Below are 132,218 nucleotides of genomic sequence, written 5' to 3'. Positions count from 1 at the left end.
GGAGGGTGGCAGGTTCAAACCCGGCCCCGGCCAAACTGCAACAAAAAATAGCAGGGCATTGTGGCGGGCTCCTGTAGTCCCAGCTACTTGGGAGGCTGAGGCAAGAGAATTGCCTAAGCCCAGGAACTGGAGGTTGCTGTGAGCTGTGTAACGCCATGGCACTCTACTGAGGGCAATAAAATGAGACTCTGTCTCTACAAAAAAAAAAAAAAAATAGGCATAGGCTAATGTTTGCCCTTGATACAAGCAAGTTGTCCAGAGAGAATCATTGCCAAAGTCACACAATTTATTTAGATGAGAAAATACCAGAAGTGAGGATTGGAAAAGGTATAGGGAAATCAAGGACTGTTTCAATGAGGTCTTAGGGGAAGTCCTTCATAATGTGGAAGCAAAACATTTACCTAAATTTAGCTTTTGAATTAATGAGCTCTTATGCTGGCTGGCTTTGTAAGGTTAATGAAAAACCTCAAAGCAATACAGTTTTGCAGAGGCTGCCATTATTGCTCTCATCTATGAAGATGGACCTGAACTGTTTACTCCTATTGTCTACATTAAGGCCTTTTTGCTTTAGGGTTGAATATTTTGTAAATTACATCACATCCAATAGTTAAAGTGAAAATTAATAAATTGTTGGGTTTTGTTTTTTTTTTTTTTGAGACAAGGTCTCACTATGTCGCTCTCTGTAGAGTGCTGTGGCATCACAGTTCACAGCAACCTCAAACTCTTTTGGGCTTAAGTGATTCTCCGCCTTTGCCTCCCAAGTAGCTGGGACTACAGGCACCCATCACATCACGAGGTTATTGTTCGGCTGTAGTTGTCATTGCTGTTTGGCAGGCCCGGGCTGGGCTTGAACCCACCACCTCCAGTGTATGTGGTGGCGCCCTAGCTGCTTGAGTTACAGGCACTGAGCCTAATAAATATTTTTAAACGGTGTTTTAGTTGATGAAACAACTAATTAGCAGTAAGCATACTATGCATTCTGACAGATGCTTGGCATTCAAAGACTAAAATGTTGAATGTGTGAATATGGTGCTAAGATTGCTTTCTAGTGAAGCAGATTTCTTTCTTTTTTGTCTGAGGCAGAGTCTTACTCTATCACCCTAGACAGAGTGCCCTGGCATCTTCCTAGCTCACAGCAACCTCAAACTCTTGGGCTCAAACAATCCTCTTGCCTCTGCCTCCCAAGCAGCTGGGATTGCAGGCATGTGCCACCCACACCCAGGTAGTTTTTCTATTTTTAGTAGACACAGGGGTCTCCTGGCTCTTGCTCAGGCTTGTCTCCAACTCCTGAGTTCAAGCGATCCACCAGCCTTGGCCTCCCAGAGTGCTAGGATTACAGGCACAAGCCAGCACACCCACATTTAAAAGTAAAGTACTTCCTGGCAGTTTTCTTGAAATCTAAACATAATACAACACTTTTTGGTTTGTTAATGGTTTTCCAAACTAAGCATGACACAAAAGATCTCATAAGGAAAAGGCTGACAGATTTGACTACATAAAAATTCCTTAATATTCCATTGATGGAAAAAAAATGTGATTGCTGTACAGAAAATATACCAACATTAAAAGAAATTGTCTAAGTAGAGAAAATATTTGCAACATATTTAATGACCAAAGATTATTTAATAAGCTTCTATAGAGCAAGCTCTTAAAATTCAACAAGAAAAAGATGATGACCCTGAAGGAAAATAGGGATAAGGTTTATATCAAATGTTTGCCCAACTGGACAAAAAAAAAATATATATAAAGTTCAGTCTTGACAACTGCAACAAAAAATAGCCTGGCATTGTGGTGGGCACCTGTAGTCCCAGCTACTTGGGAGGCTGAGACAAGAGAATTGCTAAGCCCAAGAGTTTGAGGTTGCTGTGAGCTGTGATGCCACAGCACTCTACCGAGGGCGAAATAATAAAACTCTGTCTCAAAAAAAAAAGTTCAGCCTTGCTAATAATCAAGGAAATGCAATGAAATGTTATTTATCACTTTGCCAAATTGGATTCAAAAGCCAAAGGAAAAAAAAATCCCCAAAGTAAAAATCAAACTCATTAATAAGCAAAGAAATGGGCTTGGCAACTGTAGCTCAGCAGCTAGGGCACCAACCATATATACCAGGGCTGGCAGGTTCAAATCAGCCGGGGCCTGCCCAACAACAATGACAACTACAACAAAAAATAGCTGGGCATTGTGGCAGGCACCTATAGTCCCAGCTACTTGGGAGACTGAGGCAAGAGAATCACTTAAGAATAGCTTAAGAGTTTGAGGTAGCAGTGAGCTGTGACTCCATAGCACTCTACCAAGAGCGACATAATGAGACTCTATCTAAAAAAAAAAAGCAAAGAAATGAAACAAGATGCCATTTATCACTTCCCAAATTGGCAAATAATTTAAAAAATAGTTAACCCAAGCGGTGCCTGTGGCTCAAGGAGTAGGGTGCTGGCCCCATGTACTAGGGGTGGCTGGTTTGAATCCAGTCCCAGCCAAAACCGAAAAAAAAAAAAAAAAAAAAGAGTAAACCCAGAGTACTGAGGAAGGGAGGGAGCAGAGAAAAGATACAAATCTATATATGAGGTCTGACAAATAGGTTCCAGAACGCCTCCCAGAAAAATTGCTACCCTGTTTCCCCGAAAATAAGACATCCTCTGAAAATAAGACCTCCTTACAGGAAAGATAAGACGTCCCCTGAAAATAAGACCTAGCGCATCTTTGGGAGCACACCTTAAAATAAGACACTGTCTTATTTTTGGGGAAACAGGGTACATACCTTATTGCTGAACATCACCACAGTCATGTTTGAGGTACTTCCTTTGGGAAGCTATGCACTGACACCAGTGACTAATTTACCCTTGAAAGCAATTTTGAAACTCTTTTTCTGGAATGACCATCAGAACTATCATCTTAAGAAGTCTGACAATTGGGCGGTGCCTGTGGCTCAAGGAGTGGGGCAAAGGCCCCATATACCAGAGGTGGCGGGTTCAAACCCAGCCCCGGCCAAAAACTGCAAAAAAAAAGAAGTCTGACAATTAAGTTTGTGAACTTGCCACCATGCGCTTACACTGGCAGCTCTATTCAAACACTTTGGTAGAATATCATAATCTTATTGTATAAATGTCTCAAAGCTGTGTTCGTGTCAACGTCTGGCAGTGTCTTGCTGCATGGCATTCATTTTTGTTGTTTGTTTTGTGTGCCGTATAACAATTCTGATAGTCATTCCAGAAAAAGAGTTCCAAAATTGCTTTGCTTTTTTTCTTTCTTTTTTGAGACAGAGTCTTACTATGTCACCCTTTGGCAGAGTGCTGTGGCGTCACAGCTCACAGCAACTTCAAACTCTTGGGCTTAAGTGATTCTCTTGCCTCAGCCTCCCAAGTAGTTGGGACTATAGGCGCCTGCCACAAAGCCAGGCATTTTTTTTTTTTTTGTAGTTATCATGGTTGTAGCAGGCCCGGGCCAAGTTCGAACCCACCAGCCCCGGTGTATGTGGCCGGCTCCCTAACTTCAGAGCTATGGACGCTGAGCCTCCAAAATTACTTCGAAGGGTGGACTAGGTGCTGGTGTCAGTGCATAGCTTCCCAAGGGGAGTACTTCAAAGGTGACCATAGTGATAGTCAGCAATGAGTTGTGTAACATTTTTTCTAGGATGACTTAGACAACTTGTCAGACCTCATATGTATAGCACTAATGGGAATTGCAAGCAGAGAAACAGCAGAACTCTGGCTCAAGACAAGTGCCCAGGAAAGAGTGAAGCATAGAGAGAGCTGGGGCAGGGAATGCTCTTTTTCTGGGCTATTTCTAATGGTATTTACTTCCATATTTCTAAATAGCGTATTTAATTAGCATTCCTTGAATTTTTCAGATCCATCAGATATTTACCCATATATATATATATATATTTTAAGATTTATTTATTTATTTTTGCAGTTTTTGGCCAGGGTCGGGTTTGAACCTGCCACCTCCGGTACATGGGGCTGGTGCCCTACTCCGTTGAGCCACAGGAGCCGCCCTTACCCAGTTATATTGTTTTCCCTGGGATATTCCTCCTGATCATCTCTTCTTCAGGCTAGACTGGTGGCTCTTCAGCCCCAGAGTGCAGCTATTGCCCTGGGACTATCTTTCACTGTCACCTTCAAAATCCTCTTGTCTGTCTCATGTGTTGGACACTGCTTCTCAGATTCCATGTCTTCCTCCTCCTTGATTTACAATTTACTCTTGCATGTTGGTAGAACATAGTTTTCAGTAGCTTTCTGAATTTTTTTTTTTTTTTTTTTTTTTGAGACAGAGTCTCACTATGTTGCCCTGGGTCCAGTGCCGTGGCATCGCAGCTCACAGCAACCCCAAATTCTTGGGTTCAAGCAATTCTCTTGTCTCAGCCTCCTGAGTAGCTAAGACTACAGGTGCCCGCCACAATGCTTGGCTGTTTTTTGCTTGCAGTTGTCATTGTTGTTTAGCAGGCTCGGGCTGGGCTCAAACCTGCCGGCCTCAGTGTATGTGGCTGGCACCCTACTCCCTGAGCTACAGGCACCGAGCCAGCTTTCTGAATTTTTTGAGCATTTGCATGTCCATACATGTCTTTTTTCTGCTGTCGATGTTGATTAATAGTCTGGCTAGATATATCAGTCAAGATGGGGTACGTTATAATGAGTAACAACTCCAAAATCTCAGTGCCTCAAAGCAATAAAGGTTTTTTTTGAGATAGAATCTCAAGCTGTCGCCCTGGGTAGAGTGCTATGGCATCACAGCTCACAGCAACCTCCAACTCTTGGGCTTTTTTTTTTTTTTTTTTTGTAGAGACAGAGTCTTACTTTATGGCCCTCGGTAGAGTGCCGTGGCCTCACACAGCTCACAGCAACCTCCAACTCCTGGGCTTAAGCGATTCTCTTGCCTCAGCCTCCCGAGACAACTCTTGGGCTTAAGTGATACTCTTGCCTCAGCCTTCCAAGAAGCTGGGACTATAGGTGCCCACCACAATGCCTGGCTAAGCTATTTTTGAAACAGGGTCTTGCTTTATCACTTAAGTTGCAATGCAGTGGCACCATGGCTTTATATAACTCAATGCAACTTCCAACCCCTGAGCTCAAGTGATCCTCCTGCCTCACTCTCCCCAGTAGTTGGGACTACAGCACCCACCACCACACCTGGCTAATTTTTCTTTTTCTTTATTTTTTTTTTAGAGACAGAGTCTCACTTTATTGCCCTTGGTAGAGTGACGTGGCATCACATAGCTCACAGCAACCTCCAACTCTTGGGCTTAAGTGATTCTCTTGCCTCAGCCTCCTGAGTACCTGGGACTACAGGCACCTGGCGCAATGCTCAGTTATTCCTTTATTTCTTTTTATGGATGAATAAATTCACTGTATACATAAACCACATTTTGTTTATCCATCAGTTAAAGAACATTTGGGGTGCTTCCATATTTTGGCTATCGTGAATAAGGCTGCTCTGAACATTCATTTACTTGTTTGTGTGTGTGTATACATATATATATATATATATACACATATACATATGTTATATGTTTCTGTTCTCTTGGGTATAAATTTAGGAATGGAATTGCTGCAGGGTGAGGTGGCTCATGCCTGTAATCTAGCACTCTGGGAGGCCAAGGCAGGTGGATTGCTTGAGCTCAGGAGTTTGAGACCAGCCTGAGTAAGAGTAAAACCTTGTCTCTACTGAAAATACTGAAAACTGGGGCGGCACCTGTGACTCAGTTAGTAGGGCGCCAGTCCCATATACCATACCTTCCACTGGCCAAACTGCAACAAAAAAACAGCTGGGGGTTGTGGCGGGCGCCTGTAGTTCCAGCTACGTGGGAGGCTGAGGCAAAAGAATCGCCTAAGCCCAGGAACTGGAGGTTGCTGTGAGCTGTTTGATGCCATGGCACTCTACTGAGGGTGATAAAGTGAGACTCTGTTTCTAAAAAAAAAAAAATTAGTGAAAACTAGCTGGGCATTGTGGTGGGCGACTGACTTAGGCCCAAGAATTTGAGGTTGGTATGAGCTATGCTGCCATGGCACTCCATCCACAGGGCACTCTACTCTGTCTCAAAAAAAAGAAAAAAAAAAGAAAGAATGGAATCACAACTTTATAAGGAACTGCCACACTGTTTTGTAAAGGCCATGCACCATTTTTCAATCCCACTATAATGGTGAGGGCTTGAATTTCTCCACATACTTGCTATTCACACTTTTTAGCATTTGCTTTCTTATTGTCATTGTTGGTTTTTTAGCTATCCTAGTGGATGTGAAGTGATAGAGATTTATTTTTCAACTTGAACTGTGTCTCTTTCTCTCTTATCTTAGGTCTCCTGGTGTCCTGCTCCAGTCAGTCAACAAAATAATGGATCGTCCATCAGGCAACAGTTGAACAATCACCTGTATCTTGAGCTATGTTCTCTGGATGATACAAAAATTAATGTCCTTGACTTTAAGGATACATTCTCTCCTCACAAAACACATAGGAAAGTTAACAACGCAATCTATGGTCAGTACCAAAATTATTTTTTCTTTTTGAGAAATAGTCTTGTTCTATGGCCTGGGCTAGAGTGCCACAGATTCAGCCTAGTTCATAGCAACCTTTAACTCTTGGCTCAAGTGAGCCTGCTGCCTCAGCATCCTGAGCAGCTGTGACTACAGGTGCCTGCCACCATGACTGGCAAATTTTTCTATTTTTAGTAGAGACAGAGTCTTCCTTTGCTCAGGCTGGTCTCAAACTCTTGGTCTCAAAAGATTCTCCTGCCTCAGGCTCCCAGAATGCTAGGATTACAGGTGTGATCCTAGGCCTATGCCTGGCCCCCAAATTCATTCTTTTTTTTTTTTTGAGACAGAATCTCACTATGTAACTGTTGGTAGAGTGCCATGGCATCACAGCTCATGCAACCTCCAACTCTCCCGCTTAAGTGCTTCTCTTGCCTCAGCTTCTCAAGTAGCTGGGACTACCAGCGCCTGCCACAATGCCCCGCTATTTTTTTTTTTTCTGTTTGGTTGCAATTGTCATTGTTGTTAAGCAGGTCTGGGCTGGCTTGAACTCACCACCTTCGGTGTACGTGACTGGTGCCCTACTTGCTTAACTATGGGCGCTGAAGCCAGCCCCTAAATTCTTTTTTTTTTTTTTTTTAGTTTTTGGCCAGGGCTGGGTTTGAACCCGCTACCTCTGGCATAAGGGGCCGGCGCCCCATTCCTTTGAGCCACAGGCGCCACCCGGCCCCCAAATTCTCAATGGAAGATATCCAAAGCTTTGCAGGCTTTGGCTTCTTCCTATCTCTCCAACTTTGTATCTCCCCACTCAACTGCCTGAATTCCAGCTCTGTCTTTGCTATTTACTGGCTGTGTAACCTTGAGCAAAAATACTTTACATCTCTGATAGAACCTAGCATATAGAGTCTTTGAGAGGATTAAATGAAGTATGTCATTTAGAACTTGTTTGGCATCCTCTAAATGCTAATCTTTATCATCAAAATTATAAATTGAACAATTACTTATGTACATTAAAAAGTATATCTTGGGTAGCACCTGTGGCTCAGTGTGTAGGGCACTGGCCCCATATACCAAGGGTGGCGTGTTCAAACCTGGCCCCGGCCAAACTGCAACAAAAAAATAGCTGGGCATTGTGGCGGGCGCCTGTCGTTGCAGCTACTCAGGAAGTTGAGGCAAGGGAATTGCCTAAGCCCAGGAGTTGGAGTTTGCTATGAGCTGTGTGATGCCACAGCACTCTACCAAGGGCCATAAAGTGAAACTCTGTCTCTACAAAAAAAAAAAGTGTATCTTGTCAGTGCTGTATGTTCAGCACCTACTATATTGCTTATCACATAGTAGGAATTTAAGACAGATTTGTGAATGAATGAATGAAGTGTGCACTATAGGATAGGCATTATAGAGAAGAGACAACCAACTGCCATCAATTGAAGGTGACAGCCTGGAGTGCTGTGTGGAGAAAATGATTTTGAAGTTGTAGCTGGGTTCGGAGGTAGTGGGTTCAGAGGTAGAGTGCACTGTGGGAATACTGCAGCATAAACTCTAAGGCAGTGCTTTTCAACCGGTGTGCCCCAGCACACTCATGCGCCATGAGAGGATCTTAGATGTACTGTGAAAATTTTTAAAGATCATGAATTAAATTATTATTATTAAATTAAAGCACAGTAAGTATATTCTTTTTTTTTTTTTTTTTTAGACATAGATTCTCACTTTATCACCCTTGGTAGAGTGTCCTGGCATCACAGCTCACAGCAACCTCCAGCTCTTGGGCTTAGGTGATTCTCTTGCCTCAGCCTCCAGAGTAGCTGGGACTATAGGCGCTGGCCACAATATCTGGCTACTTTTTTTCTTTTTGTTGCGGTTTGGCAGGGGCCAGGTTCAAACCCGGTACCCTCAGTATATGGGGCTGGCACCCTACTCACTGAGCCACAGGCGCCACCCACTGTACCCTATTTCCATCAGCATCAGTCCTTTGTCTCACTCCTGCTTGATAGGACAACCCAAATCTACATTTTTACATGAAATTTCCCAACTTTAAAATGTTTGTAACTACTAAATACAATTTTGAGAAACTAATTTGCTGGTCAAAAAAAAAATGGTGTTTGGAGGCTGGGTAGAGTGGCACATGCCTGTAATCCCAGAATTTTGGGAGGGTGAGGTGAGAGGATCACTTGAGCCCAGGAGTTCAAGGTTGCAGTGAGCTATAATGATGCCACTGCCAGGGTAAGAGAGCAAGATCCAGTCTCAAAAAACAGAACCCCCCCCCCAAAACCAAAAAAACTCCATGCCTGTATTTCAGCGGCTAGGGCTCTAGCCACATACACCAGAGCCGGCGGGTTCAAATCCAGCCCAGGCCTGCCAAACAAGAATGGCAACTACAACCAAAAAATAGCTGAATGTTGTGGTGGGCGCCTGCAGTCCCAGCTTTGTGGGAGGCTGAGGCAAGATAATCACTTAAGCCCAAGACAAGAGTTTGAGGTTGCTGTGAGCTGTGACGCCATATCACTCTACTGAGGGTGACATAGTGAGACTCTGTCTAAAAAAACAAAAAGAGAGTGGGTAGCGCCTGTGGCTCAGTGGGTAGAATTGGAACCCGGCCCTGGCCAAACTGCAACAAAAAATAGCTGGGCATTGTGGCAGGCACCTGTAGTCCCAGCTTCTTGGGAGGCTGAGGCAAGAGAATTGCTTAAGCCCAAGAGTTTGAGGTTGCTGTGAGCTGTGACACTATGGTACTCCACGGAGGGCAACATAGTGAGACTCTGTCTCCAAAAAGAAATAAATAAATAAATTAGAGAGAGAGAGAGAGAAAAGAAAACAGTATTGAGGGGCGGCGCCTGTGGCTCAAGGAGTAGGGCGCCAGTCCCATATGCCGGAGGTGGCGAGTTCAAACCTAGCCCTGGCCAAAAAAAATAAAAGCTCCTTTGTAAAAAAAAAAAAAAAAGAAAGAAAACAGTATTGGGCCAGGCATGGTGGCTTGCGCCTATAATTTTAGCACTCTGGGAGGCAGAATTGGGTGGATTGCTTGAGTTCTGGAGTTTAAGACCAGCCTGAGCAAGAATGAGACTCCACGTCTACTAAAAATAAAAATAACCAGCCAGGCATGGTGGCTCATGCCTGTAATCTTAGCACTGTGGGAGGCAGAGTTGGGTGGATTGCTTGAATTCTAGAGTTCAAGACTAGCCTGAGCAAGAATGAGACCCCATCTCTACTAAAAATGGAAAAAACTAGCCAGGCATGGTGGCATGCACCTGTAGTCCCAGCTATTCGGGAGGCTGAGACAAGAGGATCACTTGAGCCTGAGAGTTTGAGGTTGCTGTGAGCTAGGCTGCGCCACAGCACTTTACCCAGGGCAACAGAGTGAGGCTCTGTTTCACACACAAAAAAATACAGAAAAGAAAAAAAAAATTTTTTTTTTTTGAGACAGAGCCTCAAACTGTCGCCCTGGGTGGAGTGCTGTGGCATCATAGCTCACAGCAACCTCCAACTCCTGGGCTTAAGCCATTCTCTTGCCTCAGCCTCCCTAGTAGCTGGGATTACAGGTGCCGGCCACAACGCCTGGTTATTTTTTGGTTGCAGCCATCATTGTTGTTTGGCGGGCCTAGGTTGGATTCGAACCAGCCAGCTCAGGTGTATGTGGCTGGCACCTTAGCCACTTGAGCCACAATCGCCAAGGCAAAAAAAAAAAGAAAACTTTTATTGTGGCTGCTTCTTCTCTTTTGGCTGAGCGTGGTGCTCACACCTGTAATCCTAGCACTTTGGGAGGCCAAGGCCTTTGAGCCCCACCCTTAAAAGGCAGGAGTTTAAGATCAGCCTGAGCAAGAAAGAGACACTGCGGCCCCTCCCCTCTATAAAAAAATTAGAACAAGAGATTAGCCAGGGTGGTGGCATGTGCTTATAGTCCTAGCTACTTGGGCTGGTGAGGTAGGAGGACTCTTGAGCCCTGGAGTTTAAGGATACAGTGAGCTATGATCTCACCACTGCACTCCAACCTGGGCTACAAAATGAGACTTTTAGCTCTAAAAAAAAATTTTTTTAAAAAGGAGCAAGATTTTAACTTATAAATCTTTATAAAAACTAAGAAAAGAAATCTTTATAAAAACTAAGAAAAGTTCCAGGAGCCGATTTAAGGGAAAGTACAAACAGAAGATGGTGGGAAAAAAAAAAAAAACCCAAAAAACAAAAAAAACAAACAAAAAAAACTAAGAAAAGTTTTTGCAGTGATTTGAAAAGTAAAAATTTTTTTTTGAGACAGTCTCACTATGTCCCCCTGGGTAGAATGCTGCGGCATCACAGCTCACAGCAACCTCCAACTCTTGAGTTTAAGCGATTCTCTTGCCTCAGCCTCCCAAGTAGTAGTGGGACTACAGGCGCAGCCATAACGCCCGGCTGTTGTTTTTTGTGTTTTTTTTTTTGCAGTTGTCATTGTTGTTAGCAGTCCCGGGCCGGGTTCGAACCCGTCTGCCCCTGTGTGTGTGGCCAGCGCCCTAACCACTGAGCTCAGGCGCCAAGCCTGTAAAGTAAATTCTCAGTAAGTGAACGCAGGGGCCCTACAATGGCGGAGGTTTTACGGGACAAAGGCTAAGGGGGGTGGGGCGACAAGAACTGGGGCGGCAGGAGCCAGTTGCGTCCTTCACCCTCGCTTTCCCTGCTGAAATGCAGGAGACGAAACCTCTTGGCTTCGGTGCTGACGTTCTGCCTCGAGACCGGCGTACGTTCCTTGGCCCTTCTTCCCCAGGAAATTGTTGGAGCTTTGTCCTTTCCGGACTTTACCGCTCACCTCCCTTCCCTTCCCAGGCGCTAATCCGCTTCCGGGTTCTACTCGGTGCCCAGAGGGCCCGCGCTTGGGGGCGGTAACGCGCACGCGCACAGAGAACTGGCCCGGGCCGAGCGCGTGACCGGAGTACTGCGGTGAGGGAAGGGTCGGCTTTGGTGAGGGGGTGGCGGGCCGTGGGGGGTCGAGGCCGCGGTTGGAGCGGGCGGAGGCCTCGGCGAAGACGTCGGGGCTCCCGGGACATGTGGGGACCGGGGACTGGAGCTGGCGGCCGGGGCCACCCGGGCATGTTGGGCCGGGGGCGGGCGGGGGCAGCGCTTGGGCCGCCGTGACGCGGACACCGAGCCCGGCCGGGTGGAGCGGGAGGCGGGGGCCAGGCGGCTCTACCTCGTCGCGAACTCTCGATGATCTTGGCCAAGTTCACTTCATTCCTCCTGAGCCAGCGTCTTCGTCAGTAAAGCGCGAATCACAACCCCTGCCTCCTAGATGGGCCGTTTTAAGGTTCAGTGGCGGGAACCCCTGAACATCCCTGGAGTGGGCAGTTTGCCCGGGACTCGGCCACTTAGGGTGAGGTGGAGAAGGCTTCCTGGGGTATATAATTTTATCACGGACTTTGCCGGGGGGGGGCGTGGGAGGCTCTCGTTTTTATAGCTTATAAACTGCTAAATATTGTGAGGCATATAGTTGCAAAACTTTTGTTTACCATGAAGGGAAACTTGAAAGGAATGGAGCCCTTGCCGTGATGAGCGTCCCCGAGGCACATGTTGCCTTGCTCCTTCAGAAAGGTTCGCTCTCTAGCTGCCGTGGCTCTGTTCCCATACTCTTCAGAAAATGGTGTGGAGCGAGAGCTTTCACTTTTAAAGAATTCACCTTAATGATTCCTGTTGTTTGCCAAAATCCTTCCCCCCCACCTAGAAAATTGTGGTGCTGGCCAAGCAAATTTAGTGTCTACACATAGGAGGTCCTTGTGAACCATTTAGTCAAATTTCCAGTTAGTGAATTTTATGGAGGTTGATTATGGAGTAGCTCATGACCTTTTTTTTTTTTTTTTTTTTTTTTTTGAGACAGTCTCACTATGTCGCCCTGGGTAGTGTGCTGTGGCATCACAGCTCACAGCAACCTCCAACTCTTGGGCTTAAGCGATTCTCTTGCCTCAGCCTCCCAAGTAGCTGGGACTACAGGCGCAGCCACAATGCCCGGTTATTTTTGGCTTGAACCGCCACCCTCAGTGTTTGTGGCCGTTGCCCTTACTCACTGAGCTATGGGTGCTGTGCTGGCTTTTTCTTCTCTTTCTTCTTTTTTTATTCTGTGGCCCTGGGTAGAATGCCTTGTTATCATAGCTCACAGCAATCTCAAACTTGTGAACTCAAGGGATCCTCTTGCCTCAGCCTCCCCAGTATCTGAGACTACAGGCACCTGCCACCACACCCAGCTAATTTTTTAATTTTTGCTAGAGACAAGAGTCTCACTCTTGCTCAGGCTGGTCTGGGATTCCTGAGCTCAAGTGATCCACCTGCCTCTGCCTCCCAGAGTGCTAGGCCCAGGATCTCCCCCCGCCCCCCAACCTGGCCTTTTTTTTTTTTTTTAATGGGATGCTTCACAAATTTGTGTGTCATTCCTGCTCAGGGGCCATGCTAATCTTCTCTGTATTGTTCCAATTTTAGTGTATGTGCTGCCAAAGCAAGCACCAGTGCGACCTTTTTTGATGGTAGTGTGGGATCTCAGGAACCTGCCCTCTATTGGCAAAAGTCTGCTGTATAATCTATACTTCATATGAATGATAGTAGGTCTTAAAGTAAGCATATTAGATAGTCTAGATGGGGAGAGAATTGAAATATCAGAATTGACTTACATTGAAATATTTCACTGCAGGTGATGAGCATGCACATACCCATCCTCTGACTTGCTGCCCCTCCACTGACATGGCCCACCGGGGTGGGGAGAGGGACTTCCAGACTTCAGCTCGGCGCATGGGCACGTCATTGCTTTTCCAGCTTTCAGTACACGAACGGGAGCTGGACCTGGTTTTTCTGGATCATAGCTATGCCAAGCCTTGGAGTGCCCACCCAGATGCCAGTAGTGCTCGCCCCACCCGCATGCTCTTTGTCACTCCGCGTCGGCAGCATGAAAGTACCATGTGAGTTTGGGCTTCTAAGGGCTGCTACTGCCCTGACTGGACAGTGATCAGATGGGATTAGAGAGGATTTTCTTGGGGATGATTGGGGGAGATTGTAGGAGGAGCGTGGAAGTTTAATTAGGCATCTTTTTCAAGCAGCATGAGGATATCAGGCCTGAATGTGGACATCTGCTCATGAGACATCTCCTAACAAGAGTTAGGAAAGCAAGATGTGCAAAGAAAGCAGACAACCTGTTCCACATAGATAATAGGACTTGTGTGGAAAGAGGAAATTGAAGAGGACTATTTTAACTGGTGAAGAAAAAGACTGAAAATTTTGTTTTAAGAACGTGCCACACAGGATAAGACTCCTTATAACTTTTTTTTTTGAGACATTGTCTCACTCTTTTGCCTGGGCTAGAGTGTAGTGGCATCATCATAGCTCACTGTAACCACAAACTCCTGGGCTCAAGTGATCCTCCTGCCTCAGCCTCCAGAGTAGCTGGGACATTAGGCATGCACCTCCACGCCTGGCCAACAATAGCTTTTTTAAATTTAAAAAGTTTTTTTTAACAATAGCTTTTCTATAGTAATGTGTTTTGCTTTTCCTGGCTTCACACCCAAAGGTTAGAAGTGAATTCTCAAGACATGGTTTTCTTTCTTTGCTTGCTTCAGAATTGCCACCCATGCATTAATCTAAACCTTCCTCGGGTCTAATATTTTTAGTTAGCCTACATGATAAGCTAAGAACATTTCCTAAATTTACTACCTGATACGTGATGTAGTTACATTGGGCCTAAATAAACCTATTTGGCCATTCTTTTGAGCATTCTAATTTCTTACATTTCAAGAGTTATTTGTTTTATTCTGATCAAATTATGTCCTTACTAATTTCGTAAACTCTTGGAGAGAGGTTTTTTGTTTTTAATCTCATCTAATGCTTAATCTTTCCTCAAGCACAGGCTTTAGTTTTGTTGGAGGTTAGAGATACTATATTTTGCTTCTGTAGATCCCTCCATGAATCCTTAATGTTGTAGAGTTACCACGATGTGTGTATTTTAAACACGTGAAATAGTGATTTTTATTTCGATTTCCCAATGATGTTGGTATTTTATTGTTTTTTTTTGGTTGTACAGGGCAATGGATCTGTGACTTTAGGAAATAATCTAGCATAATCCTTACACCTCTGGCCTAGGGTATAACTGAAAAGCTTCTTTAAATAGTAAGTTTTTTCCTGTTTGCTATGTAATAGCTTGCTGATATTGAAATTCCTGTGTCTCTATCTCATGACATTTTTGTTTTACATGACATTTTCTTAAAGTGAGATTCTGTTGACTTGTTTTGGTACTTAGAAAATTATTTCCTTTTCTAAGTCTTCTCTCGATACATACAGGCCCTGAAAGTGAGAATTTGGCGTGTTCTAAGAACTTTTTTAGGTCAGTGTGTCTGGAAGATGGTGGCAGTAGGATGTAAATAGGAGGTAGGGAGAAGTTGACAGAGGCTGCCTCATGTAGGACTTTGATTGTAAGAGTGGTAAGAAGTATGGGCGGCGCCTGTGGCTCAAGGAGTAGGGCGCCGGTCCCATATGCCGGAGGTGGTGGGTTCAAACCCAGCCCCGGCCAAAAAAAAAAAAAAAAGAGTGGTAAGAAGTCATTGAAGGATTTTAAACTAGAGATCCAATTCATTACTAAAAAGGGCACTTTGAGTTTCTGTTGAATAGATTATAGTGTAAGCTTAGAGTTTAGTAGATCAGCTAGGCAGCCATTGCAGTTGATTTAAGATTGGCCAGAAATTATGGTCACTTGGATAGGGATGGGAATAGTACAAATGGAGATAAATTTCCTAGGGAGAACCAATAAGACTTGCTCTGATGAATTGAAAAGAGGAGCCAGGGTTGAGGAGAACGGTAGAATTAGGATGACTCTTAGATTTCTGGCATAAGCAGCTAGGTTGTGGTGTGAGTTAGGGAATACAGGGAGGGTAGGTACGGGATAGTAGAATCAAGAGTTCTCTTTTAGGCATGCGTGTCCAGTGCCTAGCCCACTGTCTCGCCCAGAGAAGGCAGTTAGCTCTTTAGTCTACCATAACATCTAGCTGCACATTACTTCATTTCATTCCATAATGATACAATTATTGTAGTCATTGGGAATGGATGTAGTAAGGTCATTGAGGTCAGAAAGGTAGATAGACCAGCTTGTTTGGTGTAGTATTTTAGATTACAGTGTTGGTGCAATGTACCATAAAATGGGGAAGGACCTACAGGGAACTAGGATTTCATTAACATCATTTTAAAATAAGAAAGAACTACTTCAGGTGTTCATTTAGATTTGTTTCTGTTCTGGGCTCTGTACAAAGTGAGATAAATAAATAGCTATGGTGTCTGCATTCTGGGTGATCTGTCTCAGATAAGCACAGGCTTTTACAAGCATATAATTTACTACCAGTTGACTTGCTAACAAAAGGGAAAGTTCGTATGAATAATTGAAACCTCTAGACCAGTGCTTTTAAGCAGAACTTTACTATAATAGACACGTTCTATACCTGGTATGTCTAGTATGATGGTAATAGCCACAACACCTGTTGAGCACTTGATAATGTTGCTGATGTAACTGAGGAACTAAATGTTTAATTCTGTTTACTTATATTAATTTAGATTTAGTTAAGTAGTCACAGGTGACTTACAGCTACTGTATTGGACATCATGTCCAATAGGCAATCAACTATTTGCTTATGGAATATGTTTGTCTTCTAAAAAATAGCTGCTCACAAATAGAATATATTTGTCTTCTAAAAAAATGTTTCAGTTTCGTATAGATTCATTTTAAGATGACTTTATGCTGGTAGGTATTATGTCCTTAATAGCATTTTGGGTCAACATTCTTGTGAATATGATGTGTTTATGCATAATTTAAAGCTGATTATATTAAATAGTCATTTTTGACAACCAGATGATTGTTAAACACTTGTGTTGTGTGAAGTATTTGTGGCCTGGTCCCATTTCCTCACCTGTTTACAGTGAATCAGATGTCCCAATAGACGTGGAGACGGTCACATCAACCCCTATGCCACTCTATGACAATCAGAAGGCACGAAGCGTGATGAATGAATGTGAAAGGCATGTCATCTTTGCCAGGACTGATGCAGATGCTCCTCCCCCACCAGAGGACTGGGAGGAGCATGTCAACAGGTAGGCCATTCCTTGGGAGGATGGGTTACTGCAGGGTTTCATGGTCACCATCCTATAGTTATATTTTGTATCATCATCTTCAGTGAAACACATTTATTGGGTGCTTTTTTCATTTGCAGCCACTCAAGTCCAAATTATAATTCTTAGCTCATAATGCTGTGAACTCTGTGAGAGCAGGGCTTACATCTCAGCCATGTTTGGAATGTAGCACACAGTAGGCATATAATGTTTGTTGACTAAATAAATGAATTACATTTGATAGGTATTTCTAGTTCTGTAGCTTATATATTATACAAGTTATGCTATAGGGATCACCCAGACCATAAATAATTAAAGGTATATTTGTGCTTGTATGGTCTGTAACTTGCTTAATGAAAATGTTTTGGAGTTGCATGAAAAGCTAACAAATGTTTCAGTGGATTTTAAAACTAGATTTGTAATCTGTGGTTTTGAGGGCACACTTACGCTTGTTTCATGCATTTGCTTTTGCTGGCTAGTTTTGTTCCCATGCTTCCTGCCATCTCTGGAGAACTTGATAATTTGTTTTTTTTTGGAGACAGAGTCTCACTTTGTCGCCCTGCGTAGAGTGCTGTGCAATCACAGCTCACAGCAACCTCAAACTCTTGGGCTTAAGCGATTCTCTTGCCTGAGCCTCCCAAGTAGCTGGGACTATAGGCGCCTACCACAACGCCTGGCTATTTTTTGTTTCGAACCTCATGCTAGGTTCGAACCCACCAGCTCCACTGTATGTGGCTGGCGCCCTAGCCACTTGAGCTATAGGCACCGAGCCAGAACTTGATATTTCTTTCTAGGTCATTCATCTCTATTCGTTTGGCAAACATTTATTTATCTAATCACATAAAAGGTTTGTGGAGATATTATTTATATACCATATAATTCACCTATCTAATGTGTATACTCGTGGATTTTAGTATATTCAGAGTTTTACACCTGTCACTGCTATCAATTTGATGAACATTTTAGGTTACTCTGTTTCCCTCCACTCCTTAGGACCTACCAGTCTACTTTATGTCTTTATGGATTTGACTATTTTGGACATTTCATGTAAATAGTGTCATGTAATATGTGGTCTTTCACAATTGGCTTCTTTCACTTAGCACAATGGTTATAAGGTTCATCCATGCTGTAGCATGTATCAGTATTCCATTGTATGGATAGCTTACATTTTATTTATCTTTAATCAGTTGATGGACATTTAGGTTGTTTCTACTTTTTGGCTATTATGAATAAAACTGCTATGAACATTTACATGAAAGTTTTTGTGTGGAGCTATGTTTTCAAGTGTCTTAGCTATATTCCTAGGAGTAGAATTGCTAGATTATATGTTTAAATTTGCTGGATCTGTATTTAAATATGAAGAATTGCCATACTATTTTCCAAAGTGGCTATATACTTTCACATTCTTTTTTTTTTTTTTCTTTTGTGAGTCAGAGTGTCACTATGTCGTCCTTGGTAGAGTGCGGTGGCATCACAGCTCACAGCAACCTCCAACTCTTGGGCTTAAGTGATTCTCTTGCCTCAGCCTCCCACGTAGCCTGGGCTATAGGCACCCACTACAATGCCTGGCTATTTTTTTGTTGCAGTTGTCGTTGTTGTTTAACTGGCCTGGGCCAGGTTTGAACCTGCCACCCTTGGTGTATGTGGCCGGCGCCATAACCACTGTGCTTCAGGCACTGAGCCTTTTTTTTTTTTTTTTCTCGAGACAGAGTCTCACTTTGTCACCCTCAGTAGAGTGCTATGGTGTTGCAGCTCTTGGGCTTAGGCGATTCTCGTGCCTCAGCCTCCGGAGTAGTTGGGACTACAGGTGCCTGCCACAACACCCGGCTATTTTTTTGTTGCTGTTAGGCTGGGGCCAGGTTTGAACCTGCCACTGTCAGTATATGAAGGCTGGCGCCCTAACCACTGAGCCACAGGTGCTGCTCTAATTTTTCTGTTTTTATTGGAGGCAGGGTCGTGCTCTTGCCTAGGCTAGTCTTGAACTCCTGAGTTATTGTGATCCTACTACCTTGGGCTCCTGAAGTGCTAGGATTACAGGTATGAGCCACCATGCCTCGTCTAGAGACAGGGTCTTGCTATTGCCCAGGCTGGTCTTGAACTCTTGGCTTCAAGTAATCTTCCTTCTTTCACCTCCCAAAGTGCTAGGATTATAAGTGTGAGCTGTAATGCCTAGCCAAACACTCTTAATTTTTAGTAATGAAATGGAGAGAAGTTGGAAGAAGGGTAGGAAAGTTTGAGGTTATTGGCATGATTTATGAGGCTGACTAGAAGTTGGAAATGAAATTGAACAGGTTTGCTTGTGTGATCAAGTGAGTCACTATTGGAGGAAGGGCAGTTCAGTTCTGCATCTTGGTTGAAGAGCTTGGCTGAACATGGTACCATGTGCCTATATAGTCCTACCTACTCAAGAGGCTGAGGTAGAAGAATCCCTTAAACCCAGGAGTTTGAGGCCAGCCTGGGCAACATAGTAACACCCCATCTCTAAAAATAAACAAATAAACAAAAATTGTATAAAAAAATCCATAAGAGGTCTTGGCGCCTGTAGCACAGGGGTTATGGTGCCAGCCACATGCACCAAGGCTGGTGGGTTCGAACCTGGCCTGGGCCTGCTAAACAACAATGACAGCTGCAACAAAATATAGCTGAGCATTGTGCTGGGTGCTTGTAGTCTCAGCTACTAGGAGGCTGAGGCAAGAGAATCGCTTGAGTCCAAGAGTTTTTTTTTTTTTTTTTTTTGTAGAGACAGAGTCTCACTTTACCGTCTTCAGTAGAGTGCCATGATGTCACAGGACTCAAAGCAACCTCTAGCTCTTGGGCTTCAGCGATTCTCCTGCCTCAGCCTCCCGAGCAGCTGGGACTACAGGCACCCGCCACAACGCCCGGCTATTTTTTGGTTGCAGTTCAACCGGGGCTGGGTTTGAACCCGCCACCCTCGGTATATGGGGCCGGCGCCCTACTCTCTGAGCCACAGGCGCCACCTGAGTCCAAGAGTTGGAGGTTGCTGTGAACTGTGACACAACTGTGACACAACGTCTACTGAGGGTGACGTAGTGAGACTCTGTCTCAGTAAAGGAAAAAAAAAATCCATAAGAGCTTATGAAGAAGGTGTTTGACGTCTTGAACTAGAATTATTGTGGTGCCTTAAGAAGTTCTTTAGTGTGTCAGATAAAGAGGAAAATGGCTACGATTGGAGTTCAGTTATTAGAATATTGCTGGAATCAGTGTATTCAGCATATGAGTTTATTACTATTGTTACAATTAATAATAAAAAATATGAGCGGTATCTTTGGCTCAGTGAGTAGGGTGCGGGCCCCATATACCGAGGGTGGCGGGTTCAAACTTGGCCCCAGCCAAACTGCAACAAAAAAATAGCTGGGCGTTGTGGTGGGCGCCTGTAGTCCCAGCTACTTGGGAGGCTGAGTCAAGAGAATGGCTTTAGTCCAAGAGCTGGAGGTTGCTGTGAGCTGTGACGTCACCGCACTCTACCGTGGGCGATAAAGGGCGATTTTTGACTATCTCAAAAATATATATATAAATAAAAATAATAAAATATGTAACAATGGTGGTTAAAAAGAAAAGAGCTATTTGTTGAGTATTTTCCAGGTATCAGACATTGTGCCAAGCACTTGAATGCATTCTCTTAATTCTCCTAGTAATTCTTGAAGGTATAACTCTCCTTTATCTCTATTTTACAGGTTGAAGAATTTGAACTTAGGAAGATTAAGAAACATTAGTTAGAAAGTGATAGAACAGGGGGATTTGTTCAAACCAAGCAGTTTGACTCTGAAGCCCATGGCTTTGACTACCATACCCTGGGCCATAAGGGTGATAGATGAGTCGGTTGCTGAGGTGGCCTCATATGGTTATGTGTCCCTTTTTAGTGTTTTTTTACTGACTTGTCCTCAGTTCGCAGTGTCAGGAAGTGCACGGGAAAACTGCATGATGTTTTTTGTCAGTTTACCCATAGTTATGATGAAGAAGTTTTTGTAGATAATCATGCTTTTTCAGTCATTGGAAACCTAATAATGCATATGAATACTGGGTTCTTAATTTACAAGGAGAGATATAGCTGCAAAGCATAAGAGACACTGGGGTGTCCTGGCCAGAGTATCTGTTCTCAGTAGAAAAGTCTTGGAAGCCATTCTCTTCCAGAAATGGAAAAGCAAGTGGAGAGAGTTTGCACAGGAAACACAGCGGAATAGCTGTATGCACTTATTTTTTCTCTAGGCAAGATGAGCCCGCGCAATAGGCCAGGGTGCCCCCTCTTTTTAATTATGGAATCTGAAACTCCTTTAGAGAAACACTAGCAGATTCTTTGGCTGTGTTTCTCCAATCTCCCATATAGACCTCCTCCTTAGCCACAGATTGATATGATTCATTAGCACTCAGTTTATCTCAGATTATTCGTCTCTTTATTGTCTGATGAGATTTTGGAGGCATCCTCTTATTAGGAATAGGCTTATAAACCATCTCTTTTGGTAGGTAACTTTTACACATGACTAATTTCATTATTTGATGATACTTTGCTTGAGTTTGGGAAGTCATCATTTTATGACTCTGTCCCTAGATCTACATAGCCTGTTTTGAGCTTGCAATTCCCTCTTTTCTGATTATAATCATCTTGTTGCCATTCTTTCCCTTGACTTGATTGTTGTATTACTGCTTCCTTTCTTCTTGTATAAAGTCTTATAAAATTAGTTTCCTACTTTGGGAACTCCATAGACGATACAACAAGTCCCTAGAACTCTGGAGTTTTTCCCTAGGGGGCTTGCACTGCTCTTCAACCATGGAGTCAGAAACTCAGTTTCCTGGTTAGGGCTTTTTCCCCTCTTTTTGAATTATTTTCAGTAGCATCTGCCTTCAGATAACTTTATGTTTAGAAAGTAAAGCCCTCCCCCTGCGCCTAACTCCAGCTTTTTCTAGTAATAGCTGATATTTAGTGAAATGGTTTAAATGTCTCTGCCTGATTTAATTGTCTAGATCAGCAGTTGTCTGTGGCTTGTGGGCCAACTATGGCCTATTGCTTGTTTTTGTATGGAATGATTTTTACATTTTTAGTGGTTGGACAAAACTCAGAAGAAGAGTAGTATTTCATGACACATGAAATTCAAATGTCAGCATCCAGAAATAAAGTGTTAATGGAATATAGTCATGCCCACTTATTGGGTGTTATCCAGGGCTGCTTCTGTAGTACAGTTGCAGAATTGTAATTGTGTCAGAGACCATATGGCCCACAAACCCTGAAATACTTGCTATCCAGCCCCTTATGAAAGAAGTTAGCTGACCATGTCTGGATTGCGTTTTTTATGTCAGTGTGCCATGACCATGGGACTTAGAAGACCTTTGAAATTTGTTTTTACTGGCATAGAGATGTAGTGCAGAAGATGTTGGACAAGCTTTTTTTTTTCCTCCAGATGCTTGTCAAATGCCAAATTTCATTAGATGCATAGCTTTTGAAAGACAGCTAACAAAGTATTCCATATGGTACTTTTCAGCATGCTCAAATGGACTTTGGCTAGTCTCATTTAAGTAACAATGTAGCATGCAAAGCAAACTGTCTTATCTTAGAAAGCAGAACTTCTAACTTCCAGCCAAAAAAACCCCATTCTCTTTTTCTAAACTGTTTCTGATTGTGTACCTTGACATTGTATTTTCTATATATAAATCCTAGGCTGGGTGTTTGATATTCTACGTCCAGTATTTTTGAGCTGTTTATTTCCCCTCTCTCCCCTCCCACTACCTGCTTTCTTTTCCTTTTTTTCTTCTAGAGTTTAGGCAAAGAATTTTATAATCTGAAAAAGAAAAGTGTGACTTACTGAGTTTCTCTGATTTTCTTGTTTCTCCCTGTTTTGTGGATATTTTAATGTTGGTTTAATCTTCCTTGAAACAGCAGAGAAATTATTACCTTTGAAAATATTAGATTTTGGCTCGGCACCTGTGGCTCAAGCAGCTAAGGCGCCAGCCACATACATCTGAGCTGGCGGGTTCGAATCCAGCCCGGGCCTGCCAAACAACAATGACGGATGCAACAAAAAAAAAAAAAAACCGGGCGTTGTGGCGAGCTCCTGTAGTCCCACCTACTTGGGAGGTGGAGGCAGGAGACTTGCTTGAGCCCAGGAGTTGGAGGTTGCTGTGAGCTGTGATGCCATGGCACTCTACCCAGGACAACAGCTTGAGGGTCTGTCTCAAAAAAAAGAAAAAAAGAAAATATTAGATTTTTGTACGATCAGTGTGTTATTTTTGGCTACTTTGAATAGGATGAGCCAGAAGACAGCATATCATTCAGGTTCGTTCAGTTAGAACATGGAGAACAAAAGATTATATGATCTCATCTAAGAAATGAAGAAAGGCATTTTTGTACTCATTAAAATTGAATAGGTTTAGATGGAGAACTAGTTGACTCAACACAGTTCCCATCAATTCATTTGACTGTTTAGACTTGCATTTAAAATTCTGTCTCCTATTTTTAAAAATTTTCCTTAATTATATCTTTTGCATGAGCTTTATCTTAATCTTGGGTTAGATCACTCTTTTCTGCCCACTTAATTTTCCAGCCTCCCACGAAGCTGACAAAATATAAAGAACATGTTGCAATTTTTGGAATCACTTTCTTATATATCCAGTAGCAATCCTAAGAACTTTTTCTGGGATTTTAGACTCTCAACATTGTGGTTTTTAAATTTAAATTTCAACTGTCATTGTGTAGGGTAGCAATTTCAAAATAACTTTCTAACTCTCCTCCCCTTTTGTTCATGTAATTTTCCTTGCACCCATCATTTTGGGTTTCAGAATAAATATAAGGTAAGAACAACAAAAAGAGAAAGCATCCTATTATAAAGAACAAGATAATTTTGAAAATGTTGGTTTCTCATAAATAAATTATATTTCATTCTGTTCTTGGGATTAAAGTTTGCTATATGATCAGTAGGCTTTGAGAAAGTTCTAGGCATTGTTTTATTTTATTTTATTTATTTTTTTAAGAGACATAGTCTCACTTTGTCACCCTTGGTAGAGTGCTGTGGCGTCACAGTTTACAGCAACCTCCAGCTCTTGGGCTTAGGCAATTGATTCTCTTGCCTCAGCGTCCCAAGTAGCTGGGACTACAGGGGCCTGCCACAATGCCTGGCTTTTTTTTTTTTTTTTTTTTTTTTTCAGTTTCTGGCTGGGGCTGGGTTTGAACCCGCCACTTCTGGCATATGGGGCTGGCGCCCTACTCCTTTGAGCCACAGGCGCTGCCCTTCCCAGCTATTTTTGTTGTTGTAGTTTGGCTGGTTCTGGGTTCGAACCCACCACCCTTGGTATATGGGGCCAGCTCCCTACTCACTGAGCCACAGGCGCCGCCCTCCATACATAGTTGAATGTGAAGAAATTGTATTCATTGCTTAATCTGATTGATTATAAGTGAGCATTATTACCAGAGGTAAGGCTATAATAGAATATCACTTTCAAAATACTGTAAGTTCTTTGTATCTGTTATTTTCACAGAACTGGAAATTTAGAAATTTTAACACAGTTTTCGATCTTTCATTTCCACTTGAAATTTATCTTACGTGTATTGTTACACATGTATGCATGTATAATAATAAAGATAGATGTGTGTCTGTATTGCACGGAAAATGAGGGATGGTCCCTGCAACTGTTTATAAATAGCAATAAAAGATGTACAACTTAAATGCCCACAAATAGAGTAGAACCTAACCAGCTATTAAATACAAAGAGGTGTATTAATTAATATGAAGATATATCCATATATCTCCCAAGAGCTTTTTCAGACTACTTGTAAGCATCCTTTGTCACCGCCTGTCACTACCAAATCCTCAAGCCCATCTGAGAATGGCTGTACATAAGAGAAATGCTGATCATGTGAATATGTTGTGTGTTTAAATAATGTAAAGGAAAACAAGATTATGAACCAATGGGCTGGAGCTACTTTTCCCAACATGCCTTCTTGTTCCCAAGGCATTCTGAGTCCCAGTATTGGGTTGAATCCCTCTACCCTTTTCCCAAGTCCTGAATCTCCTCTCTGAATATCAAACCACACCAAAACTGACTGGATCCTGATGAAGTAGCAGGAATTAAGCTAAGAGAACTAGGGAAAAATAAGAAAAAGGACAATCCCAAGAAACCTAAGACTGCTTCTAGTACCTCTGCAAGGAAGTTATAAAAGGGTGGGAGGCTTTGGTAGTTAAGAAGGATTTATCAACGAAAGTGTCTGTAGATGAGGGTGCTTTTGAAGACAGTCATCTCATTCTTTCTCTGTTATTCATTTTGGCTGCCGTCAGTAATCATAGCTAACCTAAATTTTTTATTTATTGTTCAAAGGAACTTAAGAGTTCATCTAGTCCATGTCTGTTTTATGGACTAGGAGACCCAGAGCACATAACTCTTTATTGCAGAGCTGGGTAGAGTCTTAGCCCCTGGTTAGGGTTCTCCTGGACCATGTAACTGTGGTTAGTTGTAGAATTGGAGATGTGGTAGGTGGAGATTCTGTTTTACAGAAGGAAAAGAAGTCAGACTATTATTTTCCTCCTTTCTATACGGTATTTGCTCTACCCAGGGATATTGGGCTAGTTGTACAAAGTTAATACCAAAGGGTGACTTGTCTTCTGCGTACTCACTGAGTCATGTTATTGGTGTTTCTAGAGCCATGACAGGTAGAAATTGGGGTATCTGGTGGGATGGGATAATGGTAGACAGGATGCTACTCTATTGTAAAGCAAGGGAAATTGAGATTGTTGATAGTGTTTTAGGCAGCTTCCTTGCAGTTTGACAATCTTGGAATGGCGAAGGGCTCAGTTTACCATTGAGCATAAATCATGTTTCTTTGTTTTTCTTTGCTTCACAGAACTCACTAGCTTTCTGTGCTGTGGTGTGTGAGGACTTGAATATAGACCCAGCTGTTTAGAGAACTTAAAATGCATTGTGCACACAATTTATCTATTTACTTATTAAATGGATGTTTAACTCCCTGGTGTGTGTCAAGCTCTGTTTCATGCTGGGAATATAGCATTTAAATAAAACCAACAAAAATCTTGGCCATAGTGGCCTTTACATTCTAGCAGAAAGAAATAAACTAAATAAATACATAGAATGGATAGAACATGCAGTGGTGATATGGCTGGAAAGCGGGTTAGGGAATCCCAGGGTAGGTTTGAGGTGTTATACTTTTAAATAGGGATGGATCAGAGGAAGCCTCAGTAGAAGATGGTAATTGAATAGCAACCTGAAGGAGATGGGAGAGGGAACCATTGTTTTTTTTTTGTAGAGACAGAGTCTCACTTTATGGCCCTCGGTAGAGTGCCGTGGCCTCACACAGCTCACAGCAACCTCCAACTCCTGGGCTTAAGCGATTCTCTTGCCTCAGCCTCCCGAGTAGCTGGGACTACAGGCGCCCGCCACAACGCCCGGCTATTTTTTGGTTGCAGTTTGGCCGGGGCTGGGTTTGAACCCGCCACCCTCGGCATATGGGGCCGGCGCCTTACTGACTGAGCCACAGGCGCCGCCCGGGAGAGGGAACCATTGTTATAGGTCAGGGCAACAAATGGCAAGGGCCTGGTCTGTGATGGGGGAAGTAGGAGGGAGGGAAAGGTGTGGGAAACGTGGTTGAAAAGTAAGTGGGGGGGGCATTTGTTGATGGTGAGGTTGGAGAAGCAATGGAGTCCACACAGCTCAGCAAGGACTTAAGCTTTTAACTGATTGAAATGAGGCCCTGGAAGGATTTTCTGCAATGAGTGATGTGATCTGACTTAGGTTTTTTGCATAATTTACCAAATTGACTTGCCTCTGATTTTCTACATATAGTAGAGACTGGGGCTTGCTCTTGCTCAGGCTGGTCTTGAACCTAACCTGTGAGCTCAAGCAATCCACCCACCGTGGCCTCCCAGAGTGCTAGGATTATAGGCATGAGCCACTGCACCTGGCCCAGAGTATTGTTTTTTAAAATTTTTTTTTTTTTTTTTTTTTTTTGAGACAGAGCCTCAAGCTGTCACCCTGGGTAGAGTGCTATGGCATCACAGCTCACAGCAACCTCCAACTCCTGGGCTCAAGTGATTCTCCTGCATCCGCCTCCCAAGTAGCTGGGACTGCAGGCGCCCACCACAATGCCTGGCTATTTTTTGGTTGCAGCCGTCATTGTTGTTTGGTGGGCCCGGGCTGGATTTGAACCCACCAGCTCAGGTGTATGTGGCTGGTGCCTTAGCTGCTTGAGCCATAGGCACGGAGCCTATTTTTTAAATTTTTTGTTGTCTTTTATTGAGGGCACAAAGAATTAGGTTACAGTGTTTGCATTTGTTAGGTAAAGTCCCTCTTTATTTTTTAGAGACAGAGTCTGACTGTATCACCCTTGGTAGAGTGCCGTAGTGTCACAGCTCATAGCAACCTCCAATTCTTGGGCTTAGGCGATTGTCTTTTTTTTTTTTTTTTGAGAGACAGGGTCTCTGTCTCCCAGGCTAGAGTGCAGTGGCATCATCATAGGTCACCTCAAACTTCTGAGCTCGAGTGGTCCTCCTGCTTTAGCCTCTGGAAGTGCTAGTGCTAGGATTACAGCCACCACGCCTGGCCTAGACTTCTTACCATAGTCTGAGATTTTGGTACATTAAAATGCTTGCTGATCCAGCTTGCCTTTTTGTGTGAAATATACAACTTGTGAAATTTAAATACATCTGTGCAGTGGTGTAGTGCTTTTCTTTACTAATGAGATTTTCTTGGCCACTAAGTAAATAATTAGCTTTACTAGCCTAAAAGATTTCATTTACAGATGGTCTAAGCTTGTAGTGTGTATATTATTAATACAAATGTGTGCTGAGGCTATTCTTTGGCAGGATTAGTTCCAGAATCTAGGTCTCGTGTTTTAGCTTAGTGGTCTTAGATTAAGCTACTTTCACTTATGCTCTGTCATAGTGGGAATAAAAAAATGTGGCATAATCTTGTTAATATGGTGTACATACATAGGGAGCGTCCCAAGGGTTTGACTATAATTCCTCAGAGTTTCCCTTATAGGACTGGCTGGACAATGGCCCAGAACAAGCTGTTTAACAAGATCCTCAAAGCCCTGCAGTCTGACCGCCTTGCCCGCTTGGCCAATGAAGGGGTAAGACACCAGAAATCTGCCCATGGTGGGTTCTTCCTAATTCAGGCCTCACTGGCTGACTGACTTGTCCCCCCTATTTGCTAACCAGGTGGTCCTCATGTTTTATCACTTCCACTTACATCCTTCAGGCTTGTAATGAGCCAGTGCTGCGTCGTGTTGCTGTGGACAAGTGTGCGAGGAGAGTGCGGCAGGCTCTGGCAAGTGTGAGCTGGGACACCAAGCTGATCCAGTGGCTTCACACCACCCTTGTGGAGACGTTGAGTCTGCCCATGCTGGCAGCCTACCTGGATGCTTTGCAGACACTAAAAGGGAAGGTAAGGCTGTGATTGGTGTCTGCCCTGTCTTGGGACTAGCCAGCTTTTGTTGCGGATTCAGGATGTGGGATTGAACAAATCATTTACTGGTCAGCCTAGAGGGCATGACCAAAGTTAATGGGTGTACTGTTAATGTTAGTAGGAGATGAGGTAACATTTCATACTTGTATCTGGTGTAAATGATTTTGGCCCTGCTTTTTCCAGATGAGGTATGAGACATGAAAAACGGTACACATTTAGTTTCTGTAGCCTTGCAGCTTGTGGGTTGAGTCATCACTGAATTGAATTATTATGGGGGAGATGAAGGGTTTACTAGGGAAGGAGTTTGTTGAAAAGGATGTAAGACGCAGATTGTGGAGTGTTGGCGGGTTGCCATTCCTCAGTCACTCACGTGATGAACCTTCGATAGCATCACTGGACTTTGATAATTCTTACAAACATATCATGACATTTCCCTGGTTTCCTACTTAGACAGTATTGCACAAAATTAAAATAATTTTCAGGGTGACTACAGTTTGCCGTTCCTTTAGTGATTGCATCAGGCCATGCTCAGTGTGGTGGAGTGTGGGTTCTGGAGTCAGATTGCCTCACTGATCTCAGCTCTGTCACTGATTGGTTATGTTAACCTGGACATTTCCTTTCTCCATTTTCTTATCTCTAAAATGTGACTGATATTACTTATCTATAATTTTTGTGAAAGTTAATTATTTAGACAGAGTGCTTGGCACAAAATTGGACACAGTATGCACACAGTAACCATTAACGATGATTTAGGTTTTTGAAATATTTGGGATGTTTTGTCCCAAAATGCAAAATGGCCTCAGACTACTTAGATTAATTCCATTCTTGAATTTTTTTTAAAAATAGCTTTTCTTTTCTCCTTTGCAGGAAGCAAGCACATCTTGTTGTTATAAGTTGCCTGGCCAGCAGCTTTCCCAAGCTGTCACTCCAGAACTTTCAGACTTATTTCTAACCTATTTATAAGTTAAAGAATACTGAGTTTGTTAGAAGACTGACATAGTGCTGAAATAAAACAAAACTCAGGACTAGTTACATTAATGATTTGCATAGAGGAAATTTGACATTTTTTTCATGTAATATTTATTTTATGCCTACCATGTGCCAGACACTGGGATGAGAACAGAACTGATCCTTGCGGTGGAAATAATTTCCTAATGAAGAAAGACACATGGAGAGACAGTCCCAGACTTCCTTGTATACTGTTCCTTTGCAGTAGAAACCCTGGACCCGGGAGGTGAATGGTGGGGATGTGAGGTGTGGGACCAAGACAAGATCCTGGCAGAGGGTGGTGATCCGTGGGCATTGTAAACACTCCCATAAATATATATTTTCAACAATGTTCTCCACAGCATTCTACTTACAGTAAAAGCACATTGGTGAAGACACTTGCAGTGGTTCTCAGCCTTCCTAATGCCAGGACCTTTTAATACAGTTCCTCATGTTGTGGTGACCCCCAAATTTTGTTGTAATTTTATGGTTGGGGGTCACCACAACATGAGGAACTGTATTAAAGGGTTGCAGCATTAGGTAGGTTGAGAACCACAGCCTAGGGGATGAGGGTTGGTAGTGACCAGAGTCCCAGTTCTCTGGTGGCTCTGCCTCATTTAACATGGCTAGCATGATTCGGTAATTTCTCTAATAAGAAAGAGTTTGTATTGCTTCCCTATTTAAGTTACTGGCTGGAGATGTCCCATGTGAAGGAGGTGGCATTCAGATATTACGATCTTGACAGGTGTTTACATTTGGATGCTGTCTGGCCCTGCTGTCAGCTGGAATGGTGGAAGGCTCACAGCTATACCAGTCCTCAAGAGCCTCAGGTTTGAGGTGATGTCCACTCTGGGCTGTGCCCTCCACAGTACCTCATTATCAGACTTACTTTCTCATGACTATTTAGATTCATAACAAATACTAAGGTTGTTTTTCAAAGGATATAAATGACTATAGGATTGTTTTAAAGTGCTTGCTGAATGTTAAAAGCATGGGTGGATGGGGTCATGTTCTTGTACCAGTTGCTTTCACCATTATAAAGAGGGCAGAGAAGAGACCCTAGCCTCTTAACTTGGCTGTTGAGAGTGAATGCAATGCTGAAAAAGCCAGGGAAGCTTGGTCTTCCCAGCTCTAAGCAGGGAAGTCAGTTATTGGTTAATAACTGTGTTGACAGAAAGTGAGTTTCAAGGGTTTTCGGTTTCTTGGGCATACTCTACTGCCAGATAATGCTTTTAAGTTAACTCAGATCAGATCCTGTGCCTCAGAGTGTTGAGTGGCTCACAATTATAGAATAAATTTCAAAAAATGGCCAGTTGGGGCATTTGCAGTTTGGTTTTATCCCTTTGTTCTTTTACTTCTTTGCTTGAATTATTTACTTCAGTCTACCTGTTCCTGGAATAAGCTCTACACATTCTTGCCTCTTGCTGGTATCTGATTAGAAAGCTCTTCTATCACATTCTGTTGGAGCTCTTCCTGTTCTGAAGAAACTGTCTCACTTTACATGCTGTATCTTTAGGTGAAAATTGCCTGGCTCGGCACCAGCAATGTACACCAGAGGTGGCGGGTTCAAATCTGGCCTGGGCCTGCCAAACAATGACAATTATAACCAAAAAATAGCCGGGCGTTGTGGCGGGCACCTGTAGTCCCAGCTACTCGGGAGGCTGAGGCAAGAGAATTGCTTAAGCCCAGGCGTTGGAGGTTGCTGTGAGCTGTGATGCCATGGCACTCTACCCAAGGCGACAGCTTGAGGTTCTGTCTCAAAAAAATAAATAAATAAAAATTGCCTGACTTCTCCATTGAATGGTTTGAATTGTAGCAATGTGGGGCTTCTGTTTTTTTCATGCAGTTATCAGTCTCTGCTTTATTTGCATATTTGTCTTCGTTACCTCTTGTGGATTAAATTCCTTTGCAGAACTACTGGTCTGGTGCTTTGTAGCAGTAATTGTTGCTCAGACGTTTGCTTCCTGAGTTTAACTGAGAAGGTCTAATGTTTATAATCCTCAATTTCTCATGCAGAAACCTTTTTAGTTTCTATCTTTTAAAATTAGGAGCAGCTTATCTGCTCCTTCTATCTTTGAAGTTTTACAGCCTGCATCAAACCATAGTACTTTTTATTCTCCAATTTCTCAAAACCTTTATGTTTTTCTGAAAACTACATCTAACATCTAAAAATCTTTCCTTTCCCCTAGGTCACTTTGACCTTTTGTGGGTAGCATGGAATTCACACAGATATTTCTTCTCAGTGTAAGCATCAGCATGTCTGAAACCTATATTTGCACATCTATGAGATCATATTTTGGTGGATAGTGAAAAATAGCGTATAGTATATAGAAAATATACACACAGAGTAGAATATATTTCTTTGAACACAGTAACAGGTTTTTTTTTTAACATTCTGCAGCTTGAAGGCAGTACTCTAGGTGAAAATGGAGATTAAAAAAAATTAAAACATTAATTGATGTTCATTAAGGAAATTTAGCAAACACAGAAATCTATAAAAGAAAAAGTTACCTATAACTCCATAAAGATCGTTATTACTATTTTGGCATAATATAGTACCTGAGTAGAGATAAATTTTTATGTTTTGTTTTACCTGTAACATTTTAGCAAAATTATTTCTGTATGTAACTACAAATTCTTGTAAATATTTGAAAGTACAGGGTGGCACCTGTGGCTCAGTGAGTAGGGCGCCGTCACCTTATACTGAGGGTGGTGGGTTCAAACCTGGCCCTGGCCAAACTGCAACAACAACAACAACAACAAAAATTGAAAGTACAGACAGTCTTAATGAGATAGGTTCCATATGTTTGTTCTTTTATTTATTTTTTTATTTTTTATTAAATAATAGCTGTGTACATTAATGCGATCATGGGGCACCATACACTGGTTTCATAGACCGTTTGACACATTTTTTTTTTTTTTTTTTGGCCGGGGCTGGGTTTGAACCTGCCACCTCCGGCATATGGGACCGGCGTCCTACTCACTGAGCCACAGGCGCCGCCCGTTTGACACATTTTTATCACACTGGTTAACATAGCCTTCCTGGCATTTTCTTAGTTATTGTGTTAAGACATTTACATTCTACATTTACTAAGTTTCACATATACCCTTGTAAGATGCACCGCAGGTGTAATCCCACCAATCGCCCTCCCTCCGTTCACCTCCCCCCTCCCTCCCCTCCCTTCCCCCCCTTTACCCCTTCCCCCATTCTTAGGTTATAACTGGGTTATAGCTTTTATGTGACATATGTTTGTTCTTAAGTTGAATTTGTATGTTGAAACATGTAAGCTTACCTGTTACCTATAATAGTCCTCGTTCATAAGTGCGAGTTGTATGTCAGTAGAATATGTGTAACTTGGCCACTGCCTGTAATCCTTAATATCCAATTAGGTGGATAACTGGCTTAACTACTGCCATACATATATATATATATATTTTCTCACTTTTTTTTTTTGGTAGAGACAGAGTCTCACTTTATCACCCTCAGTGGAGCGCCATGGAGTTACATAGCTCACAGCAACCTTCAATAATTCCTGGGCTTAGGCGATTCTCTTGCCTCAGCCTCCCGAGTAGCTGGGACCACAGGCGCCCGCCACAACGCCCTGCTATTTTTTTGTTTCAGTTTGTCCGGGGACAGGTTTGAACCCGCCCCCCTTGGTATATGGGGCCAGCGCCTTATGGACTGAGCCACAGGCGCCGCCCCATATTCTCACTTTTTGATTCCTATTGACAGTGAATTTGTTTCTGTGTATAACCCTCCCCACCATTGTGTGTGTGTGTGTGTCTGACACGTGTGTATATTTTTTTAGGGAATGCTTTCAGAAATAGAATCATTTGGAAGAAGGATAGGAATAAATTTAGTCTCTTGATACATATCACCAGATTGCTTTCCCAAGGACTGTACCCATTTACCTCTCATGGCAAAAGCATGCTTTTCAGCTATTCGTTTGCTTTTGCTCCTGAGAAAGGTTTGGCAGGCTTAGTTGAAGTTTGACTATGGCTCATCGTGGGGCTGTGACCTCCTGCCTGATTTCTGGTGATGGGAAGGTTGTGTGTTCACACTGGATGTTTCTTTGTTCTTCTTCCTTTCTAGATCCCGACCTTGATTGACCGAATGCTTGTGTCATCTAACACTAAGACAGGGGCTGCAGGAGCTGAGGCCTTGTCTCTCCTACTGAAGAGGCCGTGGGACCCTGCTGTGGGGGTGCTTTCCCATAATAAACCAGTAAGTTAGATGGCTCAGGAGACTTAACTGGGGCATGTGAAATTTTTAGACTCAAGCCATAGAATCTTGGCAAGAGGATGATAAATGGCTTTGACTTTTTCATTAATAACTTGTTTTGTGTTTAACTATGGTTTCATAAGCGAAGGAGCATTGGTTGGGATGAGAAGAGTATTAAGATGCTTGGGATTTCATGGAAGAACACCTCTCACTGTTTTGGGGGTGGAATTCTTTTTCCTTAGAGTAAACTCCCTGGCTCTCCTTTGATTCTCATCGCCTCCTCTGGCCCCTCCAGCTCTGTGTTTCCCACCTCACGCCGTCACCGCTTCTGGCAGTCTCAGCTCTCCTGCTTAGGCAAGGTATGTGTGGAGACAAGAGGAACTCTCTTGTGGGCAGGAATATAATCTCAGAGGATTGAGGAGAGGAATATTTAGGAAGGGTTCAGAATGGATGACCTAAATGTGGAGCATCTCCTAACCCTTCATTTATATGGAGTTCCAAGGTTGAAATTTATTTAGAGTAGGTTGAGCAGAATTGAGAGAAGATTTGAAACTTAATCTCTGCTGGCATGGATGCCACTTTTTTTTTCCAGGTCATCCCTGTAGCCACTCATCTGCTGAACAATGGTAGTGGGGTAGGAGTTCTGCAGTGTCTCGAGCATATGATTGGGGCAGTGAGAAGCAAAGTGCTGGAGGTGAGAATGCCCCTATTTCAGTTCACTGTGGCTCACCTGGCATTTGGTGTTGTTCCACACCCATCTGTGATCTCCTGTCTTACTTTTTTCTTTTTCTTTCCACAAAGATTCACAGCCATTTCCCACACAAACCCATTGTCTTGATTGGCTGGAACACAGGAGCTTTGGTGGCCTGTCATGTAAGTAATTTCTGTCTTATTTGGAAATCTTGAGGAATTGGAGTTTGTTCTGGGATAGAATACTGGTACTAATGATTGCAGCTGTTGAGTCCTTTACTATGTTTCAGGCATTGTGCTAGATGCTTTACATAATTTCATATCAGATTGTAGAAGACAGACTTTTTAAAAAACCTTTATTGTGTGGCTCGGCACCTGTAGCTCAAGCGGCTAGGGTGCCAGCCACATACACCGGAGCTGGTGGATTCATATCCAGCCCAGGCCCGCCAAACAACAATGACAACTACAACCAAAAAATAGCTGGTGTTGTGGCAGGCGCCTGTAGTCCCAGCTATTTGGGAGGCTGAGGCAAGAGAATCGCTTAAGCCCAAGAGTTGGAGATTGTTATGAGCTATGATGCCATGGTACTCTACCCAGGGCGACAGCTTGAGACTCTGTCTCAAAAAAAAAACAAAACCTTTATTGTGGAAAATATTAAGCAGAAACAAAGTCAGGTATAGTGTAATAAACTGGCGTAATAAACCCCATGACCCTTCATCCAACTTTACCAGTGTTCCCCTCACAGCTGGGTTTGTTTCATCTTAGCCCTGCTTACTTCTTTGTCCCCAAGATTATTTTGAAGAAAGTCCCAAATGTTATAGCATTTCGTTTATAGAGCATGTATCTATAAATGACACATAATTCATTTAGAGAGCATGCATTTCTTTAAAAAAAAAAAAAAAGATTCCTTTTTTTCTCTAAATGCAAGTACCATACCATTCTCCCATCTTTTTCTTTCTTATTTTACATACATTTGTATGTTTGTCAGTTTATATAAATGTCCCTGACATATCCAAAGCCCTACTTAAGCTTCATGTTGTCTAATCAAGTATAATATCTATGGCCATGAGAGGTTCCTGCTTCCAGGGATGGTGGAACTCAGTCAGCAACTACTCCAAAAAATTTGGGATGTCTGGGGGCCATTCATTAAATTCAATACAGAGACATTTTCTTCATTTAAAGAATAATGGCAACATTTGTTTTCTCTTGATTATATTTACTGCTTGTGAAGAAAAACAGCGAGAGGGCTGTAGTTGAGAAGGTTGGCAGGGTAGGAGTATTGAACCTACTGTTTTATGATAGGGTCCTCTTGCTAGGGTCCTCTTGTGGCCCTAGTTCTCTAGGTATTTGCTGCTTTGTGTTTTACGTTCTTACTGTGGCCGTCATGGCTGATGAAGCTGGATAGGGAAGGAAGAGATGGGACTGTCTAGGGTGCCTACCTGGATTTTAGGTAGGCCGATGTGCAGTGAAGTTATTTGACTTTTAGACAAACTGTGCTGTTATTTACAGGTGTCAGTGATGGAGTATGTCACTGCAGTTGTCTGCCTTGGGTTTCCTCTGCTTACCGTGGACGGCCCCAGAGGGGTAAGAACAAACTGAGGCTGATTGCTGGGTAATTGGCAGTGGGAGTAAGGATGTGCATGCCTCGTCCAAGCTAGTGTTGAGGCAGACTGCAGTTGCACAGCTCTCTTCAGTAGAGTTTCCAGGTCAGTGCTTCATGAATATGAACTAGCTGATTCTAAAACCTTTACCTCTTTTAGGATGTAGATGATCCCCTCTTGGATATGAAGACTCCAGTCCTCTTTGTCATTGGTCAGAATTCCCTGCAGTGTCACCCTGAAGCCATGGAGGACTTCCGGGAGAAAATTCGGGCTGAGAATAGTTTGGTGGTGGTTGGGGGAGCTGATGATAATCTCAGGTGGGTACGTACTTCAGATTTGCGAGAGAGCCGTGCTGTAGTGTTAGAGAAATGCTTGTCAGATAGCAGTGTAGCTATGGTTGTTTAAAGTGAGCACTAAAAGACATTCTTCTTTATATCTTTAACTTCAGATTTATAGTACAAGTACAAAAATATTCCTATTACCTGTCACCCGAATTTTCCAAATGCTAATATCTTATATTAACAGAAGTTTAATTCTCAAAATCAGGAAATTAACATTGATATGATAGTGTTATCAAATCTGCAGGCTCAAATTCATTTATCTCCCTAATGTCGTTTTTTCTGGTCCAGGCGCCAATCCAGGATCATGTTACATTTAGTTGCCATGTCTTTTCAGTCTCCTTTTAATAGATTCCCTCAGTCAGTCTTAGCCTTCCATGACCTTGACATTTTTGAACACTACTGGCTAGTTATTTTGTATACTGTCCTTCAGTTTAGGTTTCTGACAATTTCCTGTATAACACTGAGAATATGCATTTTTGGCAGGAATGCCATGGAGATGATTATGTTCTTAGTGTATCCCATTAGAGGTTACATGATGGTGATTTCTTTTATCATTGCTGATAATAACCCTGATCACGTGGTTAAGATAGCTTCTGCTAGGTTCTCTACCACAAAGTAACTGTTTTCCCTTTGTAATTAGTTATTTTCTGGGGAGAAAATAGTTGGAGATTCTGTAAGTATAACTCTTTGTTGTTATACTTTCTCTGGGAAAGCCATTTTTATATTTATTTATTTTGAGACAGCCTCAAGCTGTCGCCCTGGGTAGAGAGCTGTGGCATCACAGCTCACAGCAACCTCCAACTCTTGGGCTCAAGCGATTCTCCTGTCTCCGCCTCCCAAGTAGCTGGGACTACAGGCGCCCACCACAATGCCGCTATTTTTTGGTTGTAGCAGTCATTGTTGTTTGGCGGGCCTGGGCTGGATTTGAACCCACCAGCTCAGGTGTATGTGGCTGGTGCCTTAGCCACTTGGGCCACAGGCGCTGAGCCTGTTTTTTTCATTTGTTTGTTTTGTTTTTTTAAGAGACAGTCTCATTTTGTCGCTCTGGTTAGGTGCTGTGATGTCACAGCTCACAGCAACCTCCAGCTCTTGGACTTAGGCGATTCTCTTGCCTCAGCCTCCCAAATAGCTGGGACTACAGGTGCCCGCCACGGTGCCTGGCTATTTTTTGTTGCAGTTTGTCTGGGGCTGGGTTTGAACCTGCCATCCTTGGTATATGGGGGCAGCACCCTACTCACTGAGCCACAAGGCCCAAGGGGTAGCCATTTTTAAAAATTGTATTTCTTACTTAGGATAATTGTGAACAAGGATTTTATTTGTGTTGAGCATCCTTTGATGTATTTAGGGAGTAATAAGCGCATCTAAAATTTGGAAGGGTGTGTAGGAAAATGATTGGGTCTTTGAAATAGTCACTCTTCCCTATAACATGGGGGCCTACGGGGCCTTTAGGTATGTTTTCATCGAATATACTGAAAAAGAGATAGTGTGATATATTTGCCCCCCTTTTAAAATATTTTCTTTTTTTTTTTATTAAATCATAGCTGTGTACATTGATATAATCATGGGGCATCATTCACTAGCTTCACAGACCGTTTGACACACTTTCATCACACTGGTTAACATAGCCTTCCTGGCATTCTCTCAGTTACCTTTTTAAAATATTTTCAATCTTAGAGATTAATTTCAGTTGTTTATTTTAATTAGGGAGTTTACACCAGGTACCTGCTCCCAACTGTCTTTCCAGTTTCCTACTCAGAAGTGTTCTGGAGAAGTCTGGCCTTCACTGCCAGCCTCTTGTGAATTTAGTGTCTAGTTAGTTGTTTGATAACCGAGGCAATGTTTTCATGTAAATATATTGTTTTCCTTGGTAATTTGAATATTCTTACCTACAAGAGAAATAGATTTTGCGTGTTGAGTTCTTCGAGGGAGTGTGGAGAGGTGGGAATGCACTTACTGAAAGATTGTGAGGCTGCTAATGAGACATTTGTGGGGTATAAAAGCTCTGGCCTAAGAATTGGGAGACCTTGGTTATTCTTGACCCTTTTGCTAAGAAGCTTAGGTAAATTGCTTACCTTAAACAACTCATCTCATCATCTTATAAAATAAATAGTGTTACATAGATCAGAGGGATGTTGGAATTTAGAGGCTCATAATGCTGTTCTCTGTCCTGTCCCCGTTTCTCTTTGCCAGCACCCCCAGTCAGAAGCCAAAGTTTTTTTTTTGTTGTTGTTGTTTTTTTTGAGACAGAGTCTCACTTTGTTGCCCTGGTATAGTGCTGTGGCGTTACTGCTCATAACAACCTCAAACTCTCGGGCTCAAGCAATTCTCTTACTTCAGTCTCCCAAGTAGCTGGACTACAGGCATCCTCCCACACACAAAGCCCATCCTTTTTCTTTTCTCTTTTTCTTTTTTTTGAGATAGAGTCTCACTGTGTCGCCTTTGGTAGAGTGCTGTGGCGTCACAGCTCACAACAACCTCCAACTCTTGGGCTTAAGCGATTCTCTTCCTTTAGCCTCCTAAGTAGCCGGGACTACAGGCACCCACTATAATGCCCGGCTGTTTTTTGGTTGCAGTTGTCATTGTTGTTTGGCAGGCTGGGGCTGGATTCGAACCTGCCAGTTCCGATGTATGTGGTTGGCGCCCTAGCCACTGAGCTACAGGCACTGAGTCAAAGTCCAGCTGTTTTTAGAGAGGAGGTCTCACTCTGGCTCAGGCTGGTCTTGAACTTGTGAGCTCGAGCTATCTACCTGCCTTGGCCTCCCAGAGTGCCAGGATTACAGGCATGAACCACCAGGCCTGGCCTCCAGAAGCCAAGGTTTTTAATGCTACCTTTCCAAGAAGGGAATGCAGTTGGCCTTGGTCATTTTCTCTTATTTCTTTAGAAGTAACCTGTGACCACTTTCCTCCTCTCCTATTGATTTAGTTCAGCAACACCCAGTAATCTCACAGTTTGGGGCTATGTTGAGGGACCTCTAGAGGTTTTAGCAATCTGAATAGGGTTAATCTATTAAGCCATAGGTATAGGACTTCTGGCATGGACAGTCCTGACCACCATGCTTGGTTTTTTTACATATGTTATTTTGTTTAATCCCCACAATTTCATGAATGAGGTATTATATGATTCCCCATTTTGCATGTGGAAACAGGTTCAGAGAGGTTGCATTACCTACTTGAGGGCTAACATAATTCTTTCTGGGCCTAGAAAATAACCAAACAGAGAGAAGAAATTTGTTTTCCATAGGATGCTGTAGAATTTTAAGAAGTAAATGTTTCCTTTTGTTCATCTCTTAGAATAAGCAAAGCAAAGAAGAAATCAGAAGGGTTGACTCAGAGCATGGTGGATAGATGTATCCAGGTAAATTGTTTTGTGTGTTTTTTTCAGCCAAGATTGCCTTTCTGTAGCTTTTTTGGTTTGGTCTTGTTGGTAGTAGCCTCTTTGGCTCTCATGGGTGCAGGGATACCCACTGGAGTCCCTGGTAGACCTCATCCATAAGCAAAGAAAAAGGAAAGAGGAAGAAAATGAGAAAAGGAAAGTGGTGAACATATCAGTGAAGCATCAGGAGAGAAAGGGTCTATTGGTGTAGTGGTGGAGTTTGACCACCCTAGAGTCCCATACTTTCACAGAGGCACTTGCTGGTCTTCTCAAACCATAGCTACTTGGAGGCCTGGTGTTTATGCCAGGCCTTGTGTGAGTGGGGAAGGACTGGCATATCTGGATCAAAAAAACAGGGTGGAATTGGTTTTAGTTTGAAACTGAGAAGTTCCTGTTCTTCAAACAAGGACTAATTGACCTTGACTCCATTTTACACTAGGATGAGATCGTGGACTTTCTCACTGGTGTGCTCACTCGCGCTGAGGGTCATGTAGGCTCAGAGCCTCGGGATCAGGATGCTGAAAAGAAGAAGAAGCCCCGTGACGCAGCCCGTAGAGACCTGGCCTTTGAAGTCCCGGAGCGGGGCAGTCGACCTGCCTCCCCAGCTGCCAAGCTGCCTGCCTCACCCTCAGGCTCAGAGGTAGTGCAAGTAGGGAAGGAGGCAGAGAGAGGGAGTATTTTACTGAGTTAGAACTGCAGAGTGGATTCTTAGCTTCCTGGGGATGCCTATCCGCTTTGTCAGTGCTGTAGGGCTGTGAGTTCCTGCTAGGGGAGTTCCAGGGCACATGCTAACTGTGTCAGATTCTTAAGGCATTGGCTCATCTCTTGGGCCTTCTCACCCTACTCAGGATCTCTCCAGTGTGTCCAGCAGCCCCACCTCCAGCCCCAAGACCAAAGTAACCACAGTGACCTCTGCCCAGAAGTCCAGTCAGATTGGGAGCTCTCAGCTGCTAAAGAGACATGTGCAGCGGACCGAAACTGTGCTGACCCACAAACAAGCCCAAGGTATAGGCACCTGGTTAGTGACCCCTCTTGGGTTCTGTCTTCTGCAGTTGATATCATGTGGCAGTTGGAAAGTTTTAGCATCTGTAGCTTTTTCCAGGGGAATGTGAGAGACACCTCTTCCTACATTTCTGTCCAGGCAAAATTAGGCTAAAATGAATACTAAGGGCTTGTGTTAGTAGGGTTTTGTGGTCAGTAGTCAGAGCTTTGTCTTGGTGTTCTGGGGAAGTTAGACTTTAAGTACATGTATTTTGGCCTAAACTTTTTTCTACCTTCTAATTAAGGAAGCTATGCCTTTGGTTCTGAGCCTCAGTGGCCACCTCTACAGTTAGGGAGTTCTCTAGTTGTGTACTGGAGGATTGATTTTATTCCTCAAGATTCTAGGACAACTTGGCTGCCATCATGCCTTTTTGTTTTGTCCTTGAAGAGGTAAAATTTCCACACAGGGTTCTCTGCAGATAGGTTTAAGATAATGCTGGAAAGTATCTGTCTGATTGAAATTTAAGTTTGGAGAATTGTGAGTGTTATGTAAAGAGCTATAGAAAAGTGAGGTGTCAGTGGATAGACAAAGAAGACGAAACAGTGGCTGTGTCCTCACATTGATCCACAAGACCACTCAAGGGGTGGTCTTGAGGTAAGGCCTCTTGGGCATTTGTGTTTGATGATGCATTCAGGAGCGTGTGTCATCTGCAGTTCTCAGGGACCTGGGAGTGTCTGGGAAGAGGCAGAAGCCAAAGCTGGCTGTCGAGCAGAGGGATATGAAAGGGGTAGGAGACTAATCTATCCTATACCCTATATTTCTTGTCGTGGAGCCAGAGGGTCAGAACTTAAACCTAGACCACTTGTAAGATTGCTCATTAGAGTCATGCTAACAAAGAGCAAAAATGTGAGTGGAAGGGTGAAGGAAAAAAAAGAGGCCAGGCCCGCAGTATCTGCATGGATGTTCTGGGCAAGTGCTAGGTGGGCAGTGTGCCCTTCGGCTTTTTTTTTTTTTTTTTTTTTTTTTTTTTGAGACTGAGTTTCACTATGTTGCCCTCCGTAGAGTGTTGTGGCATCACAACTCACAGCAACCTCAAACTCTTGGGCTTAAGCAATTCCCTTACCTCAGCCTCCCAAGTAGTTGGGACTACAGGTACCCACTATTTTTTTGTTGTTGTTGCAGTTGTCATTGTTGTTTAGCTGGCCCTGACTGGGTTCAAACCCATCAGCCTCATTGCATGTGGCTGGTGCCGTAACCACTATGCTACAGGCGGGGAGCCAGCCCCTAGGCTTTTGATGAATACAGAGCCAATGGTCTGCTGTGCTTCTGTAGGTGATTAGTTTAGAATCTAAGGAGTTCTAGAAAGCTGATTGGTGAGCTGCATTTGAAGTGGGACACAGTGGAGTAGAGCAGCCATCTGCCTTAGAACCCTGGCTTTAAAAGGAAACAATAGTAGCTAACATAAATGAAGCTCTTGCTATGTACCACATCCTTCCTTGGCACTCATTTTGCTGTAGTGTGTTGAGTCTTGGCAACAGCCCCACAAGGCAGGTCCATCTTATTACCTTCAGTCTATAGATGATTCTGCAGAAGTACATTGCAGAGTCAGACTGCCATGCAGTAACTTTATTTTATTTATTTTTTTGAGACAGAGTTTCACTATGTCACCCTTGGTGGAGTGCTGTGGTGTCACAGCTCACAGCAACCTCAAGCTCTTGGGCTTAAGTGATTCTCTTGCCTCAGCCTCGCGAGTAGCTGGGACTATAGGTGCCTGCCACAACACCCAGCTATATTTTGGTTGCAGTTGTCATTGTTGTTTTAGCAGGCCTGGGCCAGGTTCGAAACTGCCAGCCTCGGTGTATGTGGCTTGTGCCCTACCCTCTGAGCTACAGGCATCGCCATGCAGTAACTTTAGAAAGAGCCTTCATTGACCATTTTCTACAACTTTTTCATCTTTTTCTTACTTCTTCTCTTTTTCTCCTTTCTCTGGCTGGCTGTGATTCTGTAATTCTTTCTGATTCATTCCAGCACAGTTTGCTGCTTTTCTGAAACAAAATATGCTGGTGAGGAAAGCTCTTCCTCCCGGCACCTCCTCCTGTCTCTTTGGTGAGTATTGTTCTTTCTCTTGCCTATTTGTCCTCTGCATTCTGCTTTTCTCCATTTCTCTCTTATTTCTGTTCCATCTCTGCTTCTCATCTGTCACAGTTTGGTTTCGTCCTGTTCTTTTCTTTGTATCTTTTTCTATCTTCTGAGTCTTTTCTTTTTTTTCTGACTCTTTGTTTACTCTGTAGACAAACCTTCTCCGTTCTGTTTGCTACTCATGTTGTTTTCTTTTTCTTTCTTTCTTTTTTTTTTTTTTTTTTTTTGTCTCTTAGCGTGTGGTTCTTTCACTGTGGTTCTTGGCTCTGCTTCTCTTTTGTGTGCCTGTGGCCTATTACCTGTGAGCCTGCATTTCCTTGTGTGTTTTTCTCCCTGCCTGTTTTCATCCTGGCAGCCTCAAGCCCACCAGCCATTTACCAGCATAAAACCTGTAACTCCTTTCCCTTCTACCATCTTCCTACTCTGATTTTAGCCTTTGCATTTCTTTCCTAAGCAGTCCATCTAGCTGGCTATTCCCTGACTATGACCCCATGCAGAGATCCCTCCTCAATCCTCACATGGCTGCTGCCCATCCCCCCACGTCCCCACCTCCCCCCGTTCCTGTTCTTTGCTACAAAGAAGGGCTGGGTGGACTTGGGGGCTTAAAGAGGAGGGAATTTATGAGGAAGCCTAAAGAATAACTTGAAAGAGTCCCATTCCCAAAAGCTTGGCTGCATGCATGATCACAGTCTATTTGATTCAGTGGAGGGGGAAGCCCATGTGTGAACAAACGGCTTTTCTCTGTACCAGTACAAATAACCTGGGGATTGGATTGTGACATGGGCCACTGTTGCCCATCTGAGGTGCTTCCTTGCTTAGTAGTTACTCATAGCCAGCTTTTAGTCCTGGTAGTAACTCCTTTTCATTGCCTCCGTTTGGCAAGTGGACCCTCAACTTTGGACTTTTAGGGCAAGAAGGGCTTTTATAAGAATCTTGTAAAAATTGTCCCTTTTAGAGAGGACTAGATGACTTGCTCCTCTGTGAGTTCTGTGTAGAGTGTTTAATGTCCTCAGCTTTGTGGTGATGTTGGGAGGTGGGGGCTTAAAACAAGAAAAAAATCACATTCTTTCCGTCTGAGAAGGACTATAAAGATCCACTCCACTGTGGTGAGGTCCTTTGTTTTTGTTGTTTTTGCTAGGCAGGGTCAGAGTGTCTTCTTTTCATTTCTACCGACTTAGGGCTCCTTCTCTTCTGACTCCAGGGGAGGATAAGGGATGGGCATAGAGCTATATTCTGAGAAGACAAGGTTGGTTCCCACTACAGACAGGGCTTGAAGGAAGTGGGCCTAAGCATGTGTAGTCTTCCTGTGAAGTGTGGCCCTGTACATGGGGTGGTTTTCTTATGGGTACGCCCATGCTAGTGTTGACTGGCAGTGTCTGTTGGGCTGTTTTGGATTGTAGAGGATCTCACCTCAGCTTCATCTCTTAGTTCCCATTTCATCAGAACCAACGGAGGAAACAGAGAAAGAGGATCTTAGGGTCCAGCTGAAGCGGCACCATCCGTCAAGTCCTCTTCTTGGAAGTAAGACCTCCAAGCGACCGAAGATAAAGGTGTCCCTTATCTCCCAGGGGGACACAGCTGGAGGGCATTGTGCTCTTTCCCAAGGAGGAGCTCCAGAAAGTAAGTTTCTCTTGGCACATTTAAATAAGAACTGACTGACCTCTTCCAGGATACGCAACATTAGTGGCTGCTGGCTGGCAGCTCAACCTCTGCTTCACTGTGAGGAGTGCCTGAAGCAAAGAAGGCACAAGATTGCAAATGCAGGGAAAGTGGGCAGTGCCCTTGTTTGAATGAGGGAGGTAGGATATGACAGAAACCTGGGGAATCATTCAGAGCATCTTATATTTTGGTCTTTTTTTGGTTTCAATTAAAGATAATAAAATATTCCAGAAAGTTCAGAAAATAGGAAGAAAAAAATAACCCCAAATCTTCCTGTTCTAACATAGTTCTTTTTTCGTTTGCTAGTTTTTGTCCATAGTATCTTGGGTTTAGTCTTAGATGTGGAACCTGAAAAGGTAGGGAAACTAACCAGTGGCCTTGGGGTTTTGTCTTTTGCAGCTGCAGGTGGGAAGCCTATCACCATGGCATTGGGGCAGGCTTCAGCAGCAGCCAAGGAGCTCACAGGAATTCTCACCACAGCCAGGTGAGTATTTCTTGCTCTTTTTTCTGTTTCCTTTTTCCCTTTGCCCCTTTTCTGATTTCATGTAGTGCTTTGGGAAGATGATGAATTCTGGAGTCTTTCACTTCTGGGAACGTGATTTCTTTCTAATTGGAATCTGTCTTTTGAATCAACTCAGAGTTCATTTTTACTTAAAGATTGCAAAGTGTTTCCTAGCTCTTACATTAAGGGCTGGGATCTTTACTTTAGGCCTGACCTGTGGAAGGTCCGGTTGAGGAAATTGGACAAAGAAGCTGAAGGTTCTAGCCTTGTGTCCACCTCTGAAGCCTTGCAGGGCCCCACTCTGGATCCTTCCTGTATTGGGAGGGTCTGTGCTGCCCTAAGTAAGACCTTTGGATGACAGTGTTCCTTTCTACATCTCTAGGTCAAGTGCTTCTGAAGGTGGACTCTCAGCCAGCCCAACCCCATCAGTAGTCGTGAGCAGCAGTGCGCCTAGTGGTTTGCACACAATCCAGAGCCGCTTGGTGGCCACCTCTCCTGGCAACACCCTTCAAGGTAACTTGTAGCTAAGCTTTCTCCCCTCCCAACAGTCTTTTTCTCCTGCTGGAGGATGATCTTAGGAAAACATCCCTGGAGCCAAAAGATATGCCTCTGGATCTCAGGGTGGTCATAGAGGCTTGACATAAAACTGGAACTAGCTTGGGCAAGGGGAATAAAGGTCCCAGTTTGCAGTGCTGTGTCCTTTACTATATAGGGAAGAGAAATAGCTAATAGAACATGTATGTACAGTCTTTGCTCTATATCCTCTGGGGATTGGTTCTGGGACCCTCCTTCCTATACTGCATGCCAAAATACCCAGACGCTTAAGTCAGTTGTATAAAATGGCATCATATAGTTGGCCTTCTGTATTTGCTGGTTCTTTATCTGTAGGTTTCTATCTGTGGTTGGTTGAATCTGTGGATGTGAAGCCCATATATATCAGAGGGCTGACTCCTATTAATTTTGGTGTTTTAAAATTTTTATTTTTATTATTTTTTTTTTATTTCAGCTTACTTGTTCATTCTTCGTTTGAAGTACTTTTTTTGTTGTTCATTTCCTTCTTCTTTTTTTAATATTCTTCCTCTGGGATTCTCTTTCCCGTTGCCTCCCCAGTAGCTGGGATTACAGACACCTACCACAACGTCCGGCTGTTTTTGATGTTAGTAGAGACAGGGTCTTACTCTGGCTCACTGCTGCTCATACTGGTCTCGAACCTCTGAGCTCAGGCAATCCACCCGCCTTGGCCTCTCACAGCGCTGGGACTACAGGTGTGAGCCACACGCCCGGCCTAGTTTTGGTGTTTTAAACACATTTGACTGAGTAAAACCGGAAATGGTGCTATACTGGGCATTTGCAGAATGAAACATTTTTCTGCCTATGCTTTCTCTAACTCCCCACCCTGCATTGAAAGGCTAGTTATCTGAGCCAGATACTCATCTCCTTTGGGAAGAACTTCCTCTGTGTTTTTGTTTTTTTGAGACAGAATCTCACTCTATCAACGTAGGTAAAGTGCCATGGGATCATTGTAGCTCACAGCAACTTTAAATTCTTGGACTTGAGCAGTCCTCTTGCCTCATTCTCCTGAGTAGCTGGGACTATAGGCATTGCTACTATGCCTGGCTAGTTTTTCTATTATTATTATTATTATTTTTTTTTTTTTTTTTTTGAGACAGAGCCTCAAGCTGTCACCCTGGGTAGAGTGCCGTGGCATCACAGCTCACAGGAACCTCCAACTCCTGGGCTCAAGCGAGTCTCCTGCCTCTGCCTCCCAAGTAGCTGGGACTATAGGCGCCCGCCACAACACCCGGCTATTTTTTGGTTGCAGCCGTCATTGTTGGTGGACCTGGGCTGGATTCGAATCCGCCAGCTCAGGCGTATGTGGCTGGCACCTTAGCTACTTGAGCCACAGGTGCTGAGCCTAGGTTTTTATTTTTAGTAGAGATGGGGTCTCACTGTTGCTCAGGCTGGTCTCAAACTTATGAGCTGAAGCATTCCACCTGTCTTGGCCTCCCAGAATGCTAGGATTACCAGCATGAGGTGCAGCACCTGGCCAGAACTTTCTCTGTATTTGAGGCCACTGTGTGAAGTGAAGTGTAAGTTAGTTTTTTAGTAAGTGTTTTTTAATTGATGGTAAGGGGGAATGAGAATGGCTGTTCTTGGGATACTTGCAAGTGATTGAGCCTGTGCTGATACCTGTTATGTCCTCTCCTAGGGGCCACATCAGCCAGCAGTCTCCTCCAAGGCCTCAGCTTCAGTTTGCAGGATATCAGCAGTAAGACCTCTGGCCTCCCAGCAAATCCTTCCCCAGGGCCGGCCCCACAGGTGCACATCTGTTATCCACTGGTTTGGGCAGGTGTGGGGACAAGCCTTCCTTGGTTTAGTTGGTTTTGGTAGGGATACTGGGTCTGCAGTAAGTGGGTCAAGGACACACAGCATTCTCATTACATAGCCAGGAACTGCCAGTGTTAAGTCCATCACTTACTATGTGACCTTGGGCAAGTTTCTTGACCTCTTTGTTTCCTTGTTGAAAAATGAGGTAAAAATAACATTTCCCTCATAGATTTGTTGTGTGGATTAAATAAGATAATACATGCAAAATGCCTGGTAGAGTAGCTTGCATGTAGTAGCCACTTAATACATGTTAGCCTTTAATAATATGCTGTGGGCCCTCCAAACTCGAATGTTTCTGCTGGGCAACAGCTTCTGATCACCTGGGCTTGTGTGTCCCACAGGCTACCAGTGTGAAGTTGCCCACCCCCATGCAGAGCCTGGGTGCCATCACCACGGGCACCAGCACCATTGTCCGTACCATTCCTGTGGCCACCACTCTCTCCTCCTTGGGTGCCACTCCTGGTGGGAAGCCCACAGCCATCCACCAGCTGCTGACCAATGGGGGCCTCGCTAAGTTGGCAAGCAGCCTCCCTGGCCTGGCTCAGATCTCTAACCAAGCATCAGGTGAGTCTCTCATGAGAACTGTGGGGATTCCCAGAGCTGGGATCTTCCCCTAGGACCTTCCCAATCTCACATGGGCAAGGTATGATGTTGAACCCAGCCCCACAGTGTCCTGGCATTACCCTTGGATTCAGCTGTGTGGATCCATGCCCCAGAGAGGTTGAAAGAACACAGGCTGTTTCCTATTGCCTTTCAAATTGACTGTTAGGGCATAGATGGCCCAGCTGGGGAGGAGACTGAAGGGGTGTGTTACATGGGGAAGAAACTGTCCAGTTAAAGAAAGCCTCAGAAGAAAGTAGAGGCTGTGACCCCAAAACACTGGTTCTCTCTTTCCCTCTCAGGCTTGAAAGTCCCTACCACTATTACTCTGACACTCCGTGGCCAGCCAAGCAGAATCACCACATTGAGCCCTATAGGCTCGGGAGCAGCCCCAACTGAGGAGCCCACCTCCCAGGTGCTGCCCTGCAGCTCACAGGTGAGTCTGCCTGGAAAGACTGAGGACATGGGTTCCAGTAGTTGGAAGTTTGGTGCCAGCATACCAGCTGACTGGAGGACCTGCCAATATCCTCGACTCGTAGGCAGACCAGACTCAAATACTGGGGTTTGTAGCTTTTTAACTTTGAGCAAATCATGGATCTCTCTGAGTCTCCTCTTCTGTAATGCTCCCTGGATGTTGTGAGAATTAAATATGTAAATATATTTAAGTGCATAGCAGTGCCTGGTATTTAATGTTTTTGTTTACTTCCCCTCTACTGTCCTTTTTCCCTCCCATTCTTGGTTTCATCATTTAGAGGTTGTGAGTAAAGGCTAGTTGGCTAATAATATTCTTTGACTAATGGCTTTCTAGTGCTGTGCTGTCCCAGATCTTAGCGTTCATTGCTGTCTCTTTAGGGTAGGTTTTCATAGCTCTTACCCAGAAAGTCACCATTACTTCCTCCTAGTTGATCTGTTTCCATTGTGACTTTTTCAAGTAAAATGTTTCTAATCTTAACACTAGTGATGTGAGGAGCCCCCCAAAGATCAGGGGTTAAGCAAAAAAAAAAAAATAAGTTTGAGTCCAGTATTGAGTGTACTTTCCTTTAGTGTCTGCTGTTCAGCCAAGACCTTCCTGTGTGTAGGCTGGGTGCTATGCAGGATGTCCTGGCCCTGTCTTCACCATTATGCCAAACCACCGGAGAACTGAGGTTCCTGGGCCATTCCAGAAGCTCTTCTGTTTTTTCCACTTTAGGGGAAAATACTGTACAGGATCTGTACCTGACATTTGTTGGGATCATAGCTACCCCTCATTCACAAAGGGGTGAACACGTACTTTTTTTTTTTTACTTTATTCCTAGTTTTTTTTTCTTAATTACAAAAGCAATTATGTTTAAATAAGTCACACATAGAAGTAATATAATTTAGAAAGTAAAAATTTACTTGATGCTACTCTCAGAGATGATACGGATTCTTTCAGATTTGTGTTCCTATACAAAGTACATTATTTTATTTATTTTGGACAAAAATGGCATCACAGTATGGACTTCATTGTAACTAGCCTTTGCTTATAAATCATGCTGTCGCATGTTTCCCTGGCAGTTGCATAGAGACGCCCCCCATCTGTTGCTTCAGAGGCTGGCTAGTGTGGGAAAGTGTATTTCACTGCCTTCCGTTAACATAGATAGTTGTGTTTTTCTTTTTTGGTATTATAAGTAATGCTGCAGTGAACATTCTTGTTCTTGAATTTTTGTACCTCTTGGAACATTTCTGTTGACTAAAGAGCAGTAAGTGGTGGATATGTGCATCTAATATCAGGGTAGTTGTTAATTGCTCTTTAAAAAGTTTTGAGAATATCTGGTTTCCTCTAGCTTTTGTCAGTTGTGGAAATCGGTATTTTTAATTTTATCAGTCTGATGAGTGAAAAATGAAATTGTGTTTAACGTGTATTCTCTTGATTACTTGTAAGATTCTTTTTTTTTTTTTTTGTAGAGACAGAGTCTTACTTTGTCACCCTCGGTAGAGTGCTGTGGCATCACAGCTCACAGCAACCTCCAACTCCTGGGCTTGGGTGATTCTCTTGCCTCAGCCTGAGTAGCTGGGACTTATAGGCTCTTGCCACAACACCCAGCTATTTTTTTTGTTGCAGTTTGGCCAGGGCTGAGTTCGAACCCACCTCCCTCAATCCATAGGGCCAGCACCCTACCCACTGAGCCACAGGAGCTGCTTTTTTTTTTTTTTAATTTGAGACAGGGTTTCACTATGTCACTCTCAGTAGAGTACTATGGCATCATAGCTCACAGCAACCTCAAACTCTTGGGCTTAAGCGATTCTCTTGCCTCAGCCTCCCAAGTAGCTGGGACTATAGGTGCCTGCCACAATAACTGGCTGTTTTTCCTTTGCAGTTGTTATTGTTGCTTAGCTGGCTGGGGCTGGGTTTGAACCTGCTAGCCTAAAAACAAACAAACAAAAATAAATAAATAAAATGAAAAAAAAAAAGAAAATGAACCTGCCAGCCTTGGTAACCACTGTGCTATAGGCACCGAGCCAAGATTAATTCTTTTATGAATTGCTTGTCATATTCTTTATTTATTTGATTTATAGCAGTTTTATATATTCAGATGTTAATAATCCTTTGTTATACAAGTTGCATATACTTTGTTGTCGTCAGTGACTTCTCTTTTTCTTTCCTTTTTATTGAAGTATTGAATATTTATCATTTAACTTTTATTTCTGGATCTTTTATCCTAAAGACATAAAATTTTTATATAGCAAAATCTTCACATATTTCTCTTTATGGCTCAAAGGGTTTGTGTCTTAAGAAAACTAGTCCTGGCTTGCCGCCTGTAGCTCAGTGAGTAGGGTGCCAGCAACATACACTGAGGCTGGCGTGTTTGAGCCTGCCCTAGGTCTGCTAAAACAACAATGACAACTGCAGGCAAAACATAGCTGGGTGTTGTGGCGGGTGTAGTCCCAGCTACTTGGGAGGCTGAGGCAAGAGAATCGCTTAAGCCCAAGAGTTTGAGGTTGCTGTGAGCTGTGACGCCACAGAACTCTATCAAGGGTGACACAGTGAGACTGTCTAAAAAAAAAAAAAAAAGCTAGTCTTATCACAAGAATATAATCTTTTTTTCTTTTTTTTTTTTTGCAGTTTTTGGCTGGGGCTGGGTTTGAACCCACCACCTCCAGCATATGGGGCTGGCGCCTTACTCTGTTGAACCACAGGTGCTGCCCTCTTTTTTTCTTTTTAAGATTTTAATTGTGGTGAAATATATATAACATTCAGTTTGCCATTTTAATTTTGTCCAAGCATACAGTTCAGTAACATTGAACACAATCACATCTTTGTGCAACCATCTCTGCCATCCATCTCTAGAATTTTGTCATCCCGTACTGAAACTCTGTGTTTTCTTATAATGCTTTCCTTTGTTTCCTTTATTTCCTTAGTCCTCTTGGTATTTATTTTTGTATGCTAAGTGAGGGATGAGTGCATTGAAATCCATTGCTGTCATGTACTGAAATACTGTGCATACCTGGGCCTATTCTATAGCTTGTCTATTAAATACTGTGCTTTATGTCATTTGATAATGCAGATACTCAAGGAAGTGTCGGTTCTTTTTCTAGTTTGCTAAGATCATCTTTATTCTTTTACTTTCTCTTGATAAATAATTCTGAATTTTGTACATTGCTGTTCTAAAATCAGATGAGATGAACAACTGTAAACCATTTTCTTTCAGTTAAAATGATGAATTTTTTTTTTTTTTAGAGACAGACTCTCACTGTGTTGTTCGGGTTAGAATGCTGTGGTGTCAGCCTATTTCATAGCAACCTTATAAACTTCTGGGTTCAAGTGACCCTTCTGCCTCAGTCTTCCAAGTAGTGGGGACTGCAGACACCTGCCACAACGGCTGGCTAATTTTTCTATTTTTAGTAGGGACGGGTCTTACTCTTACTAAGGCTGGTCACGAACTCCTGAGCTTAAGGAATCCTCCTGCCTTGGCCTCCCAGACTGCTAGTAATAGAGGCTAAATTACTTTAATAGGGTGTTTTTTTTTTTTTTGTAGAGACAGAGTCTCACTTTATGGCCCTCGGTAGAGTGCCATGGCATCACACAGCTCACAGCAACCTCCAACTCCTGGGCTTAAGCGATTCTCTTGCCTCAGCCTCCCGAGTAGCTGGGACTACAGGCGCCTGCCACAACGCCCAGCTATTTTTTGGTTGCAGTTCAGCCAGGGCCGGGATTGAACCCGCCACCCTCGGTATATGGGGCCAGCGCCTTACCGACTGAGCCATAGGCGTCACCCACTTTAATAGGTTTTTAATATCAAACTGTCTGAATTCCAGGTTCAGTGGCTTTTTCAGTATGTCCTATTCTTCTTTGCACATCCCCTAATTTATTTTTATAGTTCATAAAAAGGAAACATGACCCTATCAAAAGAGAACAAAATGAAAAAAGAAGGAAGCTTAAGTTGTTCAAAGGAAAAGCGTGTCTATTCCTTCTATTTGCTCTTTGGCCTCTATGTAATATGTTTATTAGAAATTGGCCTATAGTTTTCCTTCTTCCACCCTCCTACTTTTGTATGTGTTTGCTTTCCTTGCCCATGTATATAAAAGTGGTGATTCAGCTCAGCGCCAGCCACATACACTGGGGCTGGCGGGTTCGAATCCAGCCCGGGCCCGCCAAACAACAATGACAACTGCAACCAAAAAAATGGCTGGGTGTTGTAGTGGGCGCCCATGGTCCCAGCTACTTGGGAGGCTGAGGCAAGAGAATCGCTTAAGCCCAAGAGTATGAGGTTGCTGTGAGCTGTGATGCCATGACACTTTACCCAGGGTGACAGCTTAAGACTCTGGCTCCAAAAAAAAAGGAAAAAAAAAAGTGGCGATTCAATCTTTGTAGAATGAAATCAGAAGTGTTTTTTTTTTCTTATACTCTGAAACAGTTACTTAGTACAGAAACGATCCTTTGTTGGAAGTGATCTACAAAACCATTTGGACCTATTTTTAGGCTGTTTTCATCTTTGCTGATGCCACATTGATAATACAACCAAGAACACAGATTCTTGACCCAAGACAGCTTCCTTCTATATCAGGTGGTCTTCCTGGGCTTGCTAAGGCTTGTGGGAGCTGGTTAGTGTTGAGAAGAGATCAGAGATAATTGAGAATTCTCTCCACCCCCCCCTTTTTTTTTTGTAGAGACAGTCTCATTTTATCGCCCTTAGTACAGTGCCGTGGTGTCACACAGCTCACAGCAACCTCCAACTCCTGGGCTTAGGCGATTCTCTTGCCTCAGCCTCCTGAGTAGCTGGACCACAGGTGCCCGCCGTAATGCCTGGCTATTTTTTTTGTTGCAGTTTGGTTGGGGCCGGATTGAACTCACCCTCAGTATATGGGGCCTGTGCCCTACCTACTGAGTCATAGGTGCTGCTCCAAATCTTTTTTTTTTTTTTGCAGTTCTTGGCCAGGGCCAGGTTTAAACCCACCACCCCTGGTATACAGGGCCAGCGCCCTCCTCCTTGAGCCACAGGTGCCGCCCTGACCTCTCTTATGTTGCAGTTTTTGGATGGGGCCAGGTTTGAACCCGCCACCTCCGGTATATGGGGCCAGTTCCCTGCTCCTTGAGCCACAGACGCCACCTTGTCTTTTTTTTTTTTTTGAGATAGTGTCACCCTCAGTGGCGTGCTGTAGCATCATAGCTTACAGAAACCTCAAACTCTTGGGCTTAAGTGATTCTCTTGCCTTAACCTGCTGAATAGCTGGGACTGCAGGCACCCCCCATAATGCCTGGCTATTTTTTTGTTGCAGTTGTTGTTCGGCAGGCCCAGGCCCAGTTCAAACCTGCCTGCCTTGGTGTATGTGGCCAGTGCCCTAACCACTGAGCTACGAGAGCCGAGCTGAAAATCCTCTCTTTTTATGGTTAACAAAGAAGAGTAAAGATCAAGGTCTGGGCTTTTTTCTACCTGATGCTGTTAACATGTCTTAGTAAAGGCCAGGTGTGATGGCTCATGCCTGTAATCCTAGCACTTGGGAGGCTGAGGTGGGTGGATTGCCTGAGCTCACTGAGTTCAAGACCAGCCAGAGCCAGAGTGAGACCCCCGTTTCTAAAAAAATAGCCAGGCGTTGTGGTAGGTACCTGTAGCCCCAGGCTCAGGCTGAGGCAAGAGAATCGTGTAAGCTCTAGAGTTTGAGGTTTCTATGAGCTATGACAGCATGGCACTCTATTGAGGGCAACAAAGTGAGACTCTGTCTTCAAAAAAAAAAAAGTCTTAGTAAAATGGGCATGTAATTACTAGGAGGGATTTAGTGGTGATTCTTTTCTAACAGGCAAGATGATGTATTAGATTAAGGCCTGCTGACCCAAAAGCTTCTAATGGTTACCTCAGTATTGAGACCACCAGCCATTATATATTGAGGAAAGAGCCCTGAACTATGGATCAGGTCATCTGTTTTCAGCCAACTAACCTCTCTGCTTGTTGATTTTTCTCATCTAGCCTAGTGAGGAAATTAGTTTAAGTGAGTGATTCTGCTGATGGGATTAGTAGGAGCTCAGAATCTTCTCAGACTTTCGGAAGATAAATTTTTAAATGTTGAGAAACAAACTATCCATTTTTTGACATTTATTAGGCAATTAGAAGTTTGAACACCAGCTGGATAGTTGTTGATATTAAGAAATTGTTAACTTTATTATACATGATAATAGTGTTGTATTTAGGTTTTAAAAAACAATCCTTTTTTATTTGGGGTGGATGGATGAATTTTAGTTTATTTATTTTTTAGGCAGAGTCTTGCTCTGTTGCCCAGGCTAGAGTTCAGTGGTGTCATTATAGCTCACTGCAATCTCCCACTCCTGGGCTTAGGAGATCCTCTTTCTGCAGCCTCCCAAGTAGCTGGGACCACAGGCACCTGCCCTCACACCTAATTTTCAGTTTTTCTTAAAGATGAGGTCTTAGTGTTAATCCATACTGGTCCTGAATTCCTGGGCTCAAGGGATTTTCCCACCTTGGTTCCCCAAAGTGCTATAATTAGAGGCATGAGCACAGTGCCTAGCAAGAATGGAATGAATTTAAAAAGAAAAAAGATATACACCAATTAGACTTCTGTAAGGTCTGTGCAAGCCATCAAACGGTTTTGTTTCTGGCACTGATGAGCATTTAATATGTGTTTCCTTTATGGGAATGGACTGTTGTTGTTTTTTTTTTTTTTGTTAGAGTCTCACTTTGTCTCCCTCGGTAGAGTGCGGTGGCATCACACAGCTCACAGCAACCTCCAGATCCTGGGCTTAGGGCCATTCTCTTGCCTCAGCCTCCCGAGTAGCTGGGACTACACAACTCCCTGCTGTTTTTTGTTGCAATTTGGCCAGGGCCGGGTTTGAACCCGCCACCCTCAGTATATGGGGTAGGCTTCCTACTCAGCCACAGGCACCGCCCAGGGAATGGACTATAGTTATTCCTAACAGCCTAGAAGCTTTGAGGAGGGAGGAGAAGGGTAGGGACAATGTTGTGCTATGTGTCAAAGTCCATAAAATGGACTCCTTGCCTATGGTGAATATGAGTGGTCTTTTCTCTGGCCTACTGGCCAAAACATGACTGTGTCATGTAGGCAGGCAGCACTTCTAGCTGTCAGCCCACAGCAGTGGTCTTGCTGCAGCCTTGTAACAGCACCTGGTTGAGGATGCTCACTTTCAAGTGTAGTCATAACCAGAACAGAGTGATGATCTGTGCACAGATGGGCATGGGAAGCCCCTGAGATTTTTATTATCAAACCTTCTTCATTTGTCCCCTTTTGTGCTTTCTGTCTTCCCCTTCTTTACATTCTCAGTCACCTCTTAGGAGTTTCCCAAGGGCGAAATCTAGAAAAGTGGGAAAAGCCTTGGGGAAAAAAGCCACACCCGCTCTGTGCTTCCTTCTTCTTGAGCTGCAGGGGACAGTAGTAGATGGAATCGTCCATATACCTACATGTCAAAGACCTACAAAGTGATATTGTCAGAGCAATTGTGGAAATCTTCCCTTTAGTTCTATTGTTCTGTTAATAACTCACCTATTTCCTTTTCTTTGCATTTCCTTCCTGTCTTCATATGTAATAAAAGCTGACCTTTATAGTTGAACGCATATTGTATTCAGGTGCTTTATTTGGCATATCTCATTTAATCCTCACAACAACTGTGGAAAGTAGGTCCTATCATCTGTATCTCATAGATGAGGAAAAGGAGGCTCAGAGAGTAAGGTGAGTCTCTGACTGTAGAGTTTATGTTCTGTTAACCATTGGCACATGTCCTTTTGGTATTTAGCTTCTTCCCTATTGTGAGTTCTTTGGCATAAATTCTCAGAAGTGGGATGACTGGCTTAAAGGGTCTGGATGTGGTAACCTGGCAAAGCTTTGACCCTTGTTCACCTCTCCTGCCACAGCGCCTGCCTCCAGCACCCTGAAGATGCCATGTGATATGTCCTCCTCACCAGGTTGGTGATGGCTACCTCATGGTGGGCCCTGGACACATGCGGAGTCCTGCTGAGCTGTCCATGTGTCTGAAGACCTCTTTAAGACAGCCATTTTTGCCTCTGCCAACTCTCTTCAGGGTTGGGCCTTTGGGTCTTCAGAGAAGCTGTTAGGTTAGGTGATAACGGCACCAACAAGGGAAGCACCATCCTCTAGGATCTGCAAGTACAGTTCCAGAATCCCCAGCCTCAGCAGATCTGGCTGTGCATGGATCAGAGCATACTTCCTTGCTTAAAATGAGGTTTGGCCCTAGTTTCAGTGTTGGACTGAGCACTGCATTACATGAAGGAATTTCCTTTTGGAAGTCTGCACTACCCCCTGTACCCATTTGGGAAGAGATGTCCACATTGTCTAGGGCCACAGTAGTTAAGATCGAAAGCCCTTTGCTAAGGACTGGGTTCGTCCTGGCTTACAGGCTGGTGGTTCAGAGCCAAAAGGTATTGCTTTAGATATCACTGTTGGCCTTCACTGAGCAGCCACAGGAGAGTGTTTCCTATGCAACTCCCTTCAGAAACCACACCAGATACTGAATAACCTGCTGAGACTTGGAAACTTAAGATTTTTGTGTTTCACAATGAAGGCATAGAGAACTGGGCTGTCATCTTTCCTCTCTTTTGGCATACTCTAGATGTGGGAAGCAGTGGTTGCCAGGAGGTGAGAGCTGGCTCCATTTTCCTTTTTACCATGCTTTGAGCAATTCCTATATCCAGAGAGTTTTCAGGTCCAGATAGGCTGAAGAAGAGGAATAGAACAGCAAAGTACATGGGTTAAAGAACATGCCATAAGCCTTATGGTGAAAAGAACTTGGGTGTGGGTCTCTGCGTCTGGCACCTAAGGAACTGGTGATTCAGCTGGAGAGGAGAAGAATTTGCCAAGTCAGAGGGAAGAAAGTCCAAACCCTGAAAGTCCTACCTTCAGTGCCTGAAGGTGAAGTAGGAACAACAAGCTGCATAGAATTTTGGCCTTTGCTGGAAGGTTGGGGCATCAGAACACAAAGATTGTGCTTTAGAGTTTTTGTTTCTGGAACTTTTTGTTTTTTGCTTAGAAGTTGGAAGATTACTGGCAGTGACTACTGTGCAGGGCTATTGGTACTCACCTGAGCCCAGCAGGTAGTAATCCCTGGAAAAATGGTCAAGAAGATGGTGCTCTGAGCTTGTCCTTACCTCTTTATAACACTTGTGTACAAAGATAGTTAGGTTTGTCTTAGAACTTACCCTCCAGAGCAGCTTCCTTTCTGTTCTATACTTAGAATGTTTTCAGTCAAGGTAATGCATAGAGCAACCCAAGTGTGATCTTCTCAGTGTCCTTTTCTATAGGCAGGGAGAGCCACAGCATGACTCAAATTGTGGTCCAGGTCCTGACCCACACTGCATTATGTATCAGTCTTTACCAGGCCCCCGTGTTCAGTTCAGTTAGTGGCAGCTAGATGGGATTAAGTGTGCAGGAGTCTCGGATGAGGCTGGTCAGGGAGGCTGTACCTTCCCTCACTGATCTGACAAACTGGTCTCAGTAATATATCACAAAAATTTAGGCTGGATTTTTGCATTAGCTTGTAGACAACTTTCTGAAATGTCTGAAATTCAGGAGGTATTTATTATAATAAATTTGGGGAAGGTACAAAATTTGAAAAAGGCCTTCAGGATTCAGGTGGTTGATAGCTTTACAAATAGGATCATAACACACTAAAAGAGCAGAGAACAGTAAGGCTGTACAAGGCTATGTGGAACTTTTAGGAATTAATTAGGACAGACAGAAGGTCTTAAAACACCTATTCTTGACTTAGGAGAGCAGCCTAGATGATGCTGCAAGGGCTGCTCCTGAAAGATGCTGGCCTGATGTGTACTGGGGCCAAAGAGAAACTAACAAGTTGGCCAGCCTTTGTGGTCAGTCCTAATGTGCTTCCCCCTATGGATGACTTCCTGAGGCTTGGGCTATACAACTTGGAGAAATCCAGAACTGTGGAGAAGGGGAGCCGTGAGAACATTGATGGTTCTACACCTTGAGGGACAGGCTAATAGGGGAACCGGTTGAAGTTTATTGAGTCATGTTCCCCAGTTCCCTTCTCAAACCACTTCTTGAAATGTGAAAGGAAGGTTTACCTATTTCATAGCAAACCTTGAGTCTATACTTCAGAAGGTGATGTAATTGGTGGAAAATGTAGAAAGATAAAGAAGGCCTTAAATTCTTGGATGACAGATGTATGTTGATACCTTATGGAAGATTTCCTTGGGCTTTGAGAAGAGGTCACTGAGGGAGGAAGATGTTCTCTTTACTCTTTGTCCTAATAATGGAACAATCTTGGACTGTATGGGGTTATAGAGCTGAGCCCCTGTGGCAATTCTATTCTTACAGTAGCAAGAACAATTAAAAAAGCCAAAACCACCTTTGGATTGCTTCACCTTGTTTTCAGTTGACTTCTCATGTGTATTCTGGTTACTACCAATAAAGTGGGCACAGAAAATATAGCTAAAATAATTGTACTAGTGATCATCTCAGTGATGCCACATAGTATGAGATGGGTACTTTAATTCCCTTTTTACAGGTGAGGAAACTGAGGCACAGAGAAGTCACACAGCAGAAAGTGGCAGAAGCAGGACTGGAACCCAGGCAGTCTGATATCAGAGTCTGTTCTACTCTGCACTGTTCTGGGATTCTGAGATTCTGAGATGGGAGGCTGGAAATGGAGGTTAGCCCAGGAGGTGAGGTGATGGTGGTTTGGCCTACATGTTATCCCTTTCAATTTACTTCTCACCAGGTCAAGAATAAATGATGCTGTTGTGGGATGAGACGAGGAGGGTGAGGGGAGGGTTCTTGGCTGGGCCTGAGTCAGGAGGCGGAGTCACTCACCCTTGATCCTGAGAGATCAGTATCCCTTTGCACATCCTATACTTCACCTACCCTTAATAAATAAATACTTAGAGATAAATGAATGAACTCCAACCTCTAGATTTGTGAACTTGTTTCCAAGAGGACCTTTCTTCCAACCCTTAATTTCTGGGTCCCTATACTTGGCACTGGAGCCCTCTGGGTGGAGACTGTTCTAGTAAACTGCTTGTAATATCTAGTTTACCTGGGCACATCTTGTTACTGTCCTTTAGTGGAGACCTGGTACAGGTGCTCTTCCCGCCCTCTCAACTCTAGTCTTACTAACTCTGCTGGGGTGGATGAAGTAAGAGGATGATTAGATTGCTTAAGTGACAGCCATCTTATTTCAGAAGTGTAGGGACAGGACTGTAGCAAATTATGATGCAGACAAGTCTTTGTTACTTTATTTTCTTTTCAAGCATATGTTTTAGTCAAGATTGATGGTTGCAAGAAGAAGAAACCTATTTATTCAGCAAAATAGCTATAAAGGGGAATATTTTCTCAAGGGGCATTCTTATAGACGAGGATCCTCACAGTTTTTGCTGTTTGCCCCATGACCTCAGTTGGCTTGCACTTACTGGGAACCAGTTTTGATCACACCATCACAGGGCTTTTCAGCTGTGGGGACCTTCATGGGTGGCCAGTCTCCCTGTCTTTCAGTTCAAATTCTGAAGACAACCTGATTGGTTCAGTCTCATTTGTAAATTGGTTCTTCTTATCCCTTCCCTTTTGGTCTAGTAATGGTGTCTAGAGGATGAAGTCATGTGGTTCATGTTATTACTTTTCTAACAAGTCTTTAGGGATTAAAAAACACACACACACTGTTGGGCTATTTAGATATATGTGTGTTTTTAATTTGCAGTGACATTATAGGGAGGTCCATGTCTCATTTACCATGTTTTCCCCAGGGCTTGCATCTCATATAACTAGTAGTTCAAAACGAAAACCAGTAAAATGACTCTGACATGATGTGTGTACATAGTTCTATATAATTTTATCCCTATAACCACAATCAAGACACAGAACTGTCCCATCAGCACAAAGCTCTCCCTCATGCTACCTCTTTATAGTCATACACCCAGCCATTTCCAACCCACCATTCCTAACCCATGGTAATCACTAACTTCTTCTACATCTCTAGACATAGAATGATGTATGCCATATTTTGCCATGTGTAATGTGCAAAAAAAATTTTTGGCAAAAATTTTTAGAGAAAAATAAAGATGCTCCAAATTGTACATGGGTAGTGGTAATTCCTTATCTATATAAATATTTTTAATTATTTATGCTTATATGTTAAAAGTGTAACTATGAAAAAAATACTAAAGTTCCTTTATAATACAATAAACAAGTACCTAAATACAAATAAAAATTTGAATTAAAAAATTAAAATGAGAAATTTTTTTTCCTGAATGTTTGGGTCAAAATTTGGGTATTATACATGGCAAAAAATGGTAAATAGAATCTTACAGTACATTCCCTTTTGAGGTCTTGTTTTCACTCAGTATAATTCCTTTGATAGTCATCCAAGTTATGTGTATCAGTAGTTCATTCCTTTTACTGCTGAATAGTATTCCATGGTATTGCTGTACTACCATTTGTGTAACCATTTACCTATTTAGAAACATTTTGATTGTTTCCAGTTTGGTGCTATTACAAATAAAGCTGCTGCTGTGACCAATTGCAAGTTTTTATAGAAACATGAGTTTGCATTTCTCTGGGATAAATGCCCAGGAGTGTAATTATTAGGTCATACAGTATGTTTTTAGTTTTTTAAGAAACTGACAAGCTGTTTTCCAGAGTAGTTGTATCATTTTACAGCATAAGGGATCCAGTTTCTCTGCATCCTTACCAGCATTTGATACTGTCTTATTTTTTGTTTCAGCCATTCTAATAGGTATGTAGTGATAATCTCATTGTGGACTTTTAAATATGTTGAGGTTTGTTTATGTTCTAGGATACAATGGTCTAACTTGGTATGTGTTGAGTCGGGTGCTTGAAAAGAGCATGTATTCTGTTGCTGGGTGGAGTGGTCTATAAATACTGATAAAATTCTGTTGCTTGATGGTATTGGTGAGTTCTTGTATATCCTTGCTGACTTTCTGTCAAGTTATTCTATTGATTGTTAAAAGAATGGTGTTGAAATCTCCACCTGTATTTGTGGAATTATCTACATCTCTTTTCAGTTCTAGTAAGTTTTTGCTTCAAATATTTTGCAGTTCTGTTATTTGGTACATACACGTTAGTGATGCTGTCTTTTTGATGTATTGACCCTTTTATCGTTATATAATGTTCCCTCTTTGTCCCTGGTAATTTTCTTTGCCCTATAAAGTCTACATTATCTGGCATTCATATAGCTATGCCTGCTTACTTTATTTTTTTAAGAGAGAGGGTCTTGCTGTGTTGCCCAAGCTGGAGTACAGTGGCTCACTTGTAGCTCGTTGCAAATTTGAACCCCTGAGCTTAAGCAGCTCTCTCACCTTGGCCTTCTGAATAGCGGGAACTATAGGCGCCCCCCACAACGCCTGGCTATTTTTAGAGACGAGGTCTTGCTCTGACTCAGGCTGGTCTTGAACCCGTGAGCTCAGGCAGTCCACCCACCTCGGGCTCCCAGGGTGCCAGGATTACAGGCATGAGCCACTGCTCTTGGTCTTAAGTGAGTTTCTTATAGACTGCAATGCCGTAGATAGGATTTTTTTCTCTGCCAACTCTGTCTTATAATTGGTGTTTTTAGACTATTTTCCAATTATACGTAATTATAGATAGGGTTTACTTAAGTTAGTCATTACGGTTTTTATTCTGTTTTGTTTCTATTTTATTTTTCTTGTCTTCTAGTGAGTTACTTGAATACTTCTTTAGAATACAATTTTAATTTGTTCAAAGTGTTTTTTCTCTGTCTCCTTACATAGTTTTTTTTTTAAGTGGTTGCTCAAAGTGTTACATTGTGTATACATAATTTATCACAGTCTCCTGGTATCCACATTATCCTTTCCCATTTCTAATGTAATTGTTTATATACTTTGAGAACCACTTTAGACAGTATTGTAAGTTTTGCTTCAGATGTAGTTCAGAAAACTCAAGACAGGGAAAGTCTGTTGTATTTATCCATATTTTTATCCTTTCCTTTGTTCTTTCTTCCTCCTTGATATGCCAAGATTCCTTCTTTTATCATTTCCTTTGTGCTTAGAGAACTCTCTTTGGCCATTTCTTTTGTTGTTAGCTAGCAGCAGATTTAGCGTTTCTTTTCTAAGAATGTCTTAATTTCCTTTTCATTAATAAAGGATATTTTTGTTAGGTACAAAATTCTGGGTTGACTTTTCTTTCAGTATTTGAAAAATGTTGTGATACTTCTTTGTTTTCTGATGAAAAATTCACTGTCATTTGAATCATTTTCCCTTATAGGTAAGATGTCATTTCTTTCTTTGTGCTTTCAATGTTTTTTTCTTTCTTTTCTTTTCTTTTTTTTTTTTGTTGAGACAGGGTTCCACCCTATGCCCCTGAGCAGAGTGCAGTGGGCAATAGCTGACCGCAACCTCAGACTTCGGGCTGTGGGCACCCCGCTGCCTCAGCCTCCGGAAGCCGCTGGGATTATGGGTGCTCCCCGTGGAGCCCAGCTGGGTTTTTCCATTTTTTTCATGAGTCAGGGTCTCACTGTCACCCAGGCGATCTTGAACTCCTGAGCTCAAACAATTCTCCCTCCTCAGCCTCCCAACAGTGCTGGGATTACAGGCGTGAGCCACCGCGCCCGCCTCTTTTCTTTTTTTTTTTTTTAAAGAGACAGAATATGGCTCTGTTGCCCAGGCTGAAATGCAGTAGTACAATCGTGGCTGCCCGTAGCCTTAACTCCAGCGCTCAAACCATCCTCTATCTCCTGAGTAGCTAGGACTACAGACATGCCTCACCACACCTAACTAGGTGTTTTTTCTGTTTGGGCGTTTGTTTCCTTTCTTTCATGACCCCAGTGATGTGACTATTAGGTGTCTAGGCATAGTACCACAGACCTCTGAGGCTCTGTTTTTTGTTTTTTGTTTTTCAGTTGGCTTACTCTTTCTTCAGACTGTATAATTTCTATTTTTCTGTGTCACTCATTCTTTCCTCTGTTTCTCTGTTCTGCTGTCGAGCCCATTCTTTGAGGTTTTCAGTTAGGTTCTGTTTTTTAGTTTTAAAATTTTTGTTCTTTATATTTCCTCTTTCCTTCCTGAGAATTTCTATTTTTCCTTTGTCTAAATGCTGAACATTTTTTATGATGGCTGCTTAAAAATCCTTGTCAGACAATTCTGATATCTGTGACATCCTGATGTATCTTTTTCTCATTCGAGTGGTTTTTTTGGTTCTTGATATGTTCTTTGAACGGTTTTGGATAAAACTTGGACATTTGGGGTATTATCTGTGAAACTCTAGATTTTTTTTTAAATCTGTTTTAACAGACCTTATCTGACTCTGCTCTGGTAGGGTAAAAGGGAAGCTGCTTTGTTCCTGCTAGGTGGGTTGGAAGTCTAGGATCCCCATTTGGCTTTTACTGACATTGGTGTGGGGAAGACACTCCTGTTGACTGCTAGGTAGAGGTGGGAGTATCAACTCTTCACTAGGAACTAGGGACCGTACGTAGATGCAATCCTGGCTGGAATGGAAAGAGATAGCCTGTTAGTCTTCCTCATGTGGTCTCAGCTAATGCTGTGGGGGTTGCATGGCCTCATTTGCATGGCCTCACTGCATGGCAGTGGTAAATGTCTTGACTTTCCCCTAGGCTTTTGCCAGATGGGACCAGGGCACTCCTTACCCCTGTGCTGACTTACTTTGCTTAACATGTCTTTCTCTAAGCTCATCTGTGTTGTGGATAGGGATGGATATCTAGGCCAGCGGTTCTCAACCTATGGGTTGTGACCCCTTTGGACTGGTTTTTTTTTTTTTTTTTTGTAGAGACAGAGTCTCACTTTATGGCCCTGGGTAGAGTGCTGTGGCATCACACAGCTCACAGCAACCTCCAACTCCAGGGCTTAAGCGATTCTCTTGCCTCAGCCTCCCAAGTAGCTGGGACTACAGGTGCCCGCCACAACGCCCGGCTATTTTTTTGTTGCAGTTTGGCCGGGGCCGGGTTTGAACCCGCCACCCTCGGTATATGGGGCCGGTGCCTTACCGACTGAGCCACAGGTGCCGCCCCCCCTTTGGACTGTTTTAACAGTTCATGGCATTAGGAAGGTTGAGAACCACTGGTCTAGGGCTAACACTTGGTCTCTAAGGCAGCAAGGATGAGGTTGGAGGTTTCATTACGACCACTGGAATGAAAGTTTTGGTTTCTCACTTGGTTGTCTTTATACCATCTAAATAGCTTGACATTTGAGGAGACAGTCACCTCCAAAAAAGGCAACAGTGGGCAATAAACGTTTTGAAGCATATATGGTGAATACACTTAAAGAGTTATGATTAGATATTATCAATATGAAACAATAAGGAAGTCAATTTGTAAAACCCAGATAGAAATAATATGTACAAGATATAATTCATAAAGCAAGGTAATGATGGGATAAAGAGTAAAAGAGATTTGGCCAAAAAATGCATTACTGAGTTGGAAGATTAGGGTTAGGAATTCTGGAAGCCATCAGAAAAGCCAGGAAGTACAGAGAATAGAAGTAGAAACAGTAGAGTAATAGAGAGAAAGCCATGCACAATGGCATGTGTTATAGTTCTACTTACTCAAGAGGCTGAGGAGGGAGGATTGTAGTGAGCCACAGTCACAGTGAGCTAAGGTTGTGTCCATGAATAGCTGCTGCACTCCGGCCTGGACAACATAGCAAAAACCTATCTCTTTAAAGAAAAAAAAAAAAAAGTGGGCAGCGCCTGTGGCTCGGGGAGTAGGGTGCTGGCTCCATATACCAGAGGTGGCAGGTTCAAACCCGGCCCTGGCCAAAAACTGCAGAGAGAAAAAAAGTAAGAGAAAAGTGGGAGGAAATAATTTTTAAATACTGGAGGATAAGTTTCTAAGAAGAGATCATTGAAAGGCTTCAATTTGAAAGGGTTGACATGGAGTCTCAAATGGTAGCAATAGGGAAGACCCATATCTAGACATATTAAGCCAGATGTGGTGGCTCACACCTGTAATCTTAGCACTTTGGGAGGCTGAGGTGGGTAGACTGCTTGAACTCAGGAGTTTGAGACCAGCCTGAGTAAGAGGAGACCCTGTCTCTACTAAACATAGGAAAATTAGCCAGGTGTTGTGGTGGGCGCCTGTAGGCCCAGCTACTTGGGAGGTTTGAATCCAAAAAAGTTTGAGGTTTCTATGAGCTAGAGAGCCATAGTACTTTACCCAGGGCAACAGAGTAGACTCTGCCTCAAAAAAAAAAAAAAATCCTAAAGGTTTACATAGAGAAAATGTGGGTCCACCAGCGTTTGAACCAGAACCAAACTGATGTGAGATATTAGAACATTAATGTTTTCTATGTACTGGAGGGAAAGAACATAGAATTTAAATGTTAGGCATGATAAGAATGTTCTCAGGTATACAAAGCTTCAGAAGATATGCCACATAAAGACTCCTGTGTTTAATTGCAGCACTGTTCACAACAGCCAAGGTGGAGAGCCAACCTAAGTGTCCCTCAGCAGAGGATTTAATAAGGAGAATAGGATATAGTCACATATGTACAGAATGGAATACTATTTAGCTCTTTAAAAAGAATGAAATTCGGCTCGGTACCTGTGGCTCAAGCTGCTAAGGCGCCAGCCACATACACCTGAGCTGGCAGGTGCGAATCCAGCCCGGACCCGCCAAACAACAATGATGGCTGCAACCAAAAAATAGCTGGGCGTTGTAGCGGGCACCTGTAGTCCCAGCTACTTGGGAGGTGGAGGCAGGAGAATCGCTTGAGCCCAGGAGTTGGAGGTTGCTGTGAGCTGTGATGCCAAGGCACTCTACCCAGGGCGACAGCTTGAGGCTCTGTCTCAAAAAATAAATAAATAAAAGAATGAAATTCTGTCATTTGCAATAACATGGATGAGCTTGGAGAACATGTTAAAGTAAGTCAGGCACAGAAAGATAAGTACTGCCTGTTCTCATGTGGAAGCTAAAATAAATTGATTTTATTGAAGTGGGCTATAGATTAGTAGTTACTAGAGGTGGAGAAGGTAATGGGATCAGGGGGGATGGCTAAAGTTTGGTTAATGGATATAAAAGTAAGTTCTATATAAGTTCTAGTATTCTACATCACTATAGGGTGACCATAATTCATATCAATTTATTGTAGATTCAGATGGATTTTGAATGTTTCCAACATAAATAATATTTGAGGTGACGGGTATGCTGATTACCCTGATTTGATCATTGCACATTGTATATATGTATCACACTGTACCCCATAAATATGTACAATTATATGTCAATTAAAAAATAATAAAAGCAAAAAAAATTAATAGCTAATCACAGACTCAGATGTTTGTAATACTTATTTGACCAAGGACACATCCAGCATAAAAATTATTTCCAATCACTAATTTTTAAAAATGCAGTAAATATTGGCAAAAGCCAATCCACAAAAAGGAGTTTCCAACATTATTAGTCATCAATAAAATGCACTTTAGAACCAATAAAATAGCACAATATTCAAGAGAAGGGCTAAAATTAAAAACAACACTGGCTGTTAGCAAGGAACATCTGAAATGCTCATACATTGCTGGTAGTAGTGTGAGATGCTAAACCAACCTTCCAGCAATTTCCCTCCTGTGTTACAAGAGAGAAGTGATAATGTGTCCATAAAAATATGGACTTACACAAGTACATTCATATTGGCTTTATTTATAATAGCCAAAACCTAAAAATAGATCCAGTATCCCTTAATAGGAAAATGGATATACATACTGTGGCATTTTTACATGGTGGAACACTATTTTAGTAATGAACCACTGATGCTTAATGAATAACGTGGATCAATCTCAACAGTATCATGCTGAATAGAAGAAGTTGGGCCCAAAAGACTATATAGTCTGACTCCACTTAACACCAAATCTAAATTCAGGCAAAGCTGATCTCTGGTTATAGAAATCAGTGGTTGAACTCTGGGAGGCCGAGATGAGCGGATCGCTTGAGCTCAGGAGTTGGAGATCAGCCGAAGCAAGAACGAGACCCAGTCACTATTAAAAAAAAAAAAAAAAAAACAGGGGCGGCGCCTGTGGCTCAGTCGGTAGGGCGCCGGCCCCATATACCGAGGGTGGCGGGTTCAAACCCGGCCCCGGCTGAACTGCAAACCAAAAAATAGCTGGGCGTTGTGGCGGGCGCCTGTAGTCCCAGCTACTCGGGAGGCTGAGGCAGGAGAATCACTTAAGCCCAGGAGTTGGAGGTTGCTGTGAGCTGTGTGATGCCATGGCACTCTACCGAGGGTGATAAAGTGAGACTCTGTCTCTACAAAAAAAAAAAACAGAAAGAAAAAAACAAATCAGTGATTGAGAGGAGACTGGGAGCACAGGAACATTTTCAGTGGGGAGAAAAATGCTCTGTATTTTGTTTAGCTTTTACAAGGGTATATACCCATGTCGAGACTCAAGGACTGAGAGGACTCTGCTTCAGGTAATACCCAAGTAGGTCCCAACAGACCATTCCACACACACACAATAAATATAAACTGAAAAAAATGTAAAAGCAGGCTCATAGTGCAGCGCCCATAGTGCAGCGGTTACTGTGCCAGCCTTATACGCTGAGGGTGGCGGGTTTGAACCCAGCCTGGGCCAGCTAACCAACAATGACAGCTGTAATAGAAAATAGCCAGGCATTGTGGTGGGTGCCTATAGTCCCAGCTACTTGGGAGACTGAGGCAAGAGAATTGCTTAAGCCCAAGAGTTTGAGGTTGCTGTGAGCTGGTGACACAGCAGCACTCTACCAAGGGCGACATAATGAGACTCTGTCTCAAAAAAAGAAAAAATGTAAAAACGAGAAGCTGCTAGAGTTAACAAGCTCAGATACTAAAAGGTTGGTGACAGAGAAAAGAGTGAATTTCATGTTTGTATGGCTTTTAGCCTGAGGGCAAGCCATAGTGTGTACTGGGCAGAGTCACTAAAACTTGGAATTGTGCTGCTTTACTAGCTCGAAGAAGTAGCCAAGACCACAGCAGCTGGAAAGTGAGGGGATAATTCCATAAAAAAAAGAGAGAATGAGCCTCAAGTACTATATATACATTCTACTCAAACCATAGCCCCTAAACTCTGCATACATGGGGAGGTGTGGTGGCTCATGCCTATAATCTTAGCACTCTGTGAGGCCAAGGAGGGTGGATAGCTTGAGCTCACGGGTTTGAGACCAGCCTGAGCAAAAGTGATACCCCATCTCTACTAAAAATAGACAAAATAAAAACTGAGGCAAAACTATACATTCATGGGGCAGACTTCTTTCTACCAGTCCAGCTAAGGCTGAAAGGACTAAACTGAAATATCAGCTGCTTCTGACTGTAGAGCAGACACTTTGCAGTTTGAATTTAGTCAAGTTACCTACCCTGTTAGCATGCAAAGTCATTATTTTTTCAGCAACATTACAGACTCCAATGTCTCTGCAACATATCGTTTGTCCAGAATCCAAAATAATTGAAAGATTAGGCACGGTAGCTCACAACAATAATCCTAGCACTTTGGAAGGCTGAGGTGGGAGAATTGCTTGAGACCAGGAGTTTGAAACTATCCTGGGCAACATAGCAAGACCCTGTCTGTAGAAAAACTTAAAAAAAAAAAAAAAAAGAAGAGAAAGCTTGGCATGATTGTTTCCACTTGCAGTCTTAGCTATTGGGGCAGCTGAAGCAGGATTGCCTGAGCCCAGGAGTTTGAGGTTATGGTGATTGGGCTGTTGTACTCTAGCCTGGGCAATGAAATGAGACTCTATCTCAAAAAAAAAAAATTCAGTGAAGAACAAGGAAAATACTATCCATACTTGAGAAAAGGCAATCAGGCCTGCATAGTGATTCATACCTGTGGCAGGTTTGGGAGGCCAAGGCAGGAGGATCACTTGAGGCCAGGATTTCCTGACAGCAGGGAGATCCTGTCTTTACAAAAGAAAATATTAAAAATAAATTGGGTGCAGTGGTATGTCCCAGCTACTTGGGAGACGGAGGCAAAAGGATCATTTTGAGCCCAAGAGTTCACTTTTAGCAGTGAGTAATGATGGGGCCACTGCACTTCAGACTGGGCAACAGAAGAAGACCTATGTCTCTGTTGGGCATCTATAGCTCATGGTTAGGGTGCCAGCCACATGCTCTGGGGCTGGTGGATTTGAACCTGGCCTGGGCCTGCTAAAGAAACAAACAAAAAAGAATAGCTGGGTGTTATGGTAGGCGCCTGTAGTCCCAGCTACTCAGGAGGCTGAGGCAAGAGAATTGTTTGAGCCCAAGAGCTTGAGGTTGCTGTAAGCTATGATGCCACGACAGTACTTTACCAAGGGTGCCATAGTGAGACTCTGTCTCAAAAAAAATAAAAATAAAATAAAATAGCTGGGCATTGTGGTGGGCACCTGTAGTCTCAGCTACTTGGGAGGCTGAGGTAAGAGACTCACTTGAGCCCAAGAGTTTTGAGGTTGCTGTGAGCTGTGATGTCACGGCACTCTACCTAGGGCAACATAGACTCTGTCTAAAAAAAAAAAAGGAAGAAAGAAAAATACACAAAAGAAACCAAAATTAGAAAAAAGAACCAAGGCTCAGTGCCTGTAGCTCAACGGCTAGGGTGCCAGCCACATACACTGGAGATGGTAGGTTCGAATTCAGCTCGGGCCTGCCAAACAACAATGACAACACCAACCAAAAAATAGCTGGGTGTTGTGGTGGGCGCCTATAGTCCCAGCTACTTGGGAGGCTGAGGCAAGAGGATCGTTTAAGCCTAGGAGTTTGAAGTTACTGTGAGCTGTGACGCCACAGCACTCTACTGAGGGTGACATAGTAAGACTGTCTCAAAGAAAAAAGAACCAAAGGGAAATTCTATAACTGAAAAATACTTGAAATAAAAAATTCAACTTACAGAACAGATCTAGCTTTAAGAAAGCCAAAAACTAAGTAAATTCAATGGATGGTCTTAATACAGATTGGAAATTATAAGAGTTTTTGACTTAAGGGTGGCGCCTGTGACTCAGTGAGTAGGGTGCCGGCCCCATATGCCGAGGGTGGCGGGTTCAAACCCAGCCCTGGCCAAACTGCAACAAAAAAATAGCTGGGCGTTGTGGTGGGCGCCTGTAGTCCCAGCTGCTCAGGAGGCTGAGGTAAAAGAATCGCCTAAGCCCAAGAGTTAGAGGTTGCTGTGAGCCGTGTGACGTCATGGCACTTTACCCGAGGGCGGTACAGTGAGACTGTCTCTACAAAAAAAAAGAGTTATTGACTTAAGACAGAAACAGAAATTATCACATTTAATGAGAAGAGAGAAAAATAAGATTGAAAGTAATGAATAGGACCTTACGGACTGGTGGGGCAATATCAAAAGATCTAACCCAAAAGTTTCTGGAGTTCAAGAAAAAGAGGAAAGGGAATGAATCTCCCCTTAAATATTTGAAGAAATAATGCCTGAAATGTTTTCATATTTGGTGAAAAACAAAACCTGTAGATTCAAGATTTTCAGCCAACCTTGAGTCTAGGCAACAGGATATGGATGTTCTCTGTACAAGTCTCAATTTTACTTTGAAAAGTTTTTCATGTAGCTGGGCATGTGGCGGACACTTGTAATCCCAGCTACTTGGGAGGCTGAGGCAAGAGAATTGCTTAAGCCCAAGATACGGCTCCAGAATCCAGGTCTTCATCTCCTGCTCCACCTCTGGCCACTTTGGAGGTTTCCTTCGCATTGCCTTCTGTATTGACATCTGAAAAGGCTTTTCTTCCTGTTGCCTCCACAAGCTGATGACATTCTCTGTGGGAGGAGATCCAAAGTGTTTCTTGGCAGCTCTGATGCCATGCTTTTTAGCATGTTTAATTACTGTTAGCTTAAAGCTTACAATATACAAAAACCATTTTGAAGTTCTCCAAGGGATTTTCCAAGACTTTTTGTAGAAATATCAGCTAGATTGTTAGCGCCTGCCTAAAGTGTATGAAGAGAAATACGTAACTGTTTTTTTTTTTTTTTGTAGAGACAGAGTCTCAATTTCTCGTCCTCAGTAGAGTGCCGTGGCATCACACAGCTCACAGCAACCTCCAACTCCTGGGCTTAGGCGATTCCCCTGCCTTAGCCTCCCCATTAGCTGGGACTATAGGCGCCCGCCACAATGCCTAGCTATTTTTTTGTTGCAGTTTGGCTGGGGCCAGGTTTGAACCCGCCACTCTTGGTATATGGGGCCAGAGCCCTACCCACTGAGGCACAGGCACCGCCGCCCAAAAGCATTTCTTTCTTTTTTTTTTTTTTTTTGAGACGGAGTCTCAAGCTGTCGTCCTGGGTAGAGTGCTGTGGCGTCACAGCTCACAGCAACCTCCAGTTCTTGGGCTTAGGTGCGATTCTCTTGCCTCAGCCTCCCAAGTAGCTGGGACTACAGGTGCCCGCCACAATGCCCGGCTATTTGTTGTTGTTGTTGCTGCAGTTTGGCCGGGGTCGGGTTCAAACCCACCACCCTCGGTATATGGGTCTGGTGCACTACTCAGTGAGCCACAGGCGCCACCCAAGAAAAACATTTCCAAAAGTAAAGATTCCTAGTGGAACAAATGGAAGAACATACCATGTTCATGGACGGGAAGAATCAACATTGTTAAAATGTCTATACTTCCCAAAGCAATCTACCTATTCAATGCCATTCCTATCAAAATACCAACATCGTACTTTCAAGATTTGGAAAAAATGATTCTGCGTTTTGTATGGAACCAGACAAAACCCCGTATAGCTAGGGCAGTTCTTAGTAATAAAAATAAAGCTGGGGGCATCAGCATACCAGATTTTAGTCTGTACTACAAAGCCATAGTGCTCAAGACAGCATGGTACTGGCACAAAAACAGAGACATAGACACTTGGAATTGAATTGAAAACCAAGAAATGAAACTAACATCTTACAACCACCTAATCTTCGATAAACCAAACAAGAACATACCTTGGGGGAAAGACTCCCTATTCAATAAATGGTGTTGGGAGAACTGGATGTCTACATGTCAAAGACTGAAACTGGACCCACACTTTTCCCACTCACAAAAATTGATTCAAGATGGATAAAGGACTTAAATTTAAGGCATCAAACAATAAAAATCCTCCAAGAAAGCATAGGAAAAACACTGGAAGATATTGGCCTGGGGAAAGACTTCATGAAGAAGACTGCCATGGCAATTGCAACAACAACAAAAATAAACAAATGGGACTTCATTAAACTGAAAAGCTTCTGTACAGCTAAGGAGACAATAACCAAAGCAAAGAGACAACCTACACAATGGGAAAGGATGTTTGCATATTTTCAATCAGACAAAAGCTTGATAACTAGGATCTATAGAGAACTCAAATTAATCCACATGAAAAAAGCCAACAATCCCATATATCAATGGGCAAGAGACATGAATAGGACTTTCTCTAAAGATGAGAGACGAATGGCTAACAAACACATGAAAAAATGTTCATCATCTCTATATATTAGAGAAATGCAAATCAAAACAACCCTGGGATATCATCTAACCCCAGTGAGAATGGCCCACATCACAAAATCTCAAAACTGCAGATGCTGGCGTGGATGTGGAGAGAAGGGAACACTTTTACACTGCTGGTGGGACTGCAAACTAGTACAACCTTTCTGGAAGGAAGTATGGAAAAACCTCAAAGCACTCAAGCTAGACCTCCCATTTGATCCTGCAATCCCATTACTGGGCATCTACCCAGAAGGAAAAAAATCCTTTTATCATAAGGACACTTGTACTAGACTGTTTATTGCAGCTCAATTTACAATCGCCAAAATGTGGAAACAGCCTAAATGCCCACCAACCCAGGAATGGATTAACAAGCTGTGATATATGTATACCATGGAATACTATTCAGCCATTAAAAAAAATGGAGACTTTACATCCTTCGTATTAACCTGGATGGAAGTGGAAGACATTATTCTTAGTAAAGCATCACAAGAATGGAGAAGCATGAATCCTATGTACTCAATTTTGATATGAGGACAATTAATGACAATTAAGGTTATGAGGGGGGGAAGCAGAAAGAGGAACGGAGGGAGGGGGTGGGGCCTTGGTGTGTGTCACACTTTATGGGGGCAAGACATGATTGCAAGAGGGACTTTACCTAACAATTGCAATCAGTGTAACCTGGCTTATTGTACCTTCAATGAATCCCCAACAATAAAAAAAAAAAAAAAAAAAAAAGGATTCCTAGTGGAATTATTGTCTTGTGCATGAAAAAGGATGGATGAACGAAGAAGGCATGAAAATCGAGTTAACAAAGTCTGGTCATAAAAGCCTGAAGGATTACTTTTAATAAAGCTCTGCTTGTGGGCAGTGCCTGTAGTTCAGTGGGTAGGCCCTATGTGCCGGGTGACGAGTTCAAACCCGACCTAGGTCAAACTGCAACAATAAAACAGCAGGGCGTTGTGGCGTGCGCCTATAGTTCCAGCTACTCTGGAGGCTGAGGCAAGAGAATTGCCTAAGCCCAGGAGTTGGAGGTTGCTGTGAACTGTGATGCTACAGCACTCTACGGAGGGGAATAAAGTGAGACTGTCTCTAAAGAAAAAAAAAAGCTCTGCTTGTTTTTGATCACTTCAAAGCCCATGTTACACAAAGTTCAAAAGGAATCATAATGGACTTGAAAACCCAACCCAACTTGCTGTATTACCTGGGGGACTAACCAGCTAACTCCAACCTCTTGATGTGTCAGTAAACAAGCCCTTTAAGTCCCTAAGGAAGAAAGAATGGATGTTGTGGATGTGGTAGGCTGGTAATGATTTAACACCTACAGGCAGAATCAAGAAAACATCCATCACCCACCCAGGTTTGTGATTGGATCCTAAGATCATGGAACAGTGTCAAGAAGAAAGTGGTTGGTCAAGTGCCGTTGCTCATGTCTGTAATCCTAGCACTCTGGGAAACTGAGGCAGGTGGATTGCCTGAGTTGAGGAGTTGGAGACCAGCCTGAGCAGAGCGAGACCCCGTCTCTAAAAATAGCTAGGTGGTGTTGTGCATCTGTAGTCCCAGCTACTCAGTAGGCTAACGCAAGAGAATCACTGGAGCCCAAGAGTTTGAGGTTGCCGTGAGCTATGACACCACGGCACTCTACCGAGGGTGACAGGTAAGACCGTGTCTTCAAAAAAAATAAATAAATAAAATAATTTTAGAAATTAAAAGTGAAGGAAGTAGTTGAGCAGGGTGCAGTAGCTCACGGCTGTAATCCTAGCACTTTGGAAGGCTGAGGCAGGAAGATCCCTTGAGCTCAAGAGTTGAGACCAGCTGGATCAAGAGGGAGATCCTGTCTCTACTAAAAATAGAAAAATCAGCCAGGTGTTGTGGCCAGTGCCGGCAGTCCTGGCTACTTGGGAGGCTGAGGCAGGAGGATCACTTGGAGCCAGGAATTTTAGGTTGTTGTGAGCTAGGCTGATGCCACAGCACTCTAGGCTGGAGTAACAGAGTGAGACTCTGTCTCATGACCTGGAATGCTGGCTATTGGAGGGCAAAGAAAAAAGCCTTCTCCCTCCTATGAAGACCACTCTAGGCATAAGAAGCATAGAATTGAGGGACCAATTATGTTTCTAGCATGCAGGGATTACACACATGGCACTTTTTAAAATGCAAACTTTTTATTCAAATATTATGTACATGCAGAAAGGTACACCAATAGAAATAGGTGAGCTTTCACAAAAACACATACCTTTTACCTTTTCTTTTTCTTTTCTTTTCTTTTGGCCAGGGCTGGATTTGAACCCACCACCTCTGGCACGTGGGACCAGTGTCCTACCCCTTTGAGCCACAGGCGCCGCCCAAAACACATACCTTTTCTTGTCTCTCTATTTTTCGAGATAGGGTCCCTCTCTCTTGCTCAGGTTGGAGTGCAGTGGCATGATCATAGTTCAGTGCAGTTTCAAACTCCTGGGCTCAGAGACTCCTACCTCAGCCTCCCAAGTAGCTGGGACTACACCTGTGAATCACCAGTTCAAACACACACACCTGTTTAAGCATCGTACAGATTAAGAAGTAGAACATTACCACACTGTCCTGCTTCTGCTCCAGGACAACCTCTTTTCCTAATTCTGTCACCACAGGTTGGTTTTGCCTGTTTTAAAACTTTATAAAGATGGACTCGTATACTGAAAATTTTAAAAAATATTATTACCTTTCTTATATGGCTGAGGGAATGGACTCATGTATTTTTTTATATGTCTAGCTTCTTTCAACATTATGTATGTGAAGTTCATCCATGTTGCATATAACCTCAGGTCATTCTTTTTTCTTTTTCTAAGACAGTCTCACTCTGTCACTGTGGGTAGACTGCTATGATGTCATAGCTCACAGCATCCTCAAACTCTTGGGTTCAAGAGATCCTCTTGCCTCAGTCTCCTGAACAGCTGGGACTATAGGCACCTGCTACAAGGTCATGGTAGTTTGTTTTTTTTTTTTGAGGCAGAGTCTCACTTTGTCACCCTTGTTAGAGTGCTGTGGCATCATAGCTCATAGCAACCTCAAACTCTTGGGCTCAAGGCACCCACCAGATGCCAGGTTATTTTTAGAGATGGGGTCTCACTCTTGCTCAGGCTGGTCTCAAACCTGTGAACTCTGGCAACCTACCTGCCTTGGCCTCCCATAGTGCTAGGATTAGAGGCGTGAGCCACTGTGCCCGGCCTTGCCTGGATACTTCTATTTGTTGTTGTTGTTATTGTTCTATTTTTAATGTTTTTTTTTACATTTTTTTAAATGTTCTATTTCTTTTTTCTTTCTTTCTTTTCTTTTTTTTTTTTTTAGAGACAGAGTCTCACTTTATCACCCTCGGTAGAGTACCGTGGTGTCACATGGCTCACAGCAACCTCCAGCTCTTGGGCTTACGTGATTCTCTTGCCTCAGCCTCCCGAGCAGCTGGGACTACAGGCACCCACCACAACATCTGGCTATTTTTTTGTTGCAGTTTGGCCAGGGCCGGGTTTGAACCTGCTACCCTCGGTATATGGGGCCGGCGCCCTACTCACTGAGCCACAGGCGCTGCCTAATGTTCTATTTCTTAATCTGTATGATGCTTAAACACCTTAAACTATCCTTGCCTTGCCTGGATAATTCTATTTTTTTTTTTGAGACAGAGTCTCACTGTGTCACCCTTGGTAGAGTGCTGTAGCATCACAGCTCACAGCAACCTCAAACTCTTGGGCTTAAGCGATTCTCTTGCCTCTGAGTAGCTGGGACTACAGGCCCCCGCCACAATACCAGGGTATTTTTGTTGTTGGTTAGCAGGCCCAGGCCGGGCTTGAACCCACCAGCTTCGGTATATGTGGCTGGTGCCCTACTCACTGAACTATGGGTGCTGAGCCTAGTTTTTCTATTTTTAGTGGAGACGGTCTCACTGTTGCTCAGGATGGTCTCAAACTCCTGAACTCAAGCAATCCACCCACCTTGGCCTCCCAGAGTGTTGGGATTACAGGCCTGAGCCACCACGCCTGGCTCCTTAGGTCATTCTTAATGTTGTATAGTATTTCATTGTATGAATATATTACTGTATGATAGTTTCTAGTTTGGAATTATAAGCAATATTACTATGTACATGCCTTTTGGTGACTATATGTACACCTTTCTGTTGGAGGAATGGAATTGTTGGATCACAGGGTATGCTTATGTCCAACTTTAGTGGATACTACAAAGCTATCTTCCAGATAGGTGTGGCATATGGCATTTTTAAAAGGAAAATTTATTTATTTTATTTATTTATTTATTATTATTTTGTTTTTTTGTAGAGACAGAGTCTCACTGTACCACCCTTGGATAGAGTGCCGTGGCGTCACACGGCTCACAGCAACCTCTAACTCTTGGGCTTACGCGATTCTGTTGCCTCAGCCTCCCGAGCAGCTGGGACTACAGGCGCCCGCCACAACGCCCGGCTATTTTTTGTTGCAGTTTGGCCGGGGCTGGGTTTGACCCCGCCACCCTCGGCATATGGGGCCGGCGCCCTACTCACTGAGCCACAGGCGCCGCCCTATTTTATTTATTTTTTAATTTTTTTGAGACAGCACCTCAAGCTGTTACCCTGGGTAGAGTGCTATGGCATCATAGCTCACAGCAACCTCCAACTCCTGGGCTCAAGCAAGTCTCCTACCTCCACCTCCCAAGTAGCTGGGACTACAGGCGCCCACCACAACGCCTGGCTATTTTTTGGTTGGAGCCATCATTGTTGTGCCCCGGGCTGGATTCAAATCCGCCAGCTCAAGTGTATGTGGCTGGTGCCTTAGCTGTTTGAGCCACAGGCGCCAAGCCTGGAAAATTTATTTTTTTTTGAGACAGAGACTCATTATGTTGCCCTCGGTAGAGTGTGTGGTGTCACAGCTCATAGCAATCTCAAACTCTTGGATTTAAGAGTTTGATTCTCTTGCCTCAGCCATCCAAGTAGCTGGGACTACAGGTGCCCACCACAATGCCTGCCTATTTTTTTTTTTGTTGTTGTTGTTGTCGTTGTTGTTGTTGGCACTGTTGTTTGGCAGGCCCAGGCCCGTTTTGAACCCACCAGCCTCTGTGCATGTGGCCGGCGCCCTAACCACTAACCTACAGGCGCCGAGCCTGAAAAGAAAATTTTCGATGTGGAGAAGCTGACAATTCATCCTCCACCCTGCGGTTAGCTTAGTAGTCCTATTGTGTTGCTCCAACAGTATAATTTACCCCAAAATCTTTATTTACCTTTTTTTTCCAGCAGTAGTTACATGATCATGTCTAGGTTTGGCCTTCTTTGACTGGGCCTGAACCCCTGAGCATACCCTATATTCCTACTAAATTGTACTACTAATTCTTTCCTTAGTGTTTCCCATGGCTTTCTGCCTTTAGGCATGTGTTTACTGAGTTCTCAAGATCTGAAATTTCTTCTGTGCCAACCTCTATTGCTTTCCTTTCCCATTCTTTTTTTTTTTTTGTAGAGACAGAGTCTCACCTTATGGCCCTCGGGTAGAGTGCCGTGGCCTCACACAGCTCACAGCAACCTCCAACTCCTGGGCTTAGGCGATTCTCTTGCCTCAGCCTCCCGAGTAGCTGGGACTACAGGCGCCCGCCACAATGCCCGGCTATTTTTTGGTTGCAGTTCAGCTGGGGCCAGGTTTGAACTCGCCACCCTCGGTATATGGGGCTGGGGCCTTACCCACTGAGCCACAGGCGCCGCCCCCATTCTTTTTGTTGTTCTCCTCACCTAAACTGAAATTTGATGGCATTTCTTTTTCATTTTGGAAGATGGCGATATAGTTAATGCAGCACTCAGCACATATGGCTTTCATGGTGCTTGTTTGCATTCATGGCACATTGCCTCCCTTGGCTATAGGCTCTTTAAGGAGTAAATTATGTATTATTTATGTTTATATTGATCTTAGTAGCTAGCATAGCACCCCAAATTTGTTGTGTTTAAATGATTCCATTCTGTTCTCTTATCTATACTTCTATACTCCCCCCCTTCCTTGTTGGTTGTCTCTCCCTTGGACTAGAAAAATGTCCATATCTTCCCTATATTAAAAACAAAACTAGTGGCTTGTTATATATCAAAAAAATAGAACACTAAAACAACAATATTCCAAGCAAAACCCACAACCATACCTCATCAGTTCATTTTGTCCTACATCACTGTTTCTTCTTCTGCTCAATCTTGGCTTAGTGGCTTCGTGAATCCATCTGTTTCTCAAAGTTCTACATAGAAATCCTGACTCAGTTCAGTTATGTGGTCCCTAAATCATTTAACAATGCCATCAGAAGTCTGTATTTAAAGGTACCTGGCATGGTCCTTTTCTTTCTTTCTTTTTTTTTTGAGACATAGTCTCACTTTGTCAACCTTGGTAGAATGCTGTGGTGTCATAGCTCAAAGCAACCTCAAATTCTTGGACTCAAGCAATCCTCTTGCCTCAGTTTTCATTTCTTGGTAGAGATGGGGGGGGTCTCACTTTTGCTCAGGCTGGTCTCGAAGTCCTGAGCTCAAGTAATCCAGCTGCCTCAGCCTCCTAGAGTTCTAGGATTACAGGCATGAGCCATTGTGTCCTGCCAGCATGGTCCTTTTCCACAGGGCTCTGAGATAATTCATACTTACTGAAGACAGCACACTCTGGTGTCAGAGCCAAAAGAATGACTGTAGACGACTTAATTAAACTTACTGCTTATAACTATCAAAAGTGAAAGATCTGATGAGAGTTTATTACAAAGATAATGCAACTGACAAAAACATTTGGTTTCTGTGGCATGCAAAACAAGAAAGTCAATCAAAAAATTTTAGACAGAATGTAAATGTAATGATTAACCCTATTTTCAACAAAAAGTAGTTATTACATCTAATTTACAAAAATGGACAATCTTTTCAGGAAAAAAAAAACTTTTTTTTTTGAGACAGAGGCTCACTATGTCACCCTTTGGCAGAGTGCCGTGGTGGCATAGCTCATAGCAACCTCAAACTCTTGGGCTTAAGCAATTCTCTTGCCTAAGCCTCTCACGTAGCTGGGACTACAGGCACTGCCACAACACCCAGCTATTTTTGTTGTTGATGTAGTTGTCATTGTTGTTTTAGCAGGCCTGGGACGAGTTTGAACTTACCAGCCCTGGTACATGGGGCTGGTGCCCTAACCACTGAGCTTTGGGCACTAAGCCAAAAAAAATCTCAAAATGTAGTAATCCTGAGACTACACATAATGAATACACCAATTATATAGTTAGAATATACTGATGACAGTGTTGAATACTATGTGAGCCTGTGAGCCTGAAAAAAAAAACAGTAAAGGCTGAGGAATTCCCCCATGCTTTACATTCCAGAAAATAGCTGACCACAAAGACCACCCTTCCCTCTGTGACTTAGGTAAGTCTCCCTTGTTTACTCATGACCAGATCAGACATAGACCCTCTAAATTCCCATTCTTTGCCTTATAGTTGATTAGCTCAACTGTTCTGTCTCCACTAATCAAGGAAAACAAAATCAAAATTTTTGATTCAGAATCCTTCCTTCCCCCAAGGTCCCTGAGCTTTGGCTACCCTCAACCTGAGCCAGCAGAGAGCTTTACACCTTCTGAAACTAGGTTGGCCTGAGGGTAAGAGGTTCTTGGCTCTACTATCCTCTCAGGCCACCCTTTCATTCCATTTCTCCACACCTGGTTCTTTCTATCTTGATTTATTCCTCTTTATAAAAGAAAAACCCTTTTCCCTAACCCTTCACTCCCCTTGCAGTAAAGTCGTGTCTTTACAAAGTCTGACTTGTTTTTTTTAACACCAAGCATATAGGTCATTAAATATGTAATGGAAATTAGTTTAGTTTATTATATCTCAATCAAGAAGCCCTAATTTTGTCCAGTTGGTTGCAATAGACATCCACTGTATTCAATTGCCTAGGTTTCATGAAGCTGTAGTGGATAATACCAGCTCTGGACCACCAAACAGACACTGTTAGCTTTTGCTGATGAATATTTGGTTTTGGACTGTATTTCGGTACTTCATCTTTATCCAGCCTTTGTACTAAATGTTTGTGATTGTCAAAAAGAATCCATTTTTCATCACACATAGTATGGTGTAGAAATGGTTTGCCTTTATGTCTTGTCAGCAAAGAAAGGCAAGCTTTGAGATGATTTCTCTTCTGACGCTTGTTTAATTCATGGGGAACTCATCTATCCAGCTTCTTTACCTTGCCGATTTGTTTCAAATAGTCCAATATTCTTGGAATGGTAACATGAAAACTTGCTCATAATTTGGGTGTATAGATTGAGGTGGTTTGGCTTTCACTACTGTTTTCGGTTCATTATCTACCTTGGTCTCAGGTCGTCCACCTGGCTCATTTTCAAGATTAAAATCACTAGAATAGAACTTTTCAAACCATCGACATATTGTGTGTTCATTAGGCACATCCTTCCCAAACACTTCATTGATACTTCAAGCTGTTTGCGCTATCTACAGATGAGCCTGTGCTGGCTGGGGCCCCTGAACACTCACCATCAGCTGGGTGGCTGATGGTGGTAGAGTGGCAAATAGCAGAAACTGCTTCTGGCTGGTTTATACGCAAAGAAAGATTTGTGGAGAGAATCCTGGGAATTCTCTCAAACCCTAGGGAAGATTTAGGATACCCTGTTTAGGGTATATCCAGGGCCTCCCTGGAGCACAGTTACCACCCTGACTGAGCTCCGTTATTCCAATTAGCTGGGACTACAGGCACCCATCACAATGCCTGGCTGTTTTTTAGAGACAAGGTCTTGCTCTGGTTCAGGCTGGTCTCGAAGTCCTGAGCTCAGGTAATCCACCCACCTTGGCCTCTCAGAGTGCTAGGATTACAGGCATGAGCCACCACACCCACTTGTTTGTTTTTAGAAGCTGTTGGTGTGGTCTCTGATATTCTTGTCCCTCCTGAGTCAGCGTTGACATGGGAAGCTGTCCCAGACTCTCCCAATATCACACACTATCACTTCTGCCTTATTTTATTATCTTATTAGTTAGATGAGTCAGTAATTCCAGCCCACACTCAAGGGGAGGGGAAGTAAACTCCACTTTTTGAAAAGAGTACAAGAATTTATGGGCATAGTTTAAACTACCACCATCTGCCCTCTGGCCACAAATTATTTACATTCCTCTCTGTATTAGTGTTCTATTGCTGCTATAATAAATTATCACAAACCTGTGGCTTAAAACAACACAAATTTATTATATTACAGTTTTGGAAATTAGAAGTCCAAAATGGGTCTCATGGGGCTAGAATCAAGGTGTCAGCAGGGCTGTTCTTTCTGGGGCACTAAAGGAGAATATAATTTCCAAGCTAGTAGAGGCCACCCACATTCCTTGGTTTGTGGCCCCTTCCTCTGTCTCCTAAGTCAGCTATGTTTGAATCGAGTCCTCACACTGCCTTGTCTCTAGTTCTCCTTCTTCTGTCCCCCTCTTCCAGTGTTAAGGACATTGTGTTGCAGGAAGACAAGGCCCAACGGAAAGAAAGAACACCCAAACACCACGTTTATAAGAGGAAGGGCTTTATTCACCAGCTGGGAGCTTACAGCATAGAAGAATTCCAAATGGCCACACTCCCTGACTAGCTTGGTCTTTCCCTTTTTATTGACAGTCAAAAAGTTCCACCCCACAGGTACCCTTCTCATTGGCCAGTTTGAATAAAGTGGGACATGCTATTCCAGCCCCTACAGAACTACAGGATTTCACAGAATTTGGAAATTTCCAAGTTCCAGGAAGTTAAGTTTACAAATTTCCAAGAGCTGAGTCACCATGGAGAGGACCCTGAAGGTGTATCTTTGTGGTCTCCTTGAGAAGACCTATTCTCCTAGACCTCACCCTTCTTGGGTATCCTGTCTCAATTGAGCCCACCAAGATAATTCAGAATAATCTATTTTAAAATTAGCTAAATAGAACCTTAATTGGTTCTGAAACCTGAATTCCCTTTTGCCATGTCACCTGATATATTCGGGATTCAGAGTTTAGAACGTGGACATCTTTGGGAAGCCATTATTCTTTACATCAGACTCCCAAATACAGAATATACTCATTCTGTTTAAAGGTTTTGTTATTGTTGTTGTTTGAGACAGAGTCTCACTTTCACTCTCGGTTGGGTGCCCTGGTGACATAGCTCATGGCAACATCAAACGCTTGGGCTAAAGCGAGTTTCTTGTTTCAGCCTCCTGAGTGGCTGGGACTATAGATGCCTGCCACAATGCCAGGCTATTTTTAGAGACAGGGTCTCACTCTGGCTTAGGCTGGTCTCGAAACTGTGAGCTCAATCCACCCGCCTCAGCCTCCCAGAGTGCTAGGATTACAGGTGTGAGCCACTGTGCCCAGTTTAGGGTTCTTTTCTTTTTTTTATTGTTGAATGTTCATTGAGGGTACAGAGAACCAGGTAACACTGATTGCATTTGTTAGGTAAAGTCCCTCTTATAATAGGTAAAGTCCCTCTTATAATTGGGTCCTACCTCCAAGACATCCCCCCACCCCCTCCCTCCTTCCCTCTCTCCACTCCCCCATTCCCACCTCCGCCATGTACTAGGTCATTAATTGTCCTCATTATCAGAATTGAGTACATCGGATTCTTGCTTCTCCATTCTTGTGATGCTTTGCTAAGAAGAATGTGTTTCAACACCATCCACGTTAATACAAAAGATGCCAAGTCTCCATCTTTTTGAGTGGCTGAATAGTGTTCCATGGTATACATATACCATAGCTTGTTTTTTTTTTTTTTGTTTTTTTTTTTGTAGAGACAGAGTCTCACTTTATGGCCCTCGGTAGAGTGCCGTGGCCTCACACAGCTCACAGCAACCTCCAACTTCTGGGCTTAAGCGATTCTCTTGCCTCAGCCTCCTGAGTAGCTGGGACTACAGGCGCTCACCACAACACCCGGCTATTTTTTGGTTGCAGTTTGGCCGGGGCCGGGTTTGAACCTGTCACCCTCGGTATATGGGGCCGGCGCCTTACCGACTGAGCCACAGGTGCCGCCCGTTCCATATCTTGTTAATCCATTCCTGTATTAATGGGCATTTAGGCTATTTCCACAGTTTAGCGATTGAGCTGCAATAAACAGTCTAGGGCAGATGTCCTTGTGATAAAATGATTTTTTTCTTCTGGGTAGATGCCCAGTAATGGGATTGCAGGATCAAATGGGAGGTCTAATTTGAGTTATTTGAGGATTCTCCATACTTCCTTCTAAAAAGGTTGTATTAGTTTTCAGTCCCACCAGCAGTGTAAAAGTGTTACTTTCTCTCCACATCCACATCAGCATCTGCAACTTTGGGATTTTGTGACGTGGGCCATTCTCATTGGGGTTAGGTGGTATCTTAGGGCGGTTTTGATTTGCATTTCTCTGATAATTACGGATGATGAGCATTTTTCATACGTTAGCCATTCATTTATCTTCTGCTTTTTTTTGAGACAGAGTCTCATTGTGTTGCCCTTTGTAGAGTCCTCTGGTATCACAGCTCACAGCAACTCAAACTCTTGGGCTCAAGCTGTTCTCTTGCCTTAGCCTCCCTAGTAGCTGGCACCTACCACAATGGCTGGCTATTTTGTTTGTTTGTTTGTTTGTTTAGCAGGCTGGGACCCGATTTGAACGCATCAGCCCTGGTGCATGTGGCTGGTGCCCTAACCACTGAACTACGGGCACCCAATCCGTCTATCTTCTTTAGAGAAAGTTCTATTCATCTCTCTTGCCCATTGATATAAGGACCTGTTGGCTTTTTTATGTGGATTAATTTGAGTTCTCTGTAGATCCTAGTTATTAAGCTTTTGTCTAATTCATAATATGCAAATGTTTTCCCATTCTGATAGTTGTCTGTTTTCTTTGGCTGTTGTCTCCTTAGCTGTACAGAAGCTATTCAATTTAATTAAGTCCCGTTTATTTTCGTTGTTGCTGCAATTGCCACTGAAGTCTTCTTCATAAAGTCTTTCCCCAGTCTGATAACTCCAAGTGTTTTCTCCACAGTTGCTTCGAGGATTTTTATTATTTCATGCCTTAGATTTAGATCTCTTATCCATCTTGAATCAATTTTAGTGAGTGGAGAAAGGTGCAGGTCCAGTTTCAGTCTTTTGCATGTGGTTATCCAGTTGTCCCAGCACCATTTATTGAATAGGAATTCTTTCCCCCAGTGTATGTTCTTGTTTGGTTTATGAAAGATTAGGTGGCTGTAAGATGTTAGTTTCATTTCATGGTTTTCTATTCGGTTAAGATGTCTATATCTCTATTTTTGTGTCAATACCATGCTGTTTTGATCACTATGGCCTTGTAGTAGAGCTGAAAGTCTGGTAGGGTGATGCTCCTGGCTTTATTTTAATTACTAAGAATTGCTTTAGCTATATGGGTTTTTTTCTGGTTCCATACAAAACGAAGAATTATTTTTTCCAAATCTTTTTTTTTTTTTTTTTTAACAGAGTCTCACTGTGTTGCCCTTGGTAGAATGTCATGGTGTCACAGTTCACAGCAACCTCAAACTCTTGGGTTTAAGCAATTCTCCTGCCTTAGCCTCCCAAGTAGCTGGGACTACAGGCACCCACCACAACACCCAGCTATTTTTTGGCCCAGGCTGGGTTCAAACCCACCAGCCTTGGTGTATGTATGTGTGCTATGGGTGCTGATCCAATATTTTTTCCAAATCTTGAAAGTATGGTGTTGGTATTTTAATGGGGATTGCATTGAATCTGTAGATTGCTTTAGGAAGAATAGACATTTTAACAAACTTGATTCTTCCCAGCCATGAGCATGGTGTGCTCTTCCATTTGTTAATATCTTTTTTTTTTTTTCTTTTGGTAGAGACAGAGTCTCACTTTATGGCCCTCGGTAGAGTGCCGTGGCATCACACAGCTCACAGCAACCTCCAACTCCTGGGCTTAAGCGATTCTCTTGCCTCAGCCTCCCGAGTAGCTGGGATTACAGGCGCCCACCACAATGCCCAGCTATTTTTTGGTTGCAGTTCAGCCGGGGCTGGGTTTGAACGCACCACCCTCGGTATATGGGACCGGCGCCTTACTGACTGAGCCATAGGCGCCGCCCCGTTTGTTAATATCTCATGCTATTTCTTAGGGTTTCATAATTCTCTTTACCTCTTTTGTTCAGTATATTCCTAGGTATTTTATTTCCTTTGAAGCTACTGTGAAGGGAATCATGCCCTTGATTAGCTTCTCATCTTCGTTGTTATTGGCATATATAATGGCTTCTGATTTGTGGACATGGATTTTATATCCTGAGACATTACTGTATCTTTTGATCATTTCCAAGAGTCTTGGGGTTGAGTCTTTGGGGTTCTCTAAGTATAAGATCATATTGTTGGCAAAGAGGGAGAGTTTGACCTCTTTTGCCTCCATTTGGATGCCCTTTATTTCCTTCTCTTGCCTGATTGTATTAGCTAGAACTTCCAGCACTATGTTGAATAGTAGTGGTGATAGAGGACAGCCTTGTCTGGTTCTAGTTCTAAGTGGAAAAGCTTTCAGTTTTATTTCATAATATTAGCTGTGGGTTTGTCATAGATGGCTTCAGTCAGTTTAAGACCTGTGCCACCTATATCTATTTTCTTCAGAGTTCTAATTAGAAATGGATGCTGAATTTTATTGAATGCTTTTTCTGCATCTATTGAGAGGATCAATAGGTCTTTGTTTTTGCTTCTGTTAATATGGTGAATTACATTTATGGACTTGGGTATGTTAAACCAGCTTTGCATCCCTGGGATGAAACCTACTTGATTGTGATGAATGATTTTTTTTTTTAAGATACTTATTTTTTTATTATTTATTTATTTATTATTTTGTGTGTTTTTTGGCTAGGGCTGGGTTTGAACCCGCCACCTCCGGCATATGGGACCGGCGCCCTACTCTTTGAGCCACAGGCGCTGCCCTTTTTTCTTTTTCTTTTTTTTTTTTTTTTGGCCAGGGGTGGGTTTGAACCCACCACCTTGGGCATATGGGGCCAGTGCCCTACTCCTTTGAGCCACAGGTGCCACCCAAATGATTTTTTTAACGTGTAGTTATAATCTATTGGCTAGAATTTTGTTGTTGAGAAATTTTTTTTTTTTTTTGAGACAGAGCCTCAAGCTGTCGCCCTTGGTAGAGTGCTGTGGCATCACACAGCTCACAGCAACCTCCAACTCCTGGGCTAGGCGATTCTCCTCCCTCAGCCTCCTGAGTAACTGGGGCCACAGGTGCCTGCCACAACGCCTGGCTATTTTTTTGCTGCAATTTGGCCGAGGCTGGGTTTGAACCCGCCACCCTCGGTATATGCGGCAGGCGCCCTACCCACTGAGCCACAGGTGCTGCCCTTGTTGAGAATTTTTACTTTTTTGAGACAGAGTCTCAATATGTCACCCTCATTTGAGTGCCATAGTGTCATAGCTCACTCACAGCAACCTCAAACTCTTGGGTGTAACTGATCCTCTTGCCTCAGCCTCCCTAGGTGCCCGCCACAATGCCCAGCTATTTTTGTTGTTGTTGTTGTAGTTGTCGTTGTTTAGCATGCCCGGGCTGGGTTCGAACCTGCCAGCCTTGGTACCATAACCACTGTGCTATAGGCACTGAGCCTTTATTGAGAATTTATGAATCTATATTCATTAGTGAAATTGATGTGAATTTCTCCTTTTTAGTTGGGTCTTTTCTTGGTTTTGGTATCAGAGTGATGTTTGCTTCATAAAATGTTTTGGGGAAGATTACTTCCTTCTCAATTTTTTGGAATAATTTCTGCAGTATGGATATAAGCAAGCTCTTTTTTGATGGTTTGATAGAATTCTGGCGTGAAGCCATCTGGACCAGGGTTTGTTTGTTTTTTAATTTAATAGAGTCTCACTGTGTTGCCCACAGTAGAGTCACAGCTCACAGCAACCTCAAACTCTTGGGCTTAAGTGATTCTTTTGCCTCAGCTTCCCGAGTAGCTGGGACTACAGGCATCCACCACAATGTCCAGCTATTCTTTTTTTGTTGAATAATAGTTGGGTTCAGGAAGAGATAAAAGAGGAAATCGTTAAATTCCTCAAACATAACAACAATGAAGACACAAGTTGTTATTGTTGTTTAGCAGGCTCGGGCTGGGTTCAAACCCGCCAGCCCCGATGTATGTGGCCAGTGCCCTAACCACTGAGCTATGGGCACCGAGCCCAAGGCTTTTTTTTTGTTGTTGTTGTTGTTGTGAAATTCTTTATTGTTTCTTCAATTTCAGTTCTTGAAACCGGTCTGTTCAAGAGATCTGTTTCTTCTTGATTAAGTTTAGGGAGGGTGTGATTTCAGCTATTGATCCCTTTCGTCCCTATTGTCAAATTTTGGGGCATAGAGTTTCTTATAGTACTCAGAGATGATCACTTGTATTTCTGTGGCATGTGTTGTTATTTCCCCTTTATTGTTTCTGATCGAGGTTATTAGGGATTTTATTTTTCTGTTTCTAGTTAATCTGGCCAAAGGTTTATTGATTTTATTTATTTTTTTTGAAAGACCAACTTTTTGTTTCGTTAATTTTCTGAATGATTCTTTTGTTTTCAATTTCATTAATCTCTGATTTAATATTGGTTATTTCTTTTCTTCTGCTGGGTTTGGGATTAGATTGTTCTTCTTTTTCCAGTTCCATAAGATGGTTCATGAGTTTGTTGATGCACTCTCTTTCTTTTTTCGAACGTAGGCATCTAATGTGATAAATTTCCCTCTTAAACACAATTGTAAGAGGGACTTTACCTAACAAATGTAATCAGTGTAACCTGGTTTCTTGTACCCTCAATGAATCCCCAACAAAAAAATAAAATTTCCCTCTTAAGACTGCTTTTGCTTTTCCCACAGGTTTTGGTAATTTGTGTCTTCATTGTTGTTATATTTGAGGAATTTAATGATTTCCTCTTTTATCTCTTCCTGAACCCAACTATCATTCAGCATAAGGTTGTTTAATTTCCAAGTCTTTGTGTGGGGATGAGCATTTTTGTTGGAGTTGAGTTTTACCTTTATTGCCTGTGGTCTGAGAAGATAGAAGGTGTAATTTCTATTCTTTTAGTTTTGCTAAGGTTTGATTTGTATCCTAGGATGTAGTCGATTTTGGAGTATGTATCATGGGCTGATGAGAAAAATGATATTCCTTAGCTTTGAGATGGTGTGTTCTGTATATGTCTGTTAATCCTATTTGTTCTAGGGTTATATTTAAGTCCTTTGTTATCTTTGTTTAAATTCTGTTTAGAGGATCTGTCCAGTTCTGTCAGAGGGATGTTAAAGTCCCCAACTATTATGGTGTTATGGGATATCATTTTGCTCAGACCCATCAAGGTTTGTTTCATAAATCTGGGAGCAATGGGTGGCGCCTGTGGCTCAGTAGGTAGGGCACTGGCCCCATATACCAAGGGTGGTGGGTTCAAACCCAGCCCCTGCCAAACTGCAACAAAAAAAATAGCTGGGCGTTGTGGCAGGCTCCTGTAGTCCCAGCTACTCAAGAGGTTGAGGCAAGAGAATTGCCTAAGCCCAGGAGTTGGAGGTTGCTGTGAGCTGTGTGATGCCATGGCATTCTACCAAGGGCAATAGAGTGAGACTCTAAAAAAAGTCTGGGAGCATTTAAGTTGGATTAGAACTCCACTCTTGGAACAGGCTGAGGGACCCACGCACCCCATGGGAACTGGAGTTGGGGGCACTGTGATTTAACTTTTTTTTTTTTTTTTAGAGACAGAGTCTCACTGTACCGCCCTCGGGTAGAGTGCCGTGACATCACACAGCTCACAGCAACCTCCAGCTCTTGGGCTTCTGCAATTCTCTTGCCTCAGCCTCCCGAGCAGCTGGGACTACAGGCGCCCGCTACAATGCCCGGCTATTTTTCGGTTGCAGTTCAGCCGGGGCTGGGTTTGAACCTGCCACCCTCGGCATATGGGGCCGGCGCCCTACTCACTGAGCCACAGGCACCACCCGGCACTGTGATTTAAATATTTAAAATTGAAATGTCTTTTTGTTGAAGTTTTCCTTTGATTAGTGTAAAGTGTCCATCTTTTTGTTTTTCTTAATTTTAGTTGCTTTAAATCTGCTTGTGTCTGAAAATAAGATTGCAACCCCTCCTTTCTTCTGATTTCCATTTGCTTAAAATACCATTTTCCATCCCTTAACCCTGAGTCTTGATTTGTCCTTCAAGGCTAGGTGTGTCTCGTGGAGGCAGTATATGGATAGCTTGTGCTTTTTTATCCAGTCAGCCAGCCTGTGCCTCTTCAGTGGTGAGTTCAGTCCATTGACATTTTTTGAGAGAATTGTTAAATGTGGTGGAGTTCTATTCATTTTATTTTGTGAAAGTCCATTGTGTAGTTTTATCCTTTGGGCCATTGTGGAAGCTATGTTTTGACATTTAGCTTCTGGGTGTTTACTTTGCTGGTGGTCCATTGTGGTAGTCAGTGTTGAGAATAGGTCTAAGTATTTCCTGCAGAGCTAGTCTTGTTGTGGCAAATTTCCTCAGTGCTTGTATATCCGTAAAGGATTTGATTTCTTTCTTTTTTTTTTTTTTTTTTTTTTTGTAGAGACAGAGTCTCACTGTACTGCCCTCGGGTAGAATGCCGTGGCGTCACACGGCTCACAGCAACCTCTAACTCTTGGGCTTACCCGATTCTCTATTTTTTTTTTTTTTTTTTTTTGTGGTTTTTGGCCGGGGCTGGGTTTGAACCTGCCACCTCTGGCAAATGGGACCGGCACCCTACTCCTTGAGCCACAGGCGCCGCCCGGTAAAGGATTTGATTTCTCCATCAATTTTGCAGCTCAGTTTAGCAGGATACAGAGTTGTGGGCTGAAAAATGTTTTGTTTAAGAATATTGAAGGTTGGGGCGGCGCCTGTGGCTCAGTGAGTAGGGCGCCGGCCCCATATGCCAAGGGTGGCGGGTTCAAACCCAGCCCCAGCCAAACTGCAACAAAAAAAAAAATAGCCGGGTGTTGTGGCGGGCACCTGTAGTCCCAGCTGCTTGGGAGGCTGAGGCAAGAGAATCGCGTAAGCCCAAGAGTTAGAGGTTGCTGTGAGCCGTGTGACACCACGGCACTCTACTGTGGGTGGTACAGTGAGACTCTGTCTCTACAAAAAAAAAAAAAAAAAGAATATTGAAGGTTGGCTCTGTGACTGTGGCTCAAACGGCTAAGGTGCCAGCCACATACACCTGAGTTGGCGGGTTCAAATCCAGCCTGGGCCTGCCGAACAACAATGACGGCTGCAACCAAAAAATAGGTGGGCATTGTGGTGGGCACCTATAGTCCCAGCTACTTGAGAGGCTGAGATAGGAGAATCGCTTGAGCCCAGGAGTTGGAGGTTGCTGTGAGCTGTGATGCCACAGCACTCTACCCAGGGCAACATCTTGAGGCTCTGTCTCAAAAAAAAAAAAAGAATATTGAAGGTGGATGACCATGGTCTTCTGGCTTGGAAGCCTTCAGTTGAAAAGTGTGCTGTCATCCTAATGGCTCTGCCCCAGTAGGTCGATTGGTGCTTACTCCTGGCTGCTTGCAGAATTTTTTCTTCCATCTTGACTTTGGACAGGTTCATTGCAATGTGTCTTGGAGAGGCTCTATTTGAGTTGTGATGACCTAGGGTTCGATATCCATCTGAAAGGAGTGTGTCGGGGTCTTTAGTAAAACTTGGAAAGTTTTCCTTTATGATGGTCTCCAGTAAGACTTCCGTTCCTTTAGAATGATCTTCCTCCCCTTCAGGAATCCCTATTATTTGTATATTTGAACACTTCATGGAGTCTTGTAGTTCTCTTAAGTGCCTGTTCTGCTTTCTCTCACTTCTTTTTTGCCTCCTTAACTACCTAGATTAACTCGAAAACTTTATCCTCTAGCTCTGAAGTTCTTTCTTTTCCATATCTAACCTATTGGTGATACTTTATACTGCATCTTTACATTCCCTGATTGTCTCCTTCGTTTCCTTAAGCACTGCCATATCCTTTCTATATTCTACATATCGCTCATCTGACTTTTTTTTTTAAATTGTAGAACTTTTATTATGTTAAAATATTCTTTAATGAGAGAGCAATTATTTATGTGAAGGAGAGTACAGAAAATAGATTTATGACTGAATTAGTCTTGTCCTTGATTACAGAGATTTACGAATTACACATATAACATTATTGTGTACAGTAGTTAGCGAAGATCTGAGAGGCTGTGAACTTGGAAGAGCTTCTTCCCATCAGGCTGCTTCCCATGAGACCCCACAACAGGATGGACACCATTTTTCTTTTGTAAATTTAAACCTTTACAACAGTTTGAATGCTTTCCCCTGAATGCATCAGTTCAAAGGCTTTGTTAATTTTGTCAAAAGACAGATTGTGAGTCACAAATTCATCAACTTTTATCTTTTTGGACATGTATTCAGACACCAACTTTGGAACACTTTCTACACTCTTCCATCCTCCAAAGGCAGTGTCTTTCCATGTATGACCTGTAACCAGCTGGAATGGACGAGTGGATATCTCTTCACCTGAAGCAGCTACTCCAACCACCACACTGATGCCCCAGCCTTTGTGGCAGGCCTCAAGCGTTGCTCTCATGACCTTCACGTTACCAATATAGTCAAAGGAATAGTCCACTCCTCCATCAGTCATCTCAACAAGCACCTCCTGGATGGGTTTACTGAAATCCTGGGGGGTTAACACATTCAGAGGCTCCAAACTCTTTGGCCCTTGCAAATTTATTTTTATTGATGTCCGCGCCAATGATCCGACATGCACCAGCCACTTTACAGCCCATGATCACTGCCAATCCAACTCCTCCCAGGCCAAAGACAGCACAAGTAGAGCCAGGCTCCACCTTAGCAATGTTCACAGCAGTGCCATAACCAGTTGAAATGCCACAACCCAGAAGGCAGACTTTATCCGAGGTGCTAAAGGATCTATTTTAGCAACAGAGATATCAGCCACAACTGTGTATTCAGAAAATGTGCTGGTTCCCATGTAATGTAAAAGTGTCTTTCCTTTGCAAGTAAATCTGCTAGTACCATCTGGCATTAATTCTTTCCCTTGAGTGACTCTTATCTTCTGGCAAAGACTTGTTTTAGGATTTAGACAAAATTTGCATTCTCCACAATGTGGGACATAAAGTGGGATGACTGTGTCACCTGCCTTCAGCTTAGTAACTCCTTCGCCAACACTTTCTACAATTCCAGCACCTTCATGTCCCAAAATCACTGGGAAACATTCCTCAGGATCAGCTCCACTCAGCGTATAGGCATCAGTGTGACAAACTGCAGTGGCAAAGATCTTAATTCGAACTTCATGAGCCTTTGGGGGTGCCACTTCTATCTCCTCTATGGAGAGAGGCTTCCCACCCTCCCAGGCAATTGTAGCCTTGCACTTGATAACCTGGTGAGCCATGTCCATGGGTTCAGGTCTGCACGAACTGGACACCAGGATGGGCCCATGCTGGGACGGGTTGTGCCTCTCGTCTGACTTTTGGTTCTTTTTTGCATTTTCTTGTCCATTCCTTTTATTGTCTTTATCATCCATATTTAAAATTCCCATTTTGTCAAGACCATTAATTCTTTCTAAGTGAAGTCTTCTGCACTATAGCTGCCTCATGGTCCCTTGGGGGAGTTCCTCTGTTTTGGTTTTTCATGTGGTCTGAATTTTTCTGTTGGTTCCTCCTCCTGTGTTCTTTCTTATTGTTCATTTCCATGTCCTCCTTTTACTTCTCACTGCCTCCTTTGTTTTAAACAGAAGTCCTTGCTGTTGATGATAGTATGTTGCAATGTGTCACTGGGACACCAGGTAGTGCTGTGGTATTTTTAGGAGACAGAGAGCACAGTCAGCACCTTCTATGGTCCTTATTCCAAACTTAGTTGCCTTCGGTGATCACCTGATTGTTTCCTCAGCATTCAGACCCTGCTGGGCTGGGATTTTAAATCTCACAAGAATCCATCAGGGCCAGGTCTCACAGTGTCCCCTGACTCCAGTTCCCATGGGGTGCTTGAATCCCTCAGCCTGTTCCAAGAGTGGAGTTCTGTTCCTAGCAGGCAGAATTAAGATGGCCATGATTTAGACTCCTGCTAAGACCTTCTCATGACCTTTCCACAATGGCAGCTGCCTGGCCACCAAGACCTTCTTAGTACGGCTGTCTCACCAGCCACCAAACCTATAACAAATCCATTCTAACCAGCATTTGTTCAAGTCTGCTCATTCTTCCAAGCTTTCCACTCAACATGCAGCTTCCTCCAACTACTAAAAACTCTAGAAAGGCTTCCTTCCATCCTGGCTGGTCACAATCACTTGCCTAATTCATCAGATTTCCACCACTCCGGATCATACTCTGTATCCAGCTTGCCACCTCCCTGCTCTGAGTAAGATCCTCTTCTCTGGCTTCTATTTAAAGGTTTCTCCAAAGTCTCAACCCTTTACAGCATCCACTTAAAATCCAGAATATTGCATGTGGGCTTGGTGCCTGTAGCTCAGCAGCTAGGCACTGGACACATACACAGGCTGGCGGGTTCGAACCCAGCCCAGCCCTACTAAACAATAATGACAACTGCAACAACAACATAGCCAGGTGTTGTGGTGGATGCCTGTAGTCCCAGCTACTTGGGAGGCTGAAGCAAAAGAATCTCTTAAACCCAAGAGTTAGAGGTTGCTGTGAGCTGTGATGCCATAGCACTCTACTGAGGGCGATATAGGTGAGACTGTATCTGATAAAAAAAAAAAAAAATTGCCTGTGGCCTTCTAGATCCTTAAGTGTGACCTTTTGAGTAAATCCAAATTTTACAGAACAAATTATTTTATTAAAAGGGATGTAGCAAAGAAAAAAGAGGCTTTTCTTCCATCCTTTGGTGCTGAAAAGAAAAGAACAGTCTTGAACTCAGAAGGCCACAGGTTCCCTATTCCATACATGTATGAGGCAATAATAATCTCTGACCCATGGGAATTTTTTTTTTTTTTTGAGACAGATCCTCAAGCTGTCATCCTGGGTAGAGTGCTGTGGCATCACAGCTCACAGCAACCTCCAACTCCTGGGCTCAAGTGATTCTCCTGCCTCCGCCTCCCAAGTAGCTGGGATTACAGGCACCTGCCACAAAGCCCAGCTATTTTTTGGTTGCAGCCATCATTGTTGTTCGGCAGACCCAGGCTGGATTCGAACCCGCCAGCTCAGGTGTATGTGGCTGGTGCCTTAGCTGCTTGAGCCACAGGTGCCAAGCCGATCCCTGGGAATCTTGAAATGCAGCTGGGTGAATGTTGAAAGTTCCCTTGATTAACTCCTGCTCTTCCCTAGGAATGACTCTTCATAAAGTAAAAGGGGAGAAGCAAAAGCTTCTCAGAAGGCCTTCCTAGTAGATTTCCCCTTAGATCTTGTTTTAGTCAGCTCATGATATTCTGCCATGACAGAGTACTGTAGACTGAGCAGCTGAAACAACAGACACTTATTTTCTCCTAGTTTTGGAAGCCGGAAGTGCAAGATCAGGATGTTGGCAGCTCTGGTGTCTGGTGAAGCCTCGACAGCTGCCTTCTTGCTGCAACCTCATGTGGCCTTTCTTCGGTGCTCAGAGCAAGTGAGCACACACTCTGGTGTCTCTCCTTCTTATATGGACACTTGTGCTATCAGATTAAGCCCGATTTAACCTTATTTGTGATCTTGTTTGATCTTTTTTCTTGAAAAAAAAAAATTTGGCTGAGTGCAATGGCTCATGCCTATAATCCCAGCACCTTGGAAGGCCAAGGAAGAAGGATTTTTTGAGTCCAGAAGTTCAGGACTAGCTTGGGCAACATAGCAAGACCCCATCCCTACAGAAAATCTAAAAATTAGCTAGGTACTGTGGTAGGCAACCATAGTCGTTCCAGCTACTTGGAAGGCTGAGACAGGAGGATCGCTTGAGCTAGAGAGTTTGAGTTACAGTGAGCTACTATGACACCACTGCAGTCCAGACTTTGTCTCTGAAAAAAAATTATTCTTTTTTTCTTTTTTGTTTTTGCATATTTTTTGTTTTATGTTTCTGTTACTCCCCCAAATACAAGGATTGTTGAGGCTTCATTTAATCTATCTAGTTAAAGACCCTATCCCCAAATAGTCATATTTGGGGTTAGGACTTTAACATATGAATTTGAGGGAACATGATTCAGTCTCTAGCAGATCACAGTGGCTAGAGCTGAGTCATGTGGCTCCTGGTTGCCAAAATGGCTGGGGAGTTGGGGAACAGAATTGTTATAATTGGCTACCACCAATCATCACTCCTCATACCTGGAGTGATGCTCTGCCAGGATTCTGTTAGCAAGGAAGGAATGTTAGTTGACAGGGTCTGGTCTGCTTTTTCTGGGGAGAGGGTTACCCTATACCAACCATTTTGATTGGATGACTGCTTCTAAGCAGAGGGGATTTTCAAAATTTTTAATAATTGGTCTGGTACTATCAACCAGCAGCTAAGATGTTGATTCTGGGACTGAAAGATTTAGAGAAAAGTTCCAGGAGAGGGTAAAGAAAAACAAACTCTCCCCTTTCTCTGAGGTAGAGAGTTGAGTTGGGTTCAAATTTCAAGGCATGGGGCCCCCCAGAGCTGCAGATGGTGGCTGGAAGTCTGGGCTATCCTGGGGAACCAGCATCCTCTGGGTTGATAGGGTTGAAAGGCAGCACTTGAGGATTATGTCTTTGCTGTTCATTCTTTCTGCTTTCCAGAAACTTTAATAAAACTTTATTAACTTTCCCAGACTAGTCTCAATTTGTGTGTGTGTGTGTGTGTGTGTAAGTGGGGAAGGGATGGGCCATAGCTCATGTTTCTGAAGGAAGAATCAAGGGTGGGTTCTATTTCTTCTCCAGAACTTAAGTGGAATTGACCAAGATCACTGGTGCAAAGAACTGCTTCTCTTCAGGCCACCAGCAATTTGGGCCAATGGAGTAAGAAAGAACTGGAGATGTCTGCTGAGCATGCAAAAGCCCTCTGAGAACCACTTAGAAGTAGGGGAACACTGAGAGGTATTTCTGAATGTTGGCCAGTAGGTATATGTACCATAATAATTCAGGTTAAAGAAAAAAAAAAAAGGAAAGGCACCCTGTCATATGGGGCTAGGTGCAATTGGGGATTGGTGGAGAATAGAGAATGTGGACTGCCTACAAGGAGCTGACAGTCTGGGGAGGGCAGGGATGCAGACATGTCACAGGTCCACAGTGGCAGGATGGAGCAGCACTGGGTGCTGTGGGGGCACATGGAATGGGTACTTAAGCCAGGAGGGCTTCCTGGAGGAAGAAACTTCTAGGTGAGGCTGGAAGGACAAGTGAGAGCAGAGACAATTTTTCAGGTGGAAGGAGCAGCATATGCTTCCAGAGCATAGCGCCTCCAGTGGGAGGATCTGGCCTGCAAGGGAGGGGGAGTGGTGCCTTGGGGCTCAGCCCAAACAGAGGGTGCAGGGGCAGGGGCAGGGCCTGGGTGTGGGTGTAGGAGGTGGTAAGCCAGGAGCCTGGGCAAGATAGAGGACAGTGGAGAGTTGTGAGCCAAGTTTATGCAGGGGAGTGAGCTGATCAGTGTAGGGCTTTGGAATGATTTGTTTTTTTTTTTCCACTTTGCCGCCCTTGGTATACTGCCGTGGTGTCACAACTCACAGCAACCTCAAACTCTTGGGCTTAAGTGATTCTCTTGCCTCAGCCTCCCAAGTAGCTGGGACTACAAGCGCCTGCCACAATAACCGGCTGTTTTTTGGTTGTAGTTGTCATTGTTGTCTGGCAGGCCCCGGCTGGATTTGAACCTGCCAGCTCCAGTATATGTGGCTGGTGCCCCAGCTGCTGAGCTATAGGTGCCGAGCCTGGAATGATTCTTTTAATTTCCACAATTTCTTTTTTTTTGAGACTGTCTCACTTGGTCACCTTGGATAGAGTGCTCTGGTGTCATAGCTCACGGCAACCTCAAACTCTTGGGCTCAAGAGTGCAAGCCTCTTGTCTCAGCCTGCTGAGTAGCTAAAACTACAGGCACCTGACTAGTTTTTCTATTTTTAGTAGAGATGGGGTCTCTCTCTTGCTCAGGCTGGTCTTGAATTCCTGAGTTCAAGTGATCCACACTTGGTGCCTGAGAAGAAATCCAGGTAGGCTGCCCCCTTGGCCTTCGCCTCCTAAAGTGCTAGGATTACAGACGTGAGCCACCATCCCCGTCTGGCCTGGGGCTTTGGATATGGGAATAATCAGTGGGATTAAAAGAATTGTGGGCGTATGGTGGCTGAGCAAAAGGGAAACCCCATGTCCCCACTTGGGAGGCCAAGGTGGGTGGATTGATTGCCTGAGTTCATGGGTTCGAGACCAGCCTGAGTCAGAGCGAGACCCTGTCTCAAAAAAATAGCTGGGCATTGTGGCAGGTGCCTGTAGTCCCAGCTACACAGGAGGCTGAGGCAAGAGAGTTGCTTAAGCCCAAGAGTTTGAGGTTGCTGTGAGCTGTGACGCCACAGCACTCTACTGAGGGTGACAAAGTGAGACTCTGTCTCACAAACAAACAAACAAAAAAGCCCAGGCCACATGTCAAAAACACTGACACTGCTGTTACCCAACAGATGACACTGAATTGTTCCACTTCACTATGTTGGTGTGGACCTTAGATTATCCTTCTTTAACCAGCCACTGTGGAGAGTCCTTTTCCCTTTTGAGGGCAACCTACCTGGATTTCTTCTCAGGCACCAAACTCTGTAGCTCTAGGGCAAGTGATGTGCAACCCAAGCCTCTAAGATTTGACTCTCCAGCCCAAGCCCTCCTCCTCCACAGCCCTTGCTCATTCAGGAGGGCAGCCAGACAGCTCTGTACAGGAGTTGTGGCTGCTATGTGGCCATGAGATCAGCCCCACAGTAGACAGACCATCATCAGGCAGATCATTATGCATACAGACGGAGCTGGTAACTGTGACAGTCAAGCCTTCACTTCCCTCTTCTGGCCTTAGCAGATTATTACTAATCAATTGCATCACTTTCACACTGAATCAACCCAAATCTGCGGACAACCACGATCAGTTGGTCAGAATTGATACCTGGGGGGAACTGACTTGCCATTGTTGACCTAGACATATACAGGATCCAGAAGTTAGGATGACTGTGAGTCAAAAGCCAGCTAGGAGGCCAGGGATTGTAAGAGCAGTAGGGTAAAGGGCAGGTGGTGAGGCTGGCTGAGCAGAACTGTGGGTGGGAAGGAGGCAGTAACTTGAATTCATCAGAACTTCAGTCTACACAGCACTTTCACTGAATGCCTGTAACTTTTGAGGTAGAAGTGACTCACCTTCATATCAGATGAGGAAATGGAAGCCCAGAGAAGTATATGCACCTGGCATCATCTAGTGTAGTGGCTGCTGTTTTGGTCACCTGGCAGACACACGTTCTCTGTGTAACAGGCCTTGGGAATGTATAGGTAAGCACAGGCCTTAGATCAGATTCTCTCCTGAAAGTATCCTTGAGCTGGACTCCTGGGACAGAAAGCAGTTGGTGATGCATGTGGCCAGGTGATTAGCCACTGGCTAGAGGTGGGGGGACCCCTGATTTCTAGCACTTGCTGAGTTCTTTTTTTTTTTTTTTTTGAGATAGTCTCAATCTCAAGCTGTTGCCCTGGGTAGAGTGCCATGGCATCATAATAGCTCACAGCAACCTTCAACTCTGAGCTCAAGCAATCCTCTTGCCTCAGTGTTTTTAATTTTTAGTAGAGACAGAGTCTCGCTCTTGCTCAGGCTGGTCTCAAGTCTGTGAGCTCAAGCAATCCACCCGCCTTGGCCTCCCAGAGTGCTAGGATTACAGATATGAGCCACTGCACCCAGCCCACTTGCTGACTTCTTTTTTTTTTGTAGAGACAGAGTCTCACTGTACCGCCCTTGGTAGAGTGCCGTGGTGTCACACGGCTCACAGCAACCTCTAAGTCTTGGGCTTACGCGATTCTCTTGCCTCAGCTTCCCGAGCAGCTGGGACTACAGGCGCCCGCCACAACGCCCGGCTATTTTTTGGTTGCAGTTTGGCCGGGGCTGGGTTTGAACCCGCCACCCTCGGTATATGGGGCCGGCGCCCTACTCACTGAGCCACAGGTGCCGCCCATCACTTGCTGACTTCTGAAGGAGTGTAGATATCCCTGCTTGGCCTACTTCAAGCTCCTAGCAGGCACCATTGAATGCAGAGTTGGGAAGAGATGCCCATAGGCCAGCTCATCAATAGCAGTGCCCCAGAGAGGGGGTGGTCTGTGGTCACCCCAGTGCCCTAGTCTGGGCATTAGCTCTTCCTGCAGCTCTGTGAGTTACTCAGGCTCTCTCCTGCCAGAGTCAGGGTTTGTTTCTGTTGCTTTCAAGTAAAAGGCCCAAGAACAGTCTCTGATACACAAACCATGTGGGGGAGTCAGGCTTCAAGGGCTTGTGTTCTGGCTTCCAGCTTCTTGATCTTTCCTTTCTGTCCATTGTCCCCTCAAGGGCAGGGCGCCAAGGCCCACAGGTGATGGGAATCCCAGACACACTAAAAAACCCCAAGATGGGAAGGAGCCTTGGAAGAGTCCAAGCAGTGGCAGGCGGTGGAGGGCAGGGTCCCTCTGGCTTGGGGAGGAGCGCTGGTCTCCCTGTCCAAGGAGCAATAGCCATTGCTCGGGCCCAGAAAGTGGTCCCATGTGGTCAGAAATTCTGGTGTTTTTTTGTTTTTTTTTGAGAGTCTCAAGCTGTCACCCTGGGTAGAGTGCTGTGGCGTCACAGCTCACAGCAACCTCAAACTCTTGGGCTTAAGCAATTCTCTTGCCTCAGCCTCCCAAGTAGCTGGGACTATAAGCACTTGCCACAATGCCCAGCTCTTTTTTGTTGTTGCAGTTGTTATTGTTGTTTTAGCTGGCCCGGGCCAGGTACCAACCTGCCAGCCTCAGTGTATGTGGCCAGCGCTCTAGCCACTGAGCTATGGGCACCGCCAGAAGAAATTCTGTTTTCTATACAGCAAACTAATATTCAGTTTTTCTATATGAAGTCTGATTTTTAAATACCAGCAACTATATTTAAAAAAACATTTAAACATCTCAGCCCACTGTTAGCAGCCTCTGATCTCGAGTCTGTGTCTTTGCTAAGCCATGGACATCTCTTACTTACCTGCCAGGGCTCCTGGCTGCCCCTCTGGCACTTCCCCAGACCACACCCATGCAGTCCCCTCCAGTGTAGTCATTTCTCCACTGCTCTGAAGGAAGAAGGTGAGGCTCTTCTTGCTGCCATAGCCTGTTGCCACCCTGCGCCTTTCTTTTCCACTCCCCATCACTCTGGCCCTGGCCTACTTGCTTCCCCAATACCATTGCTGTCCTCATGTGTGGTGATCCTTGGGCTCCTCACCTCCTGGCCTCCCCTCCTCTACTCAGTCCTATGAACATGCCCAACACCTGTGATGACTTCAGCCAGCCCTCTGATCTCCCCAGCAGTCCCTTGGTCCCTAAGCTCGTCCCTGGCTTAGATTCCACAGCCCTCTGTGGCTTCCTGCACCCACATCAGATTGCTGTGCCTCTCTGCTGCACCAGCCCCTGGTTGAACTCCCACTCAGGGGCATCCAGCTGAGTCTGCACCCAGCTGGCTGCCTGGTATCGCTGACTCCTGAGCCACTGACCTCAAGTTCAGCCTCTTGCTTTCCAAGTCACTTCCCCTCCTTGGGCTTGCTCCACTCAGTGAGCTCAGTTGTTCCCCTTCTCCCTTCACCGCAGACCTCCAAAACCTTGGTCCCCATCCCCACTCTTTGCTTACAGCAGCACTGGCTGGGCTCTACCACACTGTGTCTTCTCCTGGGAATCGTGAGGAGTGAATGAGAACTGTGTAAAGCTAGCACACCAGGGCTTCGAGGCCCAGAGCCCCAGAGGTTTTCCAGGAAGCATGACCTACAGGCAACATCTTCTGTGGCGCCCCTGCCCAAGACAGAGACATGCTACAGGGAAGGTGCATTCTCCAGACTGGCCTCCAGAGGGCGCCACAACCACAGCGCTGTGCCTTCTGCGCCCAAGTCCTAGAGCCAGGCGCCTGTCCACCTTTGTTCCAGGGCCAGACCAATGTTGCTTTGCAGCTGAAGGGGACCCAGCAACTCCTCCCTGCCTCAGGTAAAATCCTGCTCACAACAGGTAGCTCTCACCTCCCCTCTGTCCAGGAGATCAGGTCAAATGACCCACAGCCCAGTGCTCAGGGTGTTTGTCAGCAGGCTGGGCAGAACTCAGTCCCTTCCTTATTCTTCATCAATCACAGGGGCTCTGGAGGCTTGAAGAGGTGAGCTCCACGCAGATGTGTGTGCGTGTGTTGGGGGGGAGCGGGGTTGGGAGTTCAGGGCTAGTCACAGATTCTCAGGCTGGCATCTTGAAATCTCTCAGAATGGAAGCAGGAAATTGGAGATGCCCCTGCAGAGCTGAGAGTGCTCACATCAGCGGGGACCACTACTCCCTGCCCACCCCATCAGGGGCCTCACTTGGAGAGCACCTGTGCCTCAGCCCCCTCCACAGGCAGTTCTTGGAGGAGGAGGCTGGATAAGGTGGCCTTTCTGCCCTCACACCTTACTCCCTGGTGCCAGGCATGTTGCATGTTCCCCAACCTAGGCTGTATCCTGGATGGTGGCCCTGGGCTAGCAAGACCCCTCCCACCCCTGGCCTTGATCTCCCCACTCATTAACTAAGGAGGTCACACTAGATTGTCCCTCCTATGGCCTGAGGTCACAAGCATCTCTGCAGCCATAGCCTCTGAGGGCAGGGTGAGTTCTAGTGGCACAAGGGACACCTGCAGCCCTGGCATTTGGCCAACAGTGGCCCCACTTTCCCAGAGACAGGTGTGAAGCTGCTCTGAGAACAGGCTGCCTGTGGAGGGACACCTCTGACAGGCCCCTGCTCCCCACCTGAGCCTGCAGGAAGGAGGGCATCAGACTGCAGGGCTTGTGTGTGGGCCTCCTGGACACTTCCTGACCTGTTTTATAATGCAGATGCTGAGGCCCAGACTGGCCCTTTCATTCCCTTTACCCCCAGCTCTTCCCATTCAGTGGGCCTTCCTGGCTGGGCAAGAGGATCACGCAGCCCCACAAGTCCACCAACTTGGGCTTCCTAGTCACACTCTCAACTCCCTGGAGCTCTAGTAACAGCCACAGGGCTTGTCCTGATGCCCCAGGGTCCTGTAGCTCAGCTGAGGACACTGGAGTCACACTGTGTCTATGGCCTACCCTGCTCCTAGCCTGCTGGGGCAATCTAGGAAAGTCATCTACCCTCTCTGAGCCTCAGACTCCCATCTGCATAACAAGGCAATAGGCAGCTGCCTAGAGCTTAATTAGGAAAGCAGGTTGAAGGAACAGGACTGGAGCAGAGCCTGAGCAGAAGGCTAAGGCTTGCTTTGGGCCCACTCTTCAGGGGCTGGGGCCTTCAGGTCTATCTCCCTGACTCCCCCACTGGCAGCCCCACCCACAAGCTTGTCCTGTCTTAGCTGCCCTTTCAAAGGTCCACATGATGCACAAGTTGGAGGTGGGTAGATTCACATTGGTGTCTTTTTATTGGACTTTCCATGGGTAACTTGAATGCCTGAGCTGCCAGCCAGCTCCCAGCTGCCAATCCTGCACCTTCTTTCCTAAGCAGCTCCTTGAGACAACACTGTTTTCCAATTGTCTTCCTCCTTACATCAGGCTGCCTGGCTAGCAGCATGACCCAGGGCTCTTGGTTCGTGTGATCTAGCCCTGACCCGAGTCCCTGCTCATTCTAGGCCATGGCAGACCCTCTGCAGGGCAGCCCATCACAACGCTGTCTGCTGTGACCTACAGCTTGGTGTTGAGATGGAAGAAGTGGGGTGCTGCATAGGTTGTGACTGGTGGTGCATGCCAGGCAGACGAAGCTGGGCAAAGTCTGTGGCGGAGGGCACTGTTGAAGGATGCAGGGGGAAAGTGCATCAGGCCAGTGGCCATAGGTGATGGGCCTGTAGTGGCCAGAAAGTGGGCTGGGAAGGCCGGGATGACCAGGGGGCTGAAGGGGAGCGTGGTCTGGCCTTTTAAGGGGTCTGGGGTGCTGGCAAAGTTCAGTGGACAGCGCAGCATGGTGCCCCTGTAGGCTTCTGGGGGGGCAGGCCCCAGAGCAGGGCCCAGCAGGCAGGAGACGGCCAGGCCAGGCCCTGCGGGTTTGGTCCCACACTCTTTGGCGTCCACTTCCTTAAGAAAGGGAGACACTGCACGCAGTTTTTTGCCACCATGGGCAAAGCTGTCTTCCTCCAGGCTGCGCTTATTGCTGAGGCCTGGGCTGCTGGGGAAGGTGGGTGGGGGAACAGAGCTCTCAGCTGGAACTTTGGCCATGGGGGATACCCAGCAGGCTTTGGGTTTGGGGTAGAGGCTGCCCTTCCTGGAGCCGCCTCTGTGGAATGCAGAGGGGCGGTTGGCATCACCGCCCCATACCAGCTTGGGCTCTTTGACTGACAGCCCCTCCTTTTTGCTGGGAGGCCCCAAGAGCACCCCATCTTTAAGCCTGGAGAAGAAGTCCTGGGGGTGCTGGCTGACAGGCTTCAGGACCTCGGTGGGACAGGTATGGAAACAGCCTGTGAAGATGGGGGCTGCCGGGCAGGGGCCCATCTGAGCCTCCTCCCTGAGGCTGCCGCTGGGGGGCTGCAATCCCTCCTGAGGGGTCAGCTGGTACCTGGAATTCTCAGCCAGCCCTCCTGGGCTCCGGGGACTCTTTGTGGGGTGAATGGCTGCGGATGCCTGGGGCTCCTTGTTGGGGCTGCCCTCCCCATGGCGACAGCCCTCCTCCTGGCACTGCAAGGCCTCTGCCTTGCTCACTTGGGCCAGGAGCTTCTTTTTGGCCAATGGTGACATGATGCCATGTGTCCCTTTGCAGAAGCTGGACAGGAGCCGCTTGTAGGCCTCAGGGCAGCCACTGGCACCCACAAAGGGAAGAGAGGGCCCAGAGGGTGGGCCTAGCTGTTCTGTGCTGTCCCTGGGGGGCTCCTGGCTGGAAAGTGGTGGTGGTTCTGTGACATCTGTTTTGGTCTTTCCTGACATCATCTATAATGAGAAAAAGCCATGCCTCAGGACAGGGCATGAGCCATGCACCCTGACCTGGGCACCTGGTGACACTAGGGTCTTGGGAGTGCCCAGGGACCTCTGCTAGCCTTTGTAGCACCCACGTGCAAAATTTTCAAAAGGTGCCTTGTCCTCTGTGTGGACACTGTCTGGGGTCAGGATATGGGGCCTAGGAGATGGGTTGTAGGTTGGAGCTCAGACCCTACTCTCACAGCCATTTACAGAGAACCTGGAGCCCCTCTAGATCCTGCCCAGGGAGCAAATTCTGGGTGTTCTGAGCAGCCTCAGTGAAGGCAGTGGAGGGAGCTACAAGAGGTGCACACGAGAGGGCTGGGCGCTCACCTGGTCCACCTGCTGCTCCTCCCTGACCTTCTTCAGCCTTTCGGTGGCGGTGGCAAAGTCATCCCCTCGCTGCTCCTTGGCCATCTTGTATTGTTTCCTGGGCTTGGAGGGAGGCAGGGGCTTGTCATCCTCCCCCTTCAGGTGCCGCACATATGGGAGAACCAGCCTGGGGAAGAGTCAGGCAGGTTGCCAGGAGGCCATGCCATCCCCACGTCTATGCTCCCTGGGTCCCCCTCCCTTCCTGACCGCACACAACGCTGGCCCTGATGGGATAGAGCACAGCCTGCCCTGCTGGTCCCGCCTCTTCCTCTGTACTTGCACGCTCAGCCAAAGTCCCTCAGAGGAGGGCCTGGGTGTCCTATACCCGGGGTCCTGTGGTGGCCACCCCACTGTACCTCTCATAGTGGCGGCGTGTGCAGGTGGCTGCGCTGGTGCTGCCGGGGCTGCCCCCTAGCTCATCATATACGTTCTTCCAGAGGCGGCGACCTGTCACCTGCAAGGGCACCAGGTGAGTGCTCAGTGGGTGGGTGCCCCCTGGCTGCGGGGTCTTCTCAGTTCTGGGTCCCCTTCTGGGGATCAGGCCAGGACTGCGGTTCTGCAGCTGCCTCTCCAGCAGCTGGCAAGTCGGGAAGTCCAAGGGGACTGCCAGGAGGCCAGTAGAAGGCTAGCCCAATCAGCTTTCTCAGCACGGGGTGGGAAGAATAGATGGGGAAGCGAGGAGGAAAACCTGCCTTGAACAGCAGAGTACCTGCAAGGCAGGCCTCTCCTTCCCCCAGCAGGCAAGGGCAGGATTGGGGATTGAGCTCTCCCTTCTGTCTGACAAGGATTGCTGAGCTGGGTGGCCCCTTGCCACTGACCCTACAGGGAGGTGCCTTCCTTACCAGCTCGTAGGCTCCCAGCTTCTCTACTGCCTTGTAGATTTTCCACAGGTTAACTGGAGGAAAGAGGAACAGGTCTGTCAGTCTGTCCCTCTGGTGGCCAAGCAGACAGCACACACCCAAGCAGGGCCATTGACATGGATGGGCAGGCTGGGCCTAGTGCACAGGAGGCCCAGTGGCCAGTGGGGATGGAAATTCAGCTCCACCCAGCCCCAAGCATGGAAGGGGGAATCCTGTTTGCAACCCTTGCAGGCTAGCAGCCTCCAGGGCTACCCAGAGTGGAGGTACCTGCCTGGTACCCTGCCTTGGTAGGGTCCCCTGCTAAGCCCCCCCTCCCTGCCTGTACCCCAGGAACGCACTCTGTTTGAAGCCAAGATGGGGCACCCTCTCGATGGGTGTGTGTCGCTCCTTCATGAACTTGTAGAGGCTGACCAGGAAGGCCTGCTCCTCCTCCCGCTCCCCGCCTGCCTCGGGGGAGTCCTGGGGAAAGAACAGGAGGCATTGGGATGGGCCCCAGTTAGTGGGTGGCTGGGGACATGCAGAAACCACTGCCTGTGGGGAGGAAAAAGGTACCTGCTCCAACCTCAGGCTCTCCAAGAACACCCAGCCCACTGCTCTGGGCTGGAGTGACTGTTCTGGGTCTGACAGACACGAGTAACAGCTCTTGGTGCCCGACAGCCCCAGTACAGGGCCTGGAGTCCAGGACCTCCTCAGAGACCTGGCAGCTCCAGAGGCGGCTAAAGGTACAATCCCCAGCCTTCTCCAGGCCGAGATCACTTCATCTGGCTCTTAGTTTTGTTACATTTGTATCTTACTTAGCTCCTCTGCACCACTGTGAGCTACCACAAGGCAGGCTCTGTGTCCCCAGGGCCCCTGTGATGAAAGATGAAGGAACAAAGATATCTAGCTCTGTGGGGCCACTCTGCCAAGCCTGAGTCCACCATGCCTCTGCCGTGGTGGCCTCCCTCTCTGACCCACTGGCTTGCCATACTGAACCTAGAGAGTAGAAGCTCTGGGTGTCTACTGGCACAGTGCTGTCAAGTACCTGGGACTTTCGTTTGCCAGTTCCAGAGGGACAATTCCTGCTGAAGCTTCATTTGACAGGGGGGTCAGGGCAGTGGGTTATGGCTGGGTTGGGGCTGAGGGTCCAGGGCCCACATCCTGACCCAAGGTAGGCTCGTGATCAGAGAGCACACAGCTCACAGAAGCACATAAACTACGTGGGCCTAGAACAGCCAGAATGTGTTCCGATTTTACTTCTTTTTTTTTTTTTTTAGTTGTAAATATTTTCTACAATATTTCAATATTTTTAATGTATTAAAGACCTTTGATAATAAATGACACACAAACTTATGTGTCATCTATGAAGTTGTAACACACTGGAGACGCAGATGGCTGGTTTGGGGCAGACCCCTCACACACCACTGCTCATGTGAATCTGCCCTTCTAGTCCTCTTCTCTGAGTTCCAGGTAGACCATTCCATTTGCAACTCACTTTTCTACATGAATCAGGATATTTTCTCCAGATTGTGCCACGAAAGCAAATGGCCAAAATGAGTGGAAGCTGAGGCTGACTGTGCTACTAAAATGCCATCTACAAACCCCCCTTCAGATTCTGTGCTCATCAAAATAGCCTTGTTGAGCTCACCAAGTGACTTCCTATGTCCGTGTTATAAATGTGGAAGGATGGATGTAATGCAGTTTTACATTACAGATTGGTGCTTTTGTCTGTTTAATGGATCGGGGTGTCAGGTCATCTTCATCTGAAAAACAGGTCCTGCTACAAAAATTAAGACTGAAACCCTCTGCCACAGGTGGTGGGTGAGTTCCCCCACTGCCTGCCAAGGTGGGGTTAGAGGGACACATCTCCCTTCTGAGGGCCTGGTGAGTCTCCAGGTTTACCTGGAGTCTGAGCACAAGTGAAGGTGGCAGGGAAGTGCCCCCAAGGGAGTCACCAAACTCACCTCCAGTTGGATGGGGCTCTGGCTCCTGCTCTGCTCACCATCAGGTTTAGGAGATTCAGGTGGGTCTAGGGGGTCACCCTCCTCTGATTGTTTCCTTTTCCCTTTGACAGGGGGTGCTGCAAAGAGGGCGGTGGAAGGGGGAGAGAGAGCTCATGAGATACAGGTAGGGAGGACAGGTGACCAAGGAGAGGTCCCCTACCCTCAGTTGGAATTGGCCAGGGGAAAGGGGTGTATACCTGGCTGCACACGGGCTGTCCCTGTGCGTGCACACGCTGCTCCTGCTGGCTCTCCTCACCTCACCTCCAACCCAGCCCTGCCTGCTCCACACCTGCCTCTCTCTCTTCTCTCCTCTTCTCTGGCCCTTTCCCCACATCTTTGAGGGAAACCACCCTGGAGTCGGTCAGAGGGAGCCAGGGCTGGGCCACAGTGCTTAGGGAAACCCTGTCTCCAAGCCCACTCCACGTTCAGGCACAGAGTTTCACAGCAGCTCACTCTCACCCGGGCAGCTGCTGAGGGTCCCCTGTCTCTGGGCCCCCAAAGCACCATAGGCGGCACCTGGACAGAATTTCTTCCAAGAATAACTAAGAAGAGAGGAAGTGCCCATTTGTGACACATCTGACTTTTCCCTGAGCACCTGCAGAATTGTGACTGCCCTCAATTAGGCCACAGGCTCTACTGACCTCTAAGGGTCCTGGTGACCCTTTAGGTCTCAGCTGACAAGTCTCTTGCTCTGGGTGGCCTTTGCCAGCCCCAAGCCAGGTGTAACTCCTGCCTTTCTCATCACCTCAGCTCTTCACAGCCACCCTGATGGAGCTGCCTGCCACTCATCTGGCTCTCTGAAAGCTCTGTGAGGCCTCCCGGCACCCGCACAGAGAAAGTGCCAGTAAGCTGGGATGCGTGATGCTCATGATAGCCCTACGTGGGGGGCAGGAGCCATGGCCCCTGTTTGACTAAGGGCCACCGTGTGCTGATGACAACACCTCTGCCACCGCAAAAAACACAACCATTGGAAACTGCCTCAGGCCATGTGGCAGCTGATCCACACCAGGAACCCACAACTTTTGACGACCTTTCTTTTTTCCCTTTTTGTTACTCTAGCATGGACTGTGCCATACTCCTGGTTCACTCCGGCTCAGGAGAGTCTTACTGCTGGGAACCTGTGAGACTTCCCCTTTATCTGAGATTAAAAAAAAAAAAAATTTTTTTCTCAGGAAAAATAAACCCATACCAATGTGACCCAGGAGGCCAATGGAACCCAGAGGCACCTGGGGTTAGAATCTTCACTAATAGAGTGGTCTCTCCTTTGGTAGTTGTTCATATAAGTGCTATGAAGCCCGCAACTACTCTCTCACATGGTGTGGGCCCTTGGCTCTGTGTCCCTGGCTCTTTTACACACAGAAGTACCTTGAATATATTGTGGGTTCAGCTCCACACTACTGTGATAAAGCGAGTATCACAATAAAACTAATCTCACAGATTTTTTTGGTTTCTCAGTGCATATAAAAGTTATATTTGGCTGGGTGTGGTGGCTCACACTCACAGGTTCGAGATCAGCCTGAGCAAAAGTAAGACCCCACCTCTAAAAATAGCCAGGCGTTGTGGCAGGCACCTGTAGTCCCAGCTACTCGGGAGGCTCAGGCAAGAGGATTGCTTGAGCCCAAGAGTCTCAGGTTGCTATGAGCTATGATGCCATGGCACTCTACTAAAGGCGAAAAGTGAAATAATGTCTCAAAAAAAAAAAAAAAAGTTATGTTTACACTGTGGTTTATAAAGTATGCAGTCGCACCATGTCCAAAAAAACAACATAAAAAAAACCAACATACATATCTTTTTTTTTTTTGTAGAGACAGAGTGTCACATTATGCCCTTCGGGTAGAGTGCCATGGCATCACACAGCTCACAGCAACTTCCAACTCCTGGGCTTAAGCGATTCTCTTGCCTCAGCCTCCCGAGTAGCTGGGACGACAGGAGCCCGCCACCATGCCCAGCTATTTTTTGGTTGCAGTTCAGCCGGGGCCGGGTTTGAACCCGCCACCCTCGGTATGTGGGGCCAGCGCCTTACCGACTGAGCCACAGGCGCCGCCAACCAACATACATATCTTAATTTAAAAATTCTTTATTGCTGACTAGGGTGAGGACGGCAGAGGGCAAAGACTAGAGCAGCTACAAGTTTGGATTACAAGTCTGGTTTTTAAGTGCGTTGGTGCAGCAAATTTCAAGGCTAAGAGAGATAGACTGCCTCTGATCCGTGCAGGAAGAAGAAACAGGAAAATAAAACTCAACATGGAAAAAGTCCCTCAGGAAAACAAAGTTGAGGAGCCAGCCCCAGTGAAGAATGAAGAAGCAGCTGGTCCTTTAGAAGGTGAAGGGCAGGAGCGTGGAGGAAATGTTAGAAGGGATTGGGTTCCACCAGCACAGGACTTTGGAGAGGCTGCGCCTAATAGGCTTGCTGATAACACTGATTTGATAGATGGAGATGCAGATGATATGGAACGGTTCATGGAGGAGATGAGAGAGCTAAGGAGGAAAATGAGGAGCTTGCTGATAACACTGATTTGATAGATGGAGATGCAGATGATATGGAACAGTTCATAGAGGAGATGAGAGAGCTGAGGAGGAAAATGAGGAGCTTGCTGATAACACTGATTTGATAGATGGAGATGCAGATGATATGGAACGGTTCATGGAGGAGATGAGAGAGCTAAGGAGGAAAATTAGGAGCTTGCTGATAACACTGATTTGATAGATGGAGATGCAGATGATATGGAACGGTTCATGGAGGAGATGAGAGAGCTAAGGAGGAAAATTAGGAGCTTGCTGATAACACTGATTTGATAGATGGAGATGCAGATGATATGGAACGGTTCATGGAGGAGATGAGAGAGCTAAGGAGGAAAATTAGGAGCTTGCTGATAACACTGATTTGATAGATGGAGATGCAGATGATATGGAACGGTTCATGGAGGAGATGAGAGAGCTAAGGAGGAAAATTAGGAGCTTGCTGATAACACTGATTTGATAGATGGAGATGCAGATGATATGGAACGGTTCATGGAGGAGATGAGAGAGCTAAGGAGGAAAATGAGGAGCTTGCTGATAACACTGATTTGAAGATGGAGATGCAGATGATATGGAACAGTTCATGGAGGAGATGAGAGAGCTAAGGAGGAAAATGAGGAGCTTTCTGATAACACTGATTTGATAGATGGAGATGCAGATGATATGGAACAGTTCATGGAGGAGATGAGAGAGCTAAGGAGGAAAATGAGGAGCTTGCTGATAACACTGATTTGATAGATGGAGATGCAGATGATATGGAACGGTTCATGGAGGAGATGAGAGAGCTGAGGAGGAAAATGAGGAGCTTCAGTTGAGAGACAGTCTGCGCATTCTTCTAGGAGACCCCCCTCACCATGATCATCATGATGACTTTTGCCTTATGCCTTGAATCTTGAGATTAATAATTATAAGCCCTCTCTGCTTTGAAAACTTGCATTTTCCTGATAGACCTTTAATGTGAACCTTTTGATGTTCTTCTGCCATTTTCTGATTAGAGATATCATTTTGACCCAGTCTGTAAGTTCTTTTGTCAACAGGGGAGTTTCATCAACTTGCATGAAAACGTGTTTATCACATATTATCACAATGTTAATAAAGCAATTAAAAAATCAGTTATAGATATATTATCTCATTTAAAAGCATGCATATTTACACTATATAAAATATAATACATGTGCAATAAATATAGATTAAAATCAGAATGTGTTATTTATATGTAGTATAGTTATTGGTACTCTTTATTTTTTCTTGATTGTCTGTTTTTCCAAAATGAATGCACATATATTATATGTGTCAGAAAAGAAGAAGCAAGGAATCTGCTAATCAGTTTATAAATGGAATAGGAGGGCAATCAATAAATACTTGAAACACACACAAAAAAAAAATAAAAATACTTTATTGCTGAAAAATGCTAATGATCATCTGAGCCTTCAAGGTGTAATCTTTTTGTTGACAGAGGGTCTTGTGTCCGTGTTGATGGGTGCTGAATGATTAAGGTAGGGGGTTGCTGAATGTTGGGGTGGCTGTGGCAATTTCTTAAAAAAAAAAAAAGACAAAAAGGAAGTTTGCCAAAATAAAAATAAAAAATGAAGTTTGCCATATCGATTAACTCTTCCTTTCACGAAAAACTTCCCTAAAGCAAGGGATGCTGTTTGATAGCCTTTTACCCAGAGGAGAACTTCTTCCAAAATTGGAGCTAATCCTCTCAAACTTTGCCACTGCTTTATCAGCTAAGTTTATGTAATATTCTTAGTCCTTTGTTGTCATTTCAACAATGCTCACAGCATCTTCACCAGGAGTAGATTCCATCTCAAGAAACCACTTTTTTTTTTTTTTTTTTGTAGAGACAGAGTCTCACTTTATGGCCCTCGGTAGAGTGCCGTGGCCTCACACAGCTCACAGCAACCTCCAACTCCTGGGCTTAGGCGATTCTCCTGCCTCAGCCTCCCGAGTAGCTGGGACTACAGGCGCCCACCACAACACCCGGCTATTTTCTTTTTGGTTGCAGTTTGGCCGGGGCTGGGTTTGAACCCGTCACCCTCAGTATATGGGGCCGGCGCCTTACCGACTGAGCCACAGGTGCCGCCCAGAAACCACTTTCTTTGCTCATTCACATGAAGCAACTCCTCCTCCTTTCATGTTTTATCATAACATCACAGCAATTCATTCTCATTTCCAGGATCCAATTCTAATTCTAGTTCTCTTGCTGTTTTCTCCTCATTTGCAGCACCTTCCTCCACAGAAGTCTTGAACCCCTCAAAATCACATATGTGGATTAGAATCAACTTTTCCCAAATTCCCATTAATATTGATATTTTGATCTCTTCCTACAAATGATGATGTTCTTAATGGCATCTAGAATGATAAATTCTTTCCAGGAGGTTTTCAACTGACTTTGCCCAGATCCATCAGAGGAATCACTATCTATGGCAGCTACAGCCTTAGAAAATGTATTTCTATTTTTTTTTTTTTTTTTTGTAGCGACAGAGTCTCACTTTACTGCCCTTGGTAGAGTGCCATGGCGTCACACGGCTCACAGCAACCTCCAGCTCTTGGGCTTATGTGATTCTCTTGCCTCAGCCTCCCGAGCAGCTGAGAGAAAATGTATTTCTTAAATAATAAGGCTCGAGGCTTGGCTCCTGCAGCTCAAGAAGCTAGGGCGCCAGCCACATACACCAGAGCTGGCAGGTTCAAATCCAGCCTTGGCCCGCCAAACAACAATGACAACTACAACCAAAACATAGCCAGGCGTTGTGGTGGGCACCTATAATCCCAGCTACTTGGGAGGCTGAGGCAGGAGAATCCCTTGAGGTGACACAAGGCACTACCCAGGTGACAGCTTGAAGCTTTGTCAAAAAAAAAAAACGGGTAGCACCTGTGGCTCAGTGAGTAGAGCGCCGACCCCATATACCAAGGGTGGTGAGTTCAAACCTGGCTCTGGCCAAACTGCAACAAAAAAATAGCCGGGCATTGTGGCAGGCGCCTGTAGTCCCGGCTGTTCGGGAGGCTGAGGCAAGAGAATCGCCTGGGCCCAGGAGTTGGAGGTTGCTGTGAGCTGTGTGACGCCACAGCACTCTACTGAGGGCGATAAAGTGAGACTCTATCTCTACAAAAAAAAAATAATAATAATAATAACTATAAGGCTTGAAAGAAAATTTACTCCTTGATCCATGGGCTGCAAAACAGATGTTTTGCAGAGCTCTTTGGTGACCATGTAGATGCACTGTTAATGAGAAGTAATATTTTGAAAGGTTTGTTTTTTTTTCTGATCAGTAGATTTTAAGAGTGAACTTAAAATAGTAAACCATGCTGCAAACAGAGTTGCTGTCATCCAGGCTTTGTTTTTCCATTTGTAGAGCACAGACAGAATAGAATTAGCATAATTCTTTAGGGATCTGGGATTTTTGAAATGGTAAATGAGCACTAGCTTCAACTTAAAGTCACCAGCTGCATACCCCTAACAAGAGAGTCAGACTGGGGGATGGCCGGTTGGTGTAGGAGTCAGAACACACACAACATGGATCAAGTATGCTGTCTTTTTTTTTTTGGCCAGGGCTGGGTTTGAACCCGCCACCTCCGCATATGGGACCGGCGCCCTACCCGCTGAGCCACAGGCGCCGCCCCAAGTATGCTGTCTTATTTGGTTGTGGTCCATGGTGCCCCAAAACAATTACAATAGTATAACATCAAAGATCACACTGACTTCTCTCCAGTTACCTAGTTATGAAAGTCCTAGATAGAATCTTCTTCCAACATAAAGCTGTTTTTTCTACACTGAAAATACATTGTTTAGTGTAGCCACATTCATCACTGATCTACTGATCTTTGCTAAATCTCCTGGATAACTTCCTGCAGCTTCTACATCCAGCACTTGCTGCTTTGCCTTGTCTGTCTGTTTTGAGACAGAGTCTTACTCTGTCACCCTGGGTGCACTGCCATGCATCATAGCTGATAGCAATCTCAAACTTTTGGGTCAAGCAATCCTCCTGCCTCAGCCTCTCAAGTAGTTAGGACTATAGGTACCTGCCATGATGCTCAGCTAGTTTTTTTTGGTAGAGATAGGGTCTCATTCTTGCTCAGATGCGTCTTGAACTCCTGAGCTCAAAGGATCCACCTGCCTTGGCCTCCCAGAGTGCTGGGATTACAGGCACGAGCCACCACTCCCAGTTTGTATTTGAGACCATTTCTGTCTCTGTGGCCCTGAGTAGAGTGTAGTAGTGTCATCATAGCTCACAGCAATCTCAAACTCCCAACGATCCTCCTGCCTCAGCCTCCTGAGTAGCTGGGACCACAGGAGCACATTACCACAACTAGCTAATTTATTGTGTTTTTAGTAGAGATGGGGTCTTGCTCTGGCTCAGGCTGATCTTGAACTCCTGATCTCAAATGATTCTCCTGCTGTGGCCTTGCAGAGTGCTAGGTTTACAGGTGTGAGCCACCACTCCTGGCCTTCACCTTGTACTTTTACGTTACAGAAACAGCTTCTTTCCTTAAATCTCATAACCAATCTCTGCTAGCTTCCAATTTTTCTTCTGCAGCTTCCTCACCTCTCTCAGCCTTCGTAGAGCTGAACAGAGTTAGCACTTAGCTTCGGATTAGGTTTTGGCTTAAGGGAATGTTGTGGCTGGTTTGATCCTTCTATCTAGACCACTAAAACTTTCTTCATAGCACTTTCTTTTCATTCATGTGTTAACTAAAGTAGTACTTTTTAAAATTTCTTTCAAGCACTTTCTTTTGCATTCACAACTTGGCAAACTGGCTGCAGGAGACCTAGCTTTCAGCCTATCTCAGCTTTCAACATTCCTTCCACTAAGTTTTATCATTTTAAGTTTTTGATATAAAGTGAGAGATGTGCAACTCTACCTTTCACTTGAACATTTAGAGGCCATTGTAGGGTTTTGTTGTTTTTTAGACAGAGTTTCACCCTGTTGCCCTAGGTAGGGTCCCATGGCGTCACAGCGTATAGTAACCTCAAGCTCTTGGGCTTAGGCGATTCTCTTGCCTCCACCTCCCAAGTAGCTGGGACTACAGGTGCCCGCCACAACGCCCAGCTATTTTTTTGTTGCAATTTGGCCAGGGCCGGGTTTGAACCTGCCACGCTCGGTATATGGGTATATGGGGCCGGCGCCCTACTCACTGAGCCACAGGTGCCACCCCATTGTAGGGTTATTAATTGGCCTCATTACAATATTGTTGTGTGTCAAGGAATAGAAAGGCCAGAGAAGAGAGGGAGAGACTGGGGGATGGCCGGTTGGTGTAGGAGTCAGAACACACACAACATGGATCAAGTATGCTGTCTTATTTGGTTGTGGTCCATGGTGCCCCAAAACAATTACAATAGTATAACATCAAAGATCACTCACTAGGCTTGGTGCCCGTAGCACTGGTTACAGCGTTGGCCATATGCACTGAGGGTGGTGGGTTCAAACCTGGCCCGGGCCTGCTAAACAACAATGACAATTGGAACAAAAAAATAGCAGGGCATTCTGGCAGGTGCCTGTAGTCCTAGCTACTTGGGAGGCTGAGGCAAGAGAATTACTTGAACCCAGGAGTTTGAGGTTGCTGTGAGTTGTGATGCCACAGCACTCTACCGTGGGCGATATAGTAAGACTCTGTCTCAAAAAAAAAAAAAAAAAAGGGGTCAGTGCCTATGGCTCAGTGAGTAGGGCGCTGGCCCCATATACCGAAGGTGGCGGGTTCAAACGCAGCCCTGGCCAAAGTGCAACAAAACAATAGCTGGGTGTTGTGGTGGGCACCTGTAGCCCCAATTACTCGGGAGGCTGAGGCAAGAGAATCCCCTAAACCCAAGAGCTGGAGGTTGCTGTGAGCTGTGATGCCAAGGCACTCTACTGAGGGCGACAAAGTAAGACTCTGTCTCTAAAAAAAAAAAAAAAAAAATCACTCACTAATCACAGATCTCCTCAACAGATATAATAACAATGAAAAAATTTGAACTATTGCAAGAATTACCAAAACGTGACACAGACATGAGGTGAGCACTGGTGACATGTTGTTGCCACAAACCTTCCATTTGTATAAAAGGACTATCTGCAAAGTGCAAGAAAGTGATATCCTGGTATGTTCTCACATTTAGTCCCACAAGAGACCCCTTTTCAAAAGAGGGAAATTGAAGCCAGAAAAATTAAGTTGCTTGCCTCGCTGGGCAACCAGGATTCAAAACAAAGTCTGTCTGACCAGCAGGCTGCTAGGGTTACTATCCACATTTGCAAAACCTTGATGAAGAGTCCAAATAAGCCAGAAAAGACACCAGTCCTAAGGCTTGTCTCACATGGCCGATCTCCAGAAATAATAGTTACTAACAACTGACCCATCAGACATACTTTTCCAACCAAGTCCTTGGGTGACTCAGTGCCTCAGGCTGACCTTCTGTGAATGGGAGAGAAAGGCCATTCAGTCCTTTGCTAATTCTCTGTGAATTCCCAAAGTCTTCCAGGTCCCTGGGGTCCCTCTTCCTACTGGCTCACCTCCTTTCTCCCTGCACACTGCACTCTGCTTGCATACCCTCTCTCCCTTAACTCCCGTTCATCAGGACCTCAGCATCAAAGGACCCTCTGAATATCTGTGTGTGACCTGAAAACTTGCTGTGTGATCCAGGCACATCCCTTCTCCCTGAGCTTCAGAAAAGCAAGGTGGTTGGAACAGTGTCCATTAGCATCACCTGGAGAACTATTTTAAGACACTAATGGCTGGGCCCTACCCAGAGTCTGATTTAAGTTCCCACGTGGGACATCAGAGTTAAAGCCCCCCAAGGAAGCCCAGTGGGCAGCCAGGTTAAGAATCATGGGGTCAGGCTCGGCGCCAGTGGCTCAAGCAGCTAAGTCGCCAGCCACATACACCTGAGCTGGCGGGTTGGAATCTAGCCCGGGCCCGCCAAACAACGATGGCTGCAACCAAAAAATAGCAGGGCATTGTGGCAGGCGCCTGTAGTCCCAGCTACTTGGGAGGTGGAGACAGGAGACTCACTTGAGCCCAGGAGTTTGAGGTTGCTGTGAGTTATGATGTCACAGCACTCTACGCAGGGCAACAGCTTGAGGCTGTCTCAAAAAAAAAAAAAAAAAAGAATCATGGGGCCAGAGGATCCCTAGTCCCTTCTGTTTGGTTCTAGACTTTGTGAGTTCTGCCTAGGTTACACTCAGGGGAAATCTTCCGGAGTTAGGCACTTGGGTTACCTGGAAAGGAGGTCAATAATCCAAGCTGTTTAACCCCAGATGGGAACAGGATAGAGCTGTTGCCTTAAGCCACAAAGGGCAACACTCTTTATCTGTGTCCAGCCAAGTCCTCAAATGAACTTGGCCTCCATTCTTACCCAGCCAGAGCCTTCTGAGCTGGGCTCCCCCAACTGTAGCCTTAGCTGAGTGAGAGGGGAGAATCCTCTCCCTCTTTCTCCAGGGTACCTTCCGTCCTGCCATTGGTGCCCTAATTCTCCCCTTCCCCTGACCATTTACAGATCAGGGTTCTAGTAAATCTTCACTTGTAAAAAGAGTTCTGCTATGAAAAGTTAAGTTTGAAAACTGTTGCCATAGACACTGGGCATATCTTCCTGCCTGCCAGCTCCCAGATCTCAGACCTCCCAATGAATAGCAGTGCTGGGCCCCTCTTCCGGTGCTGCAGGGCCAGGAAGGGGTTTATGAGGCCCAAGGCCCAGTCTCCCAGCTCACAGGCAGGGGAAGCCCACCTGCTCTGCATGACTGCTGCTGCCATGAAGCACCAAGTTCCTTTCTTGCTCCAAGCTTGTGCGTGTTGATCCCTCCCTGCACAACTCCTTGGAGGTCCTATTTGTAACCAGGGAGGTGGATCCAATGATAAAAAGAAAACTGCTCTCCCCAAGAATGTAGGGTGCCAGCCACATACACGGGGACTGGCGGGTTCAAACTCGGCCCGGGCCTGCCAAACAACGACAACTATAAGAAAAAACTAGCTGGACATTGTGGTGGGCGCCTGTAGTCCCAGCTACTCAGGAGGCTGAGGCAAGACATTGCTTAAGCCCAAGAGTTTGAGGTTGCTGTGAGCTATGACTCCATGGCACTCTACCAAAGGTGACAAGTGAGACTCTGTCTCAAAAAGAATGTCTTTCAGACATGAGTTTTTTCCATCCAGGAAATAATAATGATAATAATAGTGATGACTATTTCATTGTTTTAACACATCTGCAATCTATTCTGGTATAAGGTATGAGATAGGGATCCTAACCATCTTTCCCCCCATTGGTTAGGGGGTCCCAGTATTGACTGAGAGACTCCATCCCCCAATGATTTGAAATGCTACTTTCCCCACAATCTCAGTGCTTACAAGGAACACATCTGGGACTGTTCTAGTCTGTTTCATCCACTATGGAATGCTGGCACCTATGCACACTGTTTTAATTTTTGTAGCTTTATAAAACAAGTTACTATCCAGAGGGTAAGCCACCCAATAGTACCCTTGTTTTTTAAATATTCCATCTGAATTTTAGGATAACTTTGTCATTGCCATTCACTTAAAAATAAAAAACAACAACCCACCATTAGGGTTTTGACTGCATTTAAATCTAGAAACTACTTGGAGAAAAAGAATACCTTTACAGCATTGTGTCTTTTTTCAGGACCATGTGTCTCCAATGACTCAGAAGTCCCTCATGCAGTCTTCAGAAGTTCCTTCTTAAAGCTCTTGTGCCTTTCCTGTTGCCATTATTTCCTAGTTTGTGTTTCAAGTTTTGTGCAGCTAGATAATAAAGTACTGACAATGCTAAGACTGCACAAGCCCTCTCTGATTTCCTCATTTCACTGCTGAGAAGACTGAGAGAGGGCAGGTGGCTATATGAGAAAATGAGCCTGGGCCCTAGTGACCAGAGGTACCAATGGGTGTGGCAAGGAGCTGGGTCAGAAGCTTGCCCAAGGCCCTTCCTGTGTATGAATCTTATTTCTTTTCAACTCCATGCATGTGTCTGAGTCAAACTCAACTCCTAGATCCTAAAACTACAGCAGTGAAGAGGTTACTTTCAGTCCCGCATTCCAATAGAGCTGTGGTCTCCAACTGCGGTCCCCCCACCCACCAAGGACCAGTACCAGTTAGGAACTGAGCCGGACAACAGGAGGGGAGTGGTGGGTGAGTGAAGCTTCATCTGTATTTACGTCTATTCCCCAACACTCTCTAACACTGCCTGAGCTCCGCCTCCTGTCAGGTCAGTGGTGGCATTAGATTCTCACAGGATCATGAACCCTCCTGAACCCAACTGTAAATTAGCTCAGGGCTTCCACTGATTCTGCATTACAGTGAGTTGTAGGTTACTTCATTATACATTACAATGTAATAATAATAGAAATAAAATGTACAATAAATGTGATGCTCTTGAATCATTCCAAAACCATCCCCTCTACCTCCCAATTTTTCCCTCCATGGAAAAATTGTCTACCATGAAATAGGTCCCTGACACCAAGGGGACCTTGGTTGCTCCAGGTTGGGGACCACTGTGACAGAGGATGCTCCAGCAGGTCTACTTGTTCTCAAGTCATTCCCTACTTCCCTTTCTTTTTTTTTCTTTTTTTTTTTTTTGTAGAGACAGAGTCTCACTTTACTGCCCTCCAGTAGAGTGCCGTGGCGTCACACGGCTCACAGCAACCTCCAACTCTTGGGCTTATGCGATTCTCTTGCCTCAGCCTCCCGAGTAGCTGGGACTACAGGCGCCCACCACAACGCCCGGCTATTTTTTTGTTGCAGTTTGGCCGGGGCGGGGTTTGAACCTGCCACCCTCGGCATATGGGGCCGGCGCCCTACTCACTGAGCCACAGGCGCTGCCCCCTACTTCCCTTTCTATACTATTCATTTCACCACTCAAATCAGTCCTTTGGCTGGCCTTGGACTAGGCATCATGTACACTGTCTTATTCAATCTTCCTAACCACCTAGTGGGTATTATTTCCCCTTTTAACAGATATAATACCTGAGGCTCAGAGAGGTTCAGTGACTTGCCTGAGGTCACACAGCTTATCAGTGACAGAGATAGGATTCAGAACCATAGCAGACTGACTACTCCCAAACCCTGAGATCTAGAGGTTTTTTGTTTTGTTTTGTTTTAAGAAGGGTTCTTGCTATGTTACCCAGGCTTGACTCTGGGCTCAATTGCTCCACCCACCTCAACCTCCTTGTGGACAGAACTCTAGGTCACACTACTGTACCCAGCTTACAGGTTTGGGTTTTTTTCCCCCAAATGGGAACAGGGACACCCAAGTTCCTTATCTGTGCTCAAAGGGTACAAACTTGCCTGCTTTTCCTTAGTGAATCTGAGGCTCCCAGCTTTATTACCACAGTTGCTCTGCTAACACAAGCTGGTCTGCATTGACTGCTAAGGTAACCATGCCCTGGGATGTGAAGGGGCCTGTCACCCCTCAGAGAGGTGTAGCTGGGGGGCGGGCAGAGCCTCACCAGTGAATCAACTTCAGGGGTCCTCAAAGGGCCTATCATCTTTGAATAAGGAGTATTACATCCATAATCTTGAGGAAAGATATCGTAACTCCATAGTTATAGCTATAAGGAGGTGTCAAAACTGTTGATACATATTGAGATTCCTTTAAGAAACTGCCACCTCATCTGAGCAAATAGGGGCCAGCTTCTAGCTAGAGTTCAGCCTACCAAGGGAAGTGGGGAGGACTCCAAAGGGAGGAAGGTGAAGGTACTGTGTGTGGAGAGCCCAGTGGAGTGGAATCACTGAAGGCAAACTCAAGAGGTCTCATCCAGGCTTGCATAGGGGGTGTCACCAGGCCCCTGTGAATTCTGCCTCCTGCCTTGCTAGACAACGGGTTGACATCAGATGAGAGTGGGGCAAGAGGCGAGATGGGGCAGGGTTTTTTGGGCACCACACAGGTGCATCTTTTACCAAGTCAGTTATTGCTTCTGTACCACCAGTTCCTCATTTATCAAATGGGTGTGCTAGACTCGGTGGGCCCAATGTTCTAAGTAAAAGAAAGTCAGAAATGAGGCTTCCCTGACAAACCACAACTGAGCTTGGTAAGATCCGAAGCCTGCCTGTCTTGCTCACCCCCCCCAGGGTACCTCACTCACCCCACCCCCAACACAGGTACTCTAGAAACATCAGCCTCATAGAAGCAGGATAAACACACTTGATCTTATATGCCACTAATGCTCAGAGAGGGGCTGTGACTAGTCCAAGGCCACAGAGCCTTGAGTTTATGGGCCTGCCCCCCACCCCTTTCTCTTGCCCGCCCTACTCACCCTCCTGTGATGGGAAGGAAGTGACACTTCCTTTCATGAAAAGTCACTGACTGGGAACACTGCGTCAATTACCACAATAATGGTAACAGCAGCCTCAATAACAACCAGCAGACATTGCCCCACCCCCTCGCCTGAGGTTGTTGGCTTAAGTTTCTCCAAGCTTGAGCTGGAGCAGAAACAAAGAAGGCCTTTGAAGCAGCCAGTCCACTCTGTGGCCCAGAGCTGGCTGCCTGGTGGAGTCTCTGCGTGGGGCTTGCTCCAGTGGGTTGTTTGGGGAGGAGGGACCTGCCAAGGGCTGTGCTGCAGCCAGCAGTGAGGACAGAGGAGCTGCACATGGGATCCCCTCTAAACCGGGGTGCAGGGTACAGCTCACACCAAAGCCCAGCCTCAGTACATTAGCTAGGGGAGGTAGTTAAGGGGACAGTCTTGAAGTAATGGGGGCCAAGATAAGAGCCTTCAGAAGTTACAGAAAGAGATGGGGGTTGGAGGGGTCACCGACTGTGAGAGGCCCAACTCCCAAGCCCTCCTGGAGCTCCCTGTCTCTGTTTACCCAGTTCTGGGATGGATGCCTTAAAAGATCCTATTCTAGGATGGGACTGAACTCCCCACCCCAACTCTGGCTAATGTTTGATAGTAACAGAATAGCTCCCTCTGATTGTTTCCTAGGTTCCCATTCCATCTCTGGAGAAACAAGACTCAAAGATATTGAAAGACTTGTCTAAGATGTCACCCAAATGTTGAGACAGATTTTCTGAGGCCCTTTCTATGCTGCCATGCCAAGTTCTAGGCCCCAGGTGGGTCCCGGGACCCAGGATAGACTCTGAACCCTGGTGGTTGGACCCTTTAGCTGCCATCTCCTAACCCTCCTCCTCCGCATTAGGCACAGAGACCCAGACACTGCGTCAGTCAGTTACCAACAGCTAGGATCTGGTGGGGGCAAGAAGCACCTGTTATGTTCTCCTAGGCCCCGCAGACCCCTCCCGACCAGCCCAAGACTCCCCAAACAAAGGCACGCTGGGCTGGGCCAGAGTCAAGTTTGGGGCCCGCCTCGATCCTGCGCCCGGGAAGCCCCACTACGCCCGCGCGGAGGGGAGGGTGGCGCGACCCCAGCCTGGTGGCGACCCCTGGGCACTGAGGAGGGACCGACACGCGGCGCACGGGTGGCGCGGGTAGAACCTGCTGAACGCGAAGCCGCACACCTCCCTGCACACCACTGGCAGCTCGCGCTCCTGCTCTATCTTCCCGCTCCGCTCCCCGCCCGCCACCCTGTCCCTTCTGGAAACCCGAGGGAAAAGAAGAGGACAGACAAAAGAGAGTAAAGAGAGAAGCCAGGGGCTGGGGTGGGTGGACAGGAGACAGGCAGGGAAAGACCAGAGAAGAAGAGGGAAAAGAAAAGAGAAGAAGGGACAGGGGCGAGAAGCTGGTAACCGCCAAAAGATCGGTATATCCCTCGGCCGAAAGAGGAACAGTTGATTCTTCAAAGCGCCTTAAGCAAGTTCTTCAAAACCCGCGCGGTCCCTTTCAGGAAACGGCGGCCGCAGTGGAAAGCGCCCCGCGCGCGCCCACCCGACCCGGCGCCTCTTCTCGACGGCGCCGGCGGCTTCTGAGAACCCACGGGGATGTCACGGGGGCCGGGGAGGGGGCTGGGAGACAGAGAAAATGCTGCTGACAGCTGTCACAACAAATTAGCTGAGACCAGCTCGAGATTGAAACCGCAGCAGGAAGTGGGATGACAGAACCGTACAGGGCTTGGTAAATTTCAGGCAAGAGACGGCGAAAAGAGTTTCGAGATAAACGCCTGGGAAGCCCCTGACCGCTAAAACTTTTTATCTTTCCTTTTTTCGAAGAGCGCGTGCAGACATCCAGCCTTACCCCTCCCGCCCGGGTGAGGGGAGCTGGCGCCCCGGGCAGGGCTCACTCCCCGGTGCCCTCGCCCCGGAGCCCACCCCAGGACCCTCTCTGACCCCCAAAACCGCACCGACGGACAAGAGGGCTGGCCGAGACCCGGCGCCGATACTTGCGCCCTCCCAGCAGGGCCGTCGACCCTCGTCCCGGGCCGGGCCGCAGCGCCGCTTACCCATGGCCCGGCGAGGTCCCGCGGCGCCCGCCCTGGGACCCTCCGCCCGCGCGGCTCTCCGGACCCAGCACTCCCGGCGCTACTGGCTGGCAGCGGCGCTCGCCGGCTGCCTCCCCGCAGCTCCGCCCCGCCCGGGAACCGCCCCGCCCCGCTCCGCTCCTCCCTAGGCTCTCATTGGTGGGCCCAGGTCTTCGCAAGGGGACAGGAACCGCCCCCTGAGCCCGGGGATCTCTGGAAGTTGTAGTGCACCCCTCCTGCCCCGGATTAAAGACCGGACATTTGGAAAGGGTTCCTCACGTAGAGGGCCTGAGGCAGGACACCCATTGTTGCTTTGTGCCTTGGTTACCGTAGACACAGAACTAGAGCCTTGAAAAAATCCTACTTGCTCTCAGCAGGGCACTGAGAACTGGATGCGGTGAACAAAATGCTTCTGACTTTGACTTAAAAGTGGCCCTCTGAGCATTTCCCAACTCCTACCCAACCCAGTATAGGAGAGAGTGTTAGCTGAACAAGAACCAAACTAGAAAACTCCTTGCCTAGGCTCTGTAGGGTTTCAGAAATGCCTGGTGTCCCAGGCATGCCCATCCGTGCAGGCAGAGACTGGCACCTACAAGCTAAGCACCCCCAGCTGAGAGAGTTGAGGTGAGGTTTTGGGTGAATGGAAGCAAGAGGAGGTCCAGAGCCAGCCATAGCAGTGATTTAGACTTTGGGCCTGCTCTTCCATGTGCAGGCCATAGAGGGGGAAACTAAGGCTTAGGGAATTAGTCTTCGGGAGTGCCTAGCTGGGACTTAAACCGTGCTCCTAGCCCATAGTAGGTATACAGAAAGTTTTGTTGATTTTTTTTTTTTTCCACACAGGGCTTTGTTCTGTCACCTGGGCTAGAGTGCAGTAGCATCATCATAACTTAGCTCACTGCTATCTCAGAGACCAGGACTTTAAGTGATTCTCCCACCTCAGCCTCCTATGTAGCTGGGACTGCAGGCATGCACCACCATGCTCAGCTAATTTTTCTATTTTTTATAGAGTTGGGGGTCTTGCTATTTTTCTTAGCCTAGTCTGAAATTCCTGGGCTCAAGTGATTCTGCCACCTTGACCTTCTGAAGCACTAGAATTTACAGGTGTGAATTACTGCGCCTGGCCTCATTAATTACAATAGTCATAGCAGCTCTATGCATTTCACATCATCATTCTTCTCATTGTATAGAGTAAAGTTGAGGTCTGAGAGCTGGTAGGTGATGCTGCTAGAACTAAACCCAGGAATTTGGGCTGCAGAAGAGGAGCCTTTCCTCATACCAACCCCTTCCTGACCCCCTACCCAGTCTTCACCCATCACTGCCCACCCCCCACGCAGGTGTTTCTTTTCACACTAAACAGATGGACCAGGGCTGCAGTTTGGTGAACCTGAAACCCTGGCCCTTTCCCTTTGACTTTGGGAGATCTCTGCAAGCTCAGCCCAAATCAAACACTGAGCTCTGCAGAATAAATCTGTGGTCTACCTCATAATGGGTTGGTTTGTAAGAGTCAGCACCTGTAGATTTGATACTAGACACATCGTTGTCAATATTTAATAACTGTCCCAAGCACTCACTATAACAGTGAATAGCACAGTGCATCCCACTTCCTAGTTTACAAGCCACTCTCCCCTCCAGGGAGCTAAAGCTATGGCCAGAGACTACTATGGAATGCTACCAGGAAGCTTAACCAGCTTCTAATTACACCTTTGTCCATTCTATAAGCACTGATTGGACCAGGTACTATGGCCAAGGTTGAGGAAGGAGACGCAGATGCTGTCCTTGGGGTCAAAATCTAGGCCAATCCCTCCTTCCTGGATTGGCTACCCCACTGAGGAGAAACTCACCAACAAAGCAGCAGCTCAGCCCACTGTGGGATAGAGTTATTCTGCCATCCAGGCAGCTGGGCACACTCTTACAGACAGTAGCTGTTGTGCAAAGCCTCAGCAAGTCAACACCTGCCTGTGCCAACCTGGGAACAATATGATCTAAATTTAATTGCCTCCTGAGGCAACTATTTGCAATAGAAAGTAATTTACAACAGCCAATAAATCCTATGGAAGAAAGATATCTCCATTTGCTTCCCTAAAAGCATAAACACTTTCATCGCTCAACCCTCTCTATTTCACACACCTCCTCTCTGTCCACAGCCACTCTCCTCCTGCACCCTTCAACCACAGGATCCCAGTTCAGGATGCCTGAGAGTTATCACACAGCCCCTCAATGTCTTGGTGTCTTTCTGTGTGTCTCAGTCAGCAAAACTCACCCTCACTACTAAGTAAACACATTCTTCTTGTAAAAACATTAAAATAAATCAGTCTTCTGATGCTACTCAAATCCAGTTCCCTCTCGGTCCCAGAGGTAAGGACTATTGTCAGATTGGGTAAAGTCTTCTAGAACTGTCCCTACACAGTTTCATAAATATATGTATCCAGGATGTAGAAAAAATATGTACCTTTGCTTTACATGTGTGTTTAAATAAATAATACAATTCTGGGCGTCGCCTGTGGCTCAGTGAGTAGGGCACCAGCCTCATATACCGAGGGTGGCAGGTTCAAACCCGGTCCCGGCCAAACTGCAACAAAAAATAGCCGGATGCTGTGGCGGGTGCTTGTGGTCCTAGCGACTCGGGAGGCTCAGGCTGAGAATCGCCTAAGCCCAAGAGCCGGAGGTTGCTGTGAGCTGTGATGTTGCTGTGAGCTGTGATGCCACAGCACTCTACCGAGGCAACAAAGTAAGAGTCTGTATCTTAAAAAAAAAAAAAATACAATTCTGATTGTTTAATTCTGATACTTTCTTTTTTGATCAACAATAGATCTCTCCTCCTTAGATTGGTCTTTGTTAAAACACAGATGGCTTCTCTCTTTTTTTTTTTGAGACGGAGCCTCAAGCTATCCGTTGTGGTGTCACAGCTCACAGTAACCTTCATCTCCTGGGCTTAAGCGATTCTCTTGCCTCAGCCTCCTGAGTAGCTGTTACTACAGGCACCCCCCACAACACTCAGCTATTTTTTGGTTGTAGTTGTCATTGTTTGGCAAGCCTGGGCTGCATTCGAACCGGCCAACTCTGGTATATATGGCTGGCGCCTTAGCCACTTGAGCTACAGGCACTGAGCCAATGGCTTCTCTCTTGTAACTGCTGGGCTGTGTGCCTTCCTATAGCTACCTACAGCATATTTAATCCCTTCTTTTTTTTTTTTTTTGTAGAGACAGAGTCTCACTGTACCGCCCTCGGATAGAGTGCCATGACGTCACACGGTTCACAGCAACCTCTTAACTCCTGGGCTTACGCGATTCTCTTGCCTCAGCCTCCCGAGTAGCTGGGACTACAGCCTTAATCCCTTCTTAATGGCACTTAATCTTTTTGTGATGACATGAATCCTGATGAGAAAATTCTAGTCCCTCTTAGAACACTTTCAAGACTCTGGAACTCACAGAGTATTCCCAGAGACTGAGATAAAAGCTGCCTTCTAACTCCCACCTCCATGTCCCAGCATTTCTTGTTGGCCCATTTCTAGAAAGAAAATCTGGCCCAGGGGCTGTTTCCCGGAGCTCTCAGAACTGTAAGGTCCATTTAAGATAATCTGTCTACTTGGTCTCATTTTAGAGAGAAGGCCACAAGGCTCAGAGAGGTTAAGTGAATTGCCCAAAGTCACATGGCAAAGTCAGTGCTGTTCTTCTGGGACCTTCAAGCCCATCCAGTGCACTCAGGAAACAAAATACACAGCCAGTTTTCTGCCCTGGGAAGCTCAGTTCCCAGGCTCAACAGTTGCCAAAGGCCCCAGGGCTTTGTTTTCAAAGGAGAAAAGAAGTGGGAAGTATTTTTAACGGAGGCCCCACCTCACTCCCCCCCTAACTAGCTGTCCAGGAAAGGCCGGCTTCACAGTGGCATTTGCAACTCATGGAAAACAACAAATGCCCAAAATAGATGATACTCAAGCTCAGGAATGGAAAAAATTGGCTCATGGTTTCAAATGCCTGTTTTAGAAAAAGACAAGAATAGCTTTTGGCCTTTGGGGAACTGTCAGGGGTGAAGGAGTAGGGAGGTGGTAGTGCTGGGGTAGTGATCAGAGCCCCAGATCCGCAAGGGTCAACTCCTGTCTGAAAGAGCTTTGGTCACTATCCCCAGGGCACGAGTGGCTTCTGAGTTTCATCCAGATCAGGAGCCACATCTGTACCTGTCTATAGGTTCCCTCTAAGCCCAATGGAATCTGGAACACTTTCTTTGTTGGGCTAGGGCTGGGCTGGGTGAGCCTCCCAACCCTATCCCTCCTCACCAGATCCCAGCAACTAGAAACCCAAGATTCTTAACATACTGAGCCTGAAAGGTGAAAGTTGAATACCCCTAGGAGCGAATGGCAGAGATGAAATTTGGGTTTTCACCCCCACTCAGACACAGCCCAGCTGTGTGGTCTTGGACAAGTCACTTAATCTCTCAGAGCCTCAGGTCCCTCAACTGGAAAGTGGGGATAATGTTTCCTTTGTTCATTCATCTCCTCTTCCAACATGTGTTACGTGGTCTGTGATCTGACTATGTACCAGCACTGTGCTGGACACCAGGACATAAACCCGCCAGAACAAAGTCCCTAACCTTATGGAACAGAAGATGTAGCCCTTGCCAACCTCACAGGCTGCGGACAGCTACCCACTCCTTCAGTTACTGAGCCAACACCTGTGCTAGGAGGAGTGAAAATGCCTTTGACCAGTGTACACTGTCAGACACTGCAGCAAGGCATGCTACACTGACGATTTCATTTACTATCACCCCAGCCCTATGAAGTGGGCATTATATTATCCCCATATGTAGCTGAGAACCAGAGAGTGAGTGCTAGACAGTTCATAGGCCCACCTACAAACAGTAAGGAACAAGGTAGGAACAGTCTGGCATCAGGATAACTAAAGCTTGGTGTAAGTCTAGACCCAAAGTCAGTGCAAAGTGCTCTGAGCAAGCAATTTTTTAAAAGTGGGACCTGTGTGGCATTTTTATTTAAAGTAAGATCTCAGCTGACCCTTCAGTCCTATGTTGTAGGACTGTCCTGCCCATTTGACAGATGAGCAAACTGAGGCATGTAGAAAGTAAAAGACCTCACCAGCCAGACCGGCCCAACTCCCGGCACTGGGAGGAGATGAGGCAGGAGCCAGGTCCCTGCGAGGCACCAAGCGTTTGGGGCCCGCCGGGGCGAGGAGCGAACTACAACCCCCAGGATGCTGTGCAAGGAGGGCGTGTAGGGGCCGGACCGCCGCGTGCGCAAGGCTGTAATTTCTTGGTAATAAGAAAAAAAAACAGGACCAAAAGAAAAGAGAGAAAGAATCAAAGCCTCAAGCGTCACGTCTAGGAATAGCCTCGGAGTCCGGCCAAGTCATTATAGACGATGAGTAATCCGGTTAAGTCATTTCTCTAAACACCATTCCTTGTAAGAGAATTAAAATATCAACTTACATCAGAGGGGGAGAGGCGACTCCAGAGGCCGGAGCTGGAGCGCGGCCAGGAGTGGGGTGCGGCTGGCGCGCTCCGCGGCTCTGCGCTGCCCCGCCCGCTGGGCCCTAGGCTGGGGCAGAGGAGCGGCCTGCCCGGGCTCAGTTTAAAAAGCCCCAGGGGAAGTTTGGTATTGCCTCTTCTCTGGGGAACCGTTGTCCTTCGAGGGAGCCGCTGGAGTTTTGGTCTTCAGGGCCCTTCCCTCCGTCCTAGATTCTAGAGCTGATATCTTGACAGCTTCAGGTCCACCGTTGGAGTGAAGGACTGGGGACACGGGGAACACACCTCCTCAATCTCAGAGGAGGTGCCATTTTCCCTCTAGATTTCCAGGAAAGTCATGGTGGGGGGATGGCTTACTTTCCATTTCCTGCTTTTCTCTTTAATTGCCCTGTATTAGGAGAACATGGGGCTAGGAGAACCGCTAGACTTTTGAGAGGGGCATGACTGCCAGTGCTGCTTTTGGAATCCTGAAGGCAGGCTTGTGATGAACTGGGGAATGCTAGCTAATCAGGACTCGGCCCCTCGGACTGAGCTCCCCTCCAGGGCTAACAACATACACTGGGTCCCAGCTGAGCTCCCCTCCAGGGCTAACAACATACACTGGGTCCCAGCAGTGAGCTGGATGCAGATATCATATCACCCCCCTAGCCCTAACTGAGGCCCAGAAACTGCCCACTGGCTTTCTAGGCAGTCCCAAGGCAGTATAGAATAACTCCAGTTTATGGTGGCAGCCACTGAACACTCGAGGCAGGCCAAACCCAGCTCTAAGCTCCTCACACACGTTAACTGTTGCAACGACAGGCCTAGAGAGACTCACAACCGCCTTGGAGGTTCTCAGCCAATCCACTAAGCAGAAAGCTCCCAGGCTCTGGAGCCAGGCAGACTGCTTTCCAATCCTGGTAACTCACGTGCAGGTGTGCCCTTGGCCAAGTTAGTCACCATCGTTAATCCTGTTTTTCTTTTTTTTTTTTTGTAGAGACAGAGTCTCACTTTATCGCCCTCAGTAGAGTGCCGTGGCATCACACAGCTCACAGCAACCTCCAACTCCTGGGCTGAAGCGATTCTCTTGCCTCAGCCTCCCGAGTAGCTGGGACTACAGGCGCCCGCCACAATGCCCAGCTATTTTTTGGTTTGCAGTTCAGCCGGGGCCGGGTTTGAACCCGCCACCATCGGTATATGGGGCTGGCGCCCTACCGACTGAGCCACAGGCGCCGCCCTCTTTTTTTTTTTTTTTTTTTTGGAGAGACAGAGTCTCACTGTACTGCCCTCAGGTAGAGTGCCGGGGCGTCACATGGCTCGCAGCAACCTCTAACTCTTGGGCTTACGCGATTCTCTTGCCTCAGCCTCCCGAGCAGCTGGGACTACAGGCGCCCGCCACAACGCCCGGCTATTTTTTTGTTGTTGCAGTTTGGCCGGGGCTGGGTTTGAACCCGCCACCCTCGGCATATGGGGCCTGCGCCCTACTCACTGAGCCATAGGCGCCGCCCATTAATCCTGTTTTTCTCTGTGTGAAATGGGGTTAGCAAAACATAGCTTACAAGATTACTGGGAAAGTGAAAATTAGCATTAGCCTCCAACAGATGTTCATTCTGTTGTGGTGGTCTACTATGTGAGAATAGCCTCCTTTACCAGTGGTTTCAGGACTTCAACCAGGTAGATTCTGTGTGCATTCAATCCTGTGGAAGAAGTAAGGGAAATAAATACTTAACTCCTCCTCCCGACAGACCCAACCGTCTCTTGACACAAAGGCCTTTTCCTATACCAGAAGACCAAGCCCTGGCCACACTGCTGGTCTCTCTGCATGGCCCTGTCCTGTGTCCACCCAAGGGAAGGCACAGGCTGAGTTGCCCTCAGGCCCTGGCCTTGGTGACCTGGGGCTGGACTCTGACACTCTCCTCCTGATCAGGTTTTTAGGTAGTAGATTCCAGGTGCTGAGGTTCAAGGTTCCTGGTGGGTTTTGGGGCCTGACTAGGCTGTCAGAATGCAGAGAAGAAGCATGGGGTGTTAAGCGACTCAACCACGTCCTGAATGGGCCCCACTAACCCTTTCAATACTGGAAGTCTGTGCTTTGAGTAGAGGGACTGCTCTAATTTCCTGCTGTTCAAATGAACTAATGGAAGTTTGCAAATGTGAAAACTAAAGCGTTCAGGCCTGCGGTGGTCTGGGATCCATTGGCTCCAAAAACTCTCCCTGTGGCTCCCCATCCCAGACCTGAAAACTGGGCCTCTGCTTTCATCATCTTGGTGTTATCTACCCAGCAACCACCACCAGTGGGGCTTGTGCCCTGCCCTCCTGACATCCCAACAATGTTTGCTCTACTCAGCACCTGCCAGGAGAACCCAAGGTGAACCCAGGTCTAAATGGTCCTGTTTACATCTCAGGCCACCTTCCTACCCACTCTGCCCACCAAGAGCTCACTTCTGCCCACACCCAGTGTGTATCCTTTCTGCTGCTACATACCCAGCATGCGTTCAAACTTGTGTACGTTCACCTGTGCATCTGCAAGTGGGTCTCACATGGGATCACACAAACACATGTATACAGTATAACTCACCAGAGAGCCTGCAAGCCCCTGAGGCTTTCTTCCTCACATCTGGGGCCTCGCCTGGCCATCTTTGGACACCTTGAAGAGGACAGATGGTTTTGGGGCTCACTGCCCTCTCCCCAGCTGCCTATTTGTGCCATGATGTCTTTAGCCATGGGGCTGGTCTAGGGAGCTTTGCTCTGTCAAAACTGCCTTCTCTCTCTCCTTGGCCTCAGCAGGCTCTTCCAGACCTGCCTGAGTAGTACCTGCCACAGCTAAAAGCAGAGGGCTGTGGGGTGGGGACTTCTCTGGCCATTGGGCCTGGGATAAGGACACCTCTGCTCGTGGTGGTAGCTTAGCATCCATCCTCCCTGACAAATCTGGCAATTCAGCCACACTGGGAGAGCTGTCCTGCCAATGCACCATGCTCTGTTCCCAACACAGTGCTGCATGTGCTGTACCCTCTGTGCCTGCAGCCCTCTTCCCTTGCTGGGTGGTCCCTGCACATCTACCTAGTGAACTGCTCATCCCTCAAGGCTGTACCAGAAGTAGATATCTACATGCCCCCAGTCCTCCTAGCACATGCCTCTTGCTATGGCATTTGCCACACTGGTGCTCCAGAAGGTAGTCCTATGCCGTTATGTGACTGGTCTGCAGCTGCTGAGGCTCTATTCCCCAGTGAGGAATGGCCTTTCCTGCCTGCCCATACTGTGCTGGGGGCAGAGCTGCAGCACCCAGCCCACTGCTCTCCCAGAAGAGGAAACCCAGGCTTTGAGTGGGAAGGGACTTGTCCAAGGTCCCCACAGTAATCTCAAAAGATCTGAGAGTTGGTAAATAAAGGAATGAGATGGAACAGGAAGAAGCAGGAGGCCACAGAGTGCAGTGCATAGTAGGCGCTCGGTGAAGATCCACCAATGGTGAATGAAGGGGACATAAGGGGAGATAGGAGGAAGAACAGGCAGAATGGCCACTTCCTCCCCCACCCCA

General features: G+C 45.3%; 3 protein-coding genes and 1 non-coding gene across 8 annotated transcripts; 1 reads left to right on the top strand and 3 right to left on the bottom strand.

Moving 5' to 3' along the window:
• The first annotated feature begins 11,396 nt into the window (after window positions 1-11,396).
• KANSL3 (KAT8 regulatory NSL complex subunit 3) lies at window positions 11,397-111,426 on the top strand. 4 transcript variants are annotated; one of them, XM_053587367.1, is made up of 24 exons: window positions 11,397-11,799; window positions 13,105-13,369; window positions 16,365-16,535; window positions 27,552-27,642; window positions 27,771-27,956; window positions 33,058-33,189; window positions 33,429-33,545; window positions 33,779-33,880; window positions 33,988-34,059; window positions 35,386-35,460; window positions 35,637-35,794; window positions 39,110-39,173; window positions 39,631-39,831; window positions 40,040-40,196; window positions 42,202-42,279; window positions 43,741-43,932; window positions 44,371-44,455; window positions 44,856-44,986; window positions 46,683-46,792; window positions 47,203-47,425; window positions 47,764-47,897; window positions 96,013-96,090; window positions 101,185-101,242; window positions 109,611-111,426. In XM_053587367.1, exons 2-24 carry the CDS (start codon window positions 13,155-13,157, stop codon window positions 109,913-109,915), a joined length of 3,135 nt encoding a protein of 1,044 aa, XP_053443342.1. In that variant the 5' UTR covers window positions 11,397-11,799; window positions 13,105-13,154; the 3' UTR covers window positions 109,916-111,426. The 4 variants fall into 4 exon arrangements, with proteins under 4 accessions (XP_053443342.1, XP_053443343.1, XP_053443344.1 ...); XM_053587368.1 differs by lacking the exons at window positions 96,013-96,090; window positions 101,185-101,242; window positions 109,611-111,426 and adding an exon at window positions 94,639-95,990 and having other exon boundaries at window positions 11,401-11,799; XM_053587369.1 differs by lacking the exons at window positions 96,013-96,090; window positions 101,185-101,242; window positions 109,611-111,426 and adding an exon at window positions 55,801-63,811 and having other exon boundaries at window positions 11,402-11,799.
• On the bottom strand, window positions 12,814-12,920 carry LOC128585152 (U6 spliceosomal RNA). The gene has a single exon (XR_008379894.1). It is a non-coding gene; the product is annotated as a U6 spliceosomal RNA (small nuclear RNA).
• Window positions 91,217-94,645, bottom strand: LOC128583263 (alcohol dehydrogenase class-3-like). Its single transcript, XM_053587383.1, is given in 3 exon segments — window positions 91,217-91,865; window positions 91,867-92,096; window positions 92,099-94,645. Coding segments are annotated over 3 exon segments (1,269 nt in total). The 5' UTR covers window positions 92,739-94,645; the 3' UTR covers window positions 91,217-91,466.
• Window positions 99,263-123,345, bottom strand: ARID5A (AT-rich interaction domain 5A). 2 transcript variants are annotated; one of them, XM_053587380.1, is made up of 7 exons: window positions 123,221-123,345; window positions 107,357-107,472; window positions 105,752-105,872; window positions 105,396-105,448; window positions 104,910-105,007; window positions 104,515-104,680; window positions 99,263-104,154 (listed from the first exon to the last, which is right to left on the bottom strand). In XM_053587380.1, exons 1-7 carry the CDS (start codon window positions 123,222-123,224, stop codon window positions 102,922-102,924), a joined length of 1,791 nt encoding a protein of 596 aa, XP_053443355.1. In that variant the 5' UTR covers window positions 123,225-123,345; the 3' UTR covers window positions 99,263-102,921. The 2 variants fall into 2 exon arrangements, with proteins under 2 accessions (XP_053443355.1, XP_053443356.1); XM_053587381.1 differs by lacking the exons at window positions 105,752-105,872; window positions 107,357-107,472; window positions 123,221-123,345 and having other exon boundaries at window positions 104,515-104,616; window positions 105,396-105,411.
• Window positions 123,346-132,218: the final 8,873 nt, after the last annotated feature.

The sequence above is a fragment of the Nycticebus coucang genome, chromosome 4 (genome assembly GCF_027406575.1).
Source record: "Nycticebus coucang isolate mNycCou1 chromosome 4, mNycCou1.pri, whole genome shotgun sequence".
Lineage (NCBI taxonomy): Eukaryota > Metazoa > Chordata > Mammalia > Primates > Lorisidae > Nycticebus > Nycticebus coucang.
Note: the sequence above shows the minus strand (reverse complement) of the source record. Positions and strands in the feature narration are given on the sequence as shown.

Excerpts from the sequence above, each read along its gene's own strand:
- KANSL3 (XM_053587367.1), top strand. The coding sequence starts at position 13,155 with ATGGCCCACCGGGGTGGGGAGAGGGACTTCCAGACTTCAGCTCGGCGC. Across the intron at positions 43,933-44,370 it reads CCAAGGAGGAGCTCCAGAAA|CTGCAGGTGGGAAGCCTATC; the intron begins GTAAGTTTCTCT and ends TGTCTTTTGCAG. Across the intron at positions 44,987-46,682 it reads TCCTGGCAACACCCTTCAAG|GGGCCACATCAGCCAGCAGT; the intron begins GTAACTTGTAGC and ends GTCCTCTCCTAG.
- ARID5A (XM_053587380.1), bottom strand. Across the intron at positions 105,008-105,395 it reads AGCTGGGAGCCTACGAGCTG|GTGACAGGTCGCCGCCTCTG; the intron begins GTAAGGAAGGCA and ends GTGCCCTTGCAG. Across the intron at positions 104,681-104,909 it reads ACACGCCGCCACTATGAGAG|GCTGGTTCTCCCATATGTGC; the intron begins GTACAGTGGGGT and ends ACTCTTCCCCAG.